The 116,439-nt window shown below is 35.8% G+C and overlaps 9 protein-coding genes, 1 long non-coding RNA gene, 1 other non-coding gene and 2 pseudogenes across 13 annotated transcripts; 7 read left to right on the forward strand and 6 right to left on the reverse strand.

Moving 5' to 3' along the window:
* The first annotated feature begins 17,563 nt into the window (after positions 1 to 17,563).
* On the forward strand, positions 17,564 to 18,350 carry LOC125478327. The gene is made up of 2 exons (XR_007259194.1): positions 17,564 to 17,976; positions 18,088 to 18,350. It is a non-coding gene; the product is annotated as an uncharacterized LOC125478327 (long non-coding RNA).
* Positions 18,351 to 28,088: 9,738 nt separating this feature from the next.
* Positions 28,089 to 30,301, forward strand: LOC103952111 (WAT1-related protein At5g07050). The gene is made up of 6 exons (XM_009363638.3): positions 28,089 to 28,492; positions 28,603 to 28,719; positions 28,846 to 29,095; positions 29,202 to 29,363; positions 29,480 to 29,631; positions 29,873 to 30,301. Exons 1-6 carry the CDS (start codon positions 28,227 to 28,229, stop codon positions 30,114 to 30,116), a joined length of 1,191 nt encoding a protein of 396 aa, XP_009361913.2. The 5' UTR covers positions 28,089 to 28,226; the 3' UTR covers positions 30,117 to 30,301.
* An 11,773-nt stretch (positions 30,302 to 42,074) lies between these two features.
* On the reverse strand, positions 42,075 to 47,051 carry LOC103952112 (65-kDa microtubule-associated protein 5). Its single transcript, XM_009363639.3, has 10 exons — positions 46,740 to 47,051; positions 46,162 to 46,611; positions 45,840 to 46,055; positions 45,476 to 45,631; positions 45,205 to 45,364; positions 44,956 to 45,107; positions 44,145 to 44,232; positions 43,060 to 43,133; positions 42,891 to 42,965; positions 42,075 to 42,443 (listed from the first exon to the last, which is right to left on the reverse strand). The coding sequence occupies exons 1-10, from the start codon at positions 46,806 to 46,808 to the stop codon at positions 42,186 to 42,188; spliced, it is 1,698 nt and encodes a 565-aa protein (XP_009361914.2). The 5' UTR covers positions 46,809 to 47,051; the 3' UTR covers positions 42,075 to 42,185.
* Positions 47,052 to 48,225: 1,174 nt separating this feature from the next.
* LOC103952115 (ATP-dependent Clp protease proteolytic subunit 3, chloroplastic-like) lies at positions 48,226 to 54,055 on the reverse strand. Its single transcript, XM_009363644.3, has 5 exons — positions 53,642 to 54,055; positions 53,178 to 53,292; positions 50,414 to 50,589; positions 48,752 to 48,847; positions 48,226 to 48,670 (listed from the first exon to the last, which is right to left on the reverse strand). Exons 1-5 carry the CDS (start codon positions 53,939 to 53,941, stop codon positions 48,407 to 48,409), a joined length of 951 nt encoding a protein of 316 aa, XP_009361919.1. The 5' UTR covers positions 53,942 to 54,055; the 3' UTR covers positions 48,226 to 48,406.
* Positions 54,056 to 54,546: 491 nt separating this feature from the next.
* Positions 54,547 to 56,309, forward strand: LOC103952114 (cysteine proteinase inhibitor 6). Of its 2 annotated transcripts, none has more exons than XR_007259195.1 (3): positions 54,547 to 54,900; positions 54,983 to 55,469; positions 55,519 to 56,039. XR_007259195.1 is itself a non-coding variant. In XM_009363642.2 (3 exons), the coding sequence occupies exons 1-3, from the start codon at positions 54,559 to 54,561 to the stop codon at positions 56,115 to 56,117; spliced, it is 852 nt and encodes a 283-aa protein (XP_009361917.2). In that variant the 5' UTR covers positions 54,547 to 54,558; the 3' UTR covers positions 56,118 to 56,309. The 2 variants fall into 2 exon arrangements, 1 of the variants encoding a protein (XP_009361917.2); XM_009363642.2 differs by having other exon boundaries at positions 54,983 to 55,354; positions 55,980 to 56,309.
* A 4,531-nt stretch (positions 56,310 to 60,840) lies between these two features.
* On the forward strand, positions 60,841 to 63,448 carry LOC103952113 (cysteine proteinase inhibitor A). Of its 2 annotated transcripts, none has more exons than XM_018648642.2 (3): positions 60,841 to 61,008; positions 61,608 to 61,809; positions 63,179 to 63,448. In XM_018648642.2, exons 1-2 carry the CDS (start codon positions 60,907 to 60,909, stop codon positions 61,791 to 61,793), a joined length of 288 nt encoding a protein of 95 aa, XP_018504158.1. In that variant the 5' UTR covers positions 60,841 to 60,906; the 3' UTR covers positions 61,794 to 61,809; positions 63,179 to 63,448. The 2 variants fall into 2 exon arrangements, with proteins under 2 accessions (XP_018504158.1, XP_009361915.1); XM_009363640.3 differs by having other exon boundaries at positions 60,842 to 61,008; positions 63,182 to 63,448.
* Positions 63,449 to 67,375: 3,927 nt separating this feature from the next.
* Positions 67,376 to 68,866, forward strand: LOC108867582. The gene is made up of 2 exons (XM_018648643.2): positions 67,376 to 68,044; positions 68,278 to 68,866. Exons 1-2 carry the CDS (start codon positions 67,841 to 67,843, stop codon positions 68,779 to 68,781), a joined length of 708 nt encoding a protein of 235 aa, XP_018504159.2. The 5' UTR covers positions 67,376 to 67,840; the 3' UTR covers positions 68,782 to 68,866.
* A 4,206-nt stretch (positions 68,867 to 73,072) lies between these two features.
* On the reverse strand, positions 73,073 to 78,135 carry LOC103952116 (dr1-associated corepressor homolog). The gene is made up of 6 exons (XM_009363645.3): positions 77,760 to 78,135; positions 76,249 to 76,321; positions 76,055 to 76,148; positions 74,714 to 74,836; positions 74,566 to 74,623; positions 73,073 to 74,171 (listed from the first exon to the last, which is right to left on the reverse strand). The coding sequence occupies exons 1-6, from the start codon at positions 77,790 to 77,792 to the stop codon at positions 73,533 to 73,535; spliced, it is 1,020 nt and encodes a 339-aa protein (XP_009361920.2). The 5' UTR covers positions 77,793 to 78,135; the 3' UTR covers positions 73,073 to 73,532.
* A 1,167-nt stretch (positions 78,136 to 79,302) lies between these two features.
* LOC103952117 lies at positions 79,303 to 84,122 on the forward strand (annotated as a pseudogene).
* Positions 84,123 to 86,786: 2,664 nt separating this feature from the next.
* LOC103952182 (zinc finger protein 4-like) lies at positions 86,787 to 87,704 on the forward strand. The gene has a single exon (XM_009363727.2). The coding sequence runs from the start codon at positions 86,805 to 86,807 to the stop codon at positions 87,702 to 87,704; it is 900 nt and encodes a 299-aa protein (XP_009362002.2). The 5' UTR covers positions 86,787 to 86,804.
* A 1,503-nt stretch (positions 87,705 to 89,207) lies between these two features.
* Positions 89,208 to 89,340, reverse strand: LOC125478408. Its single transcript, XR_007259234.1, has one exon. It is a non-coding gene; the product is annotated as a small nucleolar RNA snoR138 (small nucleolar RNA).
* Positions 89,341 to 97,343: 8,003 nt separating this feature from the next.
* Positions 97,344 to 100,752, reverse strand: LOC103952121 (squalene monooxygenase SE1-like). Its single transcript, XM_048586446.1, has 7 exons — positions 100,093 to 100,752; positions 99,204 to 99,496; positions 98,928 to 99,096; positions 98,602 to 98,820; positions 98,238 to 98,513; positions 97,812 to 98,090; positions 97,344 to 97,699 (listed from the first exon to the last, which is right to left on the reverse strand). Exons 1-7 carry the CDS (start codon positions 100,309 to 100,311, stop codon positions 97,562 to 97,564), a joined length of 1,593 nt encoding a protein of 530 aa, XP_048442403.1. The 5' UTR covers positions 100,312 to 100,752; the 3' UTR covers positions 97,344 to 97,561.
* A 10,047-nt stretch (positions 100,753 to 110,799) lies between these two features.
* On the reverse strand, positions 110,800 to 114,147 carry LOC103952120 (annotated as a pseudogene).
* Between the last annotated feature and the right edge of the window lie 2,292 nt (positions 114,148 to 116,439).

Consider the following 116,439-nt stretch of genomic DNA (forward strand, 5'->3'; position numbering starts at 1 on the left):
CCAACAAGATATTATTGTAGGCGGCTTGAATCTGCCATTTACCTACTTTATTTGGTGTTATTATGCGCAATAGGGCTGTACTGTTTTTCTTTATTATTGACAGGAATTGGTAAAGACCCTATGAATTAAAGCCACAGACCCCTTGAAACTTTGGAAGTGCGGATGTCGCCGTTCGACAAAATGCCTGACACAGATGGATACAACAAGCTGTTTTTTTGGGCAAAAGATCCGGTGAGGATCATTTTTCTAGGATCTGTGATTTCATCCATTTATCATATATCGTGTAGTTAGTTTTCATTAGATATTATTCATATTTAATTTTAAAATGATTTATGACCGCACGATGTATGATGAATGGATGAGATCATGAGATCTCTAGAAAAATGATCCGACGAGGATCCCTAGAAAAAGGATCATTCTTTTTCCTTTTTTTCTAGTAAAAAACGGATGAGGATCCTTTCCAGATCCTCTTTGTGAGGATTCTAGGAATCCTGAAATCCTAACCGTTGATCGTACATTGTGAGATCAATTTTTGTTAGGTACAAATTATGTTTAATTTTTAATAAATTTTTTTAAATGATTGTTAATTGCATAATGTACGATAAACGGTTAGAATATGAGGATTCCTAAAATCCCCACAATTTGAATCCGAATGGGTTTCAAATCCATAAAAAACTAACCTAATTCTTAGAATTCCCTAAATTGGTCATTTTCTCAAATTCTGTCTTGCATTTGTGATTGATACTTTATTTTCTTTTGGACATGGTGCTCAGCCTTTTGTTCCGGTACGTTAAAGGCTGAGGATTTTTCGATAGCTTGTGGATATGATTCATGGCATATAAGCTACGAAGCTCGGCTTACCTCCTTTAATGAAAACATAACGATATATTTGTACTTAGAGGTGGCAAAATAAATATGTACTTAACTCATCATTCACGAGATTTTGAATATAAGACATTTAACTTATAAGTGAATAAGAATACAATTAGATCATAATACGTAAGTGACATATATATTGTGCTTTTGTCAACATATTATATGAGGCGTGTTGCAATTATCATGTTACAATTCTTAAAAAATACATCAATTGCTAGGGTAAACCATTTATCACGTTGTATAATGAGTCAAATGACGAAATATCATTCTTATTGAGTAGATTTCAAACTCACTTTAAGAAAAGGAGGGGAACGTGCACTAATTTCAACTTTCTCAGTAGGCTACTTCAACTTTCTTCAGTATGCATTTGACAATTCATCACCAACCAGACACAGAGATTCATGACCCAGAAAAAAAGTTGAACGGTATATATGTGTGTGTGTGTCTATTTTTTGTATATATGGCCCAATTTTGGAATTTTCATATATATGGCCCAATTTACCTTTCAAACTTCCTTTCAGTGAGTTGACGAGTCGTTGCAGGTGCACGAGTTTTCAACATAGCACCGTAGTGGGTTCCTGCTACTTTGTGCTGGTCGTGCATGGTGGACCGATGTCTTCCATTAAAAAAATACAAGGGTAATGCTACAAACAAAATGTTGGGTGCACAAAACTCTTTTAAGTTACAAATTTTAATGGTTTATCGTCTGTTAAACTATCAAGTTAACTACTATTTTTAGGATCATTTGCTTTAACAAATGTTTGGATTGATACAACGTAGGTCCCTTTTTTAAAAGAATGAGATTCCTAATTTTATTTAAACTACTAGAATGAAACATTCACTGATATATGGCTATCAAGTCACTCCTTTGAAAACTTTTGACGGCTATGAAGTAACTCCTTTGAAAGTTTTATTACAAGACAATAGGCAAACTCTTGCATATAAAAAACTTAAGGGCTCATTGATAATTATTTCGTTTTTAGTTTTAGTTTTACATTTTTAAATAAAGAGGAAATATAAAGAATAAATGAGAGATCAATAATGATAGTATAAAGGATATGGAAGGATATGGAACAAATGCACATGAAACAGTGCACAACATGAAAATCAAAAACTAAAAGCTGATTCATGCATCATTTTATTTTTGTATATGTTATTTCATGTACATTTCCCTCCTCTCTTCTACCGCGGTCTCTCTACATTCTTGATTCATGCATCATTCTATCTAATTTCTCCCTCTCTAGTAAGGAAAAACAAAACTAACAAAGAATGATCATCAAATGGAGCCTAAACATGTGAACTTGGAATACCTACTTAATTTCGTAGCACCTAAACTAAGAGATTTTTTGTTAGATTGAGGACCTAATCAGCCCTTCTATATATGTATCATGGGTAAGGAATGAATGCTAAACCAAAAGAAAGATTTTTTATATTTTTTTATATGAAGAAATGAATCATGATCTCCACGCCATTTTTGTCCATGCTTTTGTTTCGTTTGACTATTGTAAATTAGTAACATACTTTCAGAGAAACTACGAGTGATATGTTTTACTCTGGTCAAATCACAAAGGTTGAATTTTGAAACCAGACGTGGGTGCCACTCAGAGAGGCATATAAATTTCGTTGTGTTGTTTGGAAGCTAAGGCGAAATGGGACCTTAGAAAATACTAGTTGCTACTCCAAATCAAGTAACCGACAACCGACTTCACAGTAACATTTTGGAATTCCAATGTTTTTAGTCGCATGGACTTGACTATTACAGAAGACTAGAATGATAGTGCATGTGACTCATCAAATCACTTTAGCAAGTTAATAAGGAGATGGTATGTGAGAATAGTTGTTACCATTTCGTTCCCTGCTAATTTGTCACATAAACACATGCGGAAGTTAGACATAAGATTATGAGGAAGATTTGTGCATGAATTCAAATGTTTGGGTTTTTGATAGAGCCTTCTCCATTTTATTAAGTTGTACCCAAAATTGATAACTAGTTTAGAAGTTGTTTAAGGCATACCGTGAAGGTCATGGTACAACTGAGTTTTGCAAAAAAGTTGACAAAGGTTTATTTCAGAGTACGAAGGTGTTGGAATTCCTAAAACATCATAAAAAAAGATCAAGATATGCACTTCTTGAGGGAGTTATTGTCAAGCATCTATTCCACCCTGATAGTGGTCCCGGGGTACCCATTGTAAAATGATGAAAACCTTACATTTGAGAGTATAAAGAATACCACATTGATTGGCCGATGGTGCCTATCCAAAATTGGCCACATCAAGGTCCAGGCTCATGAGTACAACTTATTTTATCATTCCTATTAGTTTGTATCTGGAAAAAATATTCATATATTAGCTTAACAATTTATGAGAATGATGATATGCAGCCTTGATTTTGGCGTCTCAGTGCTATACTATATGAAGAAAATGTCCAAGATGTGGCCAATACTGGAAAATTTTGATGAGGATAAACTGCTCAAGTATAAAGCAACATATCTGGGTGCATTTTTAATGATATGATTCTAATTGGTCGTAGGCATAGGCCATCAACATACGGTCATGGCTATGTATTCAATATTTGATACATTTAGACTACGCAATCATGTCTAGTTATGAGTTTCATTTTTAATTTTGACGTTATTTTTGTCAAAAAATATGATGTACTTTGTGATCGATCTATTTAACTAGTTTATGTTCACAAGAGTTATGCTATTTATTTTTTTTATTATTATTTTTTGCTTGATATACAGATTAAAAATGATTAATAAATAAAAAAAAGCAGAAGGAAAACTCCATCATACACGAAGGAGAAATATTGCATGCATATCATAACGTACCAAGATTGTTATTTTTTTTGGTACAAACAAAATTACATTTGTGTTGGTTTAGTAGTCTGAAATTCAACAATATACCTAATATAGAATTTATTCATTAACTTGAAGTTAAAAGGTATGAAAATTTTTGTTAAAAAAAAAGGGCATGTATATCAGACTTGAGCAATGTAGAGTGCTTGGTGGCTCCACTTCGAACCAAAAATAAAGGATGATCCAAAGAAAGTGCAGCTTCAGCAATTGAATAAAATTTTCCACTCGGCCTTCAAATCCTTGATTTATATGAGTGATGTAGGTCTTTCAAAAGTTTGATAAATATACCTTGCCTCCTAGTATTGCATATTTCTCCAAATACTCATTTCCAATGCTGTCAATATTTCCTTCAATCATAAATGTTTGTTACGCATTGGTATTTCAGCTAACACGATCATGACTTTTGGTTGATAACTATATCAACACAATATTTTATTTTATTTTATCGTTAACAACCAACATATGTAACATGGGCACGTCCACATCAAAATGCAATAAGCAAGTAGAATATTCAAGTAAAGCATATGTAAAATTGAATGAACAGGAGTCAATCACGATACCTTGAGCAAATCTTATTATACACTTCAGAGAATGCAGTGTGGTAAAAAATTAAGATAGATATTGCGATACCCTGATGAATGCATGTCCCCAATATGGCACCTTCTATATAGAAAGAAAAAGGAAAAGAAAAAAGTGCATATAACATTAACCCAAATCATTCTGGCTTTACATGAAATAGTGCATATATGTACTTCACATAGTTTGTACCCAAGATTGAAAAGCCGGTTTTGCGGTCATCATATATGCTAACAATAAAAATATACACAAGGCAAATAAGATTGTACGCCACGCTTGGCCTTTTAGCCCCATAAAGGGAAGAAAGAAAAAAAATAATTCAAGCATTTTTACAAACATGCACACAAAATTTTGTAAGCAAAACATACAAGCTAAACGAAATTCTTCCCCGCTTGATATTATTCCGACTTGGTAGAAATATGGGATTACCCGATTAAAAATCTTTAAGTCTTCCCGATGTAAGAAAAAACGGACATAGTCCCTTCAAAATCTTCTGCAAAAATATATATGCGTTCGTATGAAAGCTCATGGAGAAAATATGGGTACAACTCAAATTTCAGGGAAATTTGAATTTGACGATACACATCCAAGATAATATTGATGAGTTTGAATGCAAATATAAATACCAGATACTGAATAATGTGAATTGAGTGAAAGAAATTTGAGAATTTCAGGTACGAATATTCTGAACGTAATAATGAAGGAGAAATTATAAATTATAATTTTTAATAAAAAATAAGAAGTTGACATGAAAATCTGTGAACAATAAAATGTTGATGTGTACAAGATCAAGGGACATTGATTAGAGATGGAAATTCAACAAGGTTTCAGTCATAGAGAATTAGTAACTAAAGACCATATCTTAATTTTTCCAAAGAAAAAAGACAATGAATTAAAAAAAAAAGTACAAAAAATAATTTTTGTTAGAAATATAGTAATTAGTACGTTGCCACCACTAGCTATATCATGGTCATCATAATCGTGCCCCCAATCACCATTGTCGCCACCATCACCTTTAACGCCAATTGCTGCCACCACTTCGACCATCATCACTCCCACCACATACCCACCCAACCACACCACCATTCACCACCATGGTTCCCATTAAGTAGCATCGTTAAATCTCTTAGGAACAATATACAAAGACAAATCTCTTGGGATGTACATATCATTTTGGTACATTGGTTGTTTCTATTAATTTGTGGTCTAATGCCGTCTTTTTTTCGAAAAGTATAACTAACATGTTTTTTCATATGATAGGAAAATATGGCTTTCGTATACTAGCTAAGGGTAAAAGTTGAAGAAAATATGCATAATCTATGTATCAACAGTTTGTAGAGATGGGTAAAATTAAAATATGAGGAACATATAATGGAAATGTGTACATTAAGTAAGAGTAAAAGATCCCATACTTGGGCTGTTGGGCTGGGTATAGTCTAACATGTAGCTCCACCCTACCAATCCCTTCTTGGGCCTTTTGGGGTGCTCTTCGAATTGACCAGTCCTTTTAGAGTATCAGCGATGTTGGCAAGAGCGTCCGCAGGTAGTCGTTATTGATGATATTAGAGCATCAACTCGACCCATTTGCATGAAGTCATATTTGGAGACTAGCTAGGATTTTCAGTTACAAAACTTGTCACCGCTTAGTTATTTTCTTCCCAAACAAAACTTTTTAGCCAAAAACTTAGAACATCTCCGAAAAAGATGCTAAATTTTAAGTGGAATGCCAATTAGTCACTTTTGATGATAAATATTGCTCCAACCGAACATTCTTTTAGGTGACTTGAATTGGCAGCAATGCTTCTAGCGTCAATTTTAACATTTGCCTTCAATTGCATTTTATTTAATTATTAATAAGTAGATCCCATCACCTACCAGAATATAAAGTTTTAAAAATAGTTTTAGTGTTTATTTTATTTCAAATTGAGCCCTATATTCTAATAAAATAATAACTAACATCAGTTGGAATATAATGAAATTTGATAGCATATGCTTCAAAACACCACATCAGCCATCAATTAAGAATTTGACAGAAAAAATTGATATACCCTGAAAGATTGATAATGAGTTCTAACACATTGATATGATTAACAACATTTTCACCACATGAGTCATTTGGAAAATAAGTTGTTACCAAAAAGAAAATAAGCTGTTACCGCAAGGATGATTAACAATATTCAAAAGTTAAACAAATATTTTGGGCTTGTTTCGCAATGGTTTTAGAAAAGGTAATATTACATAATGGTTTATGAAAGCAATTTTTAGTATTTTATGAAGAAGCACTTAGCAAGTGGCAAGTACTTCTTCAAAAAGCACTTAGCAAGTGTCCTAAGTGTTTTTTTTCAAAGAAGTACTTGGGTTTTTTTTATTGAAAAACTAACGTTTTAATTTCTAACAGTAGTGCTTAGTGCTTTCTTATCACCAATGATTTACAAAAGTGCATAATCCTTGATTGCTTTAGGAATTGCTATGTTTTCTCTCTCGTTCTTCTATGTTTTCTGTAGAAACCCTTGATTGCCTTAAAACTCAATACATATATAGCAATGGGTTTCTCGTTAAAGCTACTGCTAGTACTTTGATTTTTTAAGAACAAGTGGCCCTAGGATAGGAAAGACAACTTCGAATTCACAAGCAATTGAGTAGAAAGAAACACTCAAAAAAGTAAAATTAAAGCTAGAGAAATTTACTGTCACAAGCAAAAAATTTCGATCCATGACAAATAAGTTACGCCAATCATGTTATATACACAAAACATATCTCCATCAAAAACTTTAAATAATATGTGTATATCACCATCAAGTAAATCACTTTCATTTTTATTAATCAATTATCAAGTATCACTTTCACTAAAAAAAGAGATTAATAATTGCCATACATTTTCACCCCAAAACTCTCGAGAATGACAATTTGATTTCTATCTTAGAGACAACAACAAATCATAGGGATTCAAAGTAAAAACGTAATGCTAGCCATCAACTACATGATGCCTTCCTACTTCTTCTTTATTTGGGCTTGAAATCGGCAACGTAAGGTATATAAACTTACACTGACGGAGTTATCTTGGAGTCAATAACTAGGACAAATTCATTAGAGGGGGAGTAAACTAGAAGTTAATTTTTTTTGTAATATAGATTAGATGCATGTGACAAATTCACAAATTCATAAAATGGCTGTTTTTGTTTACGAAATATTGTCACCATATACAACTATACATTGTTTTTATTTTTTATATTTATTTTTTTATAATATTGTATTGGTCTCTTGCTGATTAGAAATGTTAAGGAGATTCTTTCAAAAGTGGGAGTCTCATAACTCTTTGTCTTCTTGATATAATATTTTATAATAGTGACATAAAAATTAATGTTAAACTGTCAAATAACAAAAAATTCATAATAAATCAATGTTTTAAGAGAATTCCTTTAGCATTTGTTCTTGCTGACCAATGTAGTCTCTATCTAAATGAATTCAACACTGATTAACTAATAGGGCTAGAAAGCAAAAGCATTTTTCTCTTGGATCGTGCGTTTTCGATTAATACGCCATTTGTGCATGCAATTGCAAAGCAGCTCGATAAAGCCAAAACAGAGAAAGCTGCAAAGCAATTGCACGTAATTGGTTTCATGAAAAGATAGGATAAGGATTGTCTGCCATTTTATTTTTCGTGTTCTTTCGTGTTCTTTTGTTTATGTGATTACGATTAAACTACGTCAATATTTTATATTATTATTTATTTTTATTTTATTATTTTTATAAAAAAAATAATATAAAATATTAATGTTGTTTAACCGTGACTGCACAAAACAGAAAACCACGAAACAGCACGAAAAGTAAGAGGTAGACAACCTTGTTTGAAAAGATAATGGTCAAATGCCGGGTTAGAGAATGAATTTTTTTGACCAGAAACTTTTCCAATAATACAAGGCTTTTTGGTCAAAGAATTCATAACTTTTCTCTAGCTACGTGCATGATCAAAGTTGCAAAAAGAGGCATTTCAAAATCTGTTGTCCTTTTGCTTAAAGCCCTTACTAAAGAGGCTGTGACCTAAGCCACCGTGTGAAATATCTGTTCCCCAATTTTAAAGAGTTTGTGACTTCAAATTATTTAGTACTACGGTTTAATGGTATTTTCTTCATTTGTAAGTCAGAAGACTTTGAATATTAAAAATGACGAGTTCACAACCAATTTATTCGCCTATCCCCTTGGTGTTGTTGGGATGGGTAATGTTAGAGAGACTAAATTTGTAGACAAAGTATTGAAAACTAAAATACATGAAAGTTTATAATTGGTTTATTACTTAAACGTTGATAAACTTGATTATTCAATTGGTGACATATCATTTAGTTTGCAAATTTAGCTTTCAAATTTAGTCTCCCTAACATTACCCTATTGGAATATATCGAGTGATTTACGATTGTAATTGATTGTAAAGTTAGTTTGTTAGATTGCTAGAGATTTCTTTCTATATAAACCTCATTGTAATATCTTCTTCATTAAGTAGTCAATATAACAGTTACAACTCTTCATCTTCTCTTTCTCTCTCTAGATTCTTGGTTCTTGATCAATTCTCTTCGATCTCTCTTTATCTTGACAGGTGAAATATATATTGTTGTATTGAAAAAAAAAAAAGAATGAGTTACTGAGTGGTCACTAACTCTACAGTCTAGTGATAATTTTCTCTACTGATAAATAAAAGATAAATAAAAGGTATGAAATTTACTCATAACGAACAATTCAAATTGTTATTGTCTCTTTAAGTAACTTAGCTCAACTCTCATCTTAATATCGTTTATATAAGAAAAAGTAAGTTATTGGGTGGAGGATTAGGTGGACCCTTGAGTAAATTTGCTTCTATTATATGCAACAAATTTGTACATCAATTGAAAAAAACAATTAATCAGTTGGATTAGAAAGCCTACTGTAAGATTCCACATTGTCCAGGGAAGTGATCCTTATATGTATATTCTCATCTCTACCTAGCACGAGGCTTTTTAGGAGCTCACTAGCTTCGAGTTCCATGGAACTTTGAAGTTAAGTGAGTAGCATGCGAGAGCACTTCCATGATGGGTGACCCACTGAGAAGTTCTCGTGTGAGTTCCCAAAAACAAAACCGTGAGGGCGTAGTCGGGGCCCAAAGCGGACAATATCGTGCTACGATGGTGGAGTGGCCCGGGTTGTGGTGGGGACCCGCTGGGATGTGACAATTTGGTATCAAAGCCTAACCTTGGCCGTGGTGTGCCGACAAGGACGTTAGGCCCCTAAGGGGGATGGATTGTAAGATCCTACGTCGCCCAGGGGAGTGATCCTTATATGTATATTCTCATCTCTACCTAGCATGAGGTCTTTTGGGAGCTCACTGGCTTCAGGTTCCATGGGAACTCTGAAGTTAAGCTAGTAGCGCACGAGAATACTCTCATGATGAGTAACCCACTGGGAAGTTCTCATGTGAGTTCCCAGAAACAAAACCGTGAGGGCGTGGTCAGGGCCCAAAGCGGACAATATCGTGCTACGATGATGGAGCAGCCTGGGTTATGGTGGGGGTCGGGACATGGATGTGACAATTTATTGTAAGATCCCACGGGACATGGATGTGACAATTTATTGTAAGATCCCACATCGTCCATGGGAGTGATCCTTATATGTATATTCCCATCTCTCCCTAGCACGAGGCCTTTTGGAAGCTCACTGGCTTCGGATTCCATGGGAACTCCGAAGTTAAGTGAATAGCACGCGAGAGCACTCCCATGATGGGTGACCCATTGGGAAGTTCTCGTGTGAGTTCCCAGAAACAAAATCGTGAAGGCGTGGTCGGGACCCAAAGTGAACAATATCGTGCTACGATGGTGGAGCGACCCGGGTTGTGGTGGGGCTCGGACCAGGATGTGACACCTACTATATAGCTAGTAAACAGATGGAAGGCCCTCCACTTAATTCATAAATTAATGTGAAAAATTACAAAATAAAATCAGTGGAATAACGTTGATTGTATTAATAAAAAAATACCTTGTTATGATGAGGAGTACAAGAAGGACTTTATCATATCATTCATTTGAAGGGCATGCTTAGTGCTAAGATGAGTTTGATTACCATAAAAAGTTGAGGTAAAGTTGAGGTCTTTAACTTTAAGGAGCTAGCCAAACCTCATATAATTTCTTGCTAATCACATTACCCAAGAGTAATTAGTAACCTAAATCCTTATTATATATAGGATGTAATGAATGAAACCATACACAGTTTTCAGATAGTACGTACTCAATGTAAACGTTTACCAACAGGGAAAAGAGTTTCAAAAGATACAACAACAGCAAAGTCGTATTCACTAAGTGAGGTCCGTTGCATGAATCTTAGAACGTCACTATGCTTGGTTTTGCGTCAAGTTTTCCGTTAGCTCCAAATATCACATATTTTCTTAAAGTCTCTTTCAAAGTATTCTTAGGTCTTACTCTTACCCGATGTGCTTTGAGCCTCTGTCACAAAGTAATACTTTCTAACCGAAACATCTATAGATCTTCGTTTCACATATCCAAACCACCTTAACCGATTTTCTCTCATCTTATCTTCAATTGGGTCCGCTCCTACTTTATCTCGGATATCCTCATTCTTAATCATGTCCTTTCTCATGTTCCCATCTATTCAATGAAGCATTCTCATCTCGACTACACTCATTTTTTCCACATATTCATACTTAATAATTGTTTATTAATCAGGCCACTACTGGTGTACGTACTTTTTGTATACAAATTGAAATGGTTGCAGAAGCTTAGCTGACGCAACTAAGCAACTGTTTAAAGGAAATTTTAAGCGCACACACCAGATTTATTTAAAGATCGGCTTAATTATTATTTTACCTAAAAAGTTATTGAACAGATATGCATTCATCTTCACACTTCCTTCCTCTTTCCCAGATTTATTTAAGTAAAATTTGAATCAAAAGCAACTTAATTTCCAAGAAATTTAAAACCAGAGAATTACAAGGTGTAGGTCCAGAGTACAAGAAGATGTCATGGTAAGTAAATTGATTAAAACTCGATAGTGACCAGCTAAGTAAATGGACTTCTGTTTCAGTAAAAAAAAAAAGTTTAATGGACTTATACGATATAAAGGGAAAATCCGCCACTTGTAGAGTCATCCTACTTTAAAGTCAAAATTCTATTGAACGGGAGAGAATGAAGCAAACAATCATAAGTTGTGGAACAAGTAGGTTTCACAATAAGAGGAATTAATTAATAATAAATCAGATGTGTTTTTTTTCCCTAAAACCTAATTGTTTGGTAATCAAAGATAGAATCAACATAGGCATGAACTAAACAGGAAATGGACATCCTTTGCTCTGGTGCTCGACGTATGAGGTCGATCGAACAGATCAAATGTGCATTTGTGAGCTTTCAACGTTTCACCTATTGCGCAATGCATCGAAAATGAAGTTGGGATGTAAAAGTTTATTGTGAAAACAAGAGAAGAAAAAGGGAGGTGATTGGTTAGAGAAGTATATACAAAATAGGTGGACATTTTACCCCTACATTTTGGTTGGAAAACAACTGGGCTTTGATGCAGGGAGTACTCAAAAACGACATACAAGAACCAACATGCAGAACAGGTGAACATGCATGCCTTGACAGACAAGCTACAGTTCACCAACGAAATAAATATTACCTTTATTTAATATGGAAAAGCTGCTGCGCAACAAGCGGGAAATCGACGATCTGCGCCATTTGGTCTAGTCACATCAAAATATAGTTTAAACAGACAACCATGTTTTAAAGGAAAAGGATAATGACTTATCTGTTATAGTAAGTGATTTCTCCAAACCACCCTCACTCACAGTTGTGAATCAAATATCTGTATTATAAGGTACTACAATTGAAGAGAAATATCATTAGGTTTTAGTATTAAGTGACTTTTATTATTTAGTTTCCTTGACATATTGTCATAATTGAATTTTTGGTTTTTATATGTATTCATGACAAGTAAACTAAGGGGGCGGGGGAAATGTCTAATGTGTATGGAGTTTGATGGAATTTGATGAACTTTGTTTGACTCTCAAATTCAGGTTTATTCACTATAAATTTTTATGGAGTCAATAAAATTTACCCTATAATGATTAAAAACTTTCTATGACTTCTAAAAAGTTTATAAAATTCTCGTGGTATTTAATTATGACTTCTTGTAAGTTAACAAAAGTCTAGGTGTTTTCAAAAGTTCAATGATTTAAAGGATGTTAAAAAATTATGAACTTTCATAGACTTTGACGCTTTTCATATTATATATTTTTTTTGTCATAGCAATTCAACCTCTCGCCTTAAGATTTTGATGAACTTTCGTAGACTTTGATAGTCCACCACCACCATGATGTAATGAATAAGGATCACCATTTTCACTTCAACCACACCATGTCATCACCACCACCTAACCATGACTCCGTCTTCGCTACTGTAATACCAACAACTATCGCTGCCACTGTCATCACCTCTGCTGTCACTTCCCGATCCTGACATACGTCCAGGATCGACATGTAACGTCACCAAGTAGTCGTATATCTAACAAACCCTGGCTCTAAAATATGCACCAAGCACACTCAAGCCTCAACTTGAGTAGTGATTTTTTGTATACTTTATAACTGCATCTAACCTCCTCGTTAGACTGTCTACGTACCCTCAATAGAGATCAAGCCATTCGTAGTTCACCATTTCACTATACTCGAACATTTATCACATAAATGGCTATGTCTCAACAATATATCACAATGCATACCATACAATATGTTCAAGAACCAATGATGAAGCACAAAACTCTTCTCAAGCCACATTGAACAACTAGAATAAGCATAATAATAACATCCGTATCCGAAGTCATTCCACAATCCCATCAATTAATCAATTCATGAATTAAAAATGCATGATCTTAGCATTTATTTACGTTAATCAATCAATGCGATAACTTATCATTTCACGAATTTAACTAAGGAATTCTATATAATTCCCTACTTGGATTTTGAGTAAAAAACATGGTAATTCTAATTTATATTCACAAGGTCTATTAGGGGTAATTCCCATCCACTCAAATCTAGGGTTCTAGACTCACCTTATGGATATGAGAAAGAGCAAGGATTCCGGACCACTCAACGGAATCCAACAATCTCGAGTTCCGGACCACTCAACGGAACGAAAATACCAAGCTGCTTCTCGTAATCTACCTAGACCTGTCATATGTACAATCATGCCTACATCAAGAGATGACACACTAGGCAAATAAGACACTCAGATAAGCTGTGAAGCTCAGGTGAGTGACAATAATACAAGTATGTGATATTCAATGAAAACAGACCATCGATCACAATCCATAAACATCAAGTATAGAATCTTGCCTTATGAAATCATAATCAAGCCGCTGAAAACTCCGAAAAAGTCACCCAGACATCCAATGACTTTTCTAAGTCAACCCACAAGATTCTTAAAAACCATCGTTAATATGTACATTAAAAACTAGGGCTAGAGTGACGCAATTCAGTCGAAGCGTGCATAAATAACCAAACAGGAATTGGCCCCCCAAAGCGGATTAACCAAGCAGAGCCACCCCTGAGAAAGTAACCAAGTAGGTAGTGACCCCCCAATGCGGATTAACCAAGCAGAGTCACTTCTACAGCTGTTAGGAAGTGATCACCCAATGCGAATTAACCGAGCGTGATCACTCCTAAGCATACATGGCCATAAGGATCGCCTAACGCAGATTAACCAAGCGTGATCCATATATAGTATGGTCCCCCAATGCAGATTAACCAAGCAGGACCACTAGTGACCCTCCCCCCCCCCCCCCAAAATGCGGATTAACCAAGCCAAGATAATCAGGTAGGTAGTGACCCCCCAACACGGATTAACCAAGCAGAGTCACACCTACATAATTGTTAGGCAGTGATCACCAAACGCGGATTAACCAAGCATGATCACCCCTAAGTATAAATGGCCATAAGGATTGCCCAACACGGATTAACCAAGCGCGATCCATATATAGTATGGTCCCCCAATGCAGATTAACCAAGCAAAACCACTAGTGACCCCCCAATACGAATTAACCAAGCAGGGTTATAGTCCCCTACTAGCCCTTAATTTACAAAACATTTCAATATGCAATTCGAATCACTTTTTCCACAAATATTACCAATCCATGAATCAAGTCACATTTAATAAAAATAGATCGATAGCCAATTATAAAAGAATCACATTTTAACAAAAAACACATTTACAAAACCATGTCATATCCACAAAGGATATTAATATAAAGAATTGGGTAATCACCATATCACATTTATTAAAGTCACTCATCGACACTACTACAAAAAGGCCTTATAGTGTCAGTAGGTGGTGTCGGTTTAATATAATATAGTGGCGGACAAGACAGATGCGACACTAACTAAACATGACGTTGGATTTACTGTTGCTTATAAGCGTCATAAAATGTCTACGTTACTTTTAAACCGACGTAAACATTTAATGTCGCTTATAACCGACATATGTTTTAATAATTTTTAAATACTGGCGTCACTTTAAACAAAACAGTGTCGCCTTTAAGCGACACAAAGTATGGATGTTGCTTTTAAGCGACATAAAGTATTGTTTTTAAATATTTTAAAGCCTGCATTGGTTCTGAGCAACATAGTTTTTAGTTTTTTTTTAAATATTTTGAAACCCGGTGTCGGTTGTAAACGACAAATTGATGGTTTTTATATACTCTCCCCCGTGTTTTCTTCTTCATCTCTTGCATTTTTCTTATTCGTTCTTCCAATTTTTCTTTTTAGTTTTTTTTTAAATAACCGTTAAATCGTGATATTTGAATGTTTGTTTTTTGCAATTTTTGGCGTATGCAATCTTGAAGTATATACAAACATATTTAGTAGAATGCATTTCCCATCAAAACAATAGATTAACTAACACTTAAGTGTTTATTCGTACTTTCATTAAGTATAACATAAGATTTTGTGGTATCCACTAGTGTAAATATTTTAAATTGAAGATTGAGTTCATTCATTGTATTCCTATAGGGTCAAGGAGTGCAGCTATAAAAATCATTAAAATCTAAGTTAAAATCACTGTTAAATCGTGATTTTTCGTTGATAACTGTTGAAAAGTTTTGTCTCGTTACTTGATCTCTGAATGTTTTTTTTTTTTTTTTTTGCACTTTTTCGCATATGCGATCTCGAAGCATATATAAACAAGTTTGATGGTTGGATTATTGAAATTAGTTTCGTAGAATGTGTATCCCATCAAAACGATAGATTCACTAACATTTAGAATTTATTTATACTTTCATTAAGTATAACATAAGATTTTGTGTTATCCACTAGTGTAAATATTTTAAATTGAAGATCGAATTCATTCATTGTGTTCATATAGGGTCAAGGAGTGTAGCTGTAAAAAATCATCTAAATCGGAGTTAAAATAACCGTTAAGTAGTGATTTTTCGTTTATAACCGTTAAAAAGTTTTGTCCCGTTACTTGATCTCTGGATGTTTCTTTTTTGCCATTTTTGGCGTATGTGATCTAGAAGCATATATAAACAAGTTTGATGGTTAGATCGTTGAAATTAGTTTCGTAGAATACGTATCCCATCAAAACGATAGATTCACTAACACTTATAATTTATTTATACTTTCATTAAATATAACATAAGATTTTGTGGTATTCACTTCTGTAAATATTTTAAATTAACGATCAAATTAGTTCATTGTATTCATATAGGATGAAGGAGTATAGCTGTAAAAAATCATCAAAATCGAAGTTAAAATAACTGTTAAATCGTGATTTTTCATTTATAACTGTAGAAAAGTTTTGTACCGTTACTTGATCTTTGAATGTTTGTTTTTTGCGATTTTTGGTGTATGCAATCTCGAAGCATATACAAATAAGTTTGACAATTGGATCGTTGAAATTAGTTTCGTAATATGCGTATCCCATCAAAACGATAGATTCACAAACACTTGGAGTTTATTTATACTTTCATTAAGTATAACATAAAATTTTGTGGTATCCACTAGTGTAAATATTTTAAATTGAAGATTGAATTCATTCATTGTGTTTATATAGGGTCAAGGAGCGTAGCTGTAAAAAATCATCTAAATCGGAGTTAAAATAACCGTTAAATAGTGATTTTTCGTTTATAACCGTCGAAAAGTTTTGTGTCATTACTTGATCTCTGAATGTTTGTTTTTTGAGATTTTTGGAATATACGATCTCAAAGCATATATAAACAATTTTGACGGTTGTATTGTAGAAATTAGTTTCAAAGGATACGTATCCCATCAAGACGATAGATTCACTAACACTTAGAGTTTATTTATACTTTCATTAAGTATAACATAAGATTTTGTGATATCCACTTCTGTAAATATTTTAAATTGACGATCAAATTAGTTCATTGTATTCATATAGGATGAAGGAGTGTAGCTGTAAAAAATCATCAAAATCGGTGTTAAAATAATCGTTAAATCGTGATTTTTCGTTTATAACTATCGAAAAGTTCTGTACTGTTACTTGATCTCTGAATTTTTTTTTTTTTGCGATTTTTGGTATCTGTGATCTTGAAGCATATACAAACAAGTTTAGTAGTTGGATCGTTGAAATTAGTTTCGTAATATGCGTATCCCATCAAAACGATAGATTCACTAACACTTAGAGTTTATTTATACTTTCATTGAGTATAACATAAGATTTTGTGGTATCCACTAGTGTAAATATTTTAAATTGAAGATTGAATTCATTTATTGTATTCATATAGGATCAATAAGTGTAGCTATAAAAAATAATCAAAATTGGAGTTAAAGTATATTAATTATTTTATGTATTTTAAGTATTAATTAGACTATGTTTCAATTAGAATGTGATGATATATAATAATAAAATTATATTTCTGTTTTTTTATTAAGTATTTTATTTATTAAAATCTTAAAATGTTGGTGTCAGTTTTAAGCGACGCTATCATCTTTTAATTCGACGCGAGTTTCATTAAACCGACGCTACGTGAATTTTAAAAAGTGTGTCAGAAGTTAGTGTCGGTTTAGACCGACACCAACATTAATTTAAACCGATGTTGTGATTCCAACAAAAGAATGTCAGACTTCACGTGACTCTCTCTCTCTCTTACACACACATCAGTGTCATATCATTTTTAATTTCTTTCTCTTTGGTCGGTTCCTCACATGGGTTCTTTATCTCTCTCTGACACACATGCCTCATTTCTCTCACATTTGTTTTTAAGTGGTTCTTGTTCACCCCCCCCTCTTTTCCGTCTCCATAATGTCTCTCTCTGTACCCACCCACTCACGCTTCTTTCATCCTTCTTTCTCTCATTCCTATTCTCTCTCTTTTTCCTCGACTTCTCCATTTCCTATCGTTCCATCTTCTTCTCTTTTGGGCGGGATATTTCCCCCCATTTTTTAAACGAAAAAGAGGATAGCAGTCTCCCTATTTCAAGAGGCTCACCTCCCTCATTTATCTCTCCCTTCTTCCAAGCACACCCTAAAACTGCAAGCTTCTCTTTCCACATTTTCTCAAACCCTAACCTCATTTTCTGCAAACCAAACCTTAATCTTCCATCATCAACCCATAAGACCTTGCAACCATGGATTTACTGCATCACCAGAAGGGTAGCAACACCGATCTTGGTGCCGACACACTCAGGTAAACTTCTCACCCTCCCTTGCCGATTCATGCACTCAGGTTCACGGATTGAAATATACCATACAAGAAAAAAATCTTCAACTCCTCATTCTTGTGTTGTTTCTTTTGCAGGGACCTAAGATCTCTACAAAAAAAAAAAAAAAAGACGATGCAACCACTGGTACAGCCCCAAATCGCATCTCAAGGAAAAACCACAAGAGAATTGTCTCCGTTCTAGATCTGTCATTTAAAGGTATAACAACAAAATCTATTCTAATTGGATGATTTCGCGGTGAAAGGGTAGGAAGAATAAGTGGAACTCTTGATGTATTTATAACCTTCCATGTAGCTATTAATATGTGAATGCTAAGCAGTCTAATGCATGACTCACTAAAGCTATAATCTCCACTGAGCTCCTCTTTTATGTTCTTGTTTAGTAAGATCAATAGTTCGAAAATCCATATAAAAATTCACGCATGTTCATTTTGGATCTGAAGAGCAAGACACTGGAAATTTCAGATCCATAATTTTTGAAAGGTATAAAACCTGAATTTAATCTATAGAGATTAGAACCCTAATGTTGAAGTAGTAAAGTATTGGAGCACTGATTTGATGGCAAGCATGATTGCATGGAGCTACTAGTATTATATATGGCAGCATGGAGCTACAGAATATGTGGTCTTTGACAAAGGCAAGCACGGGAACGCATCATGGCAGCTGCTAGTATTATACGCAAGCATGGAGCTCTGATTAGTATTGTATGTAATTGTTCGTTTTTTAATCTTCATCTTGTAACTGGTTCTCTAATAGCTTTGTACATACTTGTTTATATGAAATAGAATGCATTTAACAAGAAATTCTACACCTAAAGACCTCTGTTGAATTCTTGAATAAATTATTGAAATTTATTATTTTGGTTATATAATTTTTTTTTTTTAGGTACAATTAATTGAAAACAAATGCAGAGACAGATTTCTAGATATTTTTATTATTATTAACAAAGGTGGTGTCGGTTAAAACCGTTACTAGTTTGCATATTTTATTTATTTAATTGTTATCTGACGTCGGTTAAGGGATATTTTATTTGTTTAATTTTATCACGATGTTGGTTAAAACCGATGGTAGGTTGAATATTTTATAGTTGAATTACTAGTACACGTCGCTTTAAACCGACGTAATGTTGAAATATGCGTCGCTTTAAACTGACGTAATGTTGAAGTATGCGTCGCTTTAAACTGACATAATGTTGAAGTATACGTCGCTTTAAACCGACGTCAACATTAGTGTCGCTTTTAACTAACGTTGTGTAGTGACGGATTAAGCGAACAAACCGACATTGAAGCCCTTTTGTGACGATAGCATTAGTGTCGCAATTATAATCCGACATTACATTGTTTTATGTTGGATTTTTGCCATATTTCCGACAAAAATTGGATTTCTTGTCGCTTTTTGCTTCGCCGGTGATAGCCTATATTGTAGTAGTGCAAGGCAAGTCCGCAAAGCTTCACTGAGTCTCTAGTAATACTAATTTTAGTAATTCAAATGGTTCCAGACCTGTTGATAAAAAAAAAAAAAACAATGGTGGGGTCCACACCCTAGCAATTTAATCCAAAAGATCTGCACATCGTAATCTAGATCTGTAACTTCCTAAGGTCCACATTATACTCAAAGATCAACATACTAAAATCTCATCATGATCCGACGGTCGGATCTCCGCCAATTGCTAGAATTAGGTGGCGGTTAACAATTAATTTTACTAACTTAGAAATCTAATTTGGGAAGATCGTTAAGTCAGATTCTTGATATGTTAGTTCCAGCTATCCTCAAATATTACGTTCTATAATGCATTAAAGTTTGGTGACGATCCAACAGTCAGATAGTCAATTCAAATTTTGATCAAGTGATGTATCATAATGAAACTAAGTTCAAACAACCAAACCATTTCATACAGATATCAATCATGAATTCAGGCCATTTACTTGGACTTAGAAAGACATCCTTAGCCCACTGCCACGCCCGCCGCACGCGCCACTGCGGGTGGCGGTCGGCCACCCCAACTAGCCCGAAAATTCAACTATTTCCAAAAAATTACCAAATTTTACAGGAAAATAGATCTTAGTGAGTGGAACAAGTTTCATAGTTGTGGCTAAGTCCAATTTTTCTGGGAAAAGCTTCAATTGCCCTCGAACCCACTGGAAAACCTAGAAATGGGTGTTCCTCAATTCATCGTCAAAATGAACTCCGACGCATCATCCCATGCTTGGGCCTTGCTCCAAGGGTTGAGGGGAGTCTATTGGTGGTGGTTATCGGCAGTAATCGTTGTCGGAATCACCATAACATGAGAAAACTTGCAGGAAAACTGTGGAGTTTGTGGCTTTGGCTTGTAAAATTGGGTTGGAAATTGAGAGATATAATAACACAAAGATGTTGGGTTCGCTGAGGGCTTTCCATAGAAACCAAAATCACCTCAATCGAACGTCGGAAGGAAGAGATACAACCGGATCAAGGAACTGGGTTGGGGTTTGAAATCGGATCAAGGTTGCTTGGGTGTTTCCTCCCCTCTCTCCTTTCCCTCCTTCTTCCCCCCTTCTGATTGGTTCCCTTAACTCACATAAATGTGATTGGCCTCTTTCCCGAAATAAATTTAAAATCTATAGTTTAGTAACACAACTTCAAATGCCCGTATCTATACCGTTTTAATCCGGATTCGTAAACGGCTTTCACCTATGCGCTACTAGTTTCAAGATCTATTTGAATACGTTACTTGTGACCTCGAAAGGTCAACGAATTTTAGATAATTACTTTCAACTTCCAACTTCATAACTAATTTAATTAAAATCTAAATCCAAATAAATTAATATAATTTCTCGAAAAATAATATAAAATCTCAATAATACAAATACATAGATTATAATAGTGAAATCCAGGAACGAGATTTCACATCTGCTACTGCCTCCGTCAGCATTATATCACATCTTTTGCCACCACCTTGTCATACTCATCATAACCGTATCGCATCCTCATAAAACCATCTTTCTGCCGCCACCCAAACCCACCCCCCCTTCCGATGCCGGCTATTGATCTGGAGAAGCTGCAGGAAATACAATTTTGATTGCTGTCAGCTCATATAGATTTCCATATGTACCTAGATTTGCTTTTTATGTGAAAGGCTTTTGTAAATTTCGCAGACTTTTATTGACTACTAGAAATTTCATGAATTCTAGATACTTTTTAATGAGAGACTTCTCACATTTTTGAGAGTTTAATGATAGACTTCGTAGATTTAAAAGAGAAAAAAAAAAAAAAAGACTTCGTAAAAAAATCTATAAATCTGAATACAATACAAAGTTTGCTTTTGATTTTTTTTGCACTAGAAGCCAGGGAAACTGAATATATGCAATTTAGTTATTATCTTCATGCTAAGGTAAACTAATTAAAGTATACCTAGCGAGTTACCTTTATGAGGCTAGCTAGCTAGCAAGGAATAGTGCTCCACGGATTTTGGATAAAGTTAAATCCCTATTCAAATGAAGGGATTCCAATGAAGGCATTTTAGAAATATTAATTCTTTGGTAGTAATTTAGACAAATTATGTCGACTAGAAAAACAAAAGAAATAAGCTTTCGTCTTCTTAGATAAAAATCAAGAAAGAAAAGAAAGAAAATCAGACAAGGAAAGATATGACGAACAGCTTTTGTTTTCTCCCTTGACAAATGTCTGGCCAGTTTCAACATGTTCGCAGCCTTTGTGGGACATGCACACAAACCACTCTCCCCACACTTCACTGGCCGGCCGGCACACCACATTTGCACTTGTACTGAATTGGAGTCCAATCACACATTTTTTTCAAGATGTGAAACACTCGTGACAACTCCTATGCCTCTCCCTTAAATAATGCTTGCTATAATTGCCTAGACCAATGCTTATGATCCCCTTTCGTTTCAACATGAAGGGCAAACAAAATCAGCAAACCACTAGTTCTAGCCACTACTCATTTATTTGCTTTTTTTTTTCTTTCTCTCCTACATTGTCCATATGTGCATGTTCCCTTGGATATTGTCGGGTCACTTACGATCCACATTTATATTCAGTGGTATGAAAAGATTGTGTCCTTATTGAGATTTTAATGTCTGGTTCTCAGAGGCCTCTAATTCCAGCATGCGATCACAATCATTTGAGATGATTGGGGGGTGATTAGACACCCATTTATACATTGGGTTGGTGCTCCACTCGCGGGTTTCCAAGACTTGGTTATCATCTCAGAGTGAGAGATACTTGTTATATGCATACTGCTGTAGTGGCCAAATGCACAAGTTGTACCGAGGTTCTTTTGCTATCATGGAACAAACGCTGTTCAGACATTGCTAGCCAAATGCATTTTATCTAGTTCAAGTTATTTCAGGATATATAGAACAGAAAAAAAAAATTGTACGTGTACCTAATACACTACGTATAGTAGTGTGATTTGGGTGGAATGTGTTAAAATACAAGTACGGATTCCGACCCAAAATTCCGAAATCCAAACATTTTAACAAAAAGGATGAAAATTTGAATGTGTCTAGATTCTAAAAAATCTGAAATTTTATCGTATTCATTATTAATTTTAGATGTCTTTTATATTCTATTCATTTATTAAATAAAAGGGTAAATTACATAAAACTACCTCAACTATTGGGTCATTAATAGTTTCATACCTCGTCTTTAAAAAGTTTCAATGTCATATCTTATTTTTGAATTTGTTGCAATGTTATACCTTCAGTCAGTTGTCAGTCAATTTTTCTGTTAAATACTAATGTGGCTTGAGACGAGGTCCACTTTCTATTAAAATATTAATAAAAAAAATTACCCTAAAAAAATAAATCCCAACCCCTGACGATCCATTCTTCCTCCCTCCCTCCTCTGCACATCCATCATTCCCTCACCCCACCCCACAACCCTCCCTCCCTTTCCTTTCTTCCTCTCCCGTCTTCCCCAAACCCCAGTTCGTCTTCCCCCCACCCTTTTCTTCCCCCTTCTGTCTTCCCCAAACCCATCGTGCATGCACCCATCTTCCACCTCCTCAGCACCCACCCTCTTCCCTGCACTATTTTTTTTTATGACAATGGTATATTTAAATTTCAATTGACAAGTGTGCGAAATCCTCGTGAATGTAATTTGGTAATTTAATTAATTGCAGGAAAGGGGGGTCGGAGAAGATGAAGATGCGTTTTTTTTTTTATTATTTTTATTTTTTTATGGGTTGCAGATTGGGCTCGAGTGGGTGGGGGGGGGGGACGGGAGGGGAAGAAAGGGGTGGGTTGCAGGGAAGGGGGGGTCGGGGAAGATGAAGATGCGTTTTTTTTTTTTTTTTTTTTTTTTTTCTGGATTGTAGGTTGGGCTTGGGTTGGGGGGGGGGGAGACGAACTGGGGTTTGGGGAAGGCGGAAGGGGAAGAAAGGAAAGGAGGGAGGGAGGGAGGGAGAAGGGAGGGAGGGTCGAGGGGTGGGGGTGAGGGATTGATGGATATGCTGAAGGGAGGGGAAGAAAGGCAGAAAAAGAAGGGATGGTCGGGGTTGGGATTTTTTTTTTTTTTTTTAGGGTAATTTATTATTTTATTAATATTTTAATAGAAAGTGGACCCCGTCTCAAGACATTCAGCATTTAACAGAAAAATTGACAGACAGCTGACAGAAGGTATGACATTGCAACAAATTTGAAGATAAGGTATATTGCACAATTGAAGATAAGGATGACTTTGAAACTTTTAAAGACGAGGTATGAAATTGTTAATGACCCAATAATTGAGGTAGTTTTATGTAATTTATCCTAAATAAAACACAATTTCTTATACAAGCGATACTCTTTTGGGGGAAGAGGAGGGGGGAGGGGATGGGGAGAGGCGGAAGGGGGAGGGGGGGTGGAGGAGGGTATTGAATCTAAGACCTCAAGTATACGAGTAAATGCTTTTAACACATCGAGTCAAAGCCCCTTCATCATACGCTTATATAAATGAGGTGTATGATCTTAACAAACCTGTGCTCCTACACCATATGGTCTAAGAAAATTGTGGTAGCCCTCAATTCAATTTGTTGTTAGACTTTCTCTTCCACTGTTAAATTAAAATCGAACGGTGGGTAACCACAATTTATTTGGGCCATAGAATCTAGGAGAACATGAATCTAAAACTTATTGTGTGTTGATAATATATGTATATTCAGTACTGGAGTCACTAAAGAAATGAAAAGTTCCAATTCAAAAATTTGGACAAAGAGGTACATTCATGGGGTGAACACAAGTATTATTGTGTTTTTTCACAGTGAAAAAAAAAAATCAATCAGTCAATTTGAATATCTGTTCAAGAATATAACTTTTGTTGTATATCATTCCTTTCTATCGTCACTTTTATGCTCGAATTTGAAACTTTCACATCTTTTAGACTCTCATTAGATTTTATAAACATTAGAAAAATCAGTAAAAAGAAATAAACGGATATAAGTAAAATGCGAATTGGCAAGTGGTTCGCTTTTTAAATTGCTAACTGAAGATATATATTACTGAGTAGTAATAGTAGTAAGCTAACAGGATATTGGAAAAAAAGAAAAAATAAATAAAAACCCCAACATCGATGGTCAGCATTAAGAAATGAGATATCCATGCATAAGTTGATCACGATGAGTGGAGGTTTCTAACTTTCTATGGAGAGATGTGGCTTTTAAAAATTTAAAGTTGGATTGATCGGAGGGTGTTGATTCGTTGAGACAAATAAGCACGTCAAGTAACCGATGTTTGCTTGTGCCATGCCATTGGTCGACCCTATTGCTTTACTAGCAAATGGGGCTGGTTCTATGCCATTAAAGGGATTTTTTTTGGGGTACCGGGTAGCCCAGTTGAATTGGTGTTCCTAGTGAATAGAAGCTTGACACGTAATTATTCAAGTTTTAAATTAAGAAAATGTTAGACTAGCATTTTTTTTTTTTAACAAAATTTCTAATTTACCCCAAACCCTAACAGAAATTAAGAATAATCACCCTCAGCACCACCCACCTAGCGCCGCCAAGAACTCAGCCAAGACAATCACACCCCTCATTCAAAGATGATAATTTTCATTGGAGAATGTCGAATTTGATATTTTCACTAGATTTCGCCGACCCTTGATCGAAGCACGAGGGTGGTCACAAGCAATTTCTAGGATCTTTCTCCGACGTAAGGGAGGAGTTGAGTGAAAAATTGGAAGAGAATGAGATAGAAAGAGAAAGGAATAGGGAGAGAGAGAGAGAGAGAGAGAGAGATACTGATGGCAAGGGGAGGCGAAGATGGGAAGGGGTGGGTTGAAGATTGGAGACTAGGGACGACTGTCACATCCCAGCCCGAACTCCCACCATATCTCGGGCTTGACTCCACCATAGAACAATATTGTCCGCTTTGGGTCCCGACCACGCACTCACAGTTTTGTTTCTAGGAACTCACACGAGAACTTCCTAGTGGGTCACCCATCCTAGGAATGCTCTTGCGCGAACTCACTAAACTTCGGAGTTCCTACAGAACCCAAAGCCAGTAAGCTCCCAAAAGGTCTCGTGATAGGTAAAGATGGGAACATATATATAAAGCTTACAGGATCCACTCCCCTAGGCGATATGGGATGTTGCAATCAACCCCCCTTAGGGGTCCGACGTCCTCGTCGGCACACCTCCGGCTAGGGATTGGCTCTGATATCAAAGTATCACATCCTAGACTCGACTCCACCATAGCATGATATTGTCAGCTTTAGGCCCCTACCACACCCTTACGGTTTTGTTTCTGGGGACTCACACTGAGAACTTCCCAGTGGGTCACCCATCCTAAGATTGCTCTCGCGTGAACTCGCTTAACTTCGAAGTTCCGATGGAACCTGAAGTCAGTGAGCTCCCAAAAAGCCTTGTGCTAGGTAGAGATGAGAATATACATATAAGGCTTATAGGATCCACTTCCCTAGGCGATGTGGGATGTTACTCGACGATCTGGATTCAAAGGTTTTGTTTAACTTTTTATGTTTTTGTTATATAATTATTTTTTGATTTTTTTTTGGTAAGGACTGACTAGGAAGATAATAATTTAAGTGCCAACGTGTGCAATACAAAAAGAAGATAGCCAGGTGTTGGATGTCCATTGGTGGGGGAACACCAGTTGTCTTGAGCACTTGGTACCCAGAAAAATTTCTCGTCATTAAAAGCTTACGACCCCCATCACTTTGATTATTTTGATTGCCTTATCAAGAGACAACACGTGTTTTTCACCACTTCTAGCTCTAGAAGACCAAACTTATACACTGAGAGTTTTTCGGTATACTCAGAACAATGTTAATGGTATTAATACTAGTCTACTCAACTCGTAAAATATTATTTTGTTTTTGGATAACCCTTTGTTTTTTTTTTTTTTTGTATCAATGTATTCTAAGACCATCTCCAATGGTTGAGCTAAAAGCCAAATTTTTTAACCCAAAAAATTTAGCTTTTAGCCGAGAAACAGCTTTTCTGCTCCTACCGTTCTAGCCTAAAATTTTAGCCCGGGATTATTAAAGAATGAACTTAGGCTATTTGTTTGTTAAATTAAATTAAATAAAAAATATGTAGACTATCGCAAATTAATTTTATGAACATATTAATCTAAAAAAATTTAAATTCCAATAAATATTGGGTGGAGTCCACTCCGATTTCTGGGCTAAATTTTGGGAGGAATTTGGCATTGGCTTAGCATTTAGTATTTAGCTCAAAATTTCCCTTTGGGTTGGAGTGGGTTTGGAGGGAAATTTTGAGAAGTAATTTGGCTTTTAGCCCACCATTAGAGTTGGTCTAAAGATGGAAAATCTACTATCGTCAGCCCATATTCTAACATGTTAAACAATACATCAAGTAATAAGTAATTCTCGTATACCATTTGTATTATAATTATGCAACAGGATAATGCTACTAGACCACATATATATTTGATCACATTATTAATATTTTCGCTTAAGAAAAATATATTCTTATAATCTATAGTAGAACAAGGAATCTAGCTCACCAAGTATAGGTTTACTTTAAAATTTTCCATTTGGTGAAGTCGAGTCGGAGAAATACAGAATGAGAGATGATAGAGTGATACCACTAGGCGGATACCGCACTTTTGTTTAGATTAAGGTGACGACATCACATGCATGTGTCAATATCTACAACCACATACTTTTTAAACGGAATTCTTGGGGGAAGTGCATCTTACACATCAGAAATAACATGACATTCTAACACAAGCAATCGGCCAACTTGAATTGTGGTCAGATTTTCATACGACAAGCATGCTTAACTAAGAGTATGAAATTCAGTTGCTAGACCTTCAATAATAAAATAAAATAAAATAAAAAAGAAGCCAGGATTTTATATACGAAGAAAATGTCTTTTTTTTTTTTTTCGGTATGAAATTCTTGAGAAATACAGAATCTCAATCTTTTGTTTCTTGGTAGAAAAGCAAAATCTCTGTCTCTAAGTTACGCGATGTGCGTGTAACTCTAACACAACGAAATTAATAGAAAAGTTTATATACCTATAGGTTTTCAGTGTCTTCAGAACATGGGGTAGAACACCACATGTCATTATACAATTAGAGGAAAGTTTTTTTTTTTTTTTTTTTTTATTTTCTTCCAAGAATCCCTAATTCTAGAATGATATGTAGTGTTCGCCCCGTATTCTAAGAACATAATATAATTAATAAAAGAATGATATCTGATATACACGTACATATATGTATATATATATATCAATATTTTTATATGTATGCACAGAACATAATATAATTAATAAAAGAATGTAATGAAACTACACACATTTTCCATTACTACTATAGGAGGGATTTTTTATACAAAAGAAAATACTAAAGCGATTTGATTCTTATATAGGAATCTTTGCCAAAATTTTGGAATACAATGTAGAGAGAGACGGAGATTATTAAACTAAAAGAGATACTTTAAAGAAAGAAAAGAAAAGAAGATGTAAAAGGGTTCATTTCTTTCCGACAATAATGTATAGTGGGTGGTAAATTGTGAAAGTTGGGCAGCAAGTTGAGAGTGACGATGAATGGCACTGTATTTATCAATATGCACAGTTCCCTCCCACCTGATATAAATAGGTGGCCACTCCCTTACTCCTCTCTAGGGAGAAACACATAACCTCTTTGAGTAGTGGTTTGTTTCCTCTCTGGCCTTGTATTTTTCTCAGTAACATCAGTTATAAACTTCTAGTTTCTAATTAGCAGAAGTCCTTTAGTTTATTTTTTTCTTCAAAAATGGAGAAGGCTGGTTGCTTCGGCAGCTTCCTTGAGAGCTCGAAACCCTACTTTGCAATGATCTCTCTACAATTTGGCTACGCCGGAATGAACATCATCACCAAAGTTTCTCTCAACAGAGGAATGAGTCACTATGTGCTTGTGGTTTATCGCCATGCCATTGCTACTGCTATTATAGCCCCATTTGCCTTCTTTTTTGAGAGGAAGAAGCAACCAAAAATGACATTCTCAATGTTCATACAAATATTTATCCTCGGCCTTCTTGGGTTAGTTACTATATGCTAAATTAGTCACTCAAATATGTTGTCAGACAGTTTGATTAGTATTATTCCACAATTATAACGACATTATTAACCATGCACCTCTCATTATGTAGTCCGGTGATTGACCAGAACTTCTACTATGCCGGGTTGAAGTTTACGTCTCCAACGTTCTCTTGTGCCATGAGCAACATGCTTCCGGCTATGACTTTTGTCCTGGCCGTCATATGCCGGTAAGGGTGCAATAGCTAGCAAATACGTATACAATAATCCCATATTAATTTATAATTTAGTTGTTAATGATCATGATTAATATACTATGTTTATTAATTAATTTGATTTGTTGGAATGAAAATTAGGATGGAAGTGCTAGACATCAAGAAAGTAAGGTGCCAAGCAAAGGTAATCGGAACGGTATTGACAGTGGCGGGGGCCATGCTGATGACCTTGTACAAGGGGCCAATTGTAGAGATGTTGTGGTCTAAGTATATTCACCCACGAAAATCATATGTCACAGATACCACTGGGACTGGTGACAAACACTGGTTTTTGGGATCCATTATGCTAACCATTGCTACTCTTGCCTGGGCTTCTTTATTTGTGTTACAAGTAAGAGTTATATAACAAACAAATTTCTGCGTTTTCAATCGTTTTTTAGTTGAAAGCTAATTAAAATTTCAACATTTTGTTTAATTTGCTTGTTGAATATTTACAGAACAACGCGTTGAAGACCTACAAGAACCATCAGCTGTCTCTCACATCAATGATATGCGGCATAGGAACTCTGCAGGCTATTGCTGTTACCTTTGTGATGGAACGCAAACCCTCTGTCTGGAGAATTGGTTTTGACATGAACCTCTTAGCTGCTGCCTATGCTGTATGTTATAACTCTCTCTCTCTCTCTCTCTCTCTCTCTGTCTCCCCCTCTCTCTCTCTCTCTCTCACTCATGAATAATGACACTAACTTTGTTTTTTCATTTTCATTTGTTAAAGGGAATTGTCACATCAAGCATTTCGTACTATGTACAAGGGCTAGTGATGAAGATGAGAGGTCCCGTATTTGCAACTGCTTTTAGCCCTTTGATGATGATCATTGTGGCAATCATGGGATCCTTCATCCTTGCAGAAAAAATATTTCTTGGAAGGTAATTAATTTTTCTCTTCCCTTCAACCTGCATGCATGCAAAAAAAAAAGTGTAAATACATACACACACCCATACATTTTTATACGAGTGATGTTATTCAGAACATATTTATTGATCACATTACTAATTACTTATCTAATATTGATAAGAGTAGCTTGTAACTATAATATGTTTTTTCAATATTCGTTTTACATTTCTCATCCCCTCTTGGCTGATTTGTTCAATTCACTTGTGCGTGCAGTGTACTAGGAGCAGTATTGATCGTGTTCGGGCTTTATGCAGTCCTGTGGGGAAAACACAAAGAAGTATTGGAGAAGGAGGAGATCCCGGAAGCAATAAAGGGTTCTCAAGTAAACGGCGTGTCGATATTAACCGTTAACGGAGATGTTGGAGCTAATAACAAGCTCTCCTCGGTTGCTATTTCAATGCCTATCACAGAACCCCCCATGAAAACCAACCCAATGCCATGCCTAATCAAATCATGAAATTAGAGATCATCATGCATGCGTGGCAATGGGATTTTTGTCTTTTCAGCACCTCATTTCTTAAGAGTTCTAGTGTTTAAAGTTTATGGGGTTTTGCTGTGCTAGCTTATCATGAATGTAATCTAATATTGTATTGATTTTGAGCTAATGGAATTAAGAGAATCACATTGCCTCTTCTTTTACCATTCTCCATTGATCACGAATCTCTCTCTCTCTCTCTCTCTCTCTCTCTCTCTCTCTCTCTCTTTACTTTTTCAATTTGGAATTTGTATATTTTGACACGTGGACAGTTGCTGACGTCTGATTCAGATTCCACTAAGGGATACTCCATGCATGCGTGGTAACACTTGGATATGTTGAGGCTTGTCGCCTTGTTGGCCCCTTATAGGGTAGTGGACTTGCATTCTCTCCGCTCTCGTCTAGCCCTTCGCTCGTGTTCTCCAACATTCTTAGCCCTTGAAATATATCTCCACGGTCACGATGTTTGCCTCCTCATACTCGTTGACAGCTCAAAACATCGTCGTCTATAATTAAAAAAAAAAAAAAGGAAAAGAAATTAAGGAGTCTTAGTATTTTGCATATCGGCTTGTTTATGTTCCCAGAATCCTTTTTGATTTGTTGGCATCCGATGCCTCCCTTCTCTCTTTGATATTTCTAGTGCAGAATATGTATATATATGCCCCACACACAAAATGTGTGAAATGTTTTATTTTTGTTTTTAAAATTGAAGGGGAGAGAGAGAGTGTGAGAGAGAACGTGAGAGTGGGGAGAGAGGAAGAGAGGTTTTTTTTTTTTTTTTTTTTTAATCTTTTAAATTAGAGATGTTAAAATCATCTGTTGGTGATGCTTAAACAAAAAACAGCAAAATTTTGTTTTGTGAAATTACGTTACTACCCTTAACTTTTTTATTGTGATAGAAGACTAAATAGACTTTTCACCCTCTTTCGATTGACGAAGAGGGTTCCATTAATATGTAGTTTAGAAGACCTTTTGCCCTCTTTCGGTTGATAAAAATGGTTCTAATAATATGTAGTTTAGATAATGTGTTCTTGCGCAATTGCAGAGGTTAATATATTCTTAAAGAGGGGAAGATTCGAAACTATTACTTAAAGAAGGTGAGAGCTATGTACCCAAATGCATGATTAGAAACCAAACTTTCTATCCACTAAAATATTTGACGCAATACAAAAAAATCTATAGAGAGCATAATTAATATTTCAATGAATTACCAGTACTGATCGTATTAATAACCGAAAGGTTCTAGATAATTTGAGTCTTATTTTAACGGCTTGAAAGGATAAAGAAGAACTTGATAAAGGATCAATTATGCATATGTCTTCTGACTTTTTATTCTTATTAGTATTCTTTATTAGTTTTTATATGTAAAATCACACTCAATTGTTCTATTCTGTAGAATAAAGCGTACATGAGAATGGTATTTTGTATGGCATATCACATCATTCGAAATATTTAACGCACCACGTTGCTTGATGAGAACTCAAATCCACCAAAAAACCTCATTTTTGTAAGAAGTGAACTGATGTTGTCTCAAATTAACCATCGAGAGATATTTAAGTTAAAATATCATCCATGAATGTAGGATTTTGTTCTAAAATGCCACAATACAACTAAAAGAGAAATATCACTTAAGTAATGTATGTAGCGTTTTGAAGACAGCAACTTTCTTGATGTTGGAGGCAATATAAGAATATGTATTGTTAATAATGGAAGTTATTTTATATATATATATATATGTGGGTTAAAATACGGGACACACGTCTTTGATACACATTTTGTAGAGCTCACATCATAATGTTGTTTTAACGATCCAAATCGTTTATATTTTAGTACATCGTTCATAGATCATCCTTGCAAAAAAATTAGATAAATTAAAAACCATTAAGACATTCGTCTGTAGTGAAGAAAATGAAAGAATAGGGTTCTATAAAGAAACACTAAATATTTAATCAAACAATCATATGGTTTCGGATTTGAATGATTTTTGGTAGACATGATCCTTGAGGTAAGACATAAAAATTAATTAAACTGTTGAATTGTTAAAATATACTATAGATCTGTGAGCCCAATAAAAACGTGTGTCCCCAAATTCTAATCTCTTTGTATATGTGCATGCATATGTATGGTTACTATCTACACACTGTAGAAAGATCAGTTTCCTTCAAACTTGTGTCTCCATTATGTAGACAGTACTCTTAAAGTTCCATTCTTATTTTTTAACCTATGATTTCTAATATGCCATCTGAGTGCATTGTAACAAAGTTAAAGGCCATATTGGAAGATGATGCATGCTTCGTAAATGGCGGTCACTTTCTACTGCCATGGCTATTCTTTCGCCATCTCTTGGCACCTAAAAATATTAACACTATAAAGATGATAATTAAATGCACCCGCAAAGTACTGATCCTATTTGATAATTTTTGCAAGTCTTATTGCTCTCGGTGTATAAATTTCATTTGTACATCCAAAAGGTAAAAAAAATAAAAAGGAAAAGTTTGTGGGTTTGTAATATAAAATATTCAAGCAACCAGTGATGCTTGGTTTTAGTCTGTTATATACATAAAATATATACCAATAATTGTCTAAATACTTGGTACAATTGACAGAAAGTAATCATTGGACATTATTAAACTTAAGCTTGACCACCTAGTCGGCAATGCATTCAGCTTCCAAGCCCTTTAAATTTGTATCTTTCCGACCCATTTCATATAGTACGCTTAAAATTCCATGAAATAGTAACTCGATCCATAGGATCTGTACTTAATTTCCATTATCCATTGGACTCCCACACAGCATATACATACATGTGTGTGTGTATATACATATATATATATATGTATATGTATATATAAGTGGACAAATTGCAAGAATATCACCCCCAGCCATGCATATATGAATATTTCATCTGTTTTCACATCAACAATTACGGAAGGTTACCACACATATATTCTCTCCTCGCACAAATGGTTGACAAGTTTCTGGATTCTTAATGTCATGCACAGATCGGATTTGGTATAATATCTCCCAGCAGATAAATCAATCAAGGAAATTAATTAAAAAAATTATTATAGTGGACTCTCTATATATATATATATATATATATATATACTTTGATGATGGCAGCAAAACTTTGAAACTTATCCACAATGACGACATAAGCAAGGAATTTGCTTGAACCCACCAAGTGTTTTTCTAAAATTAATAGACCCTACTGCCTTGCATCTTGCCAAATCCACTCTGCGCCACAGAAATTTTTATATAGTGGTGAATAACATATAGCCATGAGCAATTGAACATGCATGGTACTGAAATATCTGCAACATAATCTCTCTCACAATATCAAAAGAAAATCTGGTTGCCAGTACTCCGAAAGGGGGTGAAGAGATTTCAATTTCCAGGATTTCTCCAAACTTCGATTGGTTTCTGGGAACAACGACGTTGATAATTTTAGTAAAGGTCTTTTTACTTTAATCCTTGAAAAAGTTTGAAATTTAAAATAAATTTGGTGTTATATTACATATTGATTATAATCCCTTAATGTGTCCTTAATTAATTCAAAATAATTAATGTGTATTTTATTCAGTGTCTCCTATTAAATATTTAAATTTTTAATATACACATTCTAATTTATTTTTTGACCAAAAAAAAAGTTTTTATTTATTTATTAATTTTACTTAACATTCTTAAACTTGAAAGACTCAATTAATGTACCTAAATGTTAGTACCGAAATGTATTATATTGAATAAATGTATTTCAATGTTAGTACTGAAATGTATGCACCGAAATATATATACCGAAATGTATGTACCTAAATGTTTGTATCTAAATGTATGCGCCAAAATGTATTATAATGAATTTAATGTACCTAAATGAAGAAGACCAAGTATATCGAAATATATTGTATAACAAAAATTAGTTTATCTAATTGTTTACAACAAAATATATTACAATAAATGAAATGAAAAATTAATACATAAAAATTAGGAAGAAAAAGAGAAATAATTAAAACATAAAAATGTAATTGATAAATGAGGTGATTAATCTATCAAGGGACTAAAATTAGATTTTGATCTTACTCATGGTTTTAGTCTAAAAGTCATCTTTGCCAAGGATTAAAATGAAGTTTTCTATTTTAGTAATATTATTTTTGTATTTTGGTGCAATATTTGAAAATGTTGAGAGATTTTAGAGATATTTTAGTGCAATTTTAATTGAAGTTTTGATGAGTTTGAGTCCTAAGGTTTTATAGTTTCTTGTCAATATATCACAAGTCTAATTTGAAATCCAAAGACATCAATATGTAACAGTTGTTGTAGCTACCATATGCATGTCTCTGCAGCCCTCTACCACTATTGGGTACTAATTAATGTGAAAGAGGCAACATTTCTTAGAAAAAGATATACAATGACTTTGTTGCATGTGAATAAATTTCAAATTGATGGAAGGAAGAAGAACCTTGCATTGGGACTTTACATAAGTTTATAAATAAGTTGGGTTACTCTTTAGATTGTCGATTAGTTTTAGTGAAACCTCAACCTCTTTCATGGTATTAGAGCAAATTGTCTTAGGTGTGAAGCCCAACGCTCACAACTGTTCCACGTCATTCTATTTGTGTTGTCCATGTGTTAGGCTTGAAAATTCACCATATGTGAGGGAGAGTGTTCATAATAAATCCAACACTGATGAGAGGAGGGACCTTGCATGTGATTATATATAAGTTAGGCCACTGCCCATATTGCCAATTGATTTTATGGTGGAACTTTAACTAATTTCTTCACTTTTTGTATCCTTTTTGAAATACCCTAAAGGCTTTTTAGCCAAAATGACCTTTGAGATTTGCATAACACATCACCTTGGTCCTTGAGATTGAAAATCAATAGAAATGGTCCCTGAAATTGTCCACCATCCATTATTTTGGTCCTTCTGTTAAAAAACTCCGTTAAGTGTCCCGGAGCTCTTGGTCGAAAGTTTGGGCAATTTTCAAAGCTTCATAACTCAATCGTTTCTTATCCAAATTCGACCCATAATATATCAAATTGAAGATAAAAAAGTGTAAAACAAGATTATACCTAATTGAAAGCCCAATGGTTGCCGGAGATGGCCGGAAAATAGTTTGAAAGGTGACTGGTCTGCTGGAAAACTAGAAAACTGGCCGGAAACTGGGTAAACTTTAAACGTTCATAACTTCTTCAATACTCAACAAAATCAAGTGATTTAAAAATAAAAAGCATACTTCTCAACGAGACAAAGAGAATGGTACCTTTCTCAATAGCTAAATCGATGTGGTTTGGCCGGAAAACAGCTTGAAAATGGCTGTCTTGATCTCGAGTTAGCCACTTTCGAGTAGTTTTCTAGAAAATCCACGGCGATTTAGCCATCAAGAAAGGTACCATTCTTTTTGTATCATCGAGAAGTATGATTTTTGTTTTTGAATCAATCGATTTTGTTGAGTATTGAAGAAGTTATGAACGTTTAAAGTTTACTCAGTTTTCGACCAGTTTTCCAGTTTTTCCACGGACCAGTCACCTTTCAGGCTATTTTTCAGCCATCTCCGGCAAGAATTGGGCTTCCAAATAGGTATAAACTTATTCTACAATTTCCTATCTTCTTTTTGATATATTATAGATTGAATTTGGTTAAGAAACGATTGAGTTACAAAGCTTTGAAAATTGCCCAAACTTCTGGCCAAGAGCTCTGCGATACTTAACGGAGTTTTTAACAGAAGGACCAAAATAATGGATGGTGGACAGTCTCAGGGACCATTTCTATTGATTTTCAATATCAGAGACCAAAATGATGTATTATACAAATCTCAATGACCATTTTGGCTAAAAAGCCTACCCTAAAATACACTTTCACAACTTATCAAAAATAGGTGAAGGAAGGACGGACGAGGTTTTTAAGTTGGTCCTCTATCTCCTTTTTTGGGAGGTATGTGTCTGGCACACGATCATTGTCGAACATCTAATCTTGCATAACTTTCGCCATTTAATATTCAAACAAGTTAATGAATTGTCAAAAAGGAAAGCGTATTTTCTTTTAGTTACTTTTGTTAACCATATTATGTTTTTGACCCAAGAAAATATGCAGATATGCACATGCACGTAACTTTCTAAATTGCCTGTATTTCAACTTTCTAAAATGCCTGTATTTCAACGGAAGCTTATTGAATCAGTAATTCTCTTGGCTGCTTATACGTACTCAATTTGCATCTTTTCACCATATTAGTTCTAGACGCCTCCACAAAAATTGTGCCCCCACTTAGTTCTGAAAATTCCCCAAACAGGTTTCATTCCACTCATAATCTCATCGTTTTTAAAAGTATTTGAGTTGGTATTGATTCAAAGGACACATTTAATTCACAAAATATAAAAATATAAATTGAAAAGAAAAAAGCTCCGTCCAAAATTTTAATTTTTTTTTTTTTAAAAATGATCAATTGGTGGCTTTGGCATGCCAATCCTCCCTTTCGAAGGTCAGAAAGATTCACATAAGCATTTCAACCTCCTCATGACCATCATCGTGTAATTCATCGACGTCAAGAATCGAACTCAAAATGTACCGTGTGAAATACGAGCTTAAAATATATCCTAAATCACCAGGTGACTATGTGGTACGTGGTTATTGCGTTAATTAGTTGGATCCTAATGCTGATCCTACTCATCAACTATAACCATGAACAAAACCAGAAACAAAACAAATAGACTCAATAATAAGTCTTTACCTTAATGGAACGTATCAATTAGTTAAAAATTATGTTATTTACATGTACAAAATTAATACATTTGTTGACACGTATTCTATATAATATTAGGTCTCACATACAGTAGTAGTATTTTTCTTTAGTTAAAGAATATATGAACAAAAATGTCAATTTTGTGAGTTTAATTAATATAATTACAAGCGTAATTATCTGCGTGCATGGCAAGCACTAGTGTTTACACAATCATATACAAGAACAACTGTTAATTCTCCGCGTACTAGTTGTATCTGCCGTGTACTGCTTTTTGTAGTTGTCACTGTTGTTGAGTATCATGGAGACACAACATTCATCAAACCAAATCTGTTTAAATATATATATATATATATATATATATATATAAGTTAAGTAGAAGGGCGGCTAGTGAGAATAATTTAAACAGATTTGGTTTGATGAATATATATATTATTCCATTGCTGTTTCTCAGTTTCAAATGGGAAATGATAAATCCACATCTTTTCTTTTTCTTTTTTCTTTTTTTTTACATATTATTGTTTAATCTTATCTCTCGTTTCCGTTTGACTTATTTAATTCATTGGCTACAAACAAAGAGAGTTAAAAAAATAAAAAAAGTGAAAATCAACGCCATGTTCAAATTTATATACGTTTCACATTCCTGTTTCTATCAATCTTAGGAGTTTATATATATATATATATATATAGAAATGTTAAGAAAGCAATTGTTCATGATTAGTTGGAGAAACTTTATTTTGGTTGAATTCCATATATAATTAGGAGGAGAGGCACTAAAGGGTAAACGAATATAGTATTTAGAACCCACTAATAAAATACATAGCATAAACTAAAAGTTTGTTCTAGAGGCAAAATCTGTATCAAATACTTATTGGCCTCGTGGGTTCCGTTAAACTTTTTCCATCATCAAATGTACCAAACTTCAAAGCTGTATACTGCAAAAAAATTTAAAAAAAAAAAAAAAGAAACTTTAACGAAAAGTTCCCGGTACTGTTCACTTTAACGAAAAACCACATTATTACACTAAAAAGTCAATCCTGATACTATTCACTTTACCATTTATTTTGTCTTTATCGTTAAAACTGAAAGGGGGCGTTTGTTTGCCCTCACTAAGTGGGACTAGACTAGACTGAATTAGGTGTTAGTGTAGTTCCATGTTTGTTAGAGGAAGGGACTAGCTTTAGTGTGATTAAACCTCACTCGCCTCGACTATGGGGCTCGCTAGATAGTCTTAGTGAGACCCCCCGACCACCACCGGATTGCTAAGACCCTTCTTTTCTCTCCCGTTGTCCCACTCAACTCCTCATCTGCTTGATAACCTTGCCGAACCATCCCAAGACCACCTGCCGCATCCTTGTAAATCACAGCTTCCTCTGCCACTTTCTCTTCTTAGTTTTCTTTAATTTTGTTTTGAAGATTTGTGAAATTATTACTGGGTTTTGATAGATTTTTGTTTTTGATTGATTTGTGGGTTTCATTGATTTCTTAGATTTGATTGGTTTCTAGGTTTTGATTTTTGGGTTTTGATTGCTACCCATTTGTTTTCAATTTATCTGGTATTTTTCCTTTTATGAATTGAAATACAAAGTTGTTCTATGAAAATTTTGATATGTTTTGTTATTAACTCATTAATTTCTGCACGTATATGATCTTACCCAATTAATTAGTACCTTTTACATTAAGGCTTATGGTAGTCTTACAAAAGTCCAACAAATTGAATGGAACTATCGGTGAGGGTGAGGGTGAAACCAATGTTCAAGAAATCTTATACTCGTTCATCTTCTAAACTGCAAATTTGGTTCTATTTGCTATCAATTTGAGTCGATGAAAGTTTGATAATTCTCCAAGTTGCAAAAGCACCTGCAATTCGTGAAGAAGAAGAGGGCTATGCCCTTTTATTTTTTCACATATTCATTTTGATATTTTTAATAGAAAATAAATTAAAATATAATAATAATAATAATAATTTATTGTTAGTCTAGCTTCTTAGTCCAACACTGCACCAAACGCTTCACTAAGCTAGTCCAACTTAGTCTAGTCTAAGCCAGTCCAGCATAGTCCCTGAAGCTAGTCTAGTCCGAGACAGTCCAGTGCAACAAACGCACCCAAAGTTTTCAAGCTCTTTTCATTAGTTTTCCTTAAAAAAAAGAGAGAATAACCAAATATTAAAAAAATTATGGGTTAATCTCAGTTTACTACCCTGAAGTTTCTTGGTTTTCAACATTTGATACATAAAGTTTTTTTCATCCCAGAGTGGTACCTAAAGTCATAAGGTTGCTATTAAATCAACCGTTAACTGGTGATTGGGCGCCATGTGTTAATAAGGGTCCCACGTGGATATTAAAAATTAAACATAAAAAAATTAAAAAATTAAAAAAAGAAAAGGGTGTCTTCTTCCTCAAACCCCGACCCCCCCTCCCTTCCCCCTCCCTTCACTCTTCTCCACCTTCCCAACCTCTGCACATCCATCCTTCCCTCTCTCTCTTCGACTCCACCCACTCAACCCTCATCTTCTTTGACGGACCCGTGAACTCAAATGAGTGTGCCCCACCTACCAGATTTGATGGCAAATCTCAAGAAAATCGACCACAAATCTAGAGAAAAGCAGCAGATCAAGCCGCATTCGCATCTCCGACTTCATTCTCGAGCTGATTGAGCTCGACCTTGGCCGGATCCGAGCGGTGCAAGAGGTTATGAGCTCGTTGCTGTCTATACTAGGCCTCCTGAATCCTCTTCTCCACGATGAGCTCTTCCCCTCATTGAACGATTCTGAAATTATACCGGCGGCGGCAGTGTCCATTACCCGTGAACCAGTGCGGGGAATCAAATAGGAGATGAGGGTTAGGTGGGTGCAAAGAAGATAAAGGAGGGAGAATGGAGGAAGGGTTGGGGGGTGAGGTATGGCGGCAGTAGTCCGTTACTCGTGAATCGGTGTGGGGAGTTGAAGAGGAGATGAGGTTTAGGTCGGTGCAGAGGAGAGAAAGGAGGGAGAAGGAAGAGGGTGGTTGAGGAAGAAGATGCCCATTTTTTTTTCAATTTTTTTTATGTTTAATTTTTAATATCCACGTGAGACCCTTATCGACACGTGGCGTCCAGTCATTGTCCACGTGGACGCCACATCACCAATTAATGGTTGATTTAACAACCTAGACGGATGTATGAAAGTGTCCCAAAATTATGACTTTAGGTACCACTCTGGGATGAAAAAAACTTCATGTATCAAATGTTGAAAACCAAGAAACTTCAGGATAATAAACTCAGATTAACCCAAAAATTAAATATTATCTACACCTTCTCACTTCTAATCCGGAATCCTCTTCTTCAGCTTGCTCTACTAAGATCTATTTCGCTTTTAATCGGAAATATGCCACATTTAAAATTTTATCCAAAGGTTAGAAAATTAAAAATTGAAAGGAATAAGAGTTACTTCTTCCGGATTGGTTTAGATAACAAAAATATAATTTTGGTGTTTTCAATTTCACATTCTTTTGTGAGAAGACAATTCAAAATTAAAGATTTCAAGAAACTTATTTCTTACACGTAACACGTTTGAATCATGTTGAATTATTTTCCATTTTGTTTTTCTCTTGGAAATTGTGAGTGATTTTGTTGATTGTAAAGATAATGATCGTCCTTGGTTACAATGTCCAAATTTTAGTTGGAGAAGACGATGACATAAAGCCATTTACAGTGAAATTGCAACCTTCGACAAACCTCTATATTTTTGTAAAGATTTAAGGACTTATCTTTTAGTATCTTTTATCATATACCGTCGTTGCAACCTTAATTGTGAAAACTCAAAAATGCATCCATGTAATTGTCTATAAATCAAAGGATCATAGATTTAGCTTATAGAACTTCACTACAGGAATTTTAAACACTTTGGTTGAACTAATCAAATTTGATTTTCTATTCTTTTGCGCTGATATGGTTTGTGCATTTAGTAGTGTCCATGCGAGGGAATGTAGTATGCAATTCAACTGTACAGCTGAAAAATATTTATATTTCTTGGAAAATATATGCATGGATTGCATGCATAATTTAGCACATCAGCCACACTTCCATTATATAATTTATTTATTTTTTCCAAATTATAAACCAATTCATCAATATCATATATCGACAGATATACTAAGAACTAGTTTGAAAATGTTTTTCACATGATTGAAAGCGCTTTGATAAAATTGATTTTGGGTTTCAGAATCAAAGCACGTTAAATGTTTTTTAGTTTTAAAAACATTTTCATCAAAAACATTTTCAATCATTCTAAGAACAATTTCAAATGAACCCTAACATCAACATTTACAACAAAATTGGCTCTCAATCACCCCAATGAAAGACTTTAACAACCAAAGAAGCCACCTCATGGGCGGCTTTGTTAAACTTTCGAGGGGAGAACCCAAATGCAATGGACTACAAACGGAAAGCTTGTACACGAATGTCACGATCAACTCCTTCGACCAACATCTCCATAGTCTCCCCACATATGCCACTGCCTTTGCATCTGTCTCTACCTCCACGATAGCAAAACCTCGCACCACATAGGCTGTCAAACCCGCACGAAGGTCATTCATAGTTGCAAAAAACAAAAATAAATATTGGAGTCACGATGCAAGAGACTTGCAGCCCAATTGCTTAAGAGTGTTATACATGCGATGTCCTAAAATATGTGTTCGAGTGGCCCTTAAATCCGTATTGCTTGTACACAACAAAGTCACTTTATGATGTAATATTCATTATCTCTCTTTATTGATTCTATCAAAAAAAAATAACTATAGGTTATACATTGCAGATATGGGCTCAATCAAGCTAGGTAGAGTAATGTACGTGCTACCCTTCTTGTGCTTTAAGTCAGAACACTTTCTAATCATAGTTTAGAATAGATTAGAATATCGCTCGAATAATTAGGTTGTGCATTCGGTCTGATGTTTAAACTTTGCCTCCACATTATGTTAGCATTTAATCTCAAATCACCATCTCCATATTTTGTTGATTTCCTTTGGTATGTCACATGTGAGATTTGGCTACAATCATATATTTGATACAATTAGCATCTCGACGGTCAAATGGTAATTATATTAAACACATACATTCATATAAATTATATCTGACCGTTAAATGGTGATTGTATTTAATACATGTAAGTATTGTGATCAATCTCATCCGATGTGTTGGGGTTGTAAATCAAGCCACAAAACCTGGTAGCAAGAACAATGACACTATATTCAAGATCCTTTCGATAACATTGTCGACATGTAGTGAATGGAAGAAAAGAAAAAATCATTTACAAGCTATTAAAAAGCAAGATATGTGCTCTTCAGTTTCTCCGAGATACTGAATCATCCTTGGGAAGAGCAACGTAGTTAATGGGCGTTACGTTATGTGCCCTTCCGCTTTCCTTGCGTTCCTTTCCAGCTGAGACTCCATGACGGCCTAAAGGTGTGCGGCGATTGATTGGTGTGCCAACCATGGTGTTACCACTTGTGCTCTGTCCCAACGGCTTCTTTGTAGAAGGCCTTGAACCAAAGATTGCCTCCTGTTCTGCATTATGTTGTTCTTGAAGCCGTTTTTGCTCCTGTAAAAATTAACCATGGGCCAAATCGTTATTAGCTTTTTCTCCTAATTTCGATTGACATGTCCCGCACAATCCATTAGAGCAGCAGAAACAATGCATTTGCAGAATGAATGGCGATGAATAGCAATAGCATGCATAGCAATTAGGTACACAGTTGGCAATAGATGAATTTTTATCAAGATGATCGATCATATCCAGAAGTCATGACAGAAACACAGATACAAAGAGACTAAAGTCGCCAAATTGACACAGAAAAATGAGATTATATCTATTTTCCCAGTAGCAATTACGCTACATTTAGCATTTTATGCAACAGATTAAACTATAGGATCAGAAGATGGGCAGTGGACATTATTTGCATTGCAGAAAGAATGAAAGTCTGGATGGCAAGGTGTTTCATCTGCATATTAGCGAATGGTTGAGTGAAAGTAGCAAGTCCAGGCATACCCGAGATTTACGCTTCTCCTCCTCTCTCTCCTGTCGTTGTGCAGTGTACTCCTCCAACGTATGTAACAAGGGAACCTGAAATTCATGTAGTTGTTGGACTAAGCACAGCAGATTAAGATAACATAGAACTTCTAAAAACAAAAACATCTAATAAACCATATTGGATTACCTTGTCATATAAGAAAGGGATTCCTTTCTCAATCTCCCAGGCTTTAACTTTGGCAGTCAAATTTTCGATGATAGCTAGTAAAAAAAGTATTTGTTGTCAATAAATAAACTTCCGATAATCACTAACAAGGCTACATATAATAAACACAGAAAGAGAACCAGGCACTGCAAGCACATGGAACTTCATTTCAATATAATTTCAGTTTCATGAAATTGTAGTTCCATAACCAAACAAAAGTGCCTCTTTAAATATTTTTGCTCGAAGGCTCAAACAAACAAAAGTGACTTGCAGATCCAGTTTTAGCAACAATTAACTTCACTCAAACCCAAATAGATCCCGCTCTCGAACTTGGAGTTGCAAGTAGCACAAAATTTCTCTTCTTTATGGAAATTTAGGAGAACAGAATAAAGAGTGTCCAGTTGGTTGCTTCCCCACAAAACCAGGTCTGAGAAGTATGCTTTGTTTCTTCAAAGTGTAGAAATTTCGAGAGATATGAACCAAGGTTTTCAGTCGAGAAGAACAAGATTGCGGAAGTGAAATCCAGTTACACATTTTTCACCTCACAGTGAATGATAATTTGTGAAAACAAGCAAGCATGAATTCTTTTCCTTAATTTTGCTTCTCCGCGGGTCATAAAAGTGAGGTTTTTTTTTTTTTTTTTAAACGAACAAGTATACTCACCATGAATTCTATGCACAAACTATGAGGTATGATGATTATCAAGTAAACTGAACAGATAAATACACAATGCACCTTAAGTATAGAAATAAAAATACAAAAGGATATAAAAAAATGTCAAAGAAATGATACAAAAATATACTTTCAAACAAATTCAGATGCTGTTATGCTACAAATAAACAGTAATACCAAAATTCTGGAGTGAGTCATTGGGAAGTCAAAGTATTCATTACTTCTTATATATGAACCAAGACCCTAAGTTGGCCAATAAAATCATGTAAAAAAAATGGTCAGATAAGCATCTTCAGGGCATAGAGAACAAAGTACAGATAAAAGTGAAAGCACATTTGTCTAACAAGTATTTTATAAGAGATCCAAACTGCTCTAAAACACGATTAAGTGCTCACATGGTATTTTTCCAGCCAGAATCCGGGCTTTCTCAGCACGCTTTAAATTTTTGTGTGCTCCTCTTCCTGCGCTGTAGCGATTTTCATCCTGAAAGAAAAAAAGAATAGAAAATTCAACATAAAGAAAATTTCTTATTTCTTCCTGAATAAGCTCCAATATGCTATAAAGGAAGTCACAAATGATCAGGGACTTAAATAGCCCAAGCAAAATTGTCCATGTATTGAACCTTTCTAAGACCATGCTTTGTTACCTCTTCAATGTGGAATGCCCTTCATCATTACTACTACTAGTACCCTACTCATTTTCAGGCTTCCCTTAACAATTGCTTGTTTAACACAAATCATATCATTATCCACAATACCATATTAGCTTAGTTGAAACTTTGTTATTTTTTTCTTAACTTCTAAATAAATGGAATCGCTTCTCATCCGTTCACAAGTTGTTACAACTGCATCTCAACTTGTCTAAACCAATTCCACCAACATGTTTCTTAGATATACAATAGCTGTACTAAAAAATTATAGCTTAAGGAAATTCTATTCTATAGTTTTCCAACCTTATTGGTATTGTTGACCAGATGATTCTCTAAAACCCGATCTCCACTTCAACCCTCAAGCCACCACAAATCTACAGGTAATTTCTCTTCCATCACACTCTCTGTGGTCTATGCATATGATTAACCCAAAATACCAAATATGATCACTCTTAGTCTTTACTCGTTTAGTCACTTGACCAACAGGTTATATACTCTGAGACCGTTGAAAATAATAGTTCTGAACAAAATGTAAACTGTTATTTTTATACTTTTACCTTTTCATACTCATCAAGCCACTTTTCCTCGTCAGATGCAAACTTGCACTTCTCTACCTTGTCCAAAATATCCTTCCTGCTTAAAGCTTGCTCTTTGGCCCTTAGAATCTGATCATCCATGCTTGAAAGCAGATCAGACAAACTCACACTACCTGTAAATCCATATGCAATCATATTTCACCATCATAATTGAAAAGTTTATTTTAGAGCTATAAACAAGGGACCAAGATTATAGAAGGTTGTTAAGACCAGAATCTATGAGACTGCTGAGGATCTCTCTAGCTGAATCACTATCTACATCCATGTGGACCCCTCTGTAAATTTCTTCCAGCTCACTTTGCCTCTTGAGTACCAACTCCTTCATCTTGCTGGCTTTCAAAACATTCAACCTCTCAACTTCAACCTCAGTCTAGAAACAGTGAATTTCCAGTCAGTCATTACTAACAGAGTCATTAAGATTTGCAGCACAACGTTATTTATGCGAGAAATTTTAATATAAACTGGAGATGATAATTAGCACCTGTTCAATGACATCTAGGGAAAGGCATCCTTGCCTAGACACCTCATCAACTGAGGAAGAAATTATGCTCGTAACATGGTCAAATCTTTTCTGTTCATCAATTGGTGTCTCAATCAGATTCCATAGTTCTATCAGTTTGCTCCCAAGATATTTTAGCTACAACAAAACATATACCAATTGAGTAAGAAGAATTTCGAAAAAAAATGGAAGTGTAACAAAGTTAACTTCCGTGGAAGTACTGGGAAATTAAAGTGCGGAGTTTTACAGACTAATTCAAAAAAGTAATAATACATTGCCAATTCACGTAGGTCACCTTATGTATCAAATAGTTAGTGACAGAGAAAAGAGATCAATATTGAGTTACCTTTTGCAGTCTTTGTTGTTTCTCTTGCTTTAATGAATCAGTCAAAGTCGTCAATCTGGCAAGAGTATCATTACTGATGCTCTTGGACTGAGCGGAGGAATGATCCGTCAAGCTTGGGTGAACTTTGTTGATTGTCTTACAGAAATCAATTGACATTACAACCGAGAGTTCATGGATGATGTTTACATTAGCACTTACTCTCTCTAGACGCAAAACCTGCACAAAGGATCCAGAAAAACCCAATTGCAAACACAAGAGAAATTCAGAACCTGAGTTAAATTGAAGACTATCGGTGAGCCAAAAGCAGAACCCCAAGCATTACCTTCTCTCTTTGAAGCTCCTCAAGTTGTGACTGAAGGTCCCGCAACCTCTTCACACTCAAATCGCGCTCATCAAGTCCTGGATCATCCACATTCCCAGACACGCCAGCCCCGGCTATTTCAGCCGAAATCCTTGCAATCTGGGACAGAACTGCTGAAAACTCCTTGACCCTTTTCTCCTTCTTCAAGATCAATTCGTCCAGAACAGGTTTGAGGGTAGACAATTGATCTTTGAGAGTCCCTCTTCCGCAAGAAAAGGAGTCAACTTCTCCAAGGGCCAAAGCAATGGCCTTGATCTGGGCTTTGCTGTCCGCTAAGTACTGGTGCAATTCGGCACTGTGCTTCCTGGTCATTTCCACCTTCCTCCGGTAAATATCGAGACACTCTTGCTCAAGCTGTAGAAGCATCTTGTCCCTCTGATCGTCACTCTCCCCAATTTCATCCCAAATTATCTGAAAAACTCAAAATCCAAAAAATCCCAATTAAACCCCTTAGTCCTCCGTCGCCGAAAGTACCGAAATTCACCTGGAAAACGAAACGAAAAGAAAACCAGCGAGCGAGAGAGAAAGAGAAATGGAACCTGCAATTCGCGTAGGAGAGAAGCGCAGGTGGTGCGGGAGGGAGAGACGGACGAGGGCTTCGTGGTCATGGTGACTGACGAAACGTTAGGATAGAAGCGGCGTCGTTTTCAAGATTCGAGTAGTAGCAGCACCTGAGAATTGGAGGAGAAAGGCGACGAGCAACACCCTAGAGAGAGAGAGAGAGAGAGAGAAATGTGGTGGCGTTACGATTACGACACCGTTTTCTGGGTTTGATTGACGGAATTGGAATGTGATTAATTGTGAGTTATGAATGCGAGAGAGGGAAATGTTTTTTCGAAAACGGAACTGCGGATTTATCGGATGTTTTGGCGCCAAGAACACTGCCTTTATTTTGACATCCAGCTTTTTTTTCTTTTTTATTTTACCTTTTTTTTCTTTTTCTTTTGGCGTCCATTATTTAAATGGATCTGGGCCTGGACAATGAAAGAAAAAGGCCCAATGTAGAGAATGTGATTGATGGGGGAGAGGTTTAACAACTGAAACAAATTTGAACTTCTTTTTTTTCCGTCTATTGTTATTTGCATTCTGAAAAAGTCATTTTACTCTTCTTTGTACACAAATTTTCTATTGTGTATTTTCAATTTTGGAACAAGCGATCAACATTTATGAGATGTCAATAACAATTCATGTAAAGTAAGACTTAATGAGATATTTTTTTTAGGGTAGCAATTCGAGCACTCTTTTATCAGTAACATGCACTTCAAACCTAAATTTCACCATATATCTGCACTTAAAAAAAGGAGTGCTGAACGTTAAATTAGGAGCGTTAGAATCTTGTTTATCCTAACGATGTTATTCGGTTTTCGTATCGAAACAAGGGTTTGTCAAGTTACTAATGTAAAGTGTGTAATTTCTTATTGTACCAGTTAGTTACCGCACGCTGCTCAGATTATATTTTTAGGTTTTAGCTCAAAGCCCAAATTCAAAGTGATCAACCACGTTAGTCGGATCGAAGCGCAGGCATTGTCATCATGGAGGTTCGTTTGAGATACCACATATGGCAGCACAAGTACAACTTGGTCTTGGTGTTGCATGAAAGGTCTTGCTATCAATCTTCTTGTTGGTAAAGTTCCGGAGGCCGAACTTTTGGCTCCTTATTGCTCGGCTCCTCACGACTACTTAACTACAAATCATAAGCTGACTCGTACACTAAAGTCACTGAAAAAGAATTCAACCAAAAGAGAGAGAAAGAAAAACTCATCCGCTTGTCAAACCGTAATTTGTTCTGTAAACTCAGAGCGATATGGTTGCATACTACGTTGCTAGGTTGGCCTTTTGCATTGCCCGAACAATCATTTCCCACGCTGCTAGATCTGTAGCAGGGGGTGCCATTCGAGAGCCAGATATCGGAATATCGTTAGTTTGGTCTGTTTTTAAAGGAAAACAGACCAACTCTGGCCAAAACTCTGGCCAAAACTCCCCACCACAAACGAGGAGTACACGCTATCGAAAAGATAAAGAGCGGAGAAGCAAATTCTGTTTAACATTTAAATTTGCGCTTTCCGACGGAATAATCTCCGAGCAGATCCTGAATAATCTACTTTCACCATTTGGACAAATGATTTACAAGATTATGAGGTGAGGAGTACAACATAATCAAAATAAACCAAAGGTAAAAAGCACAAGATCAGTCTACCACAATGCCTCATATAGCAGCGGGTGCTTCCTTTTCCCTCTCGTCCCCTCTTTCAGTGTCAGAAATCCTTTGTTCTGAGGGCAAGTTCTTTCTCGATTTCTTGCTCCCTTCAACTTTCCACTGATCCCAGACTCGTGTTCTTGGTGGAGGTGTGAAATCTCCAATGGGTGCAACTAAGCCTGGCTTTCCATCATCGATAACGACATCAATCAACCCATAATCCCTAGCTTCCCAAGGATTCATGAAATTATCACGGTCCGTGTCCTCTTCAATCTGCACCAACAAAGAACTTAAAAACGGAAAGAGATCCTCGCAGAATATTTACTATGGAAGAAATCTAATTTGAAGCCTGACCTGCTCCAAAGGCTTCCCCGTGATTCTTGAGAATATTTTGTTCAATTTAATCTTGTGGTACACCATTTCTCTAATTCGAATACCCATTTCTGTTGCCTGAATTCACATGTAAAAGTTGCGGGATAAAATCATGAATCATCAACAAATGCATTAGCCTTGTAAACGAAAAGAACCATCTATCATATTCAGCCAACATGTATGTGCTCTAGCCAGGTAGAAATGCAATAAAAGGAGGAGATGATTGAAATCCTCCATCGCATAAAAATGCATGCGTCACTATGTTAAAGTTGTAGTACAAAATGTTTAGCCACTGCTATAAATATAAAGGACACCCTAACCCCAAGCCAACAAGGCTCCCTGCTTTGCAAAAGAGGAGGGGGTGAGAGGAACGTTAATAGTATGCAGCCTTACCCTTGCCTTCCAAAGAGGCTGTTTCGACAACTCGAACCATGACCTTTCAGTCACAAGGAGCAACCTTTCTGTTGTGACAAGGCTGAATAGAACTGGTGAGGTGCACAACCTTAAGAATATATCTGCATCATTCCACCTTCCTATAAAGTTGATCGCCTTAAATGACTTCACTGCAGACTTTTCTACGGCAGAGGAAAGTCAACCAACTTATTTTACTTATAAATGATATTAATGATGGTAGTGATCAGCCCTTATTAGGACAATAAATTAGCAACAGTAAACTATTCATCACAAACCACAAGGCTGCCCAAGTCAAAGTTTTGGATCACTGTGATTGCAAAGTGAGGGCTCACCACTCACGATTCCAGAGGCTCACAACAATCTAACAAAAGGTCATGTATTAAGGACTTGACCTTCTGAGCTGCAGAACCTGAGAGAGCTTGTTGAGGGACAAATGATAGCTTATTCTCAAGCACGAGAACTTTATTAGTCAAATGATACATTACTAAAAACTATATCAAAGCCACCAACAGCATGAGAAATGCTAACCATGTAGAAGGCATGGATTGTGGAAATTCTAGAAAGTGGAGAATAGCTAGTTGCCGGAATCTTGGAGTGATATTTCTCTGGGATCTAGTTGGAAGGGAGTTTGTTGTTTGACTCCTCCTTGAGAGATTTTAATTTAATTTGATTTATCCTTTACAGTTCATTGAAATTATGTAACTCAAAAATCGTGTTTCCCCGTGCAATGGGTAATCCTCTATTACTATATAAACTGAAACATATAAGTCAAATTTATAATCAAAAGAGAACTTAGATTCTTCCAAAAGTTAAATTGTTGCAATAATGTTCTGAAAGAAAATGCTTGGCTACCCTCAGAGACTATCAGGCCAAGGTGAGCTAAGTTTGTAAATACAATCTTAAACAATAATGGTCGTCTATAACTTAGTAACAGAAACAGAGGACAGCGCCAATATGCCATGCCTTAAACCATAGACAGACAGGCTTGGGGGGAACTAAGTTTGTAACTACATGATACACAATAAATGGTAATCTATAACTGACTAATAGAAAGACACAACAACATCGATATAAATACATGCAATGGAACTAAGGATAAAGATATTGGTATCAGTGAACAAGCATATTTACAAAAACAATGAAAACACTATGGTAAACAAACAATACTAAATACACCTTAAGAAATTTTATATGGACATCCACAACAATAAGCAGAAAACAAGCACTTACTTTTCCCCCGGCAGTTCCAAGGGGTTGATGGATCATCACTCTTGCATTGGGCATGCAGAATCTCTTTCCTTTTGTGCCAGCAGCAAGAAGAAAGGCCCCCATAGAAGCAGCAAGCCCCAGGCAAACAGTTGAAACATCTGCCTTGCACAATTTCATTGCATCATATATTCCCATTCCTACATGGAGGGGCAGGTTGGTAAGAACACAAAAGAAAAAGGAAGAGAACTATAAAAAGAAAATATACTCAATCCAACTGAAGTCGTATCACAATAACAAAGGAGGGCATGGCTAAGCTGGAGAACAGCTATTCTGCTTTCCAAAAGCAGAAATAGATAGAAAAAAAAATTCATTTGCTTTATTTATTTTAGCAAACCTCATTCAATCTTTTCATTGACATTATCTAGTTAGCACTCTACCCTACTCTTTCCCTTTCTGCAAAAATTTCCCGCCCTCTATGTCATTAAAATTTCAAAATGCATAACAATTGACAAAGAGTTGGACTTGTACATAAAAGAATCATGCGGACTCAAAACAAAACCCAATGGCAAACATATATGGCTCCAATTTTGTTCAATGTTACCAAAAGGACCCAAACGTCAAACCATACATATCTTCTTTGTCCCTCACACTAATCAACTTAAAGTGTCTCTCCTCATACTAGTACTTGTTGGTTTCTTGTGGTGTTGTTTCCTTTTTAATTCATTCCCCTAGCTAATTGTCTTTGTAAATTACACTAATCTTCTTTGCATTGGTTTTTTATAAGAGTATAGAAGATGCCTTCGGAGGAACAGACTCACCTTATCCCCAAGCTAATCATCTTTGGTTTTCTTTGTATTTCCTTAGCATGTCAAGCTCTTGTTTACTATCATCTTTCCATACCTTGATACCAAAATCTAGTCTATTCCCAACCAAACCGAATGCTCACTACACCTTGCTCGCCTACATAAATCTTTTCTACCATGTATTTCAGACAAATATAGATTTCGAAAGCCTGTCGTGTGGTGGTTTACACTGGGAAGAATTGGTTTTAAAAAGTTATACACCATAATACCAATATATTGATTCCACTGCACAAACTATCCACCGTCCATGATCAGTGCTGTTTAAGTTTTTTTTTTTTTTTTTTTTTTTTTTTTCAAACTAAAGATTACCCATGACATCACTGGCTGAGCCGGTTAAAGCTTAGGAGGGTCATATGACCCTTCTCACAATTTTGGAAATGTTGTATTTATACGTGCTAATATGATGTAAATTGGCTTTTATATTTATAGTTAACCTCCTCACAAATGTAATTTGCTCATGGTTGAGGGTCTAACACTTCATTTCATAATTTCATTTTTTGCCTCTTAATCAAATAAAAGGTATTTAATTTCATGTCCTCATACTCATATCCAATTACTTTTGTTCAAAATCGCACAAAAGTGCATAGGCATGATTGCTTTCCGCCATGGTTGGAAACTTGGAATAGTTTTTTATGCTAAATAAGCTCGATTTATCATAATTTTATAGTCACTTAAGATTGAATCTCCTTAACAGAATTTCTGGCTCTATAACTACTTGACGTATCCTTGAAGTTACTTAAAATGAGTATTGAAAAAGTTATAAAAGTTCTCATAGATTGTCCAATTGCAAAATCAATTACCATGCACACACACCCTTGAACTTCCTCGATGGAATTAGTTAAGAAAACTTATGAAATATGCAAAAGCTTGGATTCAATACATAATTGGAAATACACAAGTTTAATAAATAAACAACATAGATAAGTAGGTCTACCCTACTTTTAATTATCAAGTTGTTATTGTTGCATTCAAGAGAAATCAAAGGTACAAACTATTTTAACTGCGCTCTCATACACAGAGTAGAGGAGACAAAAATTATATACAAATGAATGTATGATCCAATCACAGAGTCAAAATTTATCTTCAAAAGGCACACAAATATATATACATTGGCTTATACTCTTATGGCACCATATATGGCAGAAAACTTAGGAGAAACAATTGACACACTTTCATAGTAGGGGAAAAAAAAAAAAAAAAAAACTAAATATAGCTTTTTTAGTAGAATAGGAAAAAGAAATCTAAACAATTTATTGTAGAAAACTCTAAAATCAAAGGAACATAGTGCAATCACTTAATGTCTTCATTCTGAAAGTTTAGTGATTCCATAGGTCTTAACAAAAATCAACAAGCATCCAGATAGCAATCGCTACTTCTTAACTCTCTTTCATTTTTTTTTCTCTTCAAATTTTACGAGAAGAAAAGCTTTGAGCGGATAAAAGAGATAAGAAACAACACAAGGTGACAGCCAAACCATCACACATAGTAAGGCTCAATCCAAAATAATAATTGAATTGATCAACAGCTACATTAAGTAAAATATACATCAAAGCCTATTGTTCGCACTCTTTGGGTATATCCGAATTAATATATTACTTGCTTTACATTAGTGGCTGTATATTCTTCCAGTACTCTCCCTTTAACATTTCCTCATCCAATATGTTGCAAATATAATGCAGTATATGCATGCAATCCCTTGTACTTGATACCAAAGCATCACTTCATGATGCCGTTCTCCTCATTTACTATTTAATTTGCCAATGCTTCAAGTTATATTATAATTGAAAATCGATTTACCTAATTATGTAATAAAAGTATGTCGTTCATTTGTATGTTTTGTTATCAAGGATATATAAGAACCAGAAAGCTATAATTGAGGAGAGATGCCAGGATCCAACATGCCGAATATATTTAAATCATACCAGCAGTAACAGAACCACCAGGCGAATTGATAAACAATTTAATATCCTTTTTCGGGTCCTCGGCATCTAGAAATAGAAGTTGGCTTATGATCAAATCTGCTGTCATGTCATCTACCTGCCCACCGTTAGAAAATGAAGACAAAATTAAATAAAGCAACCGTTCCTAATCATACGTTAAGTCTTCTAGTAACTAAGAAACACAAACAAACACACAGTAATCCCATCAAATGACTAACTTCTAACTTTCAAGTTTCAACAAAAAGAAGAACGTGCAAACTCAAATACAAGTTTAGTCCTTTTGTAAATAAGAAACACAAATACACACACAGTAATCCCATCAAATTTTGAACTACTTAACTTTCAACAAACAGTAAAGAGTCCAAATTTCACAAGTAGCAGCAAAACCCATGTCGAAAATATTCGATGCTGAAGCAAGAAAACCCAAATTAAGAGAGAAAGAGAACCTGAGAACCCAGAAAGATGATTCTTTGACGGAGAAGCATGTTGGTGGTATCGAGCTCTTCGAATCTGGGCAGCCTTGGAGCTGAAGTTGTAGCTGAGGGAAAATCCCAATTGCTCGACAAGGTCAGTCGTGGAGGAGACGAGCTTTTCATGGCCTTTATCACACAGACGCCATTGCTTCTCCGACGGCAATTGATAATACCATTGCTGTTGAGGGCAGTGCCCTTCACAATCGGCGAAATGGGCACTTGGGTTCGTGAAGAACACAGCGGCCTTGAAGCTGTGGCTGCGTACGTCATCATCTATCTCCTCTCTCACTCTCTGTGAGTGTGTTTTCTCTATTCTTAGTCTCTGACCCTCTTTTTCTTTCTCTCTGTTTCTTTTTCTGGGAAAGGTGGGGACGGAAGGAAAAATGAAATAGCTTTTCGACAAAGAGGAGGACAACTGCCAAATCGGCCCTTACAAAGGGCCGACGCCAATGGGCCTGGGCCGGTTCTTGTTATCCGTTTATTGTATCTTTCATCGTATTCGTTCATCTTATTAGTTCATTAATTATTTTGCGATCAGAATTCTTTTAAATTTATTATTAAATACAAACAATATTTGACAAAACTTGATCGCACACTATACAATGTACGGTTAAAATGAATTAATTGCTAGAATCCTCACAAAAGATGTCTGAAGAAGATCCTCATCCCATCTTAAAAGCTCACAGGGTAAGCAAAGATGGAAAGGGATCCCTTCTTTTTAATCCACCAAATTAAAAAAAATCAGACAATTGAAATTTGATCCAACAGTTACAAACAAGAGTTTACATTAAAAATTATAATAATTTTAACCGTTTGATCAAATTTCAATAATCCGGATTCCCTAATTAATCAAATTTCAAATTAGGAAGAAGGATACCTTCCCAGCAAAGATGGTGCAGAGTCGACACGTGTATGACACGTATCATAAAAACCCGATGACCGAAGGAAAAATATCCGAATTTGCAGAGAAACCGTCGAAAAAATCCCCAAACCCAAAAATCCAGATGAAATCGGAATCTTACCTCTCTCTATTAATTGCTCCCTTCTTCTTCCTCCTCCTCGCTTTCCCTTCCACCACCGCAGAAAAATCAACCCGAATTGGCTGCGGCCGCAGTTCCCAACACCGCAAAATGGGCATACTCGGCGGAATCGAAGAATTCCGCGGCGCCCAGAACAGCGCCGAAGTTGAAGACCTCGCTCGCTTCGCCGTCCAAGAACACAATAACAAGGAGGTACTTAGTTTGACCTCCTGACTTTTTCCTTTACCTAATTATGCTACAATTTCGATTAATTAATTGAATTATTATGGTTCAGAATGCCCTGCTCGAATTTGTGAGGGTTGTGAAGGCGAAAGAGCAGGTGGTTGCCGGAACTCTGCACCATCTCACGATCGAGGCGATCGAGGCCGGCAAGAAGACGCTGTACGAAGCGAAGGTGTGGGTGAAGCCTTGGATGGGCTTCAAAGAAGTGCAGGAGTTTAAGCAGGCTGAGGCCGAGGAGACGCCGTTGATTACCCCTGCCGATCTTGGCGCCAAGCAAGGTGGGCATCCTCCTGGGTGGCAATCTGTGCCGCCGCATGACCCGCAGGTGCAGGATGCGGCTAACCACGCTGTTAAGTCCCTCCAGCAGAAGTCTAATTCCTTGTTGCCTTATGAGCTTCAAGAAGTTGTTCACGCCAAGGCTGAGGTTTGTGCCCTTTCATTTTCCTTCTTTTGGTTTTCCACTTTGTAGTATTGGGGTTGGTATTTGTTTGTGTTGAATTGGGTATTCAAATTTATCTGAATAAATTTTTGAGAATTGGGTATTGTGTGTAGTTTTTTGTTGTGTCGAAAGGGATTTTGGAGAATTGGGTATTTGGGGGTTGGTTTGTGCTGAATCAGAGTATGAAAATCGATTTTATTGCATTTCGGAGAATTGAGGATTTCGGGGGTGGTATTTGGTTTTGTTGGAATGGGTGTTCAAGTTCATTGAAATGCAGAGAGGTTTTTCAGTGTGCTCGGAACATGGGGCGGCATGCCAAATGTTATTATACGAGTGGATGGATATTTTTTTTCAAGTGTCCCTCCACTTAGCGTATGTGCTCAGGCTTCGGGCACGCTTTGAAAAATCTCTTTCAAATGCGAGTAGTTGTGTAATGGGACTGTGGAGAATTGAGTAGGAAAAATCTTTTCAACTTCAAATTGTTTTGTATAATGCGGTATGCAAGTCGATTTGTTTGTTCTTCTCTGTTTTGAGGTCTGTTTGACATCATCGTTGGGATCGACGGGATCAATGTATTGATCTGTGTATATGATTAAACTGTGGGGAGCAGGTGATAGAAGAGCTTGCAAAGTTTAACATGCTTCTGAAGGTGAAAAGGGGAAGCAAAGAAGAGAAGTTTAAAGCCGAAGTGCACAAGAATATGGAAGGCGCCTTCAGTCTGAATCATATGGAGGCAGACCACTCCTAAACAAGTAAATAGTTTGTGGTATTGAAATCGTCCGGTACTAACCCGAGTATGTATGCTGCTTTGCTTGCTTTCGGTACATCTTGTATGTCTTGATACCGAAGACTAAGGCGTAGTTGTGTGTCTAGATAATGTGTGTGTTTATAAATGCTAATACTTTCTATGTTCTTAAGCTTTGTTCCAATGTTGCTTTCACTCCAACTCTACACTGGACGTTTGCTGGGATTCTTAACGTCTTTAAGATATCAATTGACTTATGTGCAGACTAAGCTCCGATAAATGTTCGTGTCCGGTATATATGAAAACATCCCTCCTTGAACCTGTTTTGTCCCCCAAGTGATGCTTCATCCCGCCCTGCCTGTTATCAGTCTTATCGGTCAGTTTACAGCTTCCGATTGACAAAATGATCAATTTTCATCTTGTTATTCTTTGGCTTTTCTCATAAGCTCCGGAGTTGTAAGCGTCGTTACGTTCAAAGTTTTATCTGTGTGATGTAAAAGACGTGGTAAATTCAGTTTTTTAAACTTTTTGAAATGTTATTCATCGTTTAACTACCACAACGTCATGATTTTCAATGGATTCTCGAGAAATTAGACCATCTCTAAAGGTGATGTCAAATTTTGAATCTAAAATTTAAAATTTGATGGTTTATATGGCATTTAGACATATTTTCATGTTTTGCTCTCCACCCAATGTATCAAATTAAACTATTATTTTATTACATTACTTTCTTTTTATTTTTTTAGTTTGTCTTATATTTTAAATTATTATTTTATTACATTATGTCAAATTAATGGATTTGTGCGGAATGACGTGGATGGATTTGTGTGGTGCAATGGACGGCGGTGACGACAAACGGTGAGGCTTCGATGCTTTGTGGTCCTCCTCGTCTTCGTAGGCTGCACAGATTGAAGAGGAGGAGGAGGAGTCGGTGGTGGAAAAGGCTAAAATATCCTTAATGCGGTTGGGGGGAGTCATCGATGGTGAGAGTCTGGTCCTTGGGTCCGCCGTGGGCTTGGTGGAGCTTTGACGACAAGCCGCTCAACGATTGTCTTTGCATGGTCACAGACTCACAGACAGAGAAAGACAGAGGGGGAAGAGAAGAGAAAGCGAAAGATAAGAAAGCCGTTCAACAATCAAATAATAAATGACATTTAATAATATGACATTAAAATATTAATAAAAGACATTTAATAATTAGTAAATAAAAAAAAAAGGGAAGCTGCTGTCAAATTTGACAGCAAGTTCCTTTGTTGCCATTCTATGTCATGCCACATAGGATTTAGCATTTCGGTTGAAAACAATTAGTGGATGGTTTTTTTTACTGTTATAGCTTATGTGGACAATTTGAAATTTCCTTTGGAGATGCTCTTAGTATGTAACAATACTCTGGGTACCCTCAAATCTGATGAGTTCAAACTCATCCCTCGATAACTAAAATCCATCGCTAAATCGCCGGAGATTGCTTGAAATCCATCTCTAATCGCTGGAAAATTGAGACGACGATCACTGAGTTATTATGAATCTCTTTGAAAAACGAAGATGAGCTTTTGAGTAAGGTTCGTCCCTAGTTGATCGAACCTGGTCTCAGTGCCGAGGAGAGCCTTGAGAGAAATGGTGAGAACAAGCGTGCTACTATCGGAGGCTCTTAACAGATTGTTTTTCTGAGATTGCCCTAAACTCAATGTGTTAACCAAACGACAGAGCACTTAATGAGACGTTGGTTCAGCTACGTTCTTTTTATGCCTTGAAGATCGAGGCCTTAAAATTACAGATTGCGAAAATTTTAAATAAAGAACGCGAAAAGAAGTAAAACTTGTTTTGATCACTGCATTGCTGAAACAAAATACACTTCTCGAAATGAAATGCATGAACTACAAGAAAAATTACACCACTAATTGAACTATAAAAAAATTACACTTCCAAAATGTTTCGGAAAACTAGTAAAATACAATCTATATGCTAAGTAGTTTTCTCATAGTTCACTTGGCCATAAAGATTAAATTTGAGGAAGGTCCTGAGCTCTGGTTGTATTTATAGGTCCAGATCGTCTCTGGATCTAGGGATTCTAAGCCTATGGATCAATTGATCCGTCCCGTTGAAATTTGATCAACCGGTTATAAATAGGATGAAATTTGATCAAACGGCTACAAACAGGAGGTCCCACTAAAAGTTATAATAATTGTAACTATTGGATCAAATTTCAACGGACCGAATTAATTGATCCCTACGCTCAAGATCCTTAGATCTGGAAATGATCTAGATCCGTATTTATAGGGCATTGTGGATATCCTCTTTGATCTTATTGTCATTTGACATTGGCATTAACTACATTTCATGCAAGGTAGCATGCCTCTGTGCTTTCCGGCACTCGTATGTGGTGAATCTGTCTACTGCCCTCTCAAATAACGTGGTCTTTGTAGATTTAAAAAATGGAGTTTTAACAAAAAATTCACGGTACTGTTCATTTTAACGAAAAACCATATTTTTACACTAAAAAGTCAATCATAGTACTATTCACTTTACCCTTTATTTTGTCCTTATCATTAAAACTCAAAGTTTTCAAGCCCTTTTCATTAGTTTTCCTTTTAAAAAGAGGCAAGATTCCCGAGGTCTGGTCACCTACATAGTGCGCCTGGTCTAGGCAACAAATCTTTGATCTCCGAGAGGGAGGCAGATTGTCTGCCCTCCTATTACCGTGCCCTTATCATCCCCTTCTATTTGTGCGTTCACGGTTAAGTCACATTAACATTTTATATTGATTTTTTAATAGAGATAATAAGACAAAAAGCAATAAGAATATAAAATGTTGATGTGACTTAACCGTGACCGCACAAATAGGAGAGGATGGGAAGGGCACGGTAACAGGAGAGCAGACAATCTACCTCCCTTGGAGAGGGCTGGATCCTTTTCATAAGGATCCTAGGAATTCCGTGATCGTGACTGTTTATCGTACATCTCGCGATCAGAAATCATTTCAAAATTTAAATTTTAAAATTAAATATAAATAATACCTAACAAAAACTGATCGCACAATATACGATGAATGATCACGATCACGGAATTCCTAAACTACATACGAGATTACTCAATGTAAATACGAGATTACTTTTCAAGAATTGGAATTCTATTTTTAACAGTAACTAATACGGTAATACAGTGATACATTACACATTAACAAGACACAAACCACATACAAAAAGTCGTCTTCAAAACTTATAGGGGTGTTTATTGTACATGACTGTCTCAAACTAGACTAGCTGTAGGGACTAAGTTGGACTGGCTTAGACTAGATTAAGCTGGACTGGCTTAGACTAGACTAAACTGGACTAACTTAGTGAAGCGTTTGGTATAGTGTCGGACTAAAAATAAGAATAATAACAAACTATAACATTATATCTTTTAATTCATATCTAATAATATTATACTAATTAATTCTACCTTTTTTATTCTAATAATACTCTCCCTCCCTCTGGAAGCCTCCATCTTTTTCTTCCTCTTTATCTCCTTTGTTCTCTCTGTCCCACGCTCTCAACCACGTATGAAACCTCTCGATCGAGATCCCATCGGACGATCTCTAGTCTGTGAGAGAGCGAAAACCGGTGAAGTTGTGCAGATCGAAGACAAAGGCATCGAGATAGAGAGAGACTGGGGGAGAAAGATTGAAAGAGAGGAGGTTGAGAATCGACAGATCCGAAATGTGTGAGAAATTGGATATAGAGGCATCGGGAGAGAAAGAGACTAGGGGAGAGAAAGATTAAGAGAGACTAAGGACAAGAGAGTCTTCGAGAAGGTGTGAGACGCTGTGGTGGAGGTCGTGGTGGGGTGTGGGTGTGGATGTGGTTTGTTTGCCCCGGGAAAAAGAGTTGCAGAGATGAGGGAGAAGAAACAAGGAGAGGAATGACGAAGAAGGTTCGAGAGATCGGGGAAGGGGAAACACGGGGAAGTGGTGGAGAGCGTTTTCCAAGGTTTTCTCTCCGTCCCACGCTCTCCTTCCTTCCCCTATTTTTCACGTTTTTGTTCGGTGCAAGATTCGAATTGGAGAGAGCTTTCCAAGTCAGTGGATTCAATCGGAGCCGCAAGTCTGTGGAGCAGCAGAACCCGCCTGCAGCGATGCTTGGCGAGCTGACCGGCGACGAGTCGGGGTTTGTGGAGTTAGGGAAGTGAGAGACGGTGATGGCTTGGATTTTTTGGATCCGTTTCTGTCAAACCCAATATTGCAGACTTGGAGATCCTCTGAGATGGAGAATAGGAGATGAGGGAGGAGGAGAGAAGCGAAGCAAGCAACACGAGGTGAAGCCTGAGGCGAAGAACAGAAAGGGAAGTGAAGCGAAGAACAGGAACATGACTACGAATCCCCTAGTTTTTGGTGGCTCTCGCTAAGCCCACCTATCGTAGGATTTAGTCGGCACGAGTCCGGCTTAATCCCATTAAACACAATCCTAATTCACACCAAACACTGGACTACTAATCCTAACTAAGTAGTCAAGTCCAGAGAAACTTAATCCGGCCAAACAAAAGCACCCATAGAATAAGCCTTTCTCGTAACAAAAAAACAATAAACTAACAAAAAGAAAACAAAACCTTACAGAGGAAGCAACGGATAACAAAAAGATTCGCCACGTGTCACGATACCAGAGGATCGACAGGGCGAAATTTCCGTGTCCAGCGCGTCGACGGAGTCTTTGTCCTTGAGAGGGTGTGTATTAATAGCCACAAAACTCTTCTTCTTCTGCAGGCAAAAATCAAATCCACTTCCGAAATACATACAAAGCTCGCCGCAGAATCAAAGATGGCCGCAGTTGGTGCAGTGCGCGATAACCAAGGTTCCGCCAACAGCGTCGAGACCGAAAACCTCGCTCGCTACGCCGTCGATGAACACAACAAGAAGGAGGTACTTCCATTTCCGTACCCTTTTTGTTTCTGATTTAAATTGTGGGTGGTTTTTGATTGATCGGTCATGTTTGCGATGTCGTAGAAGCACTTTCTAGAGAAGCACTTTCCCGATGCTTCTTTATAAAGTGCTTCCAAGTGCTTTTTCAGGGAGGGGAGTCGTTTTGGATTTTGGGTAGTACTACCCACACACCCTTTTTTACTTTACAGACACCCCTCTTACTTTTTCACCGTCGGATTAAATGAATTGAAGAAGATTAAGGGCGAAAATTAATAAGGGGGCGTGGGAGGCAAAAATGGGTGTGGCATTATCCTGGATTTTTTTATTAAAATTTCAATAGTTTTGTAATGAAAGAACTTTTGACATAAGTGCTTATGAGCGAAAGTGATTCCTAGAAAAGATCCGTAACTAAGAAATTGATTGATTAATTGGATAGCTACTGAGTCATAGAAGCAGTTTCTTCATGAAGTGCTTGGATTTTTAAAGAAGTTTATGACTTTCTAATGAAAGAACTTTTGATACAAGTGCTTATGAGCAGAAATGCTTCCTAGAAAAGAGTCCTAATTTATAAATTGATTGATGAATTGAATATTGTGCAGAATGATCTGCTTGAGTTTGTAAGGGTATTGGATGATAAGGTACAAGTGGTTTCGGGCACTATGCATTATCTGAAAATCGAGGCCACCGATGGCGGAAAGAAGAAGGTTTATGAAGCCAAGGTGTGGGTAAAGCCATGGGAGAACTTCAAGCAAGTGCAGGAGTTCAAGCCCGTTTCCGACTCCTAGTTTGTTCGTCTCCAAGGTTGCTGCCCTTTCATTATTTCAAGCTATATAATTACAAGTGTACTGTTTACTTAGTTTTGGAGAATTGGGTATTTGATTTGGAGTAGATTTTGGTTGTTTTGATCTGTCTTTTACTTTTTGGGGTCGATATTGATGGAAGCATATAAGGTGGTAGATTTGGTTTTATGCTGATAATGTCAGGTTCTTTTTTCAACTTTATTATAAGTGATATTTAGAACATTGCTGGAATGATAAACTCTATTTAAGAGATTTAGCGGGGTGTTCGCGGAGAGACTTAAGGGTTTATGGAAACAATTAACATTTACTAAGCTTAATTTCGTTTGCATACGCATGTAATTTGACTGTTTAAGAAAGAGTTTAACATTTCTAAGACTCAATTATAAGCAATATAGGCCAAAAAGTCCAATTTGAATCCCACAATTTGAGGACTCGGACCTTGCTTTCTTATCTTAACCATGTAAATCCACTGAAAGGGAATCCAAACATTAAAAGTATGCATCTTAGGCCATGAATTTTTTTTGGTTGTTTTATTAGTCTTAACGTCATTTTCTCTTCATCTTTGCAAATATTATTTGTCTAAAAAACTGTCATGTCCAAGCTTTCTAAGAATATCATTCAGTCTGGTCGATACAGCCACATCATCTCATCTTGTTCAGTGCTCTTTTGATCCTCGCTGACTGTTGTTAAACATAAAAGAGTAGATAGAATCATTGAAGTTTTATTAAAATTTTCTTCAAAAAAGGATGTTGAAGGCATCAACCAGGTGATGTTTATGAACTCGTATTGCAAATGTCTAGGAGGAGCTTTTATTTCCTTGGGATCCTTTTCTTCTTTGGGTGCAACCTTGAATATACTCCTATTTCTTGACTCTTGGGTAGTTCCTTTCTATTACATTTCCAAATTTATTTTAGTTTCCTCGTAGTAGTGGGCATTTCATGTATTCATAGTTGGGAAGGTCAAGAAGGAGACTGTTTATCTTCTTGTTGAAAAGAAAGGTCTGTAAAGTAACGAAACCATTAAAAATTTAGGGGTTGAGATGCCATATTTGTAGCCTTATAGATGATCGAAGTCCCATTTCAAAACCTTGCAACCAAATGGAACCCCAGTTTTTGAATGGTTCAGACGATTAAAATTCGTATCTTTGTTCTCAAATTTGCATTAAATCTTCGTGTCATGCTCACGAGCTTCCTGGTAATTCAATGAAGTTTGTTTTGTTTATTACAGCTTCTTTTTTTCGTTTCAGATAATTGAGTTTTGTACATTCAACATGTTAGATTCGCTCAAATGCTGTGCTATATATGGTTAACCATTTGCAAGATCGGTTGATTCGAACTTTTGCTTATTTTTACATGTTTTCATTGTGAAAGCAGGGGATAGACGAGAAAGCAAAGTTCAATATGCTTCTATAAGTGCAACAAGGGAGGCAAGGAAGAGAAGTTTAAAGCCGAAGTGCGTAAGAATTAAGAATAATGAAGTTACCTTGAATTTGTGGCATGGCAAATTGTGGTGTATATACATGCTTTGGTTGCTGTTAAGTGTTTCTTCTGTGTCGTAATCAATAACAAAACCTGGTCACTAGTGATGTTGTGTACTCGTTTTTCCAATTTGTATCTATATTATAAGGTATTATAAGTCTATTGCTCATCCTTATTTTCTTCCTTCTTTTCTTTTCCATCCTTTTGCTATTTATTAATTTCAATTGGTAGTGCCAATTAGACCTGGCATTTTAAACCCGACCCAACCCGATCTGTTAAAATGAGTATTCGGGTGAGTGTTTAACGGGTTAGGTGGTTAACGGGTTAACTCGTTAAATAACTGGTCATTTTGGGCGAACCCGCGAAACTCGTTAACACCCATTATTGAGATCTTTTGTGTAATTTCAATAGTCAATAATAGAAGACCCTCACTGTCTCGCACTGCACCCCCTCGAATTTCAGCTCTCCTTCCCCTCTCTCTCCACTGCCGATTCTGACATCAACTGATTTGGGAAGGTGGTCCAGCTCGCAACTTTCGACCCATTTGAGTCGGCCCTGGATGCCCTTAACCAATGCAACTCAGTCTGTGAAGGTAGAGAAAGAAAGCTTGTTTCTTTTAGGGTTTTTGATTGATTTTGTTTCTGTTTGATTATGTAGGTTTGAAAATTTTTATGTTTTTTATCGCTTTTGTTTCTGGTTGACGGGTTGCATTGTGCCGATGGGCTACGTTTTCTTCTTTTTCTGTTACTTGCAACGACAGAGAGAGAGAGAGAGAAGCAGAGTGTCCTTCAGTCTAATGTCTGCAGACTTCTACACTTGTGTTCAACAGGAAGCAACTTATGGTTGTTGAGGGTTTTTCACGGTCGATCGATGATACAAAAAAGGGCTATATTTGATTTGGATGAAATGTAAAAAAAAAAAAAATAAAATAAAAAATTGTTAACGGGTGAAACAGGTAACTTATTAGATTAACGGGTTGGGTTTGGATGATCCATTAGCTTAATGGGTTGGGTTTGGATGACCCGTTAAATTAACGGGTCGGGTTCAACCCGACCCAAACCCAGTAAACCCTACTCGTTTAGAGGTCTAGTGCCAGTACTATAGTTAAGTAGTATTTCACTTCACTTGTAAGTGAGGTTTTAGGTTCGATTCTCGTCAAAGAAGAAGTTGAACCACAGTACTATGAGTGAGCCATTGTAAGGCTTAGTCCATTTCTCTACCCGCTTAGTGTAGATACAGTCGTTTGTTAAAATAAAAATTCGAGTAGGCGGTATGCTATCTTCATTAGGCACTTGTCTCAGGAAGAATCATATATACAGGATGAACTGATCAAGTGACTTTCTGAATTGGTTAAAAAACATCTCGTATGGGCATGCATCATTTAGTTTTAACCTCTCAATCGATCGAGAGGTTCTCGTCATTTCACTCGCACACAAACCCTAAGGCCCTGTTTGGCACACAGTATAAGGCACCAGATAGGACTAATAATACGGTGTACCGTGTTTGGTGACCATTTGGATTAAATAGGCACCGGATTAAATAATCCGGGCCCACCTTTTTTACCCGATGCTTACCCGCTTACTAATACTGTGCAAATGCACGGTATAACTTAGTCGGGCTTCGGTTGGAGAGACCAGTCTTCCATGCCCTCTTTTCCTCTCCAGGCGTTCTCCAGATGCTCTCCAGGCGCTCTCTCTTCCTCTCATCCCAGGTTCGTCTTCTCAACTTCTTCTTCGTTTAAATCATAGTTCGTCTTTTCAAATTTCTTCTTCTAGGATTCCGCCCTCCCTCTATTCTTCCCCCTCCTCCTATTTTTCTTGCAATTTTCTTTCAATTGATTGAATCTAGTTATCATTTTCTCTCTAATTATGCAATTGATTGTGTAATTTTGTGTTTTAATTAGAATTTTAGGGTTTGCTATTGGGGTCGAATTTAGGGTTTGTTGTTGGTGTTGAACTTACAATTTTAATGATTGGGTAGAGTGGGAGTGTGCAGGTTCACTTACCTAAACAAAACTTTGTCTCTGGCGCAACTCCTATTTCACTCGCTGTCTCACAGCCGCAACGCAACCATACGAAAACTTGACCTTGGGTACTGAAACTTGATCTTGGGTACGACGGTGACAACTCTTAACCACACCTGAACTACAAATCTCGTTCCAAATTTTTTTAATTTTTATGTGAATTTTACTTTATATATATATATATATATATATATATATATATATCTGTGTGTGTGTGTGTGTGAGAAAAATTTCGAACTAGGGTTGTTGAATTGTTGATTGGCATTTATTCCAGTTTGTAAAGTAATTACCTTAGAGTGTGTATGTGTGTGTGTGTGCGCTCTGTGTGTGTGTGTCTCTCTCTGTGTTTGTGTGTGTGTGTGCGCGCGCACGCGCTTGCAATGCAAGAGAAAACCAAGGGCAGCGTGCACAGCTTTTGTGTGTGTGTGTGTGTGTGCGCGCTTGCAATGCAAGAGAAAACCAAGGACAGCGTGCGCAGCTTGTGTGTGTGTGTGTGAAAAATTTCGAACTAGGGTTGTTGAATTGTTGATTGGCATTTATTCCAGTTTGTAAAGTAATTACCTTAGAGTGTGTTTTTGAATTCGATTCGTAACATGCTTCCTTGACTGATGAATGTCAAGACATCTTTATGATTTCATTGTAATTTTTCCTTATGATCACCGCAACAGTCTGTAGGATTTATTATCTGCCTATGACATTTTTTGGTAGGACTTATTAACATGCTTCCTTCCGTTTTCAGTGTTATTATGCATTCATGCTCCAGTTACTTAATTTTTTGCCACTATCTAATAATGTTATTTTATATTTTCACTAGACATGGATCAAAGAAAGATTGTGGCATGCTTCATTGTTAACATGTGGTACTTGAATATTGTGACTTGGTTGATGATGTGGTTCATCAAGAATCATAATTCAGCTAGAAGGCGGAATCGGCAACTTGCACTTAGAAATCGCACATTTGTTAGGATATGATGATGTTCAGTGTGTGAACCAAATTAGAATGGATAGAAGAACGTTCCACTATTTATGTCAAATGCTTCGTGACCACGGTAGAGTAAAATTGGATGGTGTAGTGACAATGGAAGAACAAGTTTGCATGTTTTTACATATACTTGCACATCATGTCAAGAATCGTACAATTGGGAGTAGGTTTTGTCGATCGGGGGAGACCATAAGTAGGTATTTCAATTCCATTCTACATGGAGTGTTCATCCTACAAGGTACATTTTTGAAAGTGCCAGAACCCATTCCTAATGCCTACCCAGATCCTAAATGGAGTTGGTTTGAGGTATTCTTCATATTTTATAAAAATTACTTCTAAAATTAATGTAATTAAATATATTGAGCATACTTATGTTAATGATTTTTTTTAGAATTGCTTGGGGGCATTGGATGGGATTACATTAACGTTCATGTCCCTGAGCGAGATAAACCAAGATACCGATCAAGGAAGGGAGAGATTGCGACCAATATGTTGGGAGTTTGTAATGTGGACATGAATTTTATATTTGTGTACCCAGGTTAGGAAGGGTCGGCATCTGATTCTAGAGTACTCCGAGATGCGATAAGTAGACCATCGGGATTAAAAGTTCCCACAGGTAACAATAGATTATTTGTTTATATTAGTAATTTGAATCCTCATTTTTCTTATATATAGTAATATACATTTTTTTTTTTTTGTGTTAGGGTGTTACTACCTTGTGGATGGTGGGTACACAAATGGTCCAGGATACCTTGCACCGTATAGGGGAGTGCGTTACCATCTCTCGAAGTGGAGAAATAGAAGACTCCCGATTAATCATAAGGAGTATTTCAATATGAAACATGCTCAATCTAGAAATGTCATTGAGAGATGTTTTGGACTACTTAAGATGCGTTGGAGCATCTTAAGAGGTCCATCATTTTTCCCAATTAAAACACAATTTAGGATTATGACAGACTGGTGCCTATTACATAATCTTATTAGAAGGCATATGTCAGCTGATCCAATAGAAAGTGAAATCCTAAACTTGGACGAATCTGAAAGTAGTGATGATGATAAAGATATGATTGACAGTGTTTAACCTACATAAGAATGGACTGCATGGAGAAACACTTTGGCTATGAATATGTACAATGAGTGGCGTGCACAAGTGTGATTTGATTAAATTTTTTTACATATGCATGTTGTGATTTGGTTATGGTTTGTTGTTTGAACAAATAGTGATTTCTTATGTATTCGGTTATGATACTTTATTCGAACAAAGTGCGACCTGGTTATGTATTTATTTAAAAAGTGTGATGATTTGCTTATGGTTTTTATCACTTACTATTAATTATATGCATTATTGATTATATGTCCTAATGCCAATATAAAGGGTGTTCCACATGTTGTGTATGTAATTGTAGGAATGGAAAGTGAACAAAGTAGTCAACCAAAATGAAGTAGAAGGGTTTGGAAACAACATGAAGAAGATGCATTGCTCTCCATACTTGAGGAGGCAGTTGTTAAGAATTTGAGATGTGATAACGGTTGTTTCAAACCCGGAACAATGGCTCAGTTTGAAACAGCTATTAATTTGAAATGTCCTAATGCCAATATAAAGGCAATTCCACATATTGAGTCCAAAATGAGGAGGTGGAAAAAAGATTATGCAATAGTTTATGACATGGTTAATAAAACTGGTTTTGCATGGAATGATGTACGAAAGTGTATTGAGGTTGATAGCACTGAAGTATGGCAATCCTATGTAAAGGTAATTCTCTAACATAATACTAGAATTTAACTTTACATATTTGATTACTTAACATGTTCCCTTACATACAATTTAATAGTATGATTGTGTCTACCAAACCATATCCTTTAGCCCTATTCATTATAACAGCTTAATTAAATTAATGGATGCTTGACTATATCAAGACAAGTTGAAGGGAACAAAATAAGATTGTTTGTATTTTATGGATAGTGTGAATTGTTTTCACATTGCAGGTTAACAAAGAAGTAGAAGGCTGGCTAGGAAAATCATTTCCATTGTATGACAGATTGAATGTTATTTTTGGGAAAGACCGAGCAACCGAAGTAGGAGCTGCAACTTCTACTGAGATGATGAATGAGCCTGAGCACATTAATGAAGATGAAGATGAGGCGGAGACTAGTTCTCCCTCTGTTGCTCGACGGTCCAGTAGTTCAAGTACCCGGAAAAGGAAGAGAGCTACTAATGATAATGATCTTGCTTTGGCATTTAAAGAAATGCTTTCTGAATCAGTTGATAAGTTGGGTGAAGTTTTACAAGTTGCTTTTGGGAAGGGAGTGGATCCAAAACCTGAGATTGTTTCAGAATTGTCAAAAATGGATTTGTCTATTGATGATCAAATCAAGGCACTAAATATCCTTTTCGAAAAGCCACAAAATAAGAGGACATTCTCGTCTTTGGATGGTGCAATGAAAAAAGCCTTTGTACTCATGTTACTTGGACAAAGTAACCCCAATTGACATTTCAAACCAACAACAATATATTTTGTTAAAAGCTGTAGCATGCATATATTTTGTTAAAAGTAGCATGCATATATTTTGGCTATCTGGACTAGACCTGGCAATTTATTACACGATCCGTTAACACGACACGAAAATAACGGGTTTCGGGTCAACACGATAACTAATCGGGTCATTATCGGGTCACACGATAATAACCCGTTAATAACGGGTCCTTAACAGGTTTACACGAAAGTGACACGCGGGTAACCTGTTTCGACACGATAAGAAAAATGTTATTTTGATGATTTTAATTTTTTAAACTACTAAAAAAAACTTACTATAAAATGCAATAGATATAATGAATATGTATATATTGTTTACTAATTATTATTCTATTATTATTTTATATAAATTTTAAAATTTAAGTTTTATTTATTTATTTATTTTTATAATATATTATAGGCAAAGATTGAGATTAAAAATCATAAAACACATTAAAAATAAAAATATCAAGTAATTTAAAAATACCAAAAACATAAAAAAATTATAATAATTAATTTCCCGCCTAATATTTCAAGAGTTTCATCCATTTCCCACCTAATGTTTGGGAAATTTTGCAACCTATATCCATCCATTTCCCGCCTAATGTTTAACCCAAAGAAAAAAAGTAACCACCTTTTTTTTTTTTTTTATCTCTTATAACATTTTAACTTGAATAAAAATAAAATATGTAATAAAAAAACATAAATGTAATTATATTATTAAATATCATCACATACTAATTGAAACATAGTCTAATTAACACTTAAAATATATAAATAATTAATATATTTATTCCAAGTCATCAAAACGATAAGATTCACTAACGCTTAAAGTTTATTTATACTTTCATTAAGTATAACATCAATGCGTAGCCCATCAAAATGATGAAAGTATGAATAAACTCTTAAGTGTTAGTGAATTTATCGTTTTGACGGGATAAGTATCCTACAAAACTAATTTCAACAATCCAACCGTCAAACTTGTTTATACATGCTTCGAGATCGCATACTCCAAAAATTGCAAAAAACAAACATTCAGAGATGAAGTAATGACACAAAACTTTTCAACGGTTGTAAACGAAAAATCACGATTTAACGGTTATTTTAACTCCGATTTTGATGACTTTTTACAGCTACACTTCTTGACCTTATATGAATACAATGAATGAATTCGATCTTCAATTTAAAATATTTACACTAGTGTATACCACAAATCTTATGTTATACTTAATGAAAGTATAAATAAACTCTGAAGTGTTAGTTAATGTATCGTTTTGATGGGATACGCATCCTATGAAACTAATTTCAATGATCCAACCGTCAAATTTGTTTATACATGATTCGAGATCACATAAACCAAAAATTGCAAAAAAAAAACATTCAGAGATCAAGTAATGGGACAAAACTTTTCGACGGTTATAAACGAAAAATCACGATTTAACGGTTATTATAACTCCGATTTTGATGATATTTTACAGGTACACTCCTTGACCTTATATAAATACAATGAATGAATTCGATCTTCAATTTAAAATATTTACACTAGTGGATACCATAAAATCTTATGTTATACTTGATGAAAGTATAAATAAACTCTTAAGTGTTAGTGAATCTATTGTTTTGATGGGATACACATCTTAGAAACTAATTTCAACGATCCAACCGTCAAACTTGTTTATATATGCTTCAAGATCGCATACGCCAAAAATTGCAAAAAACAAACATTCAGAGATCAAGAAATAAGACAAAACTTTTCGACGGTTATAAACAAAAAATCACGATTTAACGGTTATTTTAACTCCGATTTTGATGATTTTTTACAAATATACTCCTTGAACCTAAAAAAATACAATAAATGGATTCGATCTTCAATTTAAAATATTTACACTAGTGGATACCACAAAATCTTATGTTATACTTGATGAAAGTATAAATAAACTCTTAAGTGTTAGTAAATCTATCGTTTTGATGTGATATGCGTCCTATGAAACTAATTTCAATGATCCAACCGTCAAACTTGTTTATATATGCTTCGAGATCGCATACGCCAAAAATTGCAAAAAACAAACATTCAGAGATCAAGTAATGAGACAAAACTTTTCGATGGTTATAAACGAAAAATCACGATTTAACGGTTATTTTAACTCCGATTTTGATGATTTTTTCCAGCTACACTCCTTGACCCTAAACAAATACAATGAATGAATTCGATCTTTAATTTAAAATATTTACACTAGTTGATACCACAAAATCTTATGTTATACTTGATGAAAGTATAAATAAACTCTTAAGTGTTAGTGAATCTATCGTTTTGATGTGATATGCATCCTACGAAACTAATTTCAACTATCCAACCATCAAACTTGTTTATATATGCTTCGAGATCGCATACGCCAAAAATTGCAAAAAACAAACATTCAGAGATCAAGTAATGGACAAAACTTTTCGATGGTTATAAACGAAAAATCACGATTTAACGGTTATTGTAATTCCGATTTTGATGATTTTTTACAGCTACACTCCTTAACCCTAAATGAATACAATGAATGAATTCGATCTTCAATTTAAAATATTTACACTAGTGGATACCACAAAATCTTATGTTATACTTGATGAAAGTATAAATAAACTCTTAAGTGTTAGTGAATCTATCGTTTTGATAGGATACGCATCCTACGAAACTAATTTCAACGATCCAACCGTCAAACTTTTTTATATATGCTTCAAGATCGCATACGCCAAAAATTGCAAAAAAAAAACATTCAGAGATCAAGAAATGAGACAAAACTTTTCGACAGTTATAAACGAAAAATTACGATTTAACGGTTATTTTAACTCCGATTTTGATGATTTTTTACAGCTACACTCATTGACCCTATATGAATACAATGAATGAATTCGATCTTCAATTTAAAATATTTACACTAGTGGATACCATAAAATCTTATGTTATACTTGATGAAAGTATAAATAAGTGTAGATTTTTAAAAATCTCATGAACAATGTTATTTATTTGAGTGAAAAATTAATAATAATAAGTGTGAAAAATGTAATCACACGTAATGAAAAACTTTACAACGTTCATTAAGGGGTCAACTCCGAAATTTAGTATGTTTATACTAATTTAGTATTATGTTTTACATTTTTTTGGATCAAATTATGTTTTTCTTTTCATTTTTATTGATTTAAAATATAATTTTCTTAACGGGTAACGGGTCGGATCATATTACCTGATAATATTAACGGGTTGATTTCGGGTCGGGTCATATTACCTGTTTACTTTAAAAGGTATTACACGACACGTCCCGTTAAGCTATCGGGTATGACATGAAAACGACACGAACACGAGAAACACGACACGAATGCCAGGTCTAATCTGGACAAACTGTTTCTTATTGAAACCACCTTGCATTTGTATATTTTATGAACTTGGATATGTGGTTGGATTATATATCGTAACGATTGTAGTTGTTTTTTGTGAACCTTCTTTTATGTTATTGGAAAATATTTTGAATTTGATGTATGAAATTTACTATTTTTCTTTGTTATTTGAAAATTTATGTGGTTTTCAATAGGTATAAATATGAGAAAAGTTCAACAAACAAAGAAAGAATTGTTAAATTTTTTTTTTCTCTTGTCCTATCCGGTTCGGTATCAAACACAGTATAAATAATACGGTCATTAATCCGATACTGCACCAAATGCCCGACTAATTTAGTTAGTACTATCTGATGACTATTTATTGTATCCGACAGAAATAGTTAGTACAGTCCGAGCTGCCAAACGAGGCCTAAGTGTAGAGGGAAGCTCCTCTTGATAAAATTAGGGATGAGCAAAATAGCCCTAGGAACGGATACACACGGAACCCTACCCAGTAACCTTTGGCGGGGTGCCGGTACACGTAGCGTCTCCTAAATGTTTTCAGTTTCGACTCCGAGCAAGAAATTTCAATGCCAGTTTCGAATGCAGCACAAATATATCTAATATTTGTATGGCTAGCTTTCAAAATCCAAAATCCATACTTCTGAACCCTTCCATCCAGAAACCTTTCAAGAAACACAGAGAATTGCAAATAATATATAAAAATAATATTTGAGGTACCAGTGTTTCCTTGGGATGAACCATGGAAGAATCAGACCCGTTATGTTATCAGCACGGCAGAAACACATCGCTGCCGATTCTTCACCACCATTGAAACTATGCAAACTATTAGCAACGCGTATGCATCTCGTTGCGGAACTTCTTAAAAGAGTAAGAGAAGAGAAGGGGGAAAAGAAAATCCAATTCACTGGTCAGAAGATTAATTGAAAGGGCTAACAGAACTATTACCTTCCACACGATAACGACGAGCAAGCTACTACTTGTACTGAAAATCTGTAACAAACACAGTAAATTAAAAAGGCAAACCACTCATAGGGCAATCCACCGCTATTCAAGGGTGCCATATTCTTCATACACTGCTAAGAGTCAATTTGCAAAGGCTATCCTCTCTGCCATCGTCACGGAAATGCTACCTCTGGAAATGGATGTTAGGAAATGCTACGATACTACCATTGGACAGGAAGAGAAATTCGGACTCTTCGTTGGGACAAAGTGCCCTGGCCATTTCATCTCCAATTAGGTCGCTATTCCAGCTTTTGTATACTTTTATTTAGTTTTCCTTCAAGAGCTTTCCACTGATCTTGATCCCGCTACCCTACTTTGGGACAATAAGCCATTGAGTGGAATTTAGCCCTCTTCATCATAATCTTCCTCATCCTCATCTAGCCTTCTGCTGAGATTTGCAAGTTGAATAGGATCAATGGCCATTCCATCCACATCAGAGAGAGACCACCCAGGATATTCTTCATGTTTAGGCTCGGTGATAGGTCCAGCTGATGAGGCTTGAGCTGCCGTTGGGGCAGCTTGGGATGCCGATGGGGCAGCTGGGGCTGCTGTTGGGGCAGCTTGGGCTGCTGTTGAGGAAGCTTGGGCTGCTGTTGCGGAAGCTTGGGCTGCTGTTGCGGAAGCCTGGGCTGCTGTTGCGGAAGCTTGGGCTGCTGTTGCAGAAGCTTGGGCTGCTGTTGCGGCAGCTTTTGTGTCATCAGTATCATTAACATCGGCATTCAGATCAAAGTTTCTAACTGCTGGATCAGATTCATCAGGGGCAATGACATTTTCTTTCAATATATCCTTTGACTCGGAAACATCATCCACCACCATTCCAGGGTTAGGATTAGGTTCAGTGATCTGCCGAAGAGATGTGCACGGATCAGATTCAGTCTCATGGTGCGAAGTGTCTCTTTCAGTGGTCCGACCACGTCCACGGCCTCGACCCCGACCCCGACCTCTTCCTCTGCCGCTGCTACTGCTATTTTTTATCTCAAGCTGCAGAGAAAAAGTAAAACAAAGTTTTCAACATCAGTGAAACTCTGCATATTGCATTTAGTTAAAAGCTAATTCAGCCCAAACACAAACAAAACCAACTCAGATCCTCTATTCAAACTTGTATATATAAATTCACAAAATATTTACGTCCTCAACCTGGACATCCTAAAGAAACCAAAAGAGACATCACTCAGATTAAAGAGTTCCCGTGAAAAAAATAGAATGAACACAAAACATCACCGAGATCTCAATATAATAAGCATGGAAGTTGGTTTTATGTTTTTTCTTTTGGTAAAAGGAAATTGGTTTTATGTTTTTTATTTTGGTAAAAGGAAATTGGTTTTATGTTAAGAACAAAAGACAATGATTAATTGTAGGGTTCCATTAGAGTTACCATCTTGCTCCTCTTCAATTCTTCATCACTGTCAATGCCTTCATCACCTGGTGGTTTTCTGCAGAAAAATATATCAGTAAGTAGATTCAAATGACAATCTCATGGATTAATGATATTGCAAATAACAAGAATAGATCATCTAATATACCTTCTTTTTGAAAGGGTTCGGTCATCGGCAGCAGCATCAGAATGACCATGAGTATAGTCAGGAACTCTGCTGACGATGTCCCTCAGAAAATCAAACACATTATAGCTCTGTACACAGTGCTTTCTGCAAACAGGATAGAGAAATAAGATTTGGTTCATGTAACTGGGAGCCACAGGGTACTTTATATTCAACTCTGGAGCAAAATTTTCTTTAAAAGATAATGCAGTAAAAACAAATTTGAGTGAATATTACAACTAGATAATCTTAATTTAGTTTCAGAAAGATTCTTCAGGTGCCAGAAAATTTGAACGGCATAAGTGTAAACATATTATTCAGGTACTAGAAAATATAAGCATATCTCTCCTTAGCCAATTAGATCATTCTTCAGCATGAGCTCTGCAATAAAGTTCAGTATGCTAACTGCATGTTACTATTGATGTGGATTTCTCTAATAATGTTCGTACTTATCCTGAAAAAAATAATTGTATCCATGAACTACGGCTTACTTGATCATCGTAGAATTATAGCATGTTACTATCCAACGTACTGTGTCGATGCTAATGGGTAGGAGAATTCTAATTTAAAGGTTCGATGCTAAAGGAATCCAATTCATTCTCTCATAATTTCATTTATATCCATGTCTTCTGAGGTTGTCATTCGTCCAAAATATACAATTGCTAATTATTTGGCTGGATCTGAAGAAATTTAAGTGATGTTGAGATTGATGAGCTCTATTCTTTTTCTATATTTCATTGAAAATACCATAAAAGATGGGTAAATTGACTCTTCTAGAATTACAGAATATTCCCATGCAAACTCTGTTCTAATGGGTTGACTGATGACCATCCAAAATGATTTGGAAAGATGGACTACCTTGCAAAGTACACATTATTGCTTTGATATGTCTAAAAATTGTACTTGTTCTGATATTCAAAGCAGGAAACCTATATTTTGTACATAACCTTGTTCTAATATTCCTCTATCATTCTGCTGCACTGCAAAAGGTTAAATTGGGTGATTCTCGCTCTTTCGTTTTTGTCTGCTCATTGAGATTTTTTTTTAACCCATCTTTAGGATCTTCGAAGCTGAGGAGGAGGTCGTTAATTGTGGAATAGAGAGTGCACTTCTAAAATTCACTGTGGGAATAGGGTTCTAAAGACTTAAAAAATAGAGCATTTCTCTCTAATTGTGCAAATTGGGAGTTTCTGGATTGAGTTTTTACTGTACAATTGGAGTAATCATTTCACTGCTGTTGTAGTTACTTTACTATAAATTTATTTTGTATAGATCCCTTAAAATTAAATAAGTAAACAGATAAACATCGTTCAATCTTTGACTTACAGATGCACTGCATTCATGGTTTTAGCTCCTCTTTGCAGGGTTATCTCATAGGTACGGTCACAAAGGTCTTGCAAAAATAGCTCCAACGCTTTAGCTGCATAATATGCAAGATGAGTAGTATAAGCAACCAAAAAAGCAAATAAAATAACCTGGTGGGATGGTATTTTACTATTCATGAAGTTAGAAGTACTCACACACTAAAACAGGCACTGCTAATGCTATCTTCCCAACATCTTCATCAGCTTGCATAATCTTTTTAATCCGGGCCTGCCAAATTAAAATTGTGCTTCAGAATGGGGGTCAAATACATGTATAACTTCAGAGGTAAACTAGAGTTAATAAACTAAATTAATTCACGGAAAAAAAAAAAAAAGAGTTAATAAACTAAACATCATTCTTCATTCTTCAAATAGGAAGTACAAGGCAAATAACTTAATTACTACTTCTAGAAATAAAAAAAGGTTGTCAACATACTTCACTAAAAGATACGGGTTTCTCCAAAATTTATTGCATTCCCTACGTGGACACTCTGAGGGTAAATGACAAGTGCCATCAAAGAAATCCTATATAACATAATCCCATACTTGGCACACGAAACATCAAAGAAACTCGGGGAAATTTAAATGATCTTTGCTTTGTCGGTAAAATTCAACAAAATGTTAATATCTCTCACTCTCTCTCTCCCTCTCTTTTCCCCCCTTTTGCTTCCATTCTTTTAAACAGAGAAGGATGGTATTAAGCTAAAGAAAAGTCACGGAAAGGTAACAACAATGGCAAACAACATCGAGGCATAAACCATGATTCTTGACACAATCTCCTTCTCTGAAACGAGATGCAGCAGAACTTCATAAAGTACCAAACTGTAAGTCACTCATTCAAAATTTCAATCATGAAGTTACCAAATGTTTCTGCCATTCCTTTTTTTTTTTATTTATTTTTTTTCCTTTAAGAAAGTTTCAAACATAAGATTCACAACTCTTGATCGCCTAGGCCAGCGGCTTACAGTTACAGAGCTACTCTTGAACCAGAAGTAGCATATGGATAACAAAGTAGTTGAGGAAGTGTAAGCTTCGGTTTTATTACACCCCACGAAATAAAATCCTCTAGTTGTTTTACAATCTTCAAAAATAATCCAAACCCAAATCCAACTTCTCATTTGAAAGGAATATTTTATAAAACAAGACCAGATTTAGCCATCAGGGGCCTCACAAGTTGTCAACTAATCTTGATTAATTTGCAAAACCACATCACCACAAGAGCAACTAAGCATTTTTATCTCCACAAACAAAACCCCCATGATTTAAGTACCAATTTACAAACCCTAGGCGAAATCGTCGATACGAACCAAATCCCAAGACCAAATCAGATAACCCCAAAACAACAAACCCATCACCCAATTCTCCCTAAAACCACAGTCCCATCAAAGAAAAGAACAATACGGCCTAGAAAAACCCGACCCAGATCAAATATCTCAAAAATCCCCACAAAAATTGAAACTTTAACCAAACAATTCAAATCACCGAAACATAATTCATTAATCCCCCTAATTAAACCCACGATTAGCACAGCAAACCTACAACAATCCAAAAATTCTCTTCCTTTCCCTAATTTCCTAGCAACCAAACAAATTAAAACTCGATCTGAGAAAAAAAAACATAAACCCTAGACAAAGGAGCGGAACGAGCGAGAGAAATAGGGTACTTACAGCAGGAAAACGGGTATCGAGCTTCTTCCTCATGGCGTCAGATTTGAAGCATTAATTAAATCGAAAAGGCAAAACAACAAGGAAACCGAAAGAGAATCGAATTTTCAGAGCCGCAGAAGAATGATTGCTGCTTTCATCATTGTCGTATAAAATCCATCGCACCCCTCTCAGATCCGAAACCTTTTTTTTTCTTCTGAAATAAAATTAAAACTATATATAATAATAAGAAAAATACAAACAGATTAAACTGGTTTTTTTGGTTCCAACGGAATATCCGACCGTACGAGTTAGATGAAATAGGAACGCAAACAGAGAGAGATGATAATATTAAGGATCGGATAGACTCGCGGTGTTGGACCTTTTTTTTTTTTTTGGGAAAGTGTTGGACTTAGGACATTGAAGCACCGCTCCACATGCCACTTTTCTGATGGTAGGTATTATTCAAAGTACAAGACATGATTGTACTTGGCTATACAATCTTGACCGTTTGATCTTCAATTGTGGGCTTGTGCCACGTATGATTTTAGTTTTTTTTTTTTTTTTTATGGAAACTATTAAAATAGATTTGAAAATTTTGAGTTTTAAGAATAAAATAAAAGATAAAGTAAATAGTAATGTTTGACTTTTTAGTGTTAAAATATAATTTTTCGTTAAAGTAAACAGTACAACGGATTTTTTTGTTAAAACTCCCTTTATTCTATTGTTAGGACATATTAGTTTTGATATGATTGCTAATAATTAGATTATGAGAAATTGTAAGAATACTCTCTCGACATATGACTCTCTGTCGACGTCCTATCATTTCATAATTTAACTTTAAGTCTTGCTCCAACATTATAAAATATTATTTCTAAAACATAAGTGGAAAATAGTTCATAAATGGTCTCACTATTGAAAGTTTTTTTTTTTTAGACTCACGGTGTTGGACTTAGGACATTGAATCACCGCTCCACATGTCACTTTCTGAATGGTGGGTATTATTCAAAGTACAAGACATGATTGTACTTGGCTATACAATCTTGACCGTTTGATCTTCAATGGTGGGATTGTGCCACGTAAGATTTTAGTTTATTCTATTGTATAGGACATTTTAGTTTCGATATGATTGTTGATGATTAGATTATGAGAAATAACAGTATTATTGGCATTTCAAAAATCTCTATCTATACTCCTCATAAATATATTTTTCTTTTAAATATAGAAACTTTAGAATGTAGAATGAGAATTTTGAAGCCAATAACAATTCCCATTAGAAATTGTAAGAATACTCTCTTCAAATATGACTCTACTATTTCATAATTTAACTTTAAATCTTGTTTTAATATTATAAAATATTATCTAAAAAGTATAAGCAGAAAAAAAATTCATAAAAAATGTTACTTTTGAAAATCTTTTTTCTTTAGATTATTAGTGTTGATTATCTAAAGCATTACTAACATCCACACCGCACGTCCCAACCATACCTGATTCTCATTCGATTTTGTAACGTGGCGGGAAGGCAGTGGCTGTTTGACAGGAAAAAACAACAGTAATTCACACACCTGATTACTATGTCCACGCCGTGACGCCGCACTTCCCAACCCTTCCTCCTCTATCGTTCTCTCTCTGTCTCTCGCTCCGCCTTCCTCCACCGCCCTCCTCACCGAGTCCTCAGTCACCCGCGCCCTCATATCCCCGTCGCCTTTGTAAAACTCCGTCACTGAGCTCCCAGCCACCTCCGAATCCTCTCTCATCCTTCTATGGAGATATAATTCATAGATATAAGAGATGGATGCTAAAGCCAGGAACAAGGCGCTGTTTCCTGCGAAATTGAATGCCCATAAGAAGGACAAGCGCATGGACTCTCCTCTCGTGCGGTCAGTACCCACGCCTTCTGTCTTCAATTTTTTTTTTTTTTTCTCAGTGTGTATTTATGTATATGTGTATATATACATAAATACTAGAGGTTATGGAGTTTCAGTGTAATGTAGTTATCATTATTAAATTGGATTCTGTAGAACCCTTTTCGTAAATTTTGTGTCTTGTAGTTGGTTCTATGATCACCATATTCTTGAATGCTTAATTGATGTATGTGGTTAAAAATTGTGTTCTCGGAATTTGATCGTGTCCAAAGCTTTTAGTTTATGAAGTACAAAGTACAAATTTGGTTCGGCAGTCCGTTTCTTGTTTGTACGAAACTTATGATTTGAAAGGAAACTTATGAGAACTGGTTTAGTTAGGAATAGGATTTAGCTGGGAAAATGCTCAGTAGGGAACAACCTAACTTATATTTTCTCAGAATGCATCTTGAACTAAAGAGATTTATCTTGACATTGTTTACTTCCACCTTCTCGTTATGTATATTATCGTTGCTGTACCTTTTATTGGAACTTTTTGCTTATTACTGGTTCTGTTCTTGTGTTGGCATATATAAATTGCTAAGCCAGAGTTCCTGACCGCTTCTTTATGTCCTTTTTTGTGATACATACAGGTACAACGAGTCTGACCAGCCTGTGTGCAGGGTTTGTGACAATACTCTGAAATCTGAATCCCAGATGCGCATAAAGCATCGCGTAAACATCGTGAGGTGATCATTGTTCATTTAGTACTTCCTTATTTGTAAAATTAAGAAACTAAGAGGCCTAGACAAAAATCTTGTATCGTAGAAACTTCGAAGTTGATACGAAGGATGCAATTTTTTGAAATAATTTGAAAGGGTTACTGCAGCATTTTCCCGGCTTCTTGAAATATAACAAACTCATTTGATCTCAATCAAATCATGTATTGTGAATCTGTGATGGTGAAACATTAAAATACTGCTGAATTCAACCTGGCCATTGTAGCTTCTAAAATGTTGTTTTGTTATTTCTTTTCATTATTTTGTCTATCATCTCCCTCAGAAGCTTAGGGCCTATCCCATTTACTAATTACGGGCAATAACTGATATTGTTCGGTTACTAGATCTTCTTGTATACTAATTTGAGTTGGATATCCCATATGTCAACTTACATTCAATCCATATTTGGTGGAATGATGAAGCATTTCCTTCTTTACACTTTCTAGGCTTGAAGCTGTGATGGGCTGGGGAAGTAGGTGACTTTAGCGTTCAACTTACATTTAGTCTTAGATGGAGTTCCTTATTCTTTTTCTTTAATATATCTATCTGAATGAGTATTACTAATAGAATGTTTGTATTGCTTTAGGCCCTAAGTAATTTCAAAGCTACAGCTGCTGGACTAAACCGAGTCAACAACGCAAAAGCTGAAGCGCGTCCGGAATTGCCAAAATCTAAGCCTGAACATTCTGTCGAGTTGCATATACCAGGACCTGAACGCTCTACACAATTGCCTAGAGAGCAGTTGTCATCTGAGCTTCCTCCAGATTTTTTTGATAACCATGATGCAAAAAAGCAAAATACAGGTGAGAATACGAAACCTATATGTTTTTCTATATGACCGTTACCACCTTCTCATTGCTTTGTGTGATTGCCTAAGCAGTAAGGACAAAATCAGTTTGGACAGAGATTTATTTATTTTTATTATTTTTACAATAATGTAGGTGATGTCAAAACGATAATTAACAGAAAGCCTAAAATGTAATTTTGGTCATAAGCACAATACCAGAACAGAAAATCTGAGTAGAGGATTGATATTTGTGTTATTTTGGAATTAGTTTTGAACTGTTGATCGTTTTCTTTTTATGAAATCTATTATTCTTTCTGACTTAACAATATCATCGTAGGAAGGGAAAAGGTGCAGACAATAACTATTGAGCCTGCCAGGGACCTTACACAGACATCATCACAGATTGCCAGTTCAGAGGCCAAGCAAATTAAGGGAGCTCTTCCTGAAGGCTTCTTTGACAACAAGGAAGCTGATTTATCTGCACGAGGAATAAAGCCTGTTAAGCAAGATGTTAAGTAAGTGCACTTTTTTCATTAACTCCTAGATTGTAAAGGTGCTATTCTGGAAAGTTCTCTTCTTTGTTTTCATTTTCTAATCTAGTATGAGGTCCTTGCAATGGTTCAAAAATTCTAGTAATATACTTGTTCATGATATTGAATCTGAAAAGGTTTAATGGTTCATAATTTGGATGCGTGTTCTTGATGTACACCTTGGATAGAGAGAGAGAGAGAGAGAGAGAGAGGGAAATGTTCCCTAGTTCATATCTAGGTAGTCTTGTATGGCTCTGTTAATTGGTCATATCATAATTTGAATGCATGTTCTTGATGCATTTAATTTAATGGAGAGGAACGGAAAATATGCCCGGTTCATTCTTGGGAATTCAATTTCGTTTGGCTCTTTCCAATAGTCCTCAGCAGTTTACACAAGTTCTGCCCATTTGAAGCTGTTCGCTTCCCCAAATTACCATCTGGTATTTTCTGAAGGACAGTGGTAATAGGCTATTTTGAACCTGAGAAAATTGGAACAGGCGTAATTTGTAAATGAGTAATACATGAAGATATTGCCTTGAAGATAGTACACATTAGAGGTTCTGCGCCTAATATGAGCTTATAGTAAAATACTTTAGGAAAAAAAAATCCAGTACCACTTCACTTCCTACCCAAAAAGGAAGCCATCCTTTGCTGGTGGTCAAAGTGTTGAATTCTGCTGTGGTAGGAAGCCATAGTTATTATGATTAATAAAAATCTAAGAACATTTACCCTTGAATTCTCCAGTCAGTGGTTTCCACACATGGTTTTCCATTGACTCAAGGCCGTCCCTCACTTATTGTCCTGGGATTTTCTGTGTTTGCTTGGCTTCTCTTTCTTTTTATAGTGCTTGTGGTTTATGCTGCCATGGGCTCAATTTGAAGTGTGAGACTAGTTGAGTATGAAAACTGTAAGAACTTTTGTGTGAGAAATGGTCCAAACCATTTAATAAAGGAAATATGGTTATAGTATACGTTATATACATTAAGTACACATTTAATATAAAGTGAGAAAACCATTGTACTTGTACAAATTATGGATGGAAGACAGTTACAAAACTTGAAGAAAACTGACAGCAACTGCTACCATGATAGGTGGAGCAGTTGCATCCTATAAGTCAGGTTTTGATCCCCTTTCTCGGGTAAGTTACAGGGTTCTCATAATGTGAATGCTCGCCCTATCGAGAGTAAGAGTTCCATTCCGTTTCCAAGAGAAAGGAAGGTCCAAATCTCATCTCAATCATCTCGTCTACAACAGCAAGTAAGTTCATCCGTAGTTTCTGCAAAATGATGATTTAATAAATATTATGACTAGTACAAAATGCATGCGTGTATATGAGTTTGTAGTTCATCATGCAGGGTTGATCTTGATCTCTGAATGAAGTATATAATTAAGTTCAACAAAAACTGCTGATTGATTGTAGATATCATAACATGGTTTTTTATAACGAGTTTCAACATTTACTATGATAATTTTCCAAAACTAAATTTAAGATTTGCATGGGAAGTTTGTTATTTGAGATTTGTAGTTTTGGCATTATTGTACATAATATATCGAGTCTCTTAGGTTTAATATGAAAGCATTGTGACCTTGAGTTTGTATTTACTGTATGGCAGAGATGAGTACAGAGAATTTGAGAAGTTGATACAAGAGGACTTGAAGGAGGTCAATAATCGTATGGAAGAAGAGGAGGTGAGGGTTTTCATGTTCTTGCACTGTTCATTTAGTTTTTTTTTTTTTACATTTACATGGATGTTGACTTGCGCATACTCATAATTCTTTTCTTATTGTAATTGTGCTGCAGATTGATGCTGCGGAGACGATAAAAGAGGCTGAATCAGTGGACCAAAGGTTAGTGCAGCAATAAAATGTTATCGTTCTAAACATTCATTTTGTTTTTTGCAACTCAATTTTCTTTGCTTTTAGTTTTTACCTTCTTCGTTCTCCTTTTGTTTTTCAGGCATATAGCGAGAAAGTGGAATCGTTGAAAAAGAAGAAACTGGAACTGAAGGCTGCCGGTGCTGCCAAGCGTAGAAGAGTTTCTGAGGTTTTAAAAAAGGAGCCTAGTCACAATGAGTCATCGAGTGATAGTGAGACGGATGAGAATTTTGCAGTGGACTGGAGAGCTCAACGTTTGTGAATGCTCTTGGGGTCTCCTTTACAATCCGTTCTTTACATTTTCGAAACGCCCTAACCTAATGTGCCAAGTAATTGGTTTTTGGAATCCTTGTGCCTCTCTCTAACTGCAACAGGGCATGTATATGTACGACGGGGAGGGAGCGAATGTGAAGGCTAAAATGTGCACCCAGCTCATTTGGATATCCCCACAATGTTAAGAAGGAACAATGCGTTGTGGAAAATATATTTTCCGATCGACGACTCGATGTACTTATTTGTAGCTTAAATTTTCTTACAAGCAGAGGTGGAGAAATATATTTACTTGAAATGCGGCATCACTAAACTACGCATAGGCTAACAAGTTAATACATTTTTATTCATATTGAATGGATTAACAATTATTAGAAAAGTCACTATCACAAAGGGTTAAATTGACTTGTATCATTCTTTTCGTTTTAAAGTTGAATATTGATAAATTTAAGGGTTTTTATCACAACTAGTTTTTGAAATTGACCCATTCTATAAAGATGGTCTCTGAAATTGAGGACCTATCAATTTAGTCCTTGAAATGAGTGTTGCAAATCAATGTGATCCTTTTGTCATAAAGAAAAAATTAGGTTAAATTCATTTTTTAATAATTTTGGGTTTAAATCTTAAGCCAAAATTATTGGGGGAGAAATGCTATTTTTGGGTTAAAACCTAAATTTTCTAGGGTTTAAACTCAATCATTGAAGTTGATATAAGGCTATCTCAAATGGATTGAGATATTTGACTTTAAATTTGACTCAATTCTTCTCCAACGCAAATTTATATTTGACTTTAATTAAGTATAATTCTAGAGTTAAAAATGGGGCATAACACCATAGTTTGCGAAGTTATATTTAGCCTTAATTTGATTCAATTCCTCTTTAATGAACAAGATTTAAACGATAAAGGTTAAATTTGACTCCGTATACATTGGAGATGAAATAATTTGCACCATCACATTTGATGTCAAATATGACTATATATAACTTTGATATTATGAGTGGAGTACGATTTACACTCTCAAAATGACTTGAAGAGGAATGTACATAACATTCTTGGTTTCCATGCACGCAGTAATTACTTATTACCAAGTTCAGTTTCCATGTTCAAATCCAGTACAAGCTACTTAAAAATTCGATGCACTGATTGCCACCCATATAACACTCAGTATAGAAGGTTGCCAAACATGGCATCCATTTGATTGGACAGTCTTGATTAATTACTTGTTCTAACGAAAATGGTCTAAAACCAACTTTTTTAATCCATGGTAGTATGAAACACCTCTTATGGCACACAGATTACAAAAGTTAATTTCTATTTCATATTCTTCCATTTTCTTAGCAGCCTAATATTTATTACAATTTAATCACCTTCTTAAAGAAAAAATAGAATTTATAAATCATACATTCGAATAGAGTCGTGATATTTCAAAATTTCAAAAAAAAAAAAAAAAAAACCAATAAAGGACACAGTTTATCCTTCGGATTTGGATGGCAAATAAGTTGATGTATATGCATCTTAATTCCATGTTTACAATGAATACTATTGATACGTTTTAGGAATTATATATACTATCTTTTTGGGATACTAGCGTTAGTGACGAATAGTTTTCACTGTGCATGCATTAACCTCTAGATATGGAAAGTACCTGCAAGTGTTTGGTTAAATTCTTGAACTTATCTGCATACAACTCACAACCTTCAAAATTAAGGCCTTGTCATATCTAGTGTAATCAAAGCAGGATTTTCTGTTTAATTTGTTTCCCTATATTAAGTTGCATGATTTGTGCTAAGCCAAACTAGGTAGAAGGAAAAACAAGTAACCTTCAAATTTTGAACTCTTGATTGGAAATGTAACATGGTAATTATAATGAAAGGGTAAATTAATAGTTCAATGCAATATATTTTTTACTGCTGCTGTTGAACAATTTTTTAACTTGTCTCTGTTATTTATTTTTTTTTTGTATTTTTTTATCCTTGTTTAATAAATTATTTATCTTTTAATATTTTTTAACTAAGAGATTTTAAATGTTTCATTGTAATCGATCAAGTTTATTTCTTTCAAGCCCAAAACTAGAGGAAGAGAGATTAATTTGTGACCATTTGATGATATAATACATTTGTTATGATCGAACTACTAAATACTTTTATTATTGTTTTTTTTTTTTTATGAGCGGTATAATATTGATTCAAGAAAACTAATACAACATGAAAAACAAACTGTATATCATAATCGTACATTAAAGAGGAGGTTATTTTTTTCTCGACACCATTAGTTGTGTGCCACGTGAGCAATTTTCAACTGAGCCTGTTTATTGATTAATATAGTACACGTGGAGGACCGATGCTAGTATTTTTTCACTTAAAATTTTACACTTAACTAGATGGATGTACGTGCAATTATGTTAAAAAAGAACGTTTACCAATTTTCTATATAATATTGTTAATTATTATTTTCAATGCATGTTGTAACTTATTACCAAGTAGGGTTTTGGTTGTTCAAATCCAGTATAAAGCTACTTAAAAAGTCGATATTGCCACCCGTATGAAAACTTATCAGTACAGAAGGTTGACATGTATACCTGCATAAATAGCCGGAATTATATTGTACTTGCAATTTTTGTTTGAATGATATAATTATTGTAGGGGCAAAGCCTTGGCCATGAAGCCGAATCTCAGCAAAAGCCAAATCTCAGCAAAAGCTTAGTCACCACTTTAATCCTATGCTATTATAGTGCATATTACAATTACGATATGAGATTTCTTTCCAAACATGAACGATAAGCATTAACTCAAACCCTTAATAAAAAGGAGTTGATGTCTTCAAATCTTTTCATCAAACCCAAAATTTCTTTTCTAATTAGTTCAAGAGATGGCTGAAGAACATCAAAGCCCTTCCGAAGCCTCTAACATCTCAGGGGCCACAGATGGCACTCCACCACCCAAAAAAGATAGCCCTCCTCCTCCCCTCCTGACCTTCCTGACCAAAAAATGAAGATGAAAATGAAAGAAAAAATCATCATCGATGATTCTGATGATGAACAACCCCAACCCAAACTCAAAAAGCCATCCGCGGCAGCCGGATCATCCTCATCACTGACACCGAGTTCACGTGCCTTGCTTCATCTGAAGCTTTCCAACAACGACCCTGGTCATGCGTTAGGGTCGTCGAAGGAACTCGTTCTGTTCAACCCTCTGAACCAGGATTCATCATTGAACCCAGAGGGATTAGAGTTATTGTCTCAACACAACGAGCCAAGAAACGAGAGCCCGCGTGGTGGTGATGGGAGAAAACCCCGAACTAGGGCTTTCACATGCAACTTTTGCAAGAGAGATTTCTCTACTTCCCAAGCATTGGGAGGTCATCAAAACGCTCACAAACAAGAGCGTGCCTTGGCCAAAAGGCGTCAAGGAGGAATAGGAATGGACAATCTCTTTGGACATTCCTATCGTTATCATAGTCCATATTTAAGTATCACTCAACACCCTCTCTCTGGATCTTATGGTAGATCTCTTGGGGTTAGGATGGACTCCATGATTCACAAGCCTTCTTATCCATGGTCTGCCTCGACATTCGGGTTCGGGCGCTTTGGCCATGGTATTGGTGCTGGGAGTTGGTCATCATCAAGGCCAGGAGGCCTCATGAATAACTTTCAATCCTCCATTGATAGGCTCAACCTTCATGGCCTTCATGCTAATACTACTCAAACATTAGGGCTTTCAGGAAACAGCAGTGCTTCAAGGTTTGATCAGGAAATTGGTTCTTCTCGCAACTTTGGTGGTTCAAACTTCGGAATCAACAGGCCAATCATTGCTGGTGATGTTCTCCGCCATGAGCCTCTGGAACCCGATACAGATGCTTCTGGACTCGATTTGTCTCTTAAGCTTTAAAGTAGTTGTTGTTTGTTTGTTGTTGCTGTTAAATTTTATTTATATAGAACATAGACACAGTGTTGGTTTAAATTCGATTAGTTTGCTAGTTTGTTTGAGTGCTTTTATTTGTATTTCCATCCACAGATAATTTGTACTTTAGAATATTGTTATGAAAGGTTATGTTTATTTCTTGTATTTTGATTGTATTCAATGTTCTGTTGGTTTTATTTTGTTTCCAAATGATCACATAACAGTGATGCTTTTAATAGAACATGAGTCTGTGTATGCGTTTCTATTGCACTCAAATTATCATACGATTTATGTTAGTATAAACCTCTCATAAACTTACTGATCTTTTAAATTTAATGTCCTGGAAATTATATATTCATTTGATCGTGGAAACGTTTATGGCCTTCAAAACTTCGATCTTGTGATTAAAGCTGATCGACTATTAATCAAAATTTCGATTACAAAAGATCATTCACTCTTTGTTTGAGGGGATTGCTTGTTTTTAGAACATTTTTTTAAAGAGATTTTTATATAAATCTAGTCCTCATCAGGACGCTACATATAATGAAAAGTTTTATGAACCCTTGTTTCTTTGACAAAATAATTAAGTGGCTTAATTATTTCCTTTTCCTATGAAGGTTAATGAACCCTAAACCCTAATATATATATGAGAAATTTTCGAGTGTATATATGCGGCACATTGAAAGGATGGTAAAATTAACAAACACGTGGAGTTCGGAGCAAAGTCAATCAAACCAACCTAAGATTGACATGTTTGTTTGTGAGCCTTTGATTCATTGCATCTTGCATATGGAATCATAAGTTCTTAGGTGCATATAGCTAGCACTTAGTTGTCATTCCTTTATCATTGTTTTTCCATGAAATATTATAACAATATGGTAACAATTACGTTGTTGGGATTATCCTTAATTAGAGCAAACAAAGTAAGTATTCATCGTCATGTCCAACCTGGAGGTCAATCAGGTCCAAACTGATAATGAAGAGACTTTAAAAATATATGACCAACAAAAAAGGAGGTTTTGAAAATAATTAGAATTATGCTTCAAGTCAACTATTATTTTGCAAAGAGAGCTGCTAGACCCACCCCGTTATTTTATTTCCTCACCCACGTTATATTTACACCCACTATAAAAAGTTAAAAAAGTTAAAATGTTATTTTCTCACCCACTATTATTCCTAAAATAACCCTATATATAATTAGAGATAAATTTATCTTAAAAAAAGAATATAAACGAATAATATTACTCTCTTCTAAAAGCAAAAATAAAAAAATAAAAACTGTTTCCTTTCCAAATTCCAACTGGAGTGGGAATGAAGAATTATGGGTTTTCATTCATTGCTTTTCCCCTTTTGTTTTATTTTTCATATGCATTTCCCCTTTCTAAATTCCAAGGGCACATCCAAGGAAAAGTTCAGAAATAAAGAAACAAGAATATATATTTGTTTTCGAAGTTCACTTCGGTTTCAAAATTAAAATAATTAATTGAAACCAAATGTTCGAAAACGAACCCAGGATGAAGCAATGGAGTTCATCACCATCAAAAGGCTTTGAAACAATGTGTGCCCAGTATGAAGCAAATGGTGTGAGATTTGTGTTTCACCTTCTGGTTATTCGAAGGGCAATTAATTATAAAAAATTCAACAATACTGTAGAAAGGAAAGAGGGAAACGGTTATTCAAGAAAACTCATTAAAAAAACAAATCTACCCTAACCTAATGAAACAAATTGCACCCTAACCTAATGCAAATTCAAATAAAAAGTCATGCGATGCTTCAATTGTACGATGTCGACAAATCAAGATGACCCACATAAAATTATCTTTTACCTCTTTAACAAAAACATAATCATCTACTTCTTCCATAGAAACGTCATCTTCTAACTTCATTCTTTTTGCTTTCTCTAAATGATTTTGCTTTCTTTGAATGAAAGGAGAGAGGAAGGATGAGTTAGGATTTAAGGCAGACAAATTTTCTAAACATAGCGTGAGAGTTATCATGCCCAAACTTTTTTTTTCTTTTCTATAAAAAAAATGTAATGCAAAAGGGGGTAACTAAGGTCCTTATTAGTCATTTTACAAATGGACAAATTTGTAATTAAAAAATTCATAAAAAAGTGGATGGGAAGATAAGACATTAGGGTGAGAATAACACCTCTCTTTTGCAAATCTAAACTGAAATTCAGAATAGAAATGTGGGAAAGCCAGTATAGGATTGTGTATATTAAACAATCCCTGAGTTCACAAACTTATTTCTCCATCTTGCATTGGTTTCTTCAGTTTTATTAGGATTGCCTTTCATCGTTACAGCATTTTTTTTTTCTTTTCATTCCTTTATTTTTTCAATGAAAAATTATACAACATTTTTAAAAGTAATTTTATAACAGAATAACGTACTTATAAGCGGAAAAGACAACCCATACGGATATGTGGGCTAACCACAATAAATTGTAACTCAGTACAAATATATATTATTCTTGTATTTGTGTGAGCATCTATCTCAAAATGTTTCGAGCTCTCAATATGTATGTACATCTCTCATTCGCTTCTTTAATTCCACATTGTTGATAGAATGGTAAGCTTGTTTGTTTTGTTATTTGTGGGTTGATTTTCATTATTAATTCTGTTATTTTTGAGAATTTATATATATAGCGCGAAATTCAAACGGTTTCTTGTGTGCGTCGGGTAACTTCGAATCATGCGCTATAAACGTATAAGCTGTAAATCATTAAAAATATCTCATTGTGTAACATTCTTATAAGCACCAAACTTTGTTCACCTTCCTGTTTACTAATTAGCATGGTTCAGTAACTTTGTTCAAACTTCCAGTTACTGTGCGACTAACGTCATAAGCAGAATCCTATGAAAATTCTTGACTATGTACAGAATGCTTTACCTTTACCTATTCTATAGTGAAAGCCGAAAGATGATGGTGTAACCTAAAATTTTAATAAACTTACGAGTATTTATTCTAGTAAATTTATCAAACTGAGCTTTGCTATAATTAACGCGGGGGGATCAAAGTAAGCTATTTACACTCCGTTAACTCCATACATATATCCTGGTGGTTTCTCCTCAGGCTCTTTACATGCGAAAGATCTCCTCAGGCTCTTACTTTCGTGTCTGCAAATACAGACACAGTCTTGTAAGATCCCTTCTAGTTTTAGATGTACTCTCAGTTCCTCACCATGGTAGTGTCCCTTAAAATAAATTTATGTACTTCTGCTCTCTTCCTTTACTTTGGCCACTCGCTCTTTGGTCTAAGCACATAAGTTTATGATGATTCATAATAGTTTTCACAGAAAGGTTGGCTTCAAAGCTAGGGCAGCAAGCAGATATGCTGGGAACGAGCATCTTGGCCTTGGCTCAAGAAAACGCGCGGTGGCTTATGTGTTTTCTTGTTAACACATCTCGAATGTACTTCTCTATTCATAATCACGTTTCTAGCATATTCCCTGGATTGTCCTTTTTCAGTGATCCCAAAATCAAGCTGTTGGAACTTTTAGCTTGAGTTATATGTTTAAGAGTTGAGAAGTTATATATTGACTTGCTCCTCGCTAATGACTTGTGCACGTTTGTTCTTATGGAATGTATCACAGATAAGGTTAAAGATTTGTAACAGGCCGAGTCTGCTGCATTTATGGAAAGTAGCACTCTATTAAACATTACTTAGTAATGCAAACAACAATATGCTTGTAAGAAGCTGTTAGTAATTTAGTATTAATAATCTGTTGAAACAGATTTATACTTACTTTCTTATGTTTTAGGAACCAAGGGGTACTTTCGTACATTGAAATTTCCTGATCTTCTGGAGATGGATTGTAGTATGAGTTGATCTATGGTAGAGTTAGATTTATTGTATAATATTTGGTCAATGTAATTTATGAACTTTCATGGTGCAGATGGTATTTTCAAAATTTTATACTCTTTCAAAAGCGGTTTGATATTGATATTTAGCCAGCAACAGTGGTTGAAAATGACCACAATTGTCCCTTGGCCGACCTTGCTGTTACATAATTCCGTTCCAGTGCTGCACTCGCTCCCAAACACCAACTTTTGAACGCTAAATCTCACCTACATGATTTTCCTGCTCAAAAGACATTCAAACCTTTCAAATGTACAGAAGTAGTAGTCTAGTCGCATGTTTGAAGACTTGATGAGCAGTACTAATTAAGTAAAAAATTAACGTGTTGATTATAGACGAACTGCAACAGTTAGATACAAGTTTCTTGTGGAATCCTGTTCCCTATTGCATAACAAATGCTAAAATTAAAGAATTGAGAACAATAATTTCTCTGCTTCCTATCCTAATTTCAGCAATGACACTCACCTTGTTTACGAGGGTAAATCCTAATATGATACAAGTATTTTGTTTTTTATTTTTCCTTAACATATATACTTCATACTTGTTTCGATTTTTCCATGAACAGGAGGAACTCTGTAATATTCTGGCATTGTTGCAGGAAAGAACATCTGTCTAACTCCTTCGTCTTTAATAATTGGGAATATGATTCCTAATGCACTCTGAAAATTGAAAACCAATAGATTAGTTAGCAATTCATGTTTGTATGACTTATGTAACGAGCTTGCTGATGAGAAAGTACTGGCAGAATGAGTAAACAAACCAAGGTCAATCTAGCCCCCAACCACAAGCTTTTCGGTGTAGGGAATGGAATCATTAAGAGGCCGACTCCATAGACAGCCATAGCAAAGAAATGGAGAAACAGGCTGATTGGACGAGTGTTAAGACGAGAGTAGAGATATTGGTCCATTTGAACAGACGCCTCCGAGGCTCAAATAAGACAGTTTCGTGTCATTGTCATTTTTGTAAATAGCATAACCAAACACTTTCTGAGCAACAATGGACTCATTAGCACAATCTTCAAGACCTAATTCAATCAAACTTGAGATAGCCTCCAGGTTGCAACAGTTCAAAAATTCTGTCCGGCTCGCTTAGGTCCCTTCCGATCACATGTACACGCCGTCCTTCCTATATTTATTTAACACAAAGCAAAACTCATGGTTAATTACTCAGCCTTGTAAAAACTAATGATATTTACAACCGGCCGCTCGGGAAACCAAAGTTCTTCAGTGTGAACAAGATTAACATTGTTTGGACTGCACTATTGGAATTAGCTCCCAACATAGGCAAATCAAATAGAAGAGAATAAAGGAATTAGCTTATTTAAAATTCTAATTAGTTTATTACTCTCTTAGACAAATGTTAGTGAGAAACATTTAAAAGCACGTTTAGAGGGCAGTATTAATACTGTAGTATGGTCCATAAATATTGCTTTTCCCTTTAAAAACGATTCTCAAGTATTTTCAACTATGAAAGTGAGTTTTGAAGGACTCGTTCATATGCATATCTTATTAAGAAAATAAATCAATCAATAATGAATAAAAATGTCAGAAAAACACAGCTTCAAGTTTTGCTACTTAGCTTAATGATCTGGGTTGCTGAGGAAAATAAAGTTGAAGAAAAAAAAAAACCTGGAAACCTTGACCATAAACTGATCAATAGAGAATATCAAGATAAAGAGAGAGATATAAGATCACCTTGCCAAGAGTGTAAGCAAGAGCAGCACCAGCAACTCCGCCTCCGACAATGACAACGTCGGTACTTTTCTCAATCTCGGGCGTAAGAAAAACACCGGTTGCCGACACATTTGCCGAAAGTGTAGTTTATGATGACGAAGAAAACACAACTCAACAGAGAAACCAAGACACCAGCAAGAACATACTCGCAAGCCATATTTAATTAATATTTTCTTTGATTTCTTTTCGCTGTGATTTGTAATCTGATTTCGCTGTGATTTGTAATCTGTGAAAGTGTTCAATGCTGATGATTGTTATGAAACAGCAATGGAGACTGAATGCGCTTATATAGAGTTAAGTATTCTCAGTGGCGGATTCAGGATTTCAAGATCGGGAGATATCAAGATAAAAGTTCAAAAAAAAAAAAAATATTAGACTAGTTTGGTTTCATAGCACTATTTTTTATTGAATATGGTTAATTGAATAATCAAAATTAATCAACCACATCAAGTAGGTCAAGTGGTAATGGCGCGGATTTCGGCTCTTAAAATACAAAAAACAGAGAGGTCCCAGGTTCGAGGCTCCAAGCTAGTGAGTCTGCTTGATTGTGGCCAGAAGAAAGCTGAAATGATGGATAAATAATAATAATCAAGATTAATCCCAAAGGTAATAAAATCAATAAATTCTCCTCAGCAACATAACGCATCAATTAATGACTTTACAAAAATGAAATTTGTTACTGTAACATATATATTACAATTGGGAGTTGAAACTAGAGTTTATGATTAAAAAACTTATATGAATTTGGAAGAAATAAAATTAGGCAGCTAGAGGTGGTGGAACAGTAAATGGTGCTAGGGGATGGGGTAACTTGGGTTTAAAGTTGCGAGGTAGCAACGATTTGAAGGATTAAAACAAAAATTAGAAACCTCTTCTTCTTCTTTATAAGCATTGTTGCATGCACATCCATGGAGGCAACTAGCCTCTCCGCTGCACTTGCCTAAATTGTTAGCGGGTCTCGAAGATCAATCACAAGTGTTTCTTCATGACTTTACAAAAATGAAATTTGTTATTGTAACATATATATTACAATTGGGAGTTGAAACTAGAGTTTATGATTAAAAAACTTATATGAATTTGGAAGAAATAAAATTAGGCAGCTAGAGGTGGTGGAACAGTAAATGGTGCTAGGGGATGGGGTAACTTGGGTTTAAAGTTGCGAGGTAGCAACGATTTGAAGGATTAAAACAAAAATTAGAAACCTCTTCTTCTTCTTTATAAGCATTGTTGCCTGCACATCCATGGAGGCAACTAGCCTCTCCGCTGCACTTGCCTAAATTGTTAGCGGGTCTCGAAGATCAATCACAAGTGTTTCTTCGAGCTTTTGGAGGGTCTCAGGACATCCCGGGTCCCTATATGGATCCGTCCATGTTGGGCAAATTAAGGATAAAGCTTCTGTGTAGGCGCCTACCACCATGACTACTTTGCTAATAGGCATGTGGGAATAAATGTACGAAATAAAACATTTTTTTTAAAATTTTTTTATAAGCATATATAAAAGTGGTTCACGCATGATTAAATAAGCAGTCATACCTTTGTTTTTTATATTTGGAAGTATAATGTTCAATTAAATATGGAGAGTAGAGACATCAGATCAGACATGAGAGCAATGGGGAAGTTGGGTCAAGTTATAGGTGTTGTGGACAGCAGACTTATACTTTGTCAAAGTACTCGCTAATAAAATATTTGTCATGACATTTTGTTTATCTTTTATTTGGGGAATTAATTGGAATCCATTTCTTACCATCTCAATGGAAAGACTTTTTTACTTTATTATAAAAAAGGGAACTAGCTAATGGTTTTCCCACGGTAATCTATCTTTCTACGAGCTGTGAAGACTCATAAAGACATTTCAGCCTTTAATGGAAAGACTTGAGTAACCTGCCACTAAAGAACGAATTCATTCAAATAAACTTCGAAGTTTAGGGCAGTTTACTTATCAGTAAAGCATAATTAAGGAATCGGATAATCTAGTAAAAATTTGGATGAACATAAAACTAATTAGGATGAGAGTCGAAAACATTAACAATATTAACACCTACTGACCTAGTGGAATTTAAACACTTATCTTATGTCACACCAGCAGTTTAATAAATTAAATAAAGAGACGAGTACACAAATTTTTTTGAGCTAATTATATTTTACACCCTTTAAGTTAGAAGTGATTTCGAATTGGGCTATAAGGTTTTAACTTTTTCATATTACACCCTGAAATTTTAAAACTGTTCAATTTATGTCTTTTGTCTAACAAATTATTTGAATTCTCATTAAATTGTGGACATGGTGAGTGTGGAATCCGTAATTGGATGGACATGTAAGCCACATTTGTACCAAATTCACTAAAAACTCTCAATTTAATGGAAAATTAGACGTTCAAGCAGAACAAAATGTGTAAATTGATATAATTTCAAGCAGACTTCAAACCTTGAGAGTGTAAATATAGTTAGTCCAAAATTTACTTAACGAGGTAAAACTCCGACACGCAAGCAAAATTCTCTGCATACAGCCACGATAAAAATCTACTAAGGAAAAATCAAGACTCGGAGAATGTTTTTGGTTGTGGATAGAACCACTAAAAAGACAGTTTCATCATTCTCATTCTACAAGCTATACTCCATCTCGTTACCAAACCCTAAACCAAAATCCCTAGCCGGCGGCCCTTTGCTCTGGCTTGGGGCCGATGGCAGCCTCCCTCCTCTTTTTCTAGCCTTGCACATGCATTTTCTCATGGATTGCATCATATCTAATTTTCATTTTAGTATTGTTCGTCAACAACTGCATCCTCAGCTCAAGAAAAGGAGAAAGGGGTTGCTTATGTGTTTTTCTTGTTAATATAAGTGAAGATCATGTCCCTTTTGACATTTGATGGATGAAAAATTGGAAGCCGAGCCAAGCTCGAATCTCTGTTTGTCCATAATCATTAATAAACTGAACAAGGATTTGAATTTGATGCAGTTCATGATATGCTTGACATTGCTTTAGGTTTGTCAATAAGGCCGAAAACACACACATCCGAAAATTGAGCTGTTGGCATTCCTATCTCACACCTCCTACCTGATTTGGATGTTATAGTGTTCTCGTGATGTGTTTATCGAATTTAAAGTTAGTAACTGGCTATTCAATTTTGGAATTGTTAGTTTGAGTTTCTATGTTTAGCAGTTGAGAATTCGTTGACTTGTGGTTCCTCGCTAATGATTTGTGCAGCGCTTGTTCGTATCGACTATATCAAAGATAAGGCTAAGGATTTGTCACAGGCCGAGTCTGCTACATTCATGGAAAGTTGCACTGTATTAGACCATAACCTCGGTGATGTTATTAGTCTCGAAGATATAACGACTTGTATTCGTACCGATTCAAGAAAGGGACCAATGAAAAGTTTAGATCTGGCAACAAGTTCTCAGTATTGTTTGGTAATTGCAAACTACAATGCCCCAGTTTCGGTGCACTGTCTAGTAATTAATGCCAATACCAATATGCTTCTAAGAACAACAAACGAGTCCTTTTATGCCGTTAGTAACTAAGTATTAATAATGTGTTGATAGCCATTTGTATTTCTTAAGGGTACTTCCGGTGGTGTTTCCAGAATTTTAAACTATTTCTAAAACGTATTGATATAGTTTCATAGCTGGCAAACAATGACACCAATTTTCCCTTTGGCCAACCCCATTGTCACATAATTACCTTCAAATGCTGCACTCTCCCAAACCCAGCAACCTTGGAACGTTCACGCTAATTCTCACCCGAGTTGGAATAAGCATGATGTTTGTATCGTTTACCAGAAGTATTTTCCCAGCCTTCAAATCATGCTAAGATTTCAAAGGTCAATCTTGTGTGGCAGATATGCACTATTTTTATTTTTAGTTCCTGGCAATTAGTTGATGAACTTTGGTCACGTTCTTTCCGTACTAGAAGACGACACAAATAAACTACGGTAAATCAGAAGAAACAAAAAGTTAAACCAGCAAATTGCGGAAGCAGGCACTGTAAAGGTAGAGAAGGAGTTGTCAGATGTTTGACTTGATGAGTACTAGTACTAATTAAATAAAAAATTTAAAAAGTGTTGATTATACACGAACTGCAACATTTAGATACAAGTTTCTTATGGAATCTTGTTCCCTATTGCAGAACAACAAACGCTAAAAACAATTGAGAACAATAATTTCTCTAGTTTTCTTCTAATTTCAGCAATACCCTCACCTTTGTGGTGGTAAAAGCTAATATGATACAAGTATTTTGCTTTGCTTTTTTTTCTTAACATACATGCTTCGTGCTTGTTTTGATTCGTCTGTGAACGGGAGGAACTCTGTAATATGCTGGGATTGTTGCAGGAAAGAACACCTGTCTAACTCCTTCGGCTTTAATAATTGGGAATATGATTCCTGATGCACTCTGGAAATTGAAATCCAAAAGATTAGTTAGCAATTCATGTTTGTATTGTTCGTAATATGACTAATGTAACAAGCTTGCTGATGAGACAGTACTGGGAAAATAAGTAACATACCAAGATCAATCTAGCCCCCAACCATATCCGTTTCGGCGTTGGGAATGGAATCATTAAGCGGCCGACTCCATAGACAGCCACAGCAAAGAAATGGAGAAACAGGCTGATCAGACGAGGGTTAAGACCAGAGAGTAGAGATATTGGTCCATTTGAACAGATGCCTCCAAGGCTCAAATAGTCAAAACATGCTTCACGCATTTCTCGTCTTGCGGGGTCAGGCGATGCACAGAACACCTTGTAAAGCGCACCGGCTAATGTGTTTATGGTAGATGACACAGGCTGCAATGAAAATTAACGAATGCCATCAAACACATTTTCACATGCATGATATATGACGTGTTATAGTGTCAGATTGAACAACATAACATGTTAGGTTCTCTTAGAAGTGAAAATTTTCTTTTACATATCGAGAATATTGATACATACCTTGCGGAGTGTGTAGAATGATTTGAGATAATCACACAAGGCAGGTGCATCGTTGAAATCACTTAGCGGTCTCAGAAGATCCCTAAGAAGAACAATGTCAGAAAGAGCCACAGTCATTCCTCCTCCTGTTAAAGGATGTCTCATGTTGAAAGCATCCCCCAGTAAAATTGCACCAGGAGTGGGCTGTGGAGCAGCCGGCATGCTTTTGTTTTGCATTGTTCTGATGATTCCTTTATCAACCGCTGCTAGAAAAGCCTTTAAGAGCTGATGGGGAACCTGAAACAGCACATTCCTCATATTAGTCCCTTTCCATCGAAATGACATGAAATTGAAACATACTAAAGTCAAGCAAAGTAATAGATACCTGAGGAGCCACGACAGTTTTCAAATACTGAGCCATTTCGCCGTTAGCTACTGAAGGTACTTTTGTGCCAGGAACATCTACCAAACAACGAACCTCGGTACTACTAATAGGATAAAACAGGATGGGTGAAGGGTCTCCCAGAATCACATGTCCATGATTTGCATGAGGAAGCTCACAGTTCTCCAAGATCAATCCGACGAAGCAGGACGGATTTTCAATCTACAGTAAATAGACAAGTTAGTTTTGTTGCTCTCATCAAAAGTGCAAACACTTCCATGCTAAAATATAAAAGAAATGCTCGAGTTTCTAAAGATGCAATAAATTACATTTGGAGTAGAAATAGAGCGACGCAGATTTGAAAAGCATCCATCGCAGACTATTGTTAGCGGAGCATATGTTCTCATCTCCTTTCCGGCCTTGTTCTTGTACATCACTCCCTTGACGGTTCCCTTTTCTTCAAGTAGTGTTGTCACTGTTCCTTGTTCCAATTTTACACTAGAGAAAAAAACAAAAAAATAGAGGAGCCATGAGTACCGGTACAAATGAAATTACATCGAAGAAGAATATCTTCTTATCATATTTCGAAGGAGAATGGAATTTACGTACTTGGAAGAGTTGCTGCCTTTTCGCGCATTCTTTGGATGAAACGCCCGTTGTGAAAGCTTCTCCCAGCGATATCTAAATTGTATGTTTCCAAGGGATAAGACAGTTTCGTGTCATTGCCATTCTTGTAAAGGGCATAACCAAACACTTTCTGAGCATCAATGGACTCGTTAGCACAATCTTCAAGACCTAATTCAATCAACTTGAGATAGCCTCCAGGCTGCAATAGTTCACCAACAATTCTGTCTGGCTCACTAAGGTCCCTTTCGATCACATGTACACGCCGTCCTTCCTATATTTATTTAACAAGAAGCAAAACTCATGGTTAATTACTCAGCCTTGTTAAACTAACGATATTTACAACCGGCCGCACTGGAAACCAAGGTCCTTCAGTGTGAACAAGATTAATATTGTTTGGACTGCACTATTGGAATTAGCTCCCAACATAGGCAAATCAAATAGAAGAGAACAAAGAAATAGCTTATTTAAAATTCTGATTAGTTTAATATTCTCTTAATAACTGATGTTAGTGAGAAACATTTAAAAACATTAATTGAAAACACGGGGAACAAGTATACAATGAGTGTTTATCCAAGTATTCAATAAGTTTTCAATAATTTATTGAAAAAATAAAATGCAAAATGAAAGTTATCTATTTTCCGTCTAAGTGAGAGTCACAACCCAAGCGAGTGCCTAGGCAGGTCTAGACACTATTTCTTAATTTTCAAATGCCTAGAGATTAATCGAGTGTTAGGCCCTACCTGGACGGTGATAGGCGGAAATTTTTGGAACCATGTTTCTATTGAACATTCATTAATCATTCATTCATCTTGTTTTTACTTGACCATAAACTGATGATGAGGATAAAGAGAAAGATATAATGATCACCTTGCCAAGAGTGTAAGCAAGAGCAGAACCAGCAACTCCAGCACCGACAATGACAACGTCCGTACTTTTCTCAATCTCGGGCGCAAGAAAAACACCGGTTGCCGACACGTTTGCGACATCGTCCTTCTTGTTTCCCCTGAAAGTGGTGTTTATGATGACGAAGAAAACAGAACTCAACAGAGAAACCAAGACACCAGCAAGAGCATATTCGTAAACCATACTTGATTAATATTTTTCTTTAATTTCTTTTCGCTGTGATTTGTAATCTGTGGAAGTGCTTGATGCTTATGATTGTTATGAAACAGCAATGGAGGCTGAATGCGCTATATAGAGAGAGTTAAGTATTGTTGTTGGGCAAAGGATGAAGCTTCTGTGTAGGCGCCTACCATGACTTCTTTGCTGATAGGTATGTGGGAATAAGTTATCAGAAATTATTAAATGTAGGAAATAAAACAGGTTTTTTATTTTATTTTTACAAGCATATATAAAAGAGGTTCACGCATGATCAAATAAGCAGTCATACTTTCGTTTTTTTTTATATTTGTAAGTATAATACTCAATTAAATATGGAGAGTGGAGACATTAGACATGAGAGCAACGGGGATGTTGGGTCAAGTTTTAAGTGTGGAGGACTGACTGTGGACTGTGGACCAATATTTTGTCAAAGTACTCGCTAATAAAATATTTATCATGATATATTGACATTTTGTTTATCTTTTATCTGTGGAATTTGTTGGAGTCAATTTATCTTTTATTTGTGGAATTTGTCGGTGTCAATTTCTCACAAGCTCAATAGAATGACTTGAACAACCTGCAACTAAAGGACGAAATTTAATTTAGGGCAGATTACTTATCAGTAATAGAGAATTAAGAAATCGGATAAGCTAGTGAAAATGTGGATGAACAGTAAACTAATTAGGACGATAGTTGAAACAGTTAACAAAATGAATTAGCACCTAATGACGGAGTGAAATTTAAACATTGTTTCAATCTTATATTAAACCAGTAGTTTAGTAAATTAAATAAACTTTTTAACCAAATGATTATTCAAATTAAATAAGATTCAAGCATGATTAAATAAGCAATCATAATTTTTTTTTAATTATTTGTAAGTATAATATTCAATTAAATATGTTTAGTGGAGATATCAGACATGAGAGCAACGGCGAAGTTAAGTCAAGTTACAAGTGTGAAGGACTGTGGACTGTTGAGCAATACTTTGTCAAAGTACTTGTTAATAAAATATTCATCATGACTTTTTGTTTATCTTTTGTTTGGGGAATTTGATGGGAGAGTCCATTTCTCACAAGCTCAACGGAAAGACTTGAATAACCTGCCGCTAATGAACGAAATTTCGGGCAATTTACTTATGTTAATGGACAATTAAGGAATCGGATAATTTAGTGAAAATATGGATGAATTGAAAACTAATTAGGACGCGAGTTGAAACCGTTAACAAAATAATTAACACCTACTGACCCAGTGGAATTGAAAAATTGTATTAATCTTATGACACACCAGTAGTTTAGCAAATTAAATATGTTTTTAGCCAAAATGGCTCTTCAGGTTGTCATAACTCCTAGATTTGGTTCATGAGATTTAAAATCAATAAAAGTGGTCATTAAATTTGTCCATTATCAATTATTTTGAAACTTCCGTGGAAAATCTCCGTTAAAACTAAAATGACACGAACACTCTTAAATTTTGTCAAATCATTTTGGTCATTTGTTTATTAAATTGAGGGTATTTTATTTCTTATTCAATAGATATTTTACAAGAAATGACCAAAATTATTGATGGTGAACAAACTCTGAGGTCACTTATGTCAATTTCAAATTTCAGAACTAAAGTAAGGAATAATACCAATATCATGAATCATTTTAGTTAAAATGCCAATTAAATAAAGAGACGAAGTACACAACAATTTATGGCTAAATTACATTTCACATTCTTTAGATTTAAGGTGAGTTTCAAAATGGGCCATATGGTTTTAACTTTTTAACGTAACCTGAAGTTTTACACCTTTAGGTTTGGAGTGATTTGAAGGAAAATTAATGTACACCATTTATTTTCTTTCTACACCCAATTTATCATTTTTTTATCTTGAAATTTCAAATTTATCCAACATTGTCTTTCTACACCCAAACAAAAAACAAAAAAACAAAAAAAAAAAAACGTGAAGCAATTTACAGTTTTGAGTTTTTGATTTGTCCTCCTAATCAACCAAGAAATGGGCTGAAAGATGGGAAGCACATGAGGCTCATCCTCTGCAAGCACCATGAAAGAGAGGCAGCATAGTCATGGTTTCTGCCGATAGAGGAGTAAAGGCTGCACCTTCCAAATAGAAGATTAAAGGCAGCAGTAAAGAATTTCTCTCTGCGGCCGAAATCAAGTGTGCAAAGTGAAGATTTCCAACATCCGACATCGTTCAATTGTGAGAATAGCAAAGCGAAGTTCAAAGCTGAAAATTGGCAAGAACTTTGTTCATTGTTTAAAAATTGATCAAGTTATTGTACTGGGCGTATGTGCTATTGTGTGAGCAGTGTGCGGGTGAAAAGCTAGAAGCTTGAGCCTGGCACCAAAACAACACAAGTGTCAGGAAAGCTCTTCCATAACATGTCAAAGAAACAAGTTAGGATCTTCCCTTGAGAAAGCCCATTCTCTGAGTTCTTAAAGAAATAGATGTTAGGGAGAATCCACCATGGGCAACTCGAAAACAAAAGGGCAGCAAAGAGAAGAAAGCAAAGCTTTCCTCCTGTCCAAATTTGATGATGGCAGCAAAGGAGCAACAAAGAATAAAAGCGCATTTTCTTGTTAGCTCACCCTGAAAGAATATAAAAACAAAAGTGGACACCTTCAAGAAGATGAAGATGAACATGGCAGCATATATAGGAGCATAAAGAAGCATCCAAAGTTAGCAATCCAGGCTTAGAAGAGGATAAGAAAATCACTCATGTCAAGAAATCCGGAGGCAAAAAGAGGGCAGTTTTTAGAGCTCTTGTGACATCCATGTTGGCATCAAAATCCGAAGATCGAAAGAGCTTGGCATATAGAGAAAACCAATGAAAGGTGAAGACCAAAGATCAAGTTTCACAAGCCAAAGAAGCTCAAGGAAGATCAATAACTTCACATTAAGGGGGAGTGTTGAAATATTAACGTAAAGTTGTATTAATTGTTTAATGCAACTAGAACTAATGATTGCTTGGTGTTAGGAAGGCCACGTAGTATCTGAGAGTGAATATCCACACCAAGTAAATATGAGAGCTAATCTTCACCAAATAAAGTGTAGTGTGCAAAAGAAGCCGAGGCTATTCATATAAGAGTAAGTCCATCGTGAGAAACCTCTCCCAAGGATATTCATTATTTAATCAACTAAATGAACAGTAACTATTTTTAATGAGTAATTGCATTTTGTATTTCTACCATTGCAATTGAATAGCCCTGGCAATAGGCAATAAAATATTAATTTTTTTTAAATAATACAAAATAATTTTATTTGTAATTTCGGATAAGATTTTTAGTCGTTTTCGTTGCGTCACTTGTCATTATCCGAAAAGACAATTATTGGTGATGAATTTCGATAAGATTTTTATCCAATGTCATCATGTCACATGTCGTTACCTTTTCAGAATTTTTGAGGATAGATTTCGATTAGATTTTAAATCGTTCTCGTTGCACCACGTGTAAGGTTCTAAAAAACGCTAGACGCTAGTTGGGCGGAGGGTTGACGCCTAGCGCCTAGGTGGCTAGGCGGGGTCTAGGCGGGCGCCTAGGCGGTCTAGGCGAATTTAGGTAAATTTCTTATATATCTTGTAAATAAGTGTATATTGACATTTACAAAAAAATTATAAATTCCTAAATAAAAAATAATAAAATACCTATCTAACAAGTCTTAAAAATCAATACTGAACTGACAACTTGACAATATATGTTTTTTTTATTATTAATAGCACCTGATGCTATGGAAGTATACCTAACACCTGATGCTATGGAAGTAAGGATGGACTGACAACCCATTTTCTTTTAGAAGGTCAAGATGCTAGCTGTCTGAATGGACAGAAACCAAAAATGAAAAATAAATAAAGACAATGATCACGTGGATGTGGAAGGAAGAGAGAGAATCTCTTTCATCTTCTTCCTCTTCATAAGAACACAAACCAAACGTTCATGAAGTCTAGAAAAACCAGAACAAAGCTAATCCGCATTCATCCTTCTCAAGTTTGAATACAGAAAAAATTGAAATTCCCAGACTGCCTAGGCCACCTAATCGCCTGCCTAGGCCGCTTAGGCCACCTCGACGCCCGCCTAATGCCTGTCCCGATTTTGCTCTCGATTATGCATTAATCGAGGCGGTTGGCCACCGCCGAGCACCTAGGCCAATTTTTAGAACACTGGCCACGTGTTATTATCCGAAAAGATAATTATTGATGATGGATTTTGATAAGATTTTTATCAAATGCCATCGTGTCACGTGTCGTTACCTTTTTAGAATCTTTGAGGATAGATTTCGATTAGATTTTTAAATAATAATGGCATGCCATGTGGCACTATCTACAACATAATCCTTTCTGAATCCTCCATATAATCCATCATCCATCCTCTGAAATCTCACATCAATTTTCTCAAGATCTCTATTATTATTCATAGTTTCTGTTTCATTTTTCACCAAAATCAAAATATGTATTATTATTCATAATTTCTACTTACTTCTTACAATGTCTTCTTCTTCTTCAAGAATGAGGTGGGAAATCGATCAGTAAAAGGAAGAATTGTTTAACCAATCAGAAGGAATGTTCAATTTCCAGGTGGCCCAAAATGAGATGGAAGAGGATGAGGAGCGTTGAAGGAAAGATGACGATGCAAGAATGGCCAGAGCCTCACATTCCCGTCGAGTCATCCAAGTTATGGCTCAGATCTTCAGGCCTAGCCGTTCCTGAAACCTTGATAGAAGCAGGTAACGATGAGGTGCGGAGCTCTTGGACAATTATTTTGTCCGTAACAGTGCATTCCCTAATACATACTTCAGACGTCATTTTAGAATGGAACGACATTTATTCAACAAAATCATGATTGCTGTTTACAACCATGATTCTTACTGTGTGCAAAATAATGATGCTTTTAGTGCTATGGGTCTCCTTCCTGAGCAAAAAATTATTGCTGTGATGCAGATGCTTGCGTATAAAGCATCTGCAGACTAAGTGGATGAGATAGCGAGGATGGGGAAATCAACCATTCTTGAGTCCCTGATGAGGTTTTGCAGAGCAATTGAATCTATCTACACCACAGAGTACCTCAGGAAACCTACTAACATGGACTTGCAAAGGCTTCTGAAGAAGGCCGAGATGTGAGATTTTCCTGGGATGATTGGAAGCATCGATTGTATGCACTGGAAGTGGAAAAACTATCCAAGTGCATGGCAAGACGCTTATGGGGACAGAAAATGAGCAAAAAGTATCATTTTGGAGGCGGTGACATCTTTTGATACATAGATTTGGCACGCATTTTTTGGGTTTCAGGAGCTCAAAATGACCTCAACGTCCTTGCCCAATCCCAAGTGTTCAACGATGTCCAGCAAGGAAAGGCACCAAAATCATGTACTGCGTCAACGGACATATGTACGATGGGCCATACTACCTAGCAGACGGCATTTATCCAAGGTGGTCATCATTTGTCAAAACAGTGCCACATTCGCGAGGTGCAAAGGAAAAACATTTTGCAAGCTGTCAAGAGGGGTGCAGGAAGGATGTGGAGCGTTATTTTGATATCCTCCAAACTCGCGGGCGATTGTCAGGGGTGCTGCGAGAATGTTTGATGTAGAGTCGCTTCGATCCATCATGATGACGTGCATCATTCTTCACAACATAATTGTGGAAGATGAGTACAATTATGATGCCGTTAATGAATATAAGCTAGACACGATGAACAATTCAAGAACACGTATATATTATGCTCACGACGCCACCGAAAAACCCGTGCAACATGAGCCATTAGAAAGGGATGGATGTTACAATGAATTGATCGTTCAACGATATACTACACTTCAAAGGCCATATATGCACAATGCCCGGCAAATTAACTTGATAGAGCACTGGTGGGAATTGAAACAAGCTCAAGATACTTAAGTTCATTTAATGTGTTTGTTTTTATTTGGTGTGTTTATTTAATTTTATTTGGTGTGCTTTTTTTAAGTTCATTTAGTGAGGCTTTTATTATTTGGTATGTTTATGTAATTTTATTTGGTGTGTTAATAAATTACCAAATTGTAATTTTATTTGGTGTGTTAATAAATTACCAAATTAAATAAATTTACTCTCACTTTAAATAAAGTACGAAATTCAATAAATTGGAAACAACATAAAATACTCTATTCAATAAATAATAAATTACAACCCAAAATGATTGGAAAATTATGGGCTCCGATTACAAAAAGTACTATATTCATCATCATTTAACCAATTTGTGGTGCTAGGATGATCTTCTCTTGTCGTGCAAGGACCATCTCCTCTTGCTCTCGCTGCTCTTGCACGCCTCCTTCACACCATTTCCGCTTTCTCCGACTTCCAAAAATATTTAGAATTTGGAGACTTCCTTTCTAAAGGCGTGTTTATAATGTCACGATCTTGTTGAGTCATTCTTTCTTCTCTAACATGTTCCCTTTCTTGCCTAAGTAGCTCTCTTTCCCTCTCATTAGCTTGAAATGCTCTCTCAACAGCTGCAGCTTTTGCCTCCTCTCTACCTTATCAGCCTCAAATTTCGCCATATCCGCGCCAAAGTCAATTCACCTTGGCGAGCAAGTTCTTCCATATACTTTGCATAATCATTCTTGGAAGCACTCCCTTTTCTCTTTGAAGCCTTTTTACCTTGAGGCCTAATTGGATAACAGGTCGACCCTGACACTTGTTCAAGGCGGCGTTTCGGGCATTTTTGCTGCATCATCTTCATGAACATGCGAGGCATGATTGGGTGTAAAGTGTAGAAGGGTGCTATTTATGAAAACTTCTGGACCGACAGACACAACTCTACATTTAGGACAATCTTTGACAATATTCCAACATTCCCACGGGTTGAATGATTTGTTTTTGGTTTTGGTTTTGACATTATTGTCATCCCGGCCCAGGTCCCCACCACAACCCGGGTTCGACTCCACCGTAGCATGATATTGTCCGCTTTGGGCCCCGACCACACCCTCATGGTTTTGTTTCTATGAACTCACGAGAGCAGAACTTCCCAGTGGGTCACCCATCCTTGGAATGCTCTCGCGCACTGCTCGCTTAACTTCGGAGTTCCTATGGAACTCAAAGCCAGTGAACTCACAAAGGCCTCGTACTAGGTAGAGATAGGAATATACATATAAGGCTTACATGATTCACTCCCTGGACGATGTTGGATGTTACAATTGTACCAAGCTTGTGCTTGAAGTTCCTACACAATGCGGGAGAAGAAATAATTATAATGAAAGTAGGTAACAAATAAATAATACAAACAAATAATTATAATCAAAGTAGGTAACAAATAAATGATACAAAATAATTATAATGAAAGTAGGTAACAAATAAATAATACAAACAAATAATTATAATCAAAGTAGGTAACAAATAAATGATACAAAGAAATAATTATAATGAAAGTAGGTAACAAATAAATAATACAAACAAATAATTATAATCAAAGTAGGTAACAAATAAGCAATACAAACAAATAATTATAAGGGAAGTAGCTAATAATTAAATAATACAAACAAATAATTATAATCAAAGTATGTAACAAATAAATAATACAAACAAATAATTATAATGAAAGTAGCTAACAATTAAATAATACAAACAAATAAATAACATATAGTTACCTGATCCGCTAAATTTTCCCCACTTCAAGGATTAGAACTAGCTTGTGCCAAGGCGTCTCTCTACATACTAAGCGATTGGCTAAGTAATTTCCAACTATTGGACATCGATTCTTTGGTTCTTTTTCCATCCATTTTCTCAAGATAATTGGTATGAATAAGACTCCACATTTCTCGCAACTGCATCTCATTACCCATAAGTGAATTATGAGTAACTTCATCCTAGCTAGTATACAACGCAACATCTTCAAGAAGCATCCAATTCGTACTTGCATCATTAGTCATTTTGTTGGAAAAAAATTGGATTGAAACTTAAGAGAAAGATAGGAATATGGTTGAAAATAGTTGAGAAAATATGAAATTGTGGTGTAAGGTAAAAGATAATGAGAAAGTATTTATAGAAAAGTAAAATCAATTTTTTTTAAAAAATTTCAAATTTTTTTTTTCGGATTTTTATTCATTTTTTACATGTTTTTTAATTTTTATTCAACTAATTAATCTCTGCCGTTGGATTAAAAAATTTGAATTCCAACACTCCAGATTGTGCCATGTGGCACAACGGTAACATTTCTGATTTTTAAAACTGTTTTTTCTTTTTTTTTTTTTAAATTTATAAAGGCGAATAACGTGGACCGTTGATCTTAAATCCAACAGCTGATATTAAATATGATTTTTTAATTTTTTTTACCGTTGGAAATCCAACGGTCCAAAAATTGTTGCCGTTGAAATCCAACGGACGAGGGGAAGCCATGTGGCTTCCCAACAGTAACATTTCTTAGTGGGCCGCGGGCCCCTCCTTTCTGATATCTTGTCAGCCGACGCACCTGACAGAAAAAAATAACAAAATGTGGCTGACGTCTGGGTGACGTCAGCCTTGCGTCAAAATGCCTTCGGGCTCTTGGGCTGGCAACTCGTCCAGGCCTAGCCCTTGGGCTACCACACGATGAACCAAATCAGCCGGACTCTTTGGCCCTATTCACTCCATTGTCTCTTGAGCTCTAGCACACACTGGAGCTGCTCTAAAGGAAAAGTCAACCGTGTAACCCTTAGAGAGAGAACAACGTCTCTTTCCAATGTGAAAATACAATAGAAAGTTTTTTTTTTTTTTTTATGGAAACAAATATAATAGAAAGTTTGTGGGAGAGCCAAGAGCCCCCTTTACCAAATTGTCAAAATATTTTCTTCTTCTCTTCCTTGTCTCCAACAGTGGAGACATCAGACATGATGGCTACGGGGAAGTTGGGTCAAGTTATTGGAGTGGAGGACGGTGGACTGTGGAGCAAATATTTGTCAAAGTACTCGCTAATAAAATATTTATCATGGCATTTTATTTATCTTTCATTTGTAGAAATTGTTGCAGTTAATTTATCTTTTATTTGTGGAATTTGTTGGAGTCATTGTCTCACAAGCTCAATGGAATGACTTGAACAACCTGCAGCTAAAAAATGAAATTTAATTTAGAGCAGATTACTTATCAGTTTTAGAGAATTAAGGAATCGGATAATTTAGTGAAAATGTGGATGAACGGAAAACTAATTAGGATGAGAGTCAAAACTGTTAACAAAATGAATTAATGCCTAGTGACCCAGTGGAATTTAAACATTGTTTCAATCCTATGTACACCAGCTGTAACTAAATAAAGATACGAGTACACAAAAATTTATGGGCTAACTATATTTTACACTCTTTAAGTTTGGGGTTATTTTCAAAATGGGTCATAAAATTTTTACTTTTTCAAATTACACCCTAAAGTTTTAAAACTGTATTAGTTATCTCATTTGTATAACGACTTATTTGAATCCTCATTAAATTGATGACATGATGAGCGTGTAACTCATAATTGGATGGACATGAAGCCACATTTGTACCAAATTCACTAAAAACTCATCGATTTAATGGAGGATTAGATGTTCAAATAGACAAAAGGTCGAAAACACATACACAGATCCCAAAATCGAGCTGTTGGTATTCCTATCTCATACCCTCCCATCTGATTTGGATGCTATAGCGTTTTATTCGTGATGTGTTTATCGAATTTAAAGTTAGTAACTGGCTATTCAATTTTGGAATTTTTAGTTTGAGTTTCTATGTTTAGCAGTTGACAATTTATTGACTTGTGTTTCCTCACAAATGATTTGTGCAGCGCTTGTTCTTGTTGAGGCTAAGGATTTGTCACAGGCTGAGCTGCTGCATTCATGGACAGCTGCACTGTATTAGAGCATAACCTGGGTGATGTTATGCGTCTTGAAGTGATAAAGACTTGTATTCGTACTGATCCAAGAAAGGGACCACTGAGAAGGTTAGATCTGGCAACAAAGTTTCAGTATTGTTTGGTAATACAAACAACAATGCCCCAGTTTCCATGCACTGTCTAGTAATAAAAATAACAATATGCTTTTAAGAACAAAAAAACCAAAAGGGGTACTTCCGATGGTGTTTCCAGAATTTTACACTCTTTCTAAAGCGGATTGATATAGTTTTATAGCCGGTAAACAATGACACCAATTTTCCCTTTGGCCGACCCCAATGTTACACAATTCCCTTAAAATGCCGCACTCTCTACACCTCAGCACGGGACGTTGATGCTAATTCTCACCTTAGTTGGAATAAGCATGTTTTTCTGTCGTTTTACCTGAAGTATTTTTCTAGCTTAACAATCATGCTAAAATTTCAAAAGGTCATCTTGCATTGCTGATATGCGTCATGTTTTATTTTTAGTTCCCGCCAATTAGTTGATGAAATTTGGTCACGTTCTTTCTGCATTAGAAGGCCACACAAAGAAACTACACTAAATCAGAATTAACAACAAATTAAAGCCAGCAAATCGCAGAAGCAGGCATTGCAAAGGTCGAGAAGGAGTCGGATGTTTGAAGACTTGATGAGTAGTACAAATTAAGTAAAAAATTGAAGTGTAGACTATTTACGAACTGCAGAACAACGAATGGTAAAAGAATTGAGAAAAATAACTTCTCTACTTCCTCTCCTAATTTCAGCAATGACCCTCACCTTGTTTGCGAGGGTAAAAGCTAATATGATACAAGTATTTTGTTTGGCTTTATTTCTTAAAATATATGCTTCGTTCTTGTTTTGATTCTTCTATGAACAGGAGGAACTTTGTAATATGCTGGCATTGTTGTAGGAAAGAACATTTGTCTAACTCCTTCAGCTTTAATAATCGGGAATATGATTCCTGATGCACTCTGGAAAATGAAAACCAAAAGATTAGTTAGCAATTCATGTTTTTGTTGTTTGTAATATGACTAATGTAGCAAGCTTGCTGTTGAGACAGTACTAGGAAAATAAGTAACATACCAAGATCAATCTAGCCCCCAACCACATCCGTTTTGGCGTTGGGAATGGAATCATTAAGCGGCCGACTCCATATATAGCCACAACAAAGAAATGTAGAAACAGGATGAATGGACGAGGTTTAAGACCTGAGAGTAGAGATATTGGTCCATTTGAACAGATGCCTCCAAGGCTCAAATAGTCAAAACATGCTTCACGCATTTCCTGTCTTGCGGGGTCAGGCGATGCACAAAACACCTTGTAAAGGGCACCGGCTAATGTATTTATGGTAGATGACACAGGCTGCAATGAAAATTAACCAATTCCATTAGACACATATTTACATGGATGATAATTATATATATGACGTGTTATATTGTCAGATTGAACAACATAACATGTTAGACTGCCTTATAAGTGAAAATTTTCTTTTACATATTGAGAATGTTGACACATACCTTGCGGAGTGTGTAGAATGATTTGAGATAATCACACAAAGCAGGTGCATCGTTGAAATCACTTAGGGGTCTCAGAAGATCCCTTAGAAGAACAATGTCGGAAAGAGCCACAGTCATTCCTCCTCCAGTTAAAGGATGTCTCATGTTGAAAGCATCCCCCAATAAAATAGCACCAGGAGTGGGCTGAGGAGCAGCCGGCATGCTTTTGTTTTGCATTGTTCTGATGATTCCCTTATCAACCGCTGCTAGAAAAGCCTTTAAGAGCTGATGGGGAACCTGAAACAGCACATTCCTCAGATTAGTCCCTTTAAATCGAAATGACAGGAAATTGAAACATATTAAAGTCAAGCAAAATAATAGACACCTGAGGAGCCACGACAGTTTTCAAATAATTAGCCATTTCGCCATTAGCTACTGAAGGTACTTTTGTGCCGGGAACATCTACCAAACAACGAACCTCGGTACTACTGATAGGATAAAACAGGATGGGTGAAGGATCTCCCAGAATCACATGTCCATGATTTGCATGAGGAAGCTCACAGTTGTCCAAGATCAACCCAACGAAGCAGGACGGGTTCTCAATCTACAGTATTTAGACAAGTTAGTCTTGTGGGTCTCATTAAAGTGCAAACACTTCCATTTTACTATAAAAGAAATGCTCGAGTTTCTAAAGATCGAATAAAATACATTCGGAGTAGAGATAGAGCGACGCAGATTTGAAAAGCATCCATCGCACACTATTGTTAGCGGAGCATACGTTCTCATCTCCTCTCCGGCCTTGTTCTGTACATCACTCCCTTGATGGTGCCCTTTTCTTCAATTAGTGTTGTCACTGTTCCTTGTTCCAATTTCACACTGTAGAGAAAAAGGTAATTGAGACATGAGTAAGGGGTACAAGAGAAATTACATCGAAAAAGATTATCTTCTAATCATATTCCACAGGAGGATGGGAATTCATGTACTTGGGAAGAGTTGCAGCCCTTTCGCGCATTCTTTGGATGAAACGCCCGTTATGAAAACTTCTGCCGGCGATGTCAGAGCTATATGTTTCCAAGGGATATGATAGTTTTGTATCATTGCCATTTTTGTAAAGAGCATAACCAAACACTTTCTGAGCATCAATGGACTCATTTGCACAATCTTCAAGACCTAATTCAATCAATTTGAGATAGCCTCCAGGCTGCAATAGTTCACCCACAATTCTGTCTGGCTCACTTAAGTCTCTTTCAATCACATGTACACGTCTTTCTTCCTACATTTGATAACAAGAAAAACTCATGATTAACTCGAAAGGCCACATAATTACGACTTCGATCAACGCCAGGATAAGATCTGAATGCTTAATTAGCAAGCCTTCTCAATGTTCTAGGACAATTACAAACGGACGGAAACCTAACTTTAAAGTGTGAACAAGATTACAACTGTATAGACTGCATTATTGTAATTATTAGCACCCACTAGAGTCGAATAAAAAATGAAAGAAAAGAAATTAGCTTTCACAACGTCATCTATTGACTGAAGCCTTATATGTACAAGGAAAGAAAGGGTTGGTTTGAAATGCTAATTGGTTTTTTGGATAAACAATAGAATAATCTATACTAAGTTCGATTAAGTTATAGGGTAGAATGATCTATACTAAGTTCGATTAAGTTATGGGGAGGGGGATCCAAACTTAGGTACAGAGGGGGTGTACATTGCTTTAGTCAACTTGGCTAGGGTCGTATCCACTAGATATAATATGCTAATTAGTTTACTCAGCTCTTAGACAAATGTTAGTGAGAAAGATTTAAAAGCGAGTTTTGGGTGCAATATTTATGATAAGGACAATTATTTTTCTTTTTTCTTCTTTAAAACGATGCTTCAAGTATTTTTAAGTATGAAAGCAAGTTTTGAAGAATTCATTCATAGGATTAAGTAAAAAATAAATAAATCGTTTAGAAATAAAAAGTTAGAAAAATACAGCTTCAAGTTTTAACTGTTTAACTTAACTGAGTTACTAAGAAAATAGAGTTAAAAAAGTAGCAACAAAACTAAAGAACTTACTATTCAACATTTATATTTCATCTTTTAAAAAAAAATAGAGAACTTTGGAACTCCGAATAGAGATTATTAAGATCAAGAGAGTTAGACTATAAATAGAGAGAGAAATAATGATCACCTTTCCAAGAGTGTAAGCAAGAGCAGCACCAGCAACTCCGGCACCAACAATGACAACGTCGGTACTTTTCTCAATCTCCGGTGCCAAACAAACACCGTTTTCTGACACAATTGCAACGTCCCTCTTATTTTCGCTCAAAGTAGTGTTTATGATCACAAAGAAAACCGAACCCAACAGAGAAACCAAGACACCAGCAAGAACATACTCGTAAACCATCTTAATCTAATTAATATCTGCTTTAGTTTCTTTAACTTCGCTGTAATTTGTGATTTGTGAATGTAAGGTGCTTAATGCTTGTGGTTGTTATGAAACTTGAATGCGTTTATATAGAGAGAGAATTGTAGTCGGGGAAAGGTTGAAGCTTCTGTGTAGGCGCCTACCATGACCTGCTTTGTTGATAGGTACGTGGGAATAAGATATCAGAAATAATTAATTATACGTATTACAATATAAAAGAGGTTCATGCACGATTAATTAAGTAGTCATTCTTTTGTTTTATAGTTTTGCGTAGGATGTAGATACAGTGCTTTTTTGAACGTATGGTCGAATAAGTCATTCTTGGTATGGAGAGTGGGGCCCCGGGTGGAAGTTGGGTCAAGTCATTAGTGTGGATTGACTGTGGACTGTGGAGCGATACTTTGTCAAAGTACTCTCGCTATTAAATATTTATCATGACTTTTTGTTTCCTTTATTTTATTTTTAATTTTATTTTTTTTGGAAACTTTTTGTTTCTTTTATTTGTAGAATTACTTTTTCTCATTTTTAAAGAATCGGATAAGTTAGGAATGAGTAAAATTAAGAAATTAATTGGTATGAAAAGAACCCGTTTCGATTAAACTTTTTTACTATTTGTGAGATCGTGAAAATTCTAGAATCGGAGTAAGGTGGGTTGGAATACAAGCGCTTTCTTAGTCTGATCATGGACTAACCAGACTCAGTTAGGTTGGGTCGTACTAACGGACAAAGAGTGCACCACATCATGTGGGGCTCCGAAATGGTAGGCAAGGCATGCAAGTCTTGTCGAGAATGACCATACTTGATTCGCAAGATACGAAATTTATTTTGATAATCTAGTTTTAGTTGAATATCATAACAAGATTACAAAATAATAAAAATAATATTAAATAACAAGAATGTTGAAACGGTTACAAATTAAGAACTATATCTTGACTAACTTATTAAAATAAACTAATACAAGCACTACCATATATAGTGAAAACTAAAGCAAAACCCTAATCCTTAATGGGCAAAAAACTTTAATATCCTTGGCCCACAAGAAAACCATAAATACTAATAAAATAATAACTAATTTTCCAACAGTTTCCTATTATCTTGGAGATTCCTATAATCTCAAAATTAGCTTAATTAAGCCTCAATTAATCATAATACCACAAGGAAAGAATATCTATTGCTAGATATCCTCTAGAATTCTTCTGACTTTATGAGGATTCAATATCCTAAGAGGATTCACTCATGATAACTATATATACACCCCCGTATAGGTTTCATTAAAAGTATTATGATATCATGGGCATTGCATGCAATATTATTCTCTCACTCTCTTGCCTACTACTTGAATTCTATGAACTTTATTGACTTGATCATCAGAGATCCTTCGGCCAGTACCACATTGGTGCCCTAAGGAGTTCACAGTTTGTTTGCTCTTTCTTGTAGATCGTGTTTTGAGCACTCCTCCCTGGATGGTGGTGTGCGAATTTGGTTGCAACACTAACTATATGATGTGTTTCATGGTGTTTATGAGTTGTGGTGGAAGAAATTATTAAGAGACTTTGGTTTTGGAACCAAGTAAGTTATGAATCTACATTTTGGTAATAAGGCAGCTATAAAGATTGTCCATAATCCAGTGCAACATGATCATATAAATCATGTTGAGATTGATTGATACTTCATGAAGGAGAAATTGAATGTTGGAATGATTGCCTTTTCGTTTGTGGAAATTGAAGATCAACTTATTGATGTGCTTACTAAGGTTGTCTCTAGTAGTGTGTTTTCCAACTCGCTCTACAAGTTGGGTAGGTGTAACATCTTTGCTCCAACTTGAAAAGAATGTTACGAGTTGTATATGTTGGTTCTATTGTAAATTCCTTGTCCCACATAGATGAAATACTTGTAAACAACTCTTGTAATTCCTATATATCTCACCAATTAGAAAGTAACGAAATAATATAAAAAATATCCAAATACTATTTGACAATTCCTGAGCATATTCATGACACTTAACTTATTTGAAAATTCTTAAGCATATTTGCCAACACAGTGGCACCACTAGAAATTATGGCCCCCTTTCTACAATTTCACTTATAATTCACTACGTCCCAAGTTCAAACTTTTAATGGCTAATATTTTCATATAATGAGAGATCTGAAGTGCAATGTTGGAACCAAATTAGCACACCACTGTTTATTATACGAACAATTGTAGGAAACCTACAAAACAAAAAAGATCGTAAAATAACCTACGCACCAATGAGAAACCGGCCAAGGCCCTTACGACAACCTACGCACCGATGAGGAACCGGCAAAGATCATACAACGATCAAGTTAGGACAAAATTTTAAGAGCTTCAAGCAGTGGTATAAA

Source organism: the organism of the source record quoted next, unplaced genomic scaffold (assembly GCF_019419815.1).
Source record: "Pyrus x bretschneideri cultivar Hongxiangsu unplaced genomic scaffold, Pyrus_bretschneideri_v1 Contig24, whole genome shotgun sequence".
Taxonomy (NCBI): Eukaryota; Viridiplantae; Streptophyta; class Magnoliopsida; order Rosales; family Rosaceae; genus Pyrus; species Pyrus x bretschneideri.

What these genes read in the sequence shown, in the direction of transcription:
- LOC108867582 (XM_018648643.2), top strand. Translation starts at nt 67,841, where the DNA reads ATGGCTCAGTTTGAAACAGCTATTAATTTGAAATGTCCTAATGCCAAT. An exon ending in TATGGCAATCCTATGTAAAG is followed by an intron (nt 68,045 to 68,277) that starts GTAATTCTCTAA and finishes TTCACATTGCAG; the next exon opens with GTTAACAAAGAAGTAGAAGG.
- LOC103952111 (XM_009363638.3), top strand. Translation starts at nt 28,227, where the DNA reads ATGGAGAAGGCTGGTTGCTTCGGCAGCTTCCTTGAGAGCTCGAAACCC. An exon ending in GTCCTGGCCGTCATATGCCG is followed by an intron (nt 28,720 to 28,845) that starts GTAAGGGTGCAA and finishes AATGAAAATTAG; the next exon opens with GATGGAAGTGCTAGACATCA. An exon ending in GAAAAAATATTTCTTGGAAG is followed by an intron (nt 29,632 to 29,872) that starts GTAATTAATTTT and finishes TTGTGCGTGCAG; the next exon opens with TGTACTAGGAGCAGTATTGA.
- LOC103952182 (XM_009363727.2), top strand. Translation starts at nt 86,805, where the DNA reads ATGAAGATGAAAATGAAAGAAAAAATCATCATCGATGATTCTGATGAT.
- LOC103952121 (XM_048586446.1), bottom strand. Translation starts at nt 100,311, where the DNA reads ATGGTTTACGAATATGCTCTTGCTGGTGTCTTGGTTTCTCTGTTGAGT. An exon ending in GCAGCAACTCTTCCAAGTAC is followed by an intron (nt 99,097 to 99,203) that starts GTAAATTCCATT and finishes TTTTTTCTCTAG; the next exon opens with TGTAAAATTGGAACAAGGAA. An exon ending in CATTCTACACACTCCGCAAG is followed by an intron (nt 98,091 to 98,237) that starts GTATGTATCAAT and finishes TTTTCATTGCAG; the next exon opens with CCTGTGTCATCTACCATAAA.
- LOC103952115 (XM_009363644.3), bottom strand. Translation starts at nt 53,941, where the DNA reads ATGATGACGTACGCAGCCACAGCTTCAAGGCCGCTGTGTTCTTCACGA. An exon ending in TCATCTTTCTGGGTTCTCAG is followed by an intron (nt 53,293 to 53,641) that starts GTTCTCTTTCTC and finishes AACGGTGGGCAG; the next exon opens with GTAGATGACATGACAGCAGA. An exon ending in TGGTGGTTCTGTTACTGCTG is followed by an intron (nt 50,590 to 53,177) that starts GTATGATTTAAA and finishes CCCTCCATGTAG; the next exon opens with GAATGGGAATATATGATGCA.
- LOC103952114 (XM_009363642.2), top strand. Translation starts at nt 54,559, where the DNA reads ATGGTGCAGAGTCGACACGTGTATGACACGTATCATAAAAACCCGATG. An exon ending in AAGAACACAATAACAAGGAG is followed by an intron (nt 54,901 to 54,982) that starts GTACTTAGTTTG and finishes ATTATGGTTCAG; the next exon opens with AATGCCCTGCTCGAATTTGT. An exon ending in TTGTTCACGCCAAGGCTGAG is followed by an intron (nt 55,355 to 55,979) that starts GTTTGTGCCCTT and finishes TGTGGGGAGCAG; the next exon opens with GTGATAGAAGAGCTTGCAAA.
- LOC103952112 (XM_009363639.3), bottom strand. Translation starts at nt 46,808, where the DNA reads ATGACCACGAAGCCCTCGTCCGTCTCTCCCTCCCGCACCACCTGCGCT. An exon ending in CCCTAGATGTCATTGAACAG is followed by an intron (nt 45,365 to 45,475) that starts GTGCTAATTATC and finishes CACTGTTTCTAG; the next exon opens with ACTGAGGTTGAAGTTGAGAG. An exon ending in GGCTTGATGAGTATGAAAAG is followed by an intron (nt 44,233 to 44,955) that starts GTAAAAGTATAA and finishes TTTTTCTTTCAG; the next exon opens with GATGAAAATCGCTACAGCGC.
- LOC103952116 (XM_009363645.3), bottom strand. Translation starts at nt 77,792, where the DNA reads ATGAGGAAGAAGCTCGATACCCGTTTTCCTGCT. An exon ending in AGCAGTGCCTGTTTTAGTGT is followed by an intron (nt 76,149 to 76,248) that starts GTGAGTACTTCT and finishes CATATTATGCAG; the next exon opens with CTAAAGCGTTGGAGCTATTT. An exon ending in ACCATGAATGCAGTGCATCT is followed by an intron (nt 74,837 to 76,054) that starts GTAAGTCAAAGA and finishes TCCTGTTTGCAG; the next exon opens with AAAGCACTGTGTACAGAGCT.
- LOC103952113 (XM_018648642.2), top strand. Translation starts at nt 60,907, where the DNA reads ATGGCCGCAGTTGGTGCAGTGCGCGATAACCAAGGTTCCGCCAACAGC. An exon ending in ATGAACACAACAAGAAGGAG is followed by an intron (nt 61,009 to 61,607) that starts GTACTTCCATTT and finishes AATATTGTGCAG; the next exon opens with AATGATCTGCTTGAGTTTGT.